The following is a 102,608-nucleotide window of genomic DNA, read 5'->3' as shown; positions in this document are numbered from 1 at the left end:
GTTTGAAACTTTTTTCGATTAAATGCCTAGATTCTAAGATACGGCCGTTTTTTACCCTTTTTTACCCTTTTTCTCAAAGATCTCCTGGCCCAATTGCAAAAAAATTWGCACCATTCGATTCAGCGTCGTCGAATTACCATTATATCAAGTTTCTGGCAAAGTGGTCAAAAATTTGGCACTTCGCCCTTTCATTGCCTGGACTACTAGGAAGATATCGAATTCTGGGTTATGGCGGCCTTTTTTTTTTTTTCTTATACCATTCCAATTTATCTTTCGACAAAATTCATTGGAAGTTTAGTAAGACCAATGGCGCCTTATGATGCGGGCCACTCGAGGTTATATGTATTCCCCTTGCCTGATGTCACGAGCTTTGTTTAGACACGACCTTGACTGTTCCTTTCTCTTCCTCCTTTTTCTTTTTTTCTTTTTTTTCTTTTATATTACCAAATCTGACAGTATAACATCCTTGAAAAGTGATATGATGATGATGATGATTAATATTGTCAGTCATATCATGATGATTACTCATAATTAACAATTTAATAATAGTACTTAAATATCAGTTATGTAAGTATATATGTATATATAGTGAATGTTCCTTAAAATCGTACATCGTTACGCTAAATTATTTCTTGAAAATTATTGATATTGTGTGTTTATGATGAAGACAATTTAGAAATACATTAATATACCTTTATTACATATTTTATGAATTTTAACTTGAGAAAGTATTATTTGTAACAAGTGAACTAAACATATACGAAAATATTGTATCTAGTTGTTTTATATCTAACAATTGGTCTTACTTTGTCCGAACATTACATATCTATTAATTTAATTAATTAATATTAAACAATTTTTCTATTTGATATTTTATTAAATAAAAATTTGCAATTCAAAGTCCATCATTGGTCAAGAATGTAAAAAACAAATGTATTTTAGTTAAAACAATCGAAAATATTAATAGAGTACATAAGAGTGTCTCGGCCTACCTTGAATAATTGTTAATTAATCGAAAGAAATGTATATTTTAGTCTAAAAACACGGAGTATAAGTTCGGAGTACCTTCCTCGTCAAAATTCACTGTTAGATTGGCTCATTGTCCTCTGTGAAATTCGCTTTTGTTAATTGTTGTTTATATGACTTTTCGAAGGCTACGTATGCATAACAAAAATAATACTCGCAATAAATAAAATTTCCTTTTACGGAAAGTCATATAAAGAACATAAAAATGAAAAAACATTTATAGAGAACAATGAACCAGTCTAACGGTGAATTTTGAAGAGGACGATACGTTAAACTTATACTTCGTACGTCTAGACTAAAATATACATTTCCTTCGACTAATTAACAATCATATAAGTTATATCTAATATTATATCGTACTCTATTAATACTTTCAATTATTTAAACTAAAATACATTTGTTTTAGCTATTATATACATTTGTTTCATCTAATAAAATATCAAATAAAAATTGTTAAATATTCTAAGTACAATAGATATGTAATATTCAAACAAACGTAATTTGTATTATTCTTACTTAATAAATATTCAATTAATGAACTTATACTAACAATAAGAAATATATTTGAATAACAGGAACAAAATAAAAGATGAATAATTATTAAACGCGAAAAAGAAATATTATAATAATTTATCATTGTGTCAAATGTGTGGGTTTAAACAATTTCTAACGACCTCTAACTATGATTCATATTACGGTATTTCCATTAACTAAATCGTAGCAAAAGGAAGTAAATGAAATAATGATAGTGATAATAACGATATCGAGTTGGAATTTATCTGACTGAACAATTCTATGATACACGTCAACAGACATTGACGCAAACGGGAAGATAGGAAGTATATGGGAGGAGACTGTGGTGAGATGACTGCTTGGATGATTTTAAAACCGCAAACTTGTAGTCGAAGTTGTGGTCAAAGTATCATTCGAGGTTGTGCACGTGCATAGGTATCACGAAAGAAATATTTTTCTTTCTTCGATGGATTGAAAAATTCATTAACACAAAAGCATTATTCTCGCAATTTCTTTTTACTTTTTGTTTCTTGTTTTTTTCACAATCGAGGGAAAAAAAATATCAATAAAATGGCGTCGAATATTTTTCATAAAAGTACAAACAAAAATATTTCAAATTCCTAATGAAAAGAGAATATTGCTGGCAATCGAAACGAGAGAAATATTTTTTTCTCTCCATTTTTTTTCCTTTTTGTATCTTCGTGAAAGTATTAAAGAGAACAAAATAAAAGAAGAGAAAAAGGTTTAGCAAATATATGCGTAATATACATACATAATTACGAGCTATATTAAGTACTAGTAAATAAAAAAAAATGAATGTATATACGTAAGATACAGAAGCAAATACAGGTCGTGTGAAAGTATTTTTCTATTCCACGCACTCGATACATTCGAATTGGCAGCAATATCCTTGCTACCGAAACTGACCGACGGTATTCGTTGTACTCGCAATAACGTACGAGAAATTACGTCACAACACGCTGATTCCTTTCACTCCTTTTACATTAGACACCAAGTGAAACGGCTATTCGAACCTGTCGATCTATCCTATTACATATATCTATATAATCGTTAGGTAGATAATATTAAGGAGCCACCAAAGTATTACGACACCAACCCAAACACGAGTGAATGCATATCCTCTCTCTCTCTATTGAAACATTCATATATTTGCATGATCAAAAATAAACGAATCATCATTTGTAATCCGAACATTTGTCGAACTTATTTTAATCGATTCTTAACCAGGATGTTCCGTTTAGAAATCTTTATTTCATAAAGAATTAAATGAAAGTCAAAATTATTTAGAAATATTAGGATTATGTCAGAGTTCTAAAACTCTGAATAAAATGATTTATACTCCTTTAATAATTTTATTACTGATGATTTTAAGGAAAGACTCTTATATATTCTATCATTTAAATTGTATTAATTTAAATAATTATGTAAGAAAATATAGAAAATATTACTCTTTACCCCGCGCGCGTATCCATTAATATTCATTTATTATTTTAATAATTCTACAGAAGAGAAAAAAACAATTTATTTGCAAATGTTAATGGAAACAAAAATTGATGAGTGGTTATTAGAAAGTTGAAGATTGAAAAAAATGAAAAGTAAAACTATGTTATCGTTTGCAAGTATTGGAGATTTATTTTTATGACAACGTCGAATGTAAAAAAAAAATTTTTTTAAATTGTTCTGTCAATGTTTACAAAGGTTTAATAAAAATTTTAAAAACATTTGCACGAACAATTTTTGATCTCGTTTAATGCGCTAAATAGTTGTAATAAATACGAAGTAAATGGTGAGAAGGAGAAAAAGAGAAAAAGAGAAAGAAAGAGAGAGAGAAAGAGCTTTCGCTTAAATCGAAGAAACTTTCTACGAAAGTCAGAAGAATCGTCTGAATCCTTCGTACCGCAACGTAGCCAGTTAATTACTGCGTACCACGGATCGATACGTCCCTGGAAGCAAGTCATCGCGAGTATAACGCTTTTCTTTTTCACTAGGTTATTTGTCCTTGAACCTAATTGTAAAAGCAAATCTAACAACCACAAATGATCGAGGTCAAAAAGCTCTTATACTACTAAATTAATAAAAAGAAATATATATATATATGATTCAAAAACGTGTCGTTTAAATCATACAAATAAAATCTGATTTAATTTAAAATTTAATCTGATCTAAATCATTGATTTTTATTATTTCACATAATTTGTTATTATTCTTTAATAATATTCAAGAATTTTTCAAATTAAGGAATGCAATTAAAAAATGCATCAATTATCCTATCCTTTGTGTCGTAACGTTACGTCAATTTCAAAGAATTTATTGAAATTTTATGAACAATCTATCATTCAGGGTATATTGAATAAACATAAAAAGGGTCAAGAGCACGCAATGAAGCGTTCTTTGACGGAAATAGATGACGTTTACCTGTTATAAGATGCCAAAGAAGATTGGACTCCGTAAAGTAAGATAGATGATAAAGTGTACATAGATTTATAATATATGCACGTGAAAATATATGAGAAACGAAATTCCTCAAAGTGTATATATATGTACTAGTAACCTATGCTGTGATTATTGCTAAATATTATATAAATATTATAAAAACCAAAAAAGAAAACCAAAAATCCATATTAAATTCGAACACTTGCACGTAGAAAATGCATTCGATTAATTCCGAATTTAAATTGTTAGCAAAGCGTAAAAACGTTTTCTCCCAATAGAGAGTTCATTCGCCTCAACTTTACCTCTTCATTCAAATAATTTTCATATCGAATAAATTTCACGTGGAAAATTTTACCATACCGTGCTGTATTAATTATTTAAAAAAAAAAAACAACTAAAAAGAAAAAAAGAGGAAACAAAAACGAATAAAGAAACGCGCACGATATCCTAAAGAATATTAGCGAAACGAAACGAAACGAAACGATAATAATTTCTATAATGGTGAATAGTTTCATTCGAGTACGAGATATCGATTACTATAATTCATTATGAGACTTCTATGAAAACGTTGTGTTACAGAAATGTGTCAGACTATGTAATCAAAGAATCAGTTGATTACGTGAATTTCAATTCATACAAAGTTAACTAACAATAAGTATTATAATTTATCGAATCGATTGATAAATCTTTCATGAGTCTCGTTGATTGTTTTATAAAAGAAAAAAAACAAAGGAAATAATATTTTCAAATCAATTATTTAAATTAAAAGAAATATGGTACGAAATACGTTAGATTTTTTATATTCTGACGTTTTTTACGAGCTACTTATCCGCTATTTTTTCTATTTCTCTCTCTCTCTCTCCAATATTCCTATACAAATCCTCTATCGTAAAACGTAATCGACAGGCATATGGCGGCATAACGATATTGGAAAACTGTCAATTCGTTGTAATATTTTCCGCCACATCGTACGTTGATCCCTTGCACATTTTCACGAATACATGCATATTTATATATGTGCGTACACATATATGATAATGCGTGCCTGTACGAAGGATGAAATGACACTATATTTCATGTGTACACACCTATTCGTGCTTTATCTAAACGTTCAACAAAATTTAAAAACATAAGTTACTATTTTTTCCTACATTAACTTTTTACGAAGTTAATTCTGTAAATAATTATCATTTCTTATTTTTTAATTAATGTATTATATATCCCTTTAATACGATTCAAGTTTTTAATTTATAAAAATTATAATTAATAAAAAAAAAAAATCATAAAATAATATATGAATTAACGATGCATACATCAAAGTTAATTAATGGAATGAGATCACAAAATTCGATAATACTTCGAAGCATCGATTTGTTAGAAAAGTTTTTAAGGTTTCCTTGTTGTTTGTGTTCCGACTTTTAGCGACGAGTGAACATTCCCTGGCAGTTTCTAACATCGCAAATTGTATAACGGTATTATCTACGATACAAAAAGGAATCCTCTTAAATTTTATAAAGCTTAATTATCCTTTCCTACTATGAATCCGCACGCGAAAACAAATGTGCCAGTTATTCATGTTGAAACGTAGTTTAAAAGTATTCCTATGTTCGTGTTTGATAAACTTTTATGAATTCCTTATTAAAGAAACGTGTTATTTGTCTGTTAACTTCTCAAGGAAATGAGAATACGTAAATAATTATTTGTTAAAAAAGAAAAGAAAGAAAAAAAAAATATATTCAAGATTTATCGAAAGGAACGCGACAAGATCGAGAAGATCGATTAATCGTAAATACGACATATCTTCGATAATAGATTAGTCAAGTTGTGTTACGACATTTAAACATGTCCCAGAGATCTCGTGCGCGAACATAATTAGCTGATTATTTTAAACGCTTTATGAAATTATCATGCAATTGCGCAGTAATATAATGACAAACTGCGAGAAGACGTCTACGAAATTCATACCTTTGGCAATGAATTAAAAATTCTTTTTCTTTTTTTGGAAGACGTGGATTTAATATGGCCAGTGGAGAAATGACTAAAGTAATTTTTTTTTTTTTCTAAAGAAATATGTCGAAATATATATGCATATATATAACGATACGTTCACTTTTTCAAATTTCGCGCCACGAAAAAAAGCGGACAATTTAAACGACGAATATTCTTGTTTTTTTTTTACACGTGAATATTCTTCTTGACAGAGAAGCTGTCTTATGCAATTTCGCGCGTATTATCACGATCAAGGAATTACCATCTTAAGGTACTTACGTAATAAAATGCTATGAATTAAATTCTCGAACTCTATATCGGCATTATTGCACGCCAACGAAGTGGCACGCGCGTCGACTCCGATAGAAAAATAAATACCATGCTTTTATTATATTTTTACGAGCGTTTTTAAATCAGTTGCAATTTTGTCATAGTTCAATTACGTTCGAAATTGATAAGATATGAGAAAAATGCTAATAAAAATATTAAATAATTTTGAATAACTTTATACGAAATCTATGAAAAGTAATCGAAAATTTTATCTTGAAAATAACTTTATTTATTTCGTTTTTCTTTTTCTTCTTCTTACTTTATCATCGTAAGAAAAATGTATATTTTAAGACGAAGATGTTTAAAAACATATGTATATATATATACACCTATGTATATACAGTTGGATACCTTTTAACGAGACTTTCCTCCTTTTTTCTGACCTTTTCGGCCCTTTCTACCGTTTCGTCGTTTCTTCCTCTCCAACAATTTGCGAGCCTTTAAAATTTGTTCCGGTCTCTTCAGCTCAGACTTTCCTTTCACCTTCTCCTTGATCTTTTGATTATGACGCGCCCAATGTGTATTAGCATCTGTTTGCACTGTAACCAAACGTTTTTCTTTTTTTATATCAAAACAAGCATCTACGCACACGTGCAAATACAATTTTAGAATTGAAAATCGTTAAAGACGATTTTCTACGCGTAAGCACAAAAACAATTTTAGTTTATTCGGAATAATATACACAGTGTGTATATATTTAAAAAAATAAGTAAAGAAAGAAAGTATGAATTTATTTATACCCGTTAACAAATATCGCTCTCAAGACATTACGTTGCATTATTCCTGAAAACTTTATCATTCTGCACACTTTGAAAATCATCAACAAGAACATGAAAGAAGTCATATACTCGCTTGAATACGTGTCTACTTGTTGAACGTAAGTTCAAACGTACCTTTATCTTATTATTGTCATAACAAGGCCATGATTTTGAGATAACGAAATTTTATAACAGTATTCGAAAAGAAAATTTACAACGCAAAAGAACGCGAAGTCAGATAAAAATGAAGTTCCAACGTAAAATTGAAATCAAAAGAATGTGCGATTCAATTTTAGATTATTTTTTCTTTGATAAATTCCACGAATATTTTTTATCTTGATCGTATTTTCTACTCTGCATAATTATGGTACAAGTACTAATTATGGAATTAGATGCGCCTAATTAAAGTTTCTTACCGTGCTCGCATATAATTAACTATTACAGCAAATCTTATTATTTATACGAAATGTAAGATGCAAGAGTCATTAGGAGAAACGCGAATAATTGAAATAATTATGACCTAGTTTATGCTCATGCTGCAATCTCATTGAAAACAACTACATAAACTTAGAGTACATTAAATCTTCAAATACGTTTGCATGTTAAGTGTCGTCTCTATTATTGATAAACAATATTCTTTATTTTGTTATATTGATGAGTGTGCAATGAGCTCGTTAAAAATATTTAAATAAATATAGCATGCACAATTTCGTTACATGATTACAAAATATTTTAAATAAGATAATTATTGACAAAAATAACAAAAAAAATTAACGAGTCAACAAATGTTTTAGAGCGATTGTAGTTATCTCTCTTTCTCTATCTTGTTTTAATTAATTTCAAATTAAAATGTCTTTTTTGAAATAGAATGTTTTAGGTATTGCAATGATATTCAGCGTATTTTGATTATGTAATGATTACTCGTAAGTTGAAACTAAATAAATCAGTACCGAGCGTAGATAGATCAATGACCTTCTTCCTGCATTTAACCGTGCTTGAGATTGACTTGTCAACTTGTCTCGATTTATACTAGAAGTATGTACTATGGAAACGTACATGTAGATCATGCTGTGCCTTTATATAGATCAAAGGATTAATGACACTGTCTGGCAAAGTAATCTATTTACATTGTACACGTATTTATCATTTATGCAATAATGAATCGCGCAATGATTATCTTATATCTTATATCTTTTTTAGATTGTTGTATAATATCTTAACTTACATTTTTGCAATTTTGGTGATTCTTCTTCGCTATCTTCATCATCCACAGCATCGATTTTACTTTTTTCTTTCCATTGCGTGTAACGGTTTGTTTTATACGTAGCAGGAATCCAAGCTCCAGATTCCGTACGAATTTTACCAGCTTTTGGATCCTACAATAAAAAGGAAAATAAAATAATCGAAATTAAACATTATATGTTTATAAGTACAAAATAATGATTCGTACATTATTAATAGTTATCATTTTTTTCTTTTTACGATCCCATTTCTTAAGGTGTGTTTGTAACCGTAAAGATTCTTCATTGTCTGCCATTAAATCCAATTGTACTTTCTCTGCTTCAGTCGTGAAATTGTTTACCGCCAATCTATAACACAATTTAAAAATTATAATTAATATATTTAGGTATGTATGTGAAATAAAAAAATATATATGTACTTTTAGAAACATACCCATTTTCTGTATGTTTATCTGAAGCAGAATACGGAATATAAAACTCTTCATCTTTTTTAGCTAAACGTTTTTTTTTCTTAGTATTTTTATACAAATCCTCTATATTTCGTTTCTTTGGCACTACCACTTTATTAAATGCTTCATTGATTTCATTTTCACTACTTTTAGGTAATATAGTTTTCTGAGACAGATCTGCAAATGATGTATAAAATAGGAATATAACGAAGTACAAGATTTTATTTTAAAAAAATATGTTTATATAAAATATAATTTACCTTTTGCTGCTTCTTTCTTTTTTGCTTCTAGCGTTTCCATTTTTTTATGAAAGTTTAAAATATTTTCTTTGTGAAATGCTCGTTTTTCTTTCATTATTTTATAATCCAACGAACATGTTTTTTTATCTATTTCAAATATTGTCTGTTGCAAAAAAATATTTTTAAAATGAGAAATACATTTATAATAAAAAAGATGCATAATAGACATATATTTATCATAACATACATACTCCTTGTGGTCTGTATTGTTTCATTTTCGTTAATATATCTATCGTGGCAGGATTAATATTAGAATATTCAGGTATTATACCTGCTGAATTAATATTCAATTCTTTCACCCGCTTAACACTTTCCGATGATGCTGCTGGCCGAGATTTAATATAACGTTCATAAGCATTGTTGCAAACTTTTTCCATATTTTTCTGTACATAAAAAGGCAATTAATTCACATTACTTCTATTTATTTTTAAATAAATTGTAGTATTAGATTTACCAGATCAGTGGATGAATTATGCCAATTTATCAATTCTGCAAGTTCTTCTTCTATCATGGCTTGAGGCATTTTTCCTATTATATATTCTTTGTCATTGCTTGTACCGGATGAAGAAACTATATTTAATGAACGACCAAGAAATAGGTGCAAATCTAAAAGATATGGATACTCGTCAGGAGTAATAATATTATAAGCAATTCCAGTGCGACCAGCACGTGCACAACGACCTGTGTAGTAAAATCCATAATTGTGAATAAACAATAATTATGTAATCAATTAATCATACGATCTATTTAATATTATACATACCTACTCTATGGACGAACAATTTACATTTAGCTGGAAAATTGAAGTTAATAACATTATCCAAATGAGGTATGTCAATACCACGAGCAGCAACATCAGTAACAATTAAAGTTTTAACTTTATTCATTTGAAATTTAGCAGCATTTATTTTACGTGCAGAAGGATCCAAGTTTGAATAAATAAATGTATTTGAAATTCCTGCTTTGTCTAATATCTGATGAAGGTATTCTACGTGGTGCATAGTGGCAGCAAATATTACAGTTTGTGAATCATTCGCAATGATATTCTTTAACAGAGCTAAAAGTACAGCCAATTTCTCTTCAGGACGACAAATAATAAATGATAAACTTAATTCTTCTGGTAATTTGCTCTCGACATCTAATCGTATCAAGACAGGATCACTCAAACCTGCTTTAGTAAACTCTACTAAAACCTTAGGTAATGTGGCAGAAAATAGTAAGGTATTTCGTGTCTCTGGTAATCTATTAGCTATTTCATGAATTTGTTCACCAAAACCCATTTCAAATAATCTGTAATTTTATATTGTTCTTTATATTGTCTATTTTATAAAATTATTATTAATACATTAAACATTAAAGCTATCTTAGGGAAAATCTTCCTACAAAATCTCACCTGTCGGCTTCATCAAACACAACGTACTCTATAGTATTTAAACGTAAGTCCATTTCAACGCATATATGAAGAAATCTGCCCGGCGTGGCAACAATAATATCAGGATTTTCATGAATAATACTAAATTGATTATCCATACTATCTCCACCCAATATCACTACAGCTTTTAATCCTGTAAATTTTCCTAACTCTTTAATAAATTTTAACGTTTGCATTGCTAGTTCACGTGTTGGTGATAGAATTAAAGCGCGTGCTCCGGTTTTGGCTTGTCTAGTTTTTAGTTTTTCAAACAATGGAATTAAAAAACAAGCTGTTTTTCCACTACCAGTCCGAGCCATTGCTACAATATCTCTTCCTTCAAGAGCTAAAGGAATTGTCTATCAAAGAAATATTCATAAGTATTATTATTATTTCTTTTTAGAACTTCATATAAAGTAATATATAGATCATGCTTACTTTTCTCTGTATAGGTGTTGGAACTTTATAACCACGTTTTAATATACCCTTAAGAACAGGGTAGCTAAGGGCCATGGATTGAAATCCACCTGACTTCTTAGAAGCTTTTTTCTTGATGTCCATAATTTCTTCATCTTCGTCATTTTCATTAAGTTCCTCTGTCTCTCCAAAACCAATAATTTCCATATCTTTCATTTGAAATGCTTACTTAAGAAATACTTCAATCAATAAATTAATTAATAATAGTAATTTTTAGATGTTTTATCAATCGTTATTGTCAATCTACACACTGTATAACATAACCTAATACAATAACCTAACGCATATTGTCCACATGCGTAATAATTTTAATGCACGTGTATGATTTTTAAGAAGTTTGAAGTTGTATATCAAAGAGACAACTTTGTAAAAATTTATCATATACAATTAATATCAATAATTTAGATTAAATATTCATAGGCACTATTTCTTATATATAATAACTGAACAAATATAAATTTATAAACTTTAGTAAGCAATATTAGTATAAACAAACTTTTCAAAATTATGTTTCAGATTATTAAATATTTATTCTGTTGGCTGCCCTGAAATCTCGTATGAAGTAGCTGCCATTTATTGGGTTGTCGTCCATTTTTGTTCGATCTTTCGTATCGTGTATAATCAAAATGAAGTAAGTTAAGTTTATGTGGAAAAGTATCTATTTTACTTAATGCAATCCTATTCAATTTATTTAGAATATATAATTAGTGTTAATAAAAACAATATTTTTATTAATATGTGGTCAATCTTTTTAGGATCGGTCTTTGTGCTTATAGTGGATATAAAATATATCCTGGCCATGGTAAAACCATGGTCAAAGTTGATGGAAAGGTATATTTGAATCTATTTGAATTATTATAAGTATTAAAATATTAATTTTTATGTACTTCGGTATGCATTTTTCTTTTATAATAATACAACAGTTATATTTCTATACAAAATTAAGTTATTATCCTCAAGCATAACCTCACTTTTTTGTAGACATTCACTTTCCTTAACTCAAAATGTGAATCTGCTCACTTGATGAGACGTAACCCTAGAAAAGTTACATGGACTGTTTTATATAGGTATGTTCACTTAATCTTTTTCATTTAAATGTTTATATAATATATTTGTCTTATGAATATGAGTTACTCAGACGAAAGCACAAGAAAGGTCAAGAAGAAGAACAAGCCAAGAAAAGAACAAGGCGCACTCAAAAATTCCAACGTGCTATTGTGGGTGCTTCTCTTACAGATATCTTGGCTAAACGTAATATGAAACCAGAAATTCGTAAAGCACAGAGGGAACAAGCTATCAAGTATGTATTACTCGATTTTCTAAAAAGATAAAATATAAAATTTACTATATAGTTTTCTTTATAGACAACTGTTCCTCTGACAAGATCTTTATATCGTGTTAGATTTCAGAATGTCTTAGAATAAATGTGGATTGCTTCACCCAGAATTGTGCATTATTATAACACTGTCTGGCTTTTGCGGATTCATACAAAATTATTAATTATTTAACTTATATTTAAACAAGATATTAATGCATAAATTGATGGTTGTTTATGCTTGCAGGGCTGCAAAAGAACAGAAGAAAGCAGCAAAAGCAACAAAGAAGGCTGTTGCACCTCCTAAAACGAAGGCTTTACCTAAACAGAAGGCTGCAAAGGTGACGCAAAAATCTGCGCCTCGTGTTGGTGGAAAACGTTAATTATTCTGTAACTTACGAATAAAATAATCGTTTTAATTAAAATTTTTAATTCTATTTTTTAACAAATTCTAAATTCTATTATAAATATTAAAAAGTTCGTGCATTTTAATTTATAATTATTTATATGAAAGAGGATGGTTCTATGTTGAAGTCATATCTGAAGAAGATACACATAGTATGATACAAATTATTTTATTTTATTTCGATCAAAATATTTTATATTTTCAACATAGTGGAATATCTGAAGTGTTACACTATCTGTAACTTTACTTTTCTTGGTTTAACTCTTTTTTTAAGTTTGCCAACTTTGTTAACGCCTTATCTCTCCATGCTCGTCGTTGTTGTAATTTATCGAGTGGACACATTTCGTTTAACTCGTTACTAATTTTCTCTGCCGTTTCACCAACAAATTTTGGTACTGGTCCGAAGGTCATACTTACGTCATAAATGCTTTTATTATATGTCTCACAATACTTTTTCATACCTATAAGAGAAGATTACATCTTAGTTTTATATATTTGTTTATTAATGCTCCTATATGTACCTTCTGCATTAAGATGTGCAGCTTCAAAAGCACCTAAAAATGCGTATCTCATTCCAAGACCTTCGCTCATTACAGCATCCATATCTTTTGAACTAAGTACACCATCAGCTACTAATCTCCACGCTTCGTTTAAGATTGCATACCTAAAAAATAGCGATTTGTTAAATTATATTTCTAAATAATAAGTTTATTTGAAAATTAATGATATAATAAAGTATATCATAAAAGAATGTCAAAATTTTGAGGGCATCATACTGTATTCTATTTAATGCAAATCCAGGAATTTCTCTGCTAAGGACAACAGGTGCTTGACCAATTTCAATCATAATATTTTTTATTTGATTTGGTATTTCGGGACGAGTCCATGGTGCTGGGACTATTTCAACCAAAGGCACGTAGTACGGTGGATTTACCTAAATTTATTAAATATTTCCATTAAATATATCACAATTTAAAAGTCAAAATTCATAATTTATATTAAATAAGAAATCTTACAGGATGAGCCACAATTACTTGATCTCGATGTTTCAATTTTTCGCTAAATTGCGAAGGACAGAATGTCGAAGTTGAGGATGATAAAATAACTTTATCATCGACAACTTTATCGAGTTGGTTGTAAACTTTTTGTTTCAATAATAAATTCTCCGGAACGCATTCCTGAACGAGCGTAGTATCTTTCACTGTTTCGATTAAATCTAATGATCCTGAAAATCATTAAGTAGATTCATTATTACTTTTATATTAATTTATAGCATCAAATATATATATAATAGGATTGTATTGAAATCAATTGGATGAAAAAGTAAGTAATGTTATTGTGTATTATTTTTGCAATGAACCAAATCAATAAACTTTCCATATGTTTCTTAAGAAATAAAATCTCTGGAATATTACCGATTTTACTTGTCATAATTATCTTCTATTTACTGTAGATTTTTGTTTGTATTTATATATGTCTATCTTAATCTTAACTCGTTTTATAGATGTGTTATGATCATGTATGCTTTTTACCAGCTGTATACTTAACAACATGATTTTTAACTAGTTTAAGTAGATAAATTGATACGATGAAGTATCGATTTTATTTTCCCACTGAAGATAATATAACTTAATGATAACACGTATCATACGGTATTTATGTTCAAAAAATAAAAATGAAAATTGAACAAGTTTTTTTATATACTACGTCAATGGGATAATTTTTCTTTTTTCCATTACATCACCTTATACCTTTAATAAGTTGAAATTGCTGAGCGGCAGATAGATTACCACGAAGGAGACCGTCAGTTTCAAGGCTCTGTAATTGATTTTTAATGTCTTCAAGAGCTTTTGTAATTTGATCATCAACAATATCATAAATCGTCACTTGGTATCCTACGCTAGCAAACAGCATTGCCCAACTGCGGCCAATTAAACCACTGAAAATTTCATTTTTGCATTTACATTTTAATGTATATGTAAAAAAAATAATATTATTATATAATATAAATGTAAATCGTTAATTCAAAACTTTACAATATCGTAAATAATACGATGTGATAATGATTGTAAGTTATATGTATGTATTAAGTCTCGCATACATACAAATATTATATATTTATGTATGTTAACATACACGTTGTACAGTATATAAAATATATGAAATGGAGAATCACTCTCATAAATGTTTACTATTCTATTTCATTATCTTATCTCCGAAAAAATACAGCGTAACGCATTTGTATTATTTTATTTGATAAAAGTAGCGAGTTATTTTTAAAATAATTTTGTTAATTTTATGATTTTTGTCTTTTTTTTTAATTGTGACTGAATTACATAAATATCCTAGATACAGGAAAGTTAAAGGAATGCGAATGACGAATTTAAATAGAGTCATTACATGCGGTTAATAAGAAATAAGAAAAAAGATAATCAAGGTAACGTAATTGTCTTTCTTAGAAGTCGATAAAAAAATCGTAAAAATTTTTTTCTATTTATTTTACTTTAAAACATTAAAATTATTACATAAAGTATAATACCGATCGTGTATTGAGAATTAATTAAAAAATTTTCATTTTTATTATCAAAACCATTCTCTGCGTGGAAAAATTAAAAAAAAAAAAAACAAAGAATTGTTTTTTATATAATACTATGTCGCATTTAAATATTATATTAATTTATACTATATATATAATCTACTTATATATAAATTAAAATAAAGTTAATTTCTTAAATTTACATATTAATTAAATTAATCAATTTAAATTTGAAAATTTATTTACCTGCCAACGATACCGATCTTCTTATTTTTATTAGACATATTAGTGATTTATGTCTGTTAAACAGAACTGTGAAAGTGTTGTTGATGTCGTAATGAATTAAAACTACACACTGTTTGATACTGCGCCTTTTCCTTATTAAGTGATAGACATTACGATATTAATCCCCACTACGTCCACATTAATTTATCTATGTTCTACTTGAAATCTTAACAGTGAGCGGTACTACACGGAACTATATAGGCTCCATGGGTACTACATCGACAACGTTTGGTATATTTCCTTTATGTCTGTTTATTAAACTCTGTCGGTAATATATCGACATGACTATAATAAATTATTAACAAATATAGAAGTACTTCTGTATTCTTTGGGATTATCAATGTTATAAAAATCTTGGTAAAAATTCTAGGTAAAAAATAAGGATAAAAGAAACTATGAATACTAAATCGATCATTTTAAAAAATTTTCTTAAAAACCAATGTATACTTTACTGAATCTGACTATTATTTCAATATATGATAATACACACGAAGCATTGTAGATAAAAGAGAAACATCAAATTAATTTTCAGTATAACTTCAGATTCATGTGTGTAGTAAATGCTTTAAATGTATTATATATTTAAATATATTACTTACTTTCTATACTTACAATATCTTAATTATTTTTTTACATATTATTTAAATATTATAAATGTGAATCATAATTAAGAGTATTTTATTTACTTTTGTATAACAAAATTAAGTTTATTTTGTTAGCTTATAATCGAAAAAATAAAGAAACATGAACTATATAAAAATATTCAATATAACTTCAATGTTAGAAAGTGCAATTTGTTTGGAAAACTTTTAAAAGATCGAGACACTGAACATTAAGTATACAGTCATGCGCGTGAAAACCCATATTTAACACGAGATTGATTCTTTGTATTAGTAACTGACGGGGAAAAACCTCACGATAATTTATCAAGGTTGTTTTGTTGACGCAGTAAAGAATTGAGTCAGTGTGATAATGCGTTTGGTGAGTAAATCATGTGCGGTTTGACGAATATCTTTGAAAGATTGCAATCGTTTGTTTCTGCACGCTGCCTGTTCATTTGAATATAGGAATAATATATAGAATTAGGGTTAAAAAGGTGGTGGTTTTTGTGGAACAAATTGCATATTTCAGGATTTATTTGTTTCTTCAATTATTGCATTTAAAAATGCCGGAAATATATGAAAACTACATGATGAAAGAAGCATTTGGTGGTCACCACGAGTATGGCAATTATGGAAATGGTAATTGGATAATCTTTTTAAGGCTTATATTTGCATTTGATCAGAATCTTAAGAAGAAAGGCTTTAATGTAAGAACATTACATTTATGCCATAGAAAATGCAAGTGGAGAGGCCCTATTAGAAAAATATATAAAGAATTTAGTTATTAATTTAACTTTGTTTATCATTACTATAATATTTATGTAAACAAACCAGTTTTATAATTATTATTTTTGTTTTCATTCTTATTAAAGTTTTATAAAAATTTAGCAATTACCCTGTCTTCTTAGAGGCGAACATTTAAAGAATATTGTTGATCGTTAAGGATTAATTCATGTGCCATAGTTTATTTTTAAATGATCTTTATGATTGCAATCTGCATTTAAATATATAATGAAAGAAACTTTTTTTTGTAGACTAATAAAGTATATATTTCTTTTTTATTTAGATCCAATGTTAATTAGCAGTACTAATGCAATGAGTCTTTACAACAATTCTATAGATTTTCAATGCAATTTTAATTCTGGTTCACCTATGTCTACTACTTCATCACCATCACATATACCTACATATATGTCGTTAGATAATTACACTGGTATATATATATTTTTTTTTATTCTGAAGTAACTTAATTACAATATATAAAATTAGGGATGTTCTAAGCAATAATGAATAAAATTTTCTTTTTTTGGAATTAGTTGTAGGTGAACCACATATTGTCATAATAGATCAACCGGTAGAAAAATTTAGGTTTCGCTATAAATCTGAAATGATCGGTACACATGGAACTTTAAGTGCAAATAATATAATGGCCAATAAAAAGGGTGCTCCTACCGTTGAAGTAAGTATAATTAATTTTGTAGTAAAATATTAGAAACAATTTAACTCTTTCACTGCGAACAGTGCTGTTAAGTGCTCAGCTATCTCCTACAGTCACACTAGCTGCTCAGAGAGCAATTTGTTTTTGAGAATTCTGCAGCGAAAGGATTAAATTTGTAGCATTTTATATAAATAAGATCTAATAAGATTATAAAATTTATTTTAGTTAAAAAATTATCGTGAAAAAGCAATAATACGCTGTACAGTAGTTACATCAGACGATAAAAGACCAAGAATTCCACATGCTCATCATTTGATCAGAAGGAATGGACATAAGGATTGTGATGATCCCCATGAGATAGAAGTTTCTCAAGAAAATGGATATACTGCTGTGTATGTTGATAAAAAATATTTCTTATTTTATAAAGAATTATTTATATAAGACAATAACTTCATATTACATAGGTCCATATGTTTGTCATCAAATTTTATTATATATTTTTTGTATTCAATATTTTGTAGATTTTATGGAATGGGTATAATACATACAGCAAAAAGGAATGTTAAAGATGAGCTTGTACGAAAAATTAAAATGGAGATACTAGAAAATCGTAGAAGGAAAAATATTAATGCAACTATTTCAACACGTGATGAATTACAGGTATAAATAATTTCATAGGAATATAATTATTTAATTTATATTATACAGAATATGATTTTTATAAATGTATATCAATACTTCAGAAGATAAATCTGAAATGAAAAACTTTATTTGAAAAAATTGTTCTGCGTACATTCAATGTTTTTTTTTTTTTTTTTTTTTTTATTAACTCCATACATCTTTACAATTTGTCCGTAGACATTTGGTAAATTGTTATATAAGTGAAAGAAGATAGCACGTGGACCGTTTCTCCAATGAGATAGCGTCGTTATTGTCATTTATTTCATTTAAATTTAATTTTTTACTAGGTCTCCTGGGTGGATTCTTTTGAACCTTTCAGGGATGTATTGGTTGTAGTTATCGTTGGCTAGCGGGTTTATGTACGTATCAATTCTTCTTTGGTATCTGCAGGTTTTCTTGGTTATTTCTTCTTCTATCGTGGGAATATTTAAGTCCTTCCTTATTTCTTCGTTACGAACGTATGGAGCATTCACGATTGTACGTAGGATTATGGATTGTTGAGCCTCAAGCTTGGCAATGTAACTTTTTACTGCTATATCCCATAGCGGTAATCCATAGGTCCATTATTATTGTTTTGTAGATTATTAGTTTGTTCTCTATGCTAAGTTTAGATTTTTTACCAGTTAGCCAAGCCATTTGTCTCCTTTTTAAACGAATTTGTTCAATTTTGGCATTTATATGCTTTTTTCATGTTAGTTTGGAATCTAGATGTAGTCCTAAATACTTGACCGTCGTTACTTGCGGAATTTCTGTATTATATAGTTGTAGTTTCGATATTTGGTTTTTCCTTAGTGTAAACGTGGTTTCTTTACACTTGGTAGAGTTTACCTTGATCTTCCTATTACGTAACCATTCTTCGAGAGAGTTGATTTGGTTTTGTAACGATTAAATTGTTTGTTGCGGGTCTTTGTTTATGGCAAGTATTGCTGTGTCGTCTGCAAATGTACAGTTTGCGTTTATTGGTATGTCTGCCATATAAAGGGCGTAGAGAATTGGTCCGAGGATACTTCTAGCTTTAGCTTGCCTTTTTAATTTTATTTTATACAAAATAATGCTAGGATATGACGGGATTTTTCTGGGTAAAACATTTTGAGATGTAGACGTCCATGCTGCTTCTTGTATAGCATCTGTTAAATTATTAACTGCTTTTTCTATTTGAAAAGAGGTTTTGAGCGGAATATTACAGTTCAATTTGGATTCTAAAGTTTCTTTAAAGATCATCCAATTTGTACTTCCATCGCACAGAGTTGGTGATTTTTTATATAGGATAGGTTTGTTCTGGTATGTGATTATTATGGGTGAATGGTCAGAGTTGAGTTCAAGAGATGATTCAATTTTAAAGTGAATAAGGTTTAAGCCTTTTAGGACGCCAAAGTCTAGTAAGTTAGGAGTTTTGTTAAAAGCTGAGGGCCACTTATTATTGCTTTTAGTAAACACGTCTTATTGCTCCGAGTGCTAAATTGCTAATGAATGAAATTTTTGAATATGTTGTTAAAAGTTTTACGACATCAAATATCGCATCCATTTTTTAGAACATTGTAGATTTATCTTCTGAAATATTGACATGAATTTATAAAACATTCTTTATAATATAAAATAAAATTGAAAAAATAAATATTATTTATAAATAATATTTATTTTTGCAGATTAAAGCTGATGCAGAAATTTATCAAAAATCGATAAATCTTAATAGCGTAGCTCTATGCTTTCAAGCTTTTATTTTAGATGGAAATAATGTTATGGTGCCAATTACAGAGCCTGTTTACTCTAATCCAATTAATAATCTTAGTAAGTATTATAATAAAAAATAATGTAATTTATCTTTCATATCTGTATAATATAGTAAGTCTATTTGCATAATTTTTATTCTTTTAGAAAGTGCTCTTACTGGGGAGCTGAAAATCTGTAGAATTGATAAATTTACAAGTTCTTGCGAAGGCGGAGAAGAAGTATTTATGCTTGTAGAAAAAGTTGGAAAAAGTAAACAAACATTTTCGTTTCCATCATTAAAAAACGATAACACATAATGAAAAATACATTAAATTAATTTAATTTTTTATTTCAGAAAATATCAAAGTAAAATTTTTTGAATTGAATGAAGATGATCATGAAATCTGGTACGATTATGGTCTCTTTACTGAATTAGATGTACATCATCAATATGCTATTGTATTTCGGTATGTAAGAGTTCGCTTATACAGAATTAGTAATGGTAATGTTTACCTCTAAAATATCTGATTTTATATTTTAGCACTCCGCCATATAAAGATTTAAATATTACTGCTTCAAAAGAAGTTTTTATAAAGTTAGAACGACCAAGTGACCATGATTATTCAGAAGCTGTTAAATTTATATATAAGCCAAGTGACAAATGTCTAGGTAGGTATTTACTTTTATTATTAGAAATATTTTTCGAATGTATATTTGTAAAAAGTGTTGTTTATTAAACAAAAAACAACAAGCCAAGTAAGTGCAGTTTGAGCCATGCACAGTATGGATCCAGTGACATACCCGTATTTTGTTTTCTGAAGAATTTCCTCTTAAAAAAAAAAAGAAAAGCTTTCTTTCTATAATGTCGTTAACACTTGTCTCGATGGCGATGATTGAATATATAATTCTAATTTATTTTTTTTTTATTTTCTACAGGAAGGAAAAGGCCACGTGTGTCTTATTCAAATAGTATGGAATTGACGCAATGTTTACCTCCTGTGGAAAGAAATGATTCTTTTTTAAAATTGAACGATAGTCGAGAAATCTCTAACGAATTTAAAAAACTCATTTCAGAAGGTTGTTCATCTGCAGAATTACGTCAGTTCATTACCAATATAGACCTGGATAGTAAGCTACTAATAAATATGTGCCTATTTAATGTTTTATGATTTATTTATAAGTAAAAAATTCTTTAATACGATTTAATTGTAGTGTATACGCATCTAGTAGCTAATAGTGAAGAAGGAGTGCTCACATCTGATGGTGCATCTACAAAAAAAGTAAGTCATTTACCAATTTATTTTCCTCATATTTATTATTATGATAAAAACACAAATTTTATGTGTAAAGGTAGATCAAACTGATCAATATCTCACTTTTGATATTTATAAGAAAAGAATTTCTAGATATATAATATATCATATATATAACACAACGTATATAACATAGCATAACAACATAATTAAACTAACTAAAAAATATGATCTTAAATTAATTCAAGCACTTATGTCTTTATACATTATACTATTTACATTAATATATATTTGTATTATTTTTAACAGCCGGATGACGATGCCATGTTTGCTAAGGATATTTTTATGGAAGCCATTAATATTGTTAATTCAGGAATGAATGAAGCAAGTGGAGAAATTAATCCTAGTAAAAAAAAACAATTAAAAAATTTATTTATGCATCGTTCTACCTTTGGTGACTCACCATTACATGTAGCTCTACGTTATGGTCAATTTGACATTTTCAAATATATTTTGATACTTACGGGGATTGATTCAGAATATCAAACAGTTGTAAATATTCAAAACAGTACAGGCAATGTATGTTTTTATTTCATACTAAATTAAAATTTATTTAATAATCTAATATTTAATTATTTATACTGATTACTTACATTACATGAATTTTGTTGTCATGTCACAAATTAGACACCATTACATTATGCAGTATTACAAAATCAACCAGTTATCATAAAATCATTATTAGAACTTGGAGCAGATCCAAATACATGTGATGACCGAGGTTTATCTCCATTACATGTTGCTGTAAAAAGTAAGTACTATATATATATAATATAATCTACTCACAATATATGATCATATTTACTTCAAATACATTTCTTATATATCCTATGTATTTTTTCACATTTATTACAGTACCTAATGGCGTGGAATGTGTTAATATCTTATTATCTAGTAAATTAACTAATATGGAAAGTTATACAGATCTTGGATGGACACCCTTACTACTTGCTGCTGAAGCAGGTTCATATGATGCTGTATCTTCTCTCATTCGAGCTGGTGCTAATGTAAATAATACGGATAAATCATATGGCCGTAGTGTATTACATATAGCAGTTGAAGGAGGTCATAAGGAAATCGTTGAATTTTTATTGAAAAACGTAAGATTACTGTATACACAAATTAACGTAAAAAATATATTTTTGATATATCTATCTAATAAAATAATATAGTAGATACATATAATATTTAATCTTATAATTTTTACAGACTAGCATTAATGTAAACAAGACTAACTTTACTGGAAATACAGCATTACATATTGCAGTAGCATATGCTGGAACAAGAGCAAAAGAATTATGTAAATTATTAATAGAATATGGAGCAGATCCAAATATTCAGAATAATAATACGAACTCAGATAATGTATGTAAATACATAACATATATATATATATATATATATATAATAATTTTTTGTAAGAATATTTTATTTCAAAAATTTAAGACGTAAGATCTATTGTTAAAGTAATAATCCACATATTTGTAGATTGAACAGACTGACCAGTCTGAAGAACAAAAGGAAAATGAAGCTGTTAACATAAAGCTTGAAGTAGATTCTGAAGAAGAAAATGAAGAAACACGTGGACAGACATCCTTTGATTTAGCCACCAATAAGCCAGAAGTAAATTTTTTAATAAAAATATTTCCATATAATCATTTATAATATAGTTGGAACATTGGAAATACTGTACATTTATGTACAATATCTGTACATTTTTTTACAGATTTTACAAGTTCTTAAGACTCATGATAAAAATACAGAAAATGATTATGATTTAGCTTTTACTACAAAAGAAGAAATATTGGATGAGAGTATAAAAGAAAACTGGTTGACTAACGAGAATAAAAAAAACTTAGCCATAATTTTAGAAAAAACATCAGCGTGGAAAAAATTAGCTAGACATCTAGATATTGAATTTCTTATAAATACAGCGCGCCAAAACTTGTTAAGTCCAACTTTGTTAATTTTAAATTATATAGATGTAAGTTGTCCTATCATTATTATTATTTTTTTTTTAGAACTAATTTATTTATAATTTTTTGAAAATTGTTTTCCTTTTTTCTTTTAGATACAAGGTGACATTTCACTTACGCAATTACATGATATATTAATTGAAATCAAAGAACCAAATGGGGCACAATTTATTGCTGAAATTATAAGGCAACAGTAAAGAGCATAAGAAATTTTAATATTTACTAATATTATTTGTATAATTAAATTGTAGAATATAATGATGCTATAATTATTAATTTCTTTACTACATAGATATATTTTAATGCATAATTCAGAATAACGATTTATTATACATTTTAAATTATACAATTATTAATCATTTTAATTGTCAATGGCCTTACTACATTGGATTACTTGTTTTCGAGTGATTACTAAAGTCGTCAAGCAATGTGAGCACACTTAATAACACGGATGATGGTGAAAACCCAAAGAAACAAAAACCGTGTACTGTTGATTGCGAGAACGCGTATGTAGTGAAGTCATTTGATCCGTAAAAGAAAGAATACGTATTAATCATTGTATTTGTAAAATTATTTATAATTATATTGTCTTGTTTAAGTAAATAATCTGTCTATTTGTTTGCATTTGTTACAAACATTCAATTTTTTTATTACCAATTAAGTTAAGATATTAAATAATAAAATAATAACCCAATTATATTAATAAGTACGAATGATAATGATACTAACGTCATCAGTATAAAGAGAAATTATTACTAAACACATACATATGTACATAAATATAGATATTTATGTTGCTATAAAAAAGAAGTACAGAAATAAATCTTATTTTGTGTACAAGAAACGTATTTTAAATAATTCCACTCTAGTATCGATTATCCATTGAAATTGAATTTATCTACGTTGTTTTTCCCCGATCATGCTGGTTAATCTTGTTGTATATATACATATATACAGATCTCTATCATTAATTGAAACGTAAATCGGTCAATCTTCGATAAAACACTAGATAACAAATTCTATAAATAGTTTCTCATGAGTAAATTAGTAAATTGCATTCTATAAATAAAATTCAAGATGGAAGGTGCATTAAGATCATACTTCACAGAATCATTTCTGTAGTATATCTTGAAAATTGCTTAACATAAATTCTGAGCTGATGCATCCACCATGAGAAGTTGTCTCCCTTTTCCATGGCCTTGAGAACAACTCATTGTCAGTCTTATCGATAATTTTTTACTTCCTTTACTAGATAAAAGAAACAATAAGAAACGGGGATTTTTGACTGATAAATTAATTAAAGCATTGGTTACTCTGGTTGTATTGTTTGCTTCTTATCAGATGCGGCCGATTACTCGATTGCTTAATACAGTTTTACAATGAATTCCCACTGCGGATTATTATTCCATGTTTTATATAAACTCATTTCATTATTATAACCACGTGTTTTCTTAAATTCTTCGTGTATACAGATACATATTAGACACTATACGTGTTAGCGATTAACAGGAGCAATAGATTATCTGTATAGTAAATTAAAAATCTTATCACTTGAGTGATAAGATCTTGACAGTCGTGTGCTTGAATTTGCGTAAAATATATGCATCTTATGACATGTGTTCGAGGAACAGTTGAACAATGAGTTTGGCTCGTTTTGTTTACGTTTGATCTGAACGAAATACTACGAGTTAGGCTCGTGCTTATATTGTTTATAGCTCAAATTCTTTATCATGAGTCTCACTCGTGATTTTAGGCCAAAGGGTTAAGGTATAATATTTAATAGAAAATATATATTCATACTTATTTTTGTGGGATGAGTATAATCTACGTTATGATTACGTATATTGATCGATAATCTATGACATAGGAATGCGATTTAATAAAATACGATATATTCGCAATAAATAATGAAATGGCTATGATTATCATTTGTGGAAATAAAAAAAAGAACATAAAAAACACTAACAAATATTAAGACCTCCCGCATTGAAAGTTATGCAATAACGAGTATCATATGGAAACTAGTATCTTGACGTAAGTCGAAGAAAATGTTGCTGGTATTGCGAAAAAGAATATTCTTTAAAACAGAACCGACCAAACTAGAAAATCAAAAAAGGAAATTATAATAATCAGTGATCTTACATGTGCATTTAGAATGTACTACTTTCAAATTGACTTTCGCGTTCGAGGAATACATGCGAAAACAGTCGATCTTGCACGATCGAACAATATTTACATATTAATAGATCGTATGTTTGACAAATTTTATTGATCATATTTTTTATATCAACTTGGTAATATGTTTATGATAAAAATTAATTGGAATTTTGCAGATATTTTTGTATTCGTTTAAATCGATGACGTTTACGAACAACATGGATAAGTCGATACTTTAGTATAACACATCTATAAGCATGTTATACGTTTATGTACATTATCAAATCAAATTCGAGTAGATTATTATCTGAAAAAAAATAAAATGGAATGAATGGATTTAGGATTAAAACAGGAAACATGTTCTTCCCATTTATGTTATATATATATATATATATATACTTTACGTCGTTGGTAATTTAAACGATTGGTTGTGCTTGACGTTGGATGGAGTAAATATTAAGTAATAAAGAAAGTAGATAGAAAGGTTTATTAGAGTTAGAGTTAGAAGTTAGATGGAAAAGCTTTATATGGAACAAGAAAGATTTTAACAAGCATAGGGATCACATACGCATACTCACGAATAAGACGTAATATTTGAAATTTATTTTTCTTCTCTTCACATGTGATCAACGAAATCTAGTGTAGGTTATCTCATAGGCTATCTAATTTAGATTAAAGAAGTTACATTTTTATTAGAAGTGGATCACCTTTGGATAAAGCATATGTACTATAAAAATTGATTTATTTTTACATTTCTACTCTGTTGACCGAAGAAACACTTATGTATTAATTATTTTATTGATCGATATTAATTAATTAATTGAATTAAAGTAAATATATTTTCGTGAGAAGAAAATGCTTCGCACATGGTTTTATTTAAGTCACCAAGGTCTCAAATTAACCAGTAAGAAACTATCTATTAAATACGGCATAAAGAATGACGTTGAGTGTATTCAAAAACACTTCTCTGGCATCTATGGCAGTTTCCATAGGAGTTTTCATGTCACCACTTGTACGACCACCTGTGGAATTCCTAATCAACAAGTAAGAAATCAACGTTTTTCTTATTCTTCAATTTTGTAGTTTTTGTTGTAAATTTTATGTCAGAATGAATAATTTAATAAGAATAGAAAAAGAAAAATTTATCGAAAAAAATTCGCGCCTTCCTGTTTGAGTTCTTTTCTTTCAAACGATCTATGTGTGTTAGATCCATCAGAAATGACGAATAGCAAATGTAGAAAAAAAATAATTTCTTCATTTGCATATTCTCATACTTAGGAGATATTAATAAATGAGGAGGCATTTTGAAAATACATTTTGTAACTAATGGCTGATGATTGAGTTATTAAACTGTGCCAAAGGTTATCGTTCCTTTAACTTTTTGAACTTTTTAAATACATATAAGAAGAATAATAAATTAGATTGGCATTCGACGTTAAGCTTTCAAATTATTAATATCTATTAGAATTTGTTATTTATATTTTTCTTCCATTTATTTTCGTCTTCTGCACACGTGTGCGAATTATTGAAGAATTTTTCGACTATTTTGCGAAAATTGTTTAATTACTTATTTTATTTCTGTTTATACGTGCGTTCGTGTAATTATAGACAATGCCTGATATTTTGTATGGTAATCTCTGGGATCTCGACCCAGAATTATTTAAATTAATGGAAAAAGAGAAGAGACGTCAGGAATCTGGTCTTGAAATGATTGCCAGTGAAAATTTCACATCTCTCAGTGTACTGCAATGTTTAAGTTCTTGTCTTCATAATAAATACAGCGAAGGTCTTCCTGGACAAAGGTATCTTATTATTTTTCATATCCATCGTCTTCCTTATCTTAAGATTTTATTCTGTCATATCGATAATATCTTTATCGGATTTGGTGGTATTTATATATTAGATACTACGGTGGAAATGAATACATTGATGAAATAGAAATATTAGCACAGAAAAGATCTTTAGAGGCATTTAATTTAAATCCCGAGGAATGGGGATGCAACGTACAACCTTATTCTGGAAGTCCTGCTAACTTTGCAGTCTACACAGGATTGTTAGAACCTCATGGTCGTATCATGGGTTTAGATCTTCCAGATGGAGGACATCTTACACATGGTTGGAATTATATTTTTTAGTTTATATTAATTGTATGTCATAATTCTATTAATTGTCATATTTTTATTATTAATTTTTAGGATTTTTTACTGCAACCAAGAAGATCTCTGCAACATCCATTTTCTTTGAATCTATGCCTTATAAAGTTAATCCTGAAACAGGTTTTATTGATTATGACAAATTAGCAGAGCAAGCGCAATTGTTTAAACCAAAAGTTATTATAGCAGGAGTATCTTGTTACAGCAGATGTTTAGATTATAAAAGGTTTAGAGAAATAGCAGATGAAAACAATGCTTATTTGTTTAGCGATATGGCTCATATCTCTGGTTTAGTCGCAGCAGGTTTAATTCCTAGTCCGTTCGAATATAGCGACATTGTCTCTACTACAACTCATAAAACCTTAAGGTTATTTAATAAAACATTTAACAAAGTAATTCAACTTGTGACTTATAATTTATGTGTGTGTGTTGTGTACTTATGTTTATTTATTTTTTTTTTAAACAGAGGTCCTCGTGCTGGTGTCATTTTTTATAGAAAAGGTGTTAAAAGCGTAAAAAAGGATGGAACAAAAATAATGTATGATTTAGAAAATAGGATTAATCAATCAGTATTCCCAGGACTTCAAGGTGGACCTCATAATCATGCGATTGCTGGCATCGCTACAACAATGAAACAAGCAAAAACACCTGAATTTCTTGCTTATCAAAAACAAATTATTGCCAATGCAAAGAGATTGTGCAAATGTTTAGAAGATTTTGGTTACAAGATTAGCACCGGAGGAACTGACGTTCACATGTTATTAGTAGATTTGAGACCCTTCGGAATTACGGGTTCTAAGGCAGAAAAAATTTTAGAAGAAATTTCTATAGCGTGTAATAAGAATACCGTTCCTGGTGATAAAAGCGCGCTTAATCCTGGTGGCATTAGATTAGGAACGCCAGCATTGACTACGCGTGGCCTCAAAGAAAAAGATATTGATAAAGTCGCAGACTTCATACATAAAGGTGAAATAATTTTTTATTTTATTTATATAAATGAGAAAGTAATTTTATCTAATCGTATAATAATTTGTTTAATGATATATATTATACTATACTTTTTCTTTTTTCTAGGATTACTATTATCTAAAGAAATAACCAAAATATCTGGTCCCAAACTTGTTGACTTTAAGAAAGTATTGAATACTGACCCTGATATTAAAGCTAAAGTTGCTGCATTAAAAAGCGAAATTGAAACTTTTTCTTACCAATTTCCAATTCCAGGAATTGAACGATATTAGCAATATGTTCACTTAATTAACCCTTTATTGGACGTTAACGCATCTATTTTTCTGATAAAACTAACCTTGTCATGCGAAAGATGATAAGTGTTTGATAAGGTTAAATCTTAGATATTACGTGGGAGGTGACATACGTCCATCAAGGGTTAAAAAATTATTTTCTTTTAAATTTGATTTTTATGTTCTGTAATAAAAATAATGTTTTTTTTAAATATATATAAAAATTATGTTATAACTATATATATATTACATATATAGTGTTTAAGTAGGATATAATAAATACTTTATATAAAATCTATGTTATATTTAAACGTATCTTTTAGAAACAAATTATTGACCTTTCAAGAAAAAATTATATTATTCTTTTCAGATATATTCATATTATTATAAATATGTTTAGTATTATAAACAAGTTACAAATATTTACACATAAATAGGTAAGAAACATAGCCGAACGCGCATGCGAAACAGCTACCAATGCTAAAGTTTAGCACCGTTGCGGGTTCAAGTTTTCATCCCTCCTTCTATACACATACACATTTACGATTCTACACGATTTTTTAAAAAGGTATTTAAATAAGAAAGTAATAATTAAAAGTTAGTATTTATTTCTAATGTTTTGGATTATATAGATTGCATTACATATTGCAGTCTAGTATATTTTACTGATTTACTATGTAACACGTATGTGATCATTTATGTTATTATTTTTTGCACACAATAATATCTGAGAATTTTACACTCAAGATTATACTGTTTTTATTGTTACATGAATTAATAAGGAAAACAAAAAATAAATAATAATAATAAAGTTTTCTTTCGAGATATTCATTTGCAAGGTTTCTTTTTCTTTTTTTTTATCTATAGTTCTCTGACAATTCCTACTATAAATTGTACATATCAATAATTATTTAATTTTTATTTTCATATATAGATAAATAGTATATATAATAAGTAGATATTATATTTTTAATAGATAAAATATTTATACGTATATATAAATTTTCGTTACCATGCTAAAATGATTTTATTTGTTATTAATCAATTATTTATTTGTTTATTTATTTATGGTATGAAGCCTATAACCGATACATTCATAATAAAGCTCACACTCAATTTATACACCTAACATTTGAAGAGTTGAATTTTTGTTCTTTTTCAGAGCATGATATGAATGACTTCTTTGCGGATATTATTCTATAACAATCAATCAATTGTATTTGATCAAATTACAATAGTAGTTCGAAAATAAAGTAGGAATATACAGGAACTATATATATATAGTTCATATGTATATATATATATAGAACTATATATATATAGTCAAAGTCATTTTTATGCCCAGTGTTTCTTTACTTTTTTTATGTCTTTACTTTATAAAACTTTGCCGTTATTATTATTACTATTATTACTATTATTACTATTATTATTATTATTATTATTACCATCCAATGAACCAATCGAATTAACGTGAAAACTATACTTTCTTAGAATAATAATTAAAAATGATTTTGAGTTAATTTTTAGCGAATCTTAAACATAATTGTATATATTTGTACATTATTTTTTTCTGCCAGTTATGTGATCATTATGTAGAGAGAGAGAGAGAGTATTCTAATATTAAACACATGAATTTATTTGATATTTCTGGATGTAATATTTACTATTGTTTAAATGAAATAAGAAATAGTGACAAATGTTTATAATTTAAACATAAATGTTTTATGCTTTATGATGTTGCTTTCTTTTTAATTATTATATCATATCCGTCAATATTCTAAATATTGCAAAAATATTTCCTATATAAAGATTTTCTATATACCTACAATTATATTAACAAATTTGTCTTGTTTTTTCTATTTCTTATTAAAGAAAAAGGAAAAATGAAAAAAAACCCCTAATAATATATTCACTCAGGAAATAAAATAATCAAATGTGTGTTAATTTGATTTCAATAATTACACCCACAAATTCACGAGAAATAAATTCATTGATTTTGTGATAACAGAATATTTCATATATATATATACACATATTTATAGAATATAACATATACGAATGTGTTTTTATTACAAATCTAAGATTTTTAATTAAGCATTGTTTGTTTTTTTTTATATTATTTTTTTGCCCGTTCTTTTTCAATTCACATGCCAATGTTATAATTATTTTTAGTATTATCATTTCATTGTTCACGATCAACTTCATTTATTTATTCCTTTTTTTATCTTCATTATCTTCTTTTTCTTCTTATATTCTTTAAACTTACGATGCAATATATTATATAAGATTGCTTATAATAGCAAAAGTTCCATTTGTGTTGTATTGTGATATATAATGGCAGATTAAAATAGATAAGTATATTGCTTGCTACTACAAATTACAATTTACACTCAATATTTATAATACCAGCGAATGCGTTAAGAACCCTTATGTCGGAAGTTACAATGTTAAGATTACGTCAGGTTTTTATTTGTCTTGCGATTGTAGCTTATATAAAATAAATCTTTGATCTAACAATTACGCGCAAATACATGACTTTATAATGATTATATTATGTATGATAAATAGGACATTTTATTGTTAATGACATATTCATACGACCAAACTTTTAAGTTGGTTATTATTTTATAGCCTGTATTTGCTGAATTCATTACAGCGAGTGCAAAATGATTTCCTTCTTTTTATTTATTTTTTAACTAGGGATATGAATAATTTCATAGTTCACATATATTTATTTAGTGTTCATATTCTTTTCTCAAAAACTCCTTAAAAACTGGAATATTAGTAAATAAAACAAATTATATTTGTTGTCGTTGCTATTCTGAATTCAGTATATACATGCAGCAATATTGTTAAAATCCTTTTCGATAATCTTCCCCCACATACTTTCATACCTAAGGCTTCTGCATCTATGTTTCCTGAAACCTATACTGCATCACTTCTTTTAAAGTTTTACGATTGCAGGTATACGATGGAGAGATACAGGAGCTGAAAATATCTGGGACGAAGGCATAAAAAAGATTCAGTATTTACTACTTTGATCACACTGCACAGTGTTGTCTAACCTTTAATCAGTCAAGTTCTTGTGTCGCATGCGACGTCGATGCTATATTTCGCTGTTCGTCATCAGAATCTTCTTCTAAACCATTAAAAAATGATTGCAGAAGCGATCCAAATAATCCAGTATTACGAGGACGTGGTGGTGGTACATTGAAGAACAATTGGCCTATTTTATCTAAATATTGTCGATAACAAGGATCTCTATTCAAAGATATTTGATATTGATCGCAAAGAACTGTAAAGACTCCTAGTTTACCACTGAAAAATTAATTTTAATAATTAAAATGTAATAGCTGAGATTTCAAAATTATTATTTTAATTTCTTTATATGCTTTTAATGTATATGTGGATACTAACCTATCGATTGTTTTTAATAAAAAGAATAGAAAGTTCAATAAAGGAAGAAGATATGGTGGACCACTATTTATTTTTGGGTGTCGAGAAGTATATGAATTGAATACTTCCTGCGCAGTTTTTTTATTTTGTAAGCAAAGATATCTGTAAGATGCAAAATCAATTAAATTAATACCATATAATAATATTAAAAAACAAAAAGAAGAACAATGTTGGAATACGTACTGCAAAACTGCTTGGGCTATAAAAAGGTCTATCTCATTTGAATATCCACGTTGTTCATGTAATTCTACTAACATTGCAGCGCATCCAGAACCATCTTTACTATGTATGAAATGTTGCCTAGCCATTATATAATTTTTTTCTAAACAACAAGGAAAATGTATTCAATATGTTGATTAAGACAACAACTTTATAATTCATTTTCTTTTGTTTCGTCTATTACCTTTCCAAAATACTTGTGCTATTCTTTGATGTAATTCAGGATCTCCGGTTTTATAATCTGTTCCTTTAATACTCCATCGAAGAGCCGACTGTACAAATGTTTCTCTTTCAGGAGAAAACGGGTTCATTAAACTAAACAAATGCGTTATCTTTTCAAAATATTCTGACGATGGTTCAGACTCTGATTGTATTAAAACGTTAACAAGTAAGATTCCTAAGTCGGCTCCGCTAGCATGCTGTAAAAATATAGTTTTAATGTACGACATCCTTCAAAAAGCAATTATTCTAATCATTTTCTGATACGAGTAATGTCGACAAAAAGTTGGAACGTTTCCTCATTGTGAAATGTTCTAGAATTGATATTTTTTCATAGATATTGAATAAACAAGAATTTTATGGCAATGTATAAATAGATGACAAATAACTTTGAAATATCACTTAGAATTTTCATGATGTTTATGTCAAAGCAGTTAAAATAGATGCTATTATTAGAAATGTCGACTTCTTCCGACTGGTACGAGTCTAATATGTTGATTTTATTGAAAAAACATTTGAAATATTTTTGTTTATTGTGATAACAATACTTCTCATCATTAACGTACCTGTTCGTGCTGTAATAAAAGCAAAGATCCATTGTACAATAATTCCAATAATTCCGCATATTTTTTCTGTCCGAGATATCTAGACAAAAAGGTTAGGTGATCATGGTGATTGTACAAAAATTGATGTTTTTAACACTACACTTTAATGATCCTAACCAACTCACCTGAAATATAAAGTTCTGTACATTTGATGAGCTTCATAATAATTTTCTGAGTTAATAGACGCTTCTAATTTAGCTAAAACTCGCTGAACACCGTGATTATACCGCGAGGCCATGTTTATGCTTGATAGGGACGTTTTTATTTATCAATTGGTACCGACGAGATTATTTTACAATTGGTACCATTGCTTTTCGATTAATAAATGCGGTCAACGAATTACAATGTACATCAAAATTCAAATCTCACGAGGAAATATTTCTATTATTATCTATTAAATTATTCAACATTTTTATTTTTCATAGATCGCGTTTGACACGCGAAGCAACTAAAAAAATACGCATCTAATATATTCTTGGTTTAATTATAATTAATAAAAAAATAATAAATAAAATGAAAATGTTGAAACATATACTCGTATGATTCGCATATTTTTTAATGGTAATTTTCCTATTTAAAATAAACGATAAGAGTCATAATGATTGTTAATAACATGAAATAATATATATATATATATATATATATATAATTCATTGATAAATATTAATTTATGATAAGGATGGTAACGCAAAGTAACGTATATTTTAATATTAAGCGGCTGGGAAAATAAAAAGAAAAAAGTAGTAATGGCTGTTACGGGGAAGAAGGAAAGGGGTTAGACGTTGCGCACTGTTTCCAAAAGCCGTCATAGGTAGCGCATATAACTGTCATATATAGTATCGGTTACAAAAGATAAAGTAATATTGATAAATGCGCAAAGCGTTGTCGCGTCACCTGTCTCGAGGAACGATTCGCGCTGGTCGGCGCGCAACAATGAGTCCGTTTTTAGAGCTGGGCCGCAAGTGGGTAAGAGTGAGTGAGAGGGAAGGAGAGAGGGAGTGGGGATAGGAAAGGATGGTAGTGGCAGGAAAGTGGGGGTAAGTTGTGTGAAGGAGCGATGCGTCGGGAGCGCACTCTCGCGGCAAACCGGCGAAACTATACTCGCGGAAATAATTATCGCGATTTATGTTATTTGCAAATACGAACGGGAATTAATTAATTGCGTTAACATGTCGAGTAGAAAGGATTAGGAGGCGAACGGGCGTCGTAGCCGTTGCCAGCTTCCCGTCTACGGTGAAAGGAGTTCCCTGGCTGCCCAGTGCGGGGTGAGTTTTGAGAAAACTTTCGTTCCCCTCCCGCTACTTTCCAAAGGGGGGCGGTGGCTCGTAGAAATGTTTTTTTATCGTTTCGTTGCCTTCACACCCTGGCCACGCTCGCTCTAGCGATAACAATGGCCGAATATGTAAGACTAGCCAAGGTTTACGTTACCATCGACTAGTTTTTTTGTCGATATGGATGACTGAAACATATAGTACCTTGTTAACGCGACACTATAGCCTGATATTGTTGCATGAATCTTCAACTCTGATGCGCCCTGTTGCACGTGCGGCTTACTTTGAAGAATGCACGATGATCTCTCTTCACTATGAGCCACCTACTTTCTTTTTCATTTTATTTTCTTTATTAGCAATATTCAATTCTTTTCCTCTAATTTTAATGCAGTTATATAATTTTTATGTGATATTTATGTTCAGAGAAATATATTCAGTTTGATTACTTTAAACACTTCATAATTTTCTTTTTTTATTTGTCTGTATGTATGTGTGTGTGCATTTTCTTTTTATTATTTTATTTTACTTTTATTTATATGAATATGTATGCATACCAGAAAATTAAAGAGTGGAATGAAACCACGCTTTACTTTTATGGTTTATTTTAATGCAAAGATAATATTCAATGATTATATGATGACTTATGTATATCGACTTTATCTTACATATAGAATGGACTTGGCAGAAACTATGAAAAATATTGTTGCCAAAGGTATGCAAACAGAGATGGGTCCACCGGGTGGAGGTTCAGGATACCCTGGTAACCCAAGTAGCGCAGGATATGTAACGGAGAAAACATATATGTTAATTCAAGCATATTTGCAAAATAAAAGTTGGAATCCTAGCATTGAATTGTTACAATGCTTTGCTGAATTTAAGGATGGATCTATAATACCAAGTGCTGCGTATTTACAGTAAGAATAAAAATATATATTCTTTTGTTAGATATTTTAATATATTTTCTAACACAATTTTTATGTTTTGTCGACCAAGCTGTTCTTTAATATTATTTTTAATGTTTATACAGAATGATGGCATCCAGAATAGCAGTTGATTCACAAGGAAGATTGGTATTGAGAGAAAATGGGAAAATAATACTACCTTATGAACATTTTGCCAACGCGGTGATGATGAAGCACATGACTGGGCCACAGGGTATACATTTGGGACTGGAGGGAACAGTTAGGGCTGTTATGGAATCTTATACGATTGGACGAGAATATTTTGGAATGGAGAAGGAATTTATCATCGAGATTGTACAAAATTGTCCAAATCCAGCTTGCAGATACAAGAATCAGTTTGAGATGCAGAAGATGGGTCATATGGCACCCACATATATTCAAGAAAATGAAGCTACAACGTCCCTTTTACGTTCTGGCTTTCCACATAATACAGATTTTCAACCAGTAAGTACAAAATCATGATCATCAATTTATATACATGTGTGTGTAGGATATGTATTTTATTATTGTATTATAGGCTTTAAGTGGTGGTAATCCAAACACACACTTACCGATGGGAACTGGAGCGGACATGTCGGAAATGAGAGGTGGTGGTAATCAAATGAATATACAACGTCCACCTAGCCGTCCATCTTTAAATATTCCACATCGGCCTGTGTCTCAAGAAAAAAAAGTACCAACCAATAAACAGCATTACGAATCGCTAATACCTAATATTCCTATATCGGATCACAAATTGACAGAGTTCTTACGAACAAATTTGGATAATTTGGACAATCTTAGTGGATTTGGGTTAGGTAATCTTCAAAGTTTAAGCAATGCAAATAAAGATCTATTAGCTTTACACAATGGTGCTTGGCCGTTAGAAAATGAAAAGGGTTCACGTTCAAGTTCTTCTAACTTGGAAGGTAAATTGCAAATAATTACGAAATATTTTTGTATATATTAAAGTAGATTGTTTTTGTTTACTTACTAACTGTTACGAATTTTCATTTAGTTGGACAAGAAAAGATTATTAGAGCTTACGCAGAAGTTATAAAAAACACGGCCAGGATGAAAACTTGCATACGTCCTGCTATGTGCAAGCCATATGGGAAACAATCTGAAGCATTACAAAAAAGTAATAATTTCACACTAAAAAGATTTTTTAATTTCATACATGTATATATATATTATTTATTATTTATTTCATATTTTATATTTCTTAACACAAATAATTTTGCATCATAGTAGATTTGTAGACATAGATTAATTTTTTTTCTGATTTTTGCTTACATATATTTTTTCTGCCTTTTTTTTTTCTTTTATTCATTGTGATGTTTATCGTTGCATTGATTAATTGATATTATTAATCTGCACAGCTTTGATCGATACGATACAGCTTGTACAATCTCTGAGGAGTATTATACCACCACCTATTATACCAATCGTGAGCTGGAAAAATGAAGATAAACATCGGTTAGATCATACCAGTACTCCTTATCTTCCCGCATTGTAAGTATATAATATAATTTTAATATACAGGTTGTTCTGATCATTTGTATCACCAGTTATGGAATATCCGGTATACAATTTCAATATAAAAAATATTAAATAAAAATATTACAAAAAAAAGATTATAATTAATATTTATTTTATTATAGAAAAGCTGGCGGATTAGAAGAATTATGCGAACAGCGCAAGTTAGACTAGATGATCTAGTTTCTAGCTTAATATAGTATAAGACCAATGTTTCGTCTTTGCGCTCTATGGTGTTCTAGTCAGAAAGTGTATATGAGAGGGTTGTTTAGTTTATTCTAAACAAAAACCCAAGTGGGATTGCTGAAAAAAGTTGTTGGCATTTAGGACTTCAAATACTAAGAGACAAAACGAGTCATGCGTGGACTGTGATAAACGTGGGTAGCAAAGAAAATTTATATGTAGTAAAACTGATAAAAACCACTCACGGCGTTAAATTAGAAATTCAGGCTAGCCATTATCTTGTTATTATTATAATTATTATAATTATTATTATTACTATTATTATAATTATTATTATCATTTGATTGATTTTTCGTCGACGAAAGAAATTTACCTATGGAGCTTATATTTAAATATATAATATATTATTTATGTAAATTGAATCACAGTTATGTTCTATTGTCTATTTATAGTTGATGATATTGTAGATTATTTTAATAACTCGCCAATTGTGTTCCAATGATTACCTGATTAAAGGTATATATTACGATTTTTCTAAAAGGAAGAAAAGAAAAAAAGAAAAAATTATTTAAGCATATTAGATGTACGTACGGATTTATAATTAATCATCGGTGCAATGAGAATAGGCATTGAAGGATGATAAATGCAAGATTTTCGAATTTGTATGATTCGACAAGGATTATTATTAAACGAAAGCATTGGAAGCTTTAAAAAAAGCACAAAGAAGGAATTGTGATTTCATAAATACTCACATTGTATTATTTTAGATTTTGTACGTTTGTTATGAACTTAGTAAATGAAAGAATTTATTATTTATGTTATATAAAAAAAATAATAAGAGATAGATAGAGAAAGAAAGAGAGAGAGAGAAAGAGAGAGTGTATGCGTGAGAGAGAGAGAGAGAGAGAGAGAGAGAGAGAGAGAGAGAGAGAGAGAGAGAAAGATCTGGTCGACAGTTAAACGTTCATGAATTATTACTAACAATAACAAATAACGCACTTTTGTATTCTCGATAATAAGGTGCATTTGTTTTAATATTTATTTGTAAAGTTAAAAAACGAAGAACATATATTGTTGTTATTTCTAGTTTTATTAATTATAAATGTATTTATGCAAATACATATGTAAAGGAAAGTTAGGTAATAACGCAATATTTTAAGCTCCATAGGTAAAAATGTGGCACGCGAATTGCACATTTTGACTCGATTAAAAAAAGAAAAAAAAAAAGTAAACTAATTAAATATATAACTTTCGATAGATATTTGTTGAACGATAAATAATTTCGTTATATTATTGCGATCACATCGAAAAAAAAAAGAATTAATAAATTGTAGCTGTCTTTAAAAATTGTGGTTGGCATCGACGTTAAATCATTTTCTTAAAAATTGTATATTGAATATTGATTAGGAACTTTTTTACCTTAGTCGATTGATACCACAATGTAATTTATACAGAAGGAAAAGAAAAGAATTAGCTCCTTCTAATGAATATTTTTCATTAAATTCCGTTACTGATGAAAACAGAAAGAGGAGGGGGGAGAGAAAAAGAGAGAAAAAGAGAGAAAAAGAGAGAAAAAGAGAGAAAGAGAAAGAAAAAGAGAAAAGAGGAAGAGAAAGTAAAATAGTTTAAAATTTTATCCTTTTAAGCAACAATAACACATTTCTACGAATGGTGAAATGTTTCCTTCTTTCTTATTAATATTAAATATAAATGTGTAATAAGTCACACAGATATACGCGTATGCACGATTACGAATGTGAAAAGTGTAAATGAGATTTTCGCGTGTGTAAAAGTCTTCTTTGTTTTAAGTGTGACTGTGGCTATATGAACGCGTTAAATCTTTGGCTATAAAATAGCAAAATTTTATATGGATACAAGTATCTAATTACCTAACAAACTCTCTCTATCGAAATACTAACGTTTTTTCTAATTACACTAATTTCATACAAATGTGTCTTCTGCAAGTAGCAGCTAGCGAATAATACAGATGTGCTGATGATAATGATGATGATGATGATGATGATGATGATGATAATGACGATGACGATTAAACGTTTTTACGTTTATTATGAATACTTTCGATATGTCAAGCTGCTAGATTTACGAATACTAAACGTTGATATACATACACACACATATACATACAACGACGGTTGCATCCGTCTATGTATTTAGGCTAGTTTTATACGAGGATACGTGTATGATGGTTACTGAATTTATTAGTAAAATCAATTTAATCATTCACACGACGATTTTTGCGATATAACTCGTTTAATGTATTTCATACTTTTATTCGAAGAAGAAGAAGAAGAAGATAGAAGAACATAAATGGGACATTATATTTCATTTAATGATATGATTTAATCATTGGTGTATCCTCGCGTGAAACCGGCCTATTTAAATACACGTATCCTCATACGTGTATTATCTCATGCGCGTATTCTCGTTTGAAACCGGCCTTACACCAACCATGTATTTCCGATTAAATAGATGGACTCATTTCTTTCTCGTAGTAGTTATTACGAAAGAAGAAGAAGAAGAAGAAAAAAAAGAAGGAAAAAACGAAAAAAAAAAAAAAAAAATATAAAAAAGGAAAATCCAACAAAAGGAAAAGAAAAGAAAAGGAAAAAAAAAATATAATAAGCCCGCAAACGTTGGCCGTTTGTCTTGCTGTCGAAGTAAATCGACGTTAATTAAGCATATCCATGACTAACAAATAAGTCTTTGCAACTATAATATACCAAATTGAGAGGTGGAGAAAGAAAAGAAGGGGGAGAGGAAGGGAGCAATATCCGTAAGAGAAGGTATATCTGAGAACTCGTGAATATTGAGAATTTTTGAAAGGATCTTGTAAATCAATGTGGTTCGATGAAAACAGATTCCTCAGAGATACCTCTCTTTGAAAGAAAAATAATAAATAAAAAAAAATAAGACAAAATAATAAAAAGAAAAAAAGAAAACGCGCGTTATTGTTCTCTCACGCGTGTGGTTTTATCGATACCGTAATAATTCGCATACACGTTACCGCAGCATATTCTCTAACTTTGACAGTAAGAAAATGATTGTAAAATCGCGCACCGTTATTGTTGTTCTATCAAATTCCGGTTTAATTCGAATCCGGATTAATAACACGATCAACGATATCGTGCACCGAAACGCTATTTGCCTGTGTCTGCACACTAAGCTCTCTCGTTGTCGCTTATCAGTATTTGCTCCTCTGTACTCTCGCATTATTCTATTCCATGACTGCGATTATTAAAGTTTTTACAAGTGTGTACTTGCCTTTTTAAAACGTTGTCCTACGTAATCCATAGAATATTGAATTTCCTTGTATTATTCAATTGGTTTGGTTTGATCATATAGTTAGGCCAATTCTGGTTCCATTTTGAGTATCATTAACGTTATCTTCGTATTCGTTGTAAACATTGTCCTAAAAGTTCTTCTTCGATCAGTGTTGTAACCGAGATGACGATATTGTACTATCAGAAGAACTAGTCGCAGGATTTAGTTTACTAACTGGTACTACTTCCAGAACGAAGAGGACGTCGTCGAGGAAGTAATAAGCCTGGCCCAGGTCGCCTTCGCAGAGATAAGGTAGTTTACTCCACGCCAAACATCTTAGGCCCAGTGGTGCAAAGACTCGGTCGACTAAACCAGCTATTTGACCTTCCAAACCAATTCCCTTAACTGGCAGATACTCCGATGGTTTATGATCACCTCTATCACCTACCTCGACGTATGGACTAAATGGTAAAACCAATGCCACCACTAGTCGACCTCCTGCTCTCAATGATTTTCGAAATTGTCTTAACAAACTGTTAGGACGATCGCAACGATCGAGCAAATTCAAACAAAGTATTACGTCGAATTGACCAGCTTCCTCGTACCATTTGTCGACGTCCAATACTCTGCGTGGAAAAGATTTTTCTTTTATCCTTCTAATCTTTGATCGTGAAACACAAGAAGACAATTTTCAAGTATTAAGCGGAAAAAAAGGCAAAATAGGAAAAATAACTATTTCGTCGCGACTCGCAAATCGCTTTTGGTAAGGGCCGAACGAATGTCTATAAAATGTTATACGAGTCTATCGCACCCACCCTCTTCGTTTTGACTCGCTCACTTTAAATTCGAGTAACCACCGAGGAACGTAAGGACGCGCGTACGAAAGAAGAGACGCGCGAGGGATATAAAACCACCGTAAACTTCTACTTCAATCAATTCGATGTAATAAACTCGCTTTTCTATACTGTCGAGAGCTATCTTATTCTCTATCTGCACATCTAACTTGAAATGAACATTCCAATAGAATTATCATACAAGATAATTAATTCTTTTATCATTTAAAGTAATCCTCTGAGAAAGAGAAAAGAAAAAGATAATCAACACTTTTAATATTTAAAATAAATTAACAATATTTTTGGTTAACAATAAGACCACGTAAATTAGGAATACTCAAATTGTAATAAAATTGACACGAATGTGTTACAAATTAACAAATTCCAGAGAACGAAGTTACACGATTTATTATAATCAAATGGAACGCGCCGCTATCATTAAATTTGCTAATTAATTTAACGAAACCGGTTATAAATGTAATAGAAAAAAAGAAAAGAAATTGTTAACATTTCTACGTACATAAATTTTCGTTTGGCTAATGCCCATCTCATAGGCGGTGAAATATCAGTAGCGTAAACTCTTTCAAATAGATGAGCCACGTGAGCAGTGGTAGCACCATCGCCAGCACCCAAATCAACGAGGGATTCCCAAGGACCTTTGTAACCGCTAGCTTCCATCAACTTTTCAAATTGCTCGCTGGAGAATACGTGCATGGAACCTCGTCCTAATAATCTGTAAACATTAACTCAAATTAAAACCACAACATTTCTTTAATATCAAAATGTATAGAAAAGAAAAACGTCTGGAACATATTTTACTTCGAATAACTTGTGAATTCGTTTTTGTCAACACGTCTACGGTTCTCTCTCTTTTTTTTTCTTTAGTTTTCTTTTTTGTTTTCAATAATCCATTTTAAAATTTACGTTCATCACACGAGAAATCGATCAATGTGTCCGTTCAACGAGGAATGCGGAATTTTGATGGTGCCTTTGGTTATTCTCGTCGTTATAAATAAGGCCTATGGTGGTCCCAGAACTCTCTTCCACCGATCTTTCTTTTCGATTTGTTTCTCTTTCAGACCATCCGCTTGCTTCACCCTCTATCCCTCACCCTCCTCTCCTCTCCTCTTCTTCTTCTTCTTCTTTCCTGCACTCGACTGGGCCAGTGGCATCGATTAACGAGCACCTCCTGGTCCCCATTGAATAATAAATAAAAATAAGAAAAAGAAAAGGACAACGAAGCACAGAAAGAGAGAGAAAGAGAGAGAGAGAGAAAAAAGAAAAAGTGTTTCTGGCCAAGGAAAGCACTCGGGGACCCTACTTGCCGCATTGTTCGTAGCATCCACCACGAAGCTCTTCTATCTTTCTCCTTCCTTCCTTCTTTCTGTCCCTTTACCATCGTCCTTTTGCTCGTAACGTCGAGCCAGTATAACGCCTTGTAACCACCACCGCGACAACGCCATAGAGATGGAAAGAGAAAGAGACGGACCGAAAGAAACAGATGCGAGAATTCTTACACGTAAATCGTGATTCCTTGTTATAAATGTGTATGTCTCTGATCATTTATTAGTTTAGTATTTATATTATAGTCAACTATTAAGAGTAGAACATATATTTAATATACATGGATCAAAGAGAGTATTACGTTGATTCAAATATTCTAATTATTATATAAATCTTATTTATGATAAAATATCACTAAATGGATCTAGTATCAATCATATGGAATTCTAATCTACAACCGTGTATTGAAATATTTACCGAAACTTTATTTTAATAATAATTGCATAAAATATGCAATTGTAAATCAAATCGTGTTTGAGATTTTTTAACGTTATTTTAAATAATTGAAAAATATTTGTATAATCATCGACGCGAGAATTATATATATTATTCCAAATTTATTCAATTTAATTAAATTAACATTCTTATTTTTTCATTTTAAATATAATCGACACAAAAAATATTTTTAATTATTAATAAAATATTTTGTCGTTGATTTTCCTTTTGGAATTCGTTTAACGATTAAACGAATATTTACTTACATTTTATATGTTTAGCTTTTCAATATTATATTTTTTCCTTTTTTAGTCAACATCAGATAATTCGAGGAAGCATACGAAAAGAGAGAGAGAGAGAAAGAGAGAAGTTTCTTTTATTTACGCTGAGGAACGTGTTCTCGTCGGACCACTTTAGTCTACCTTGCTCGTTCTCTTTGCCCTGTCCGAGAAAAGACGAAGAAGAAAGTAACGGGCGGCCGACCAAAGAAGCGCCCTTAATTTCGGTCCTGGCGTCGAGCGGTCTAGAGAGAACTAAACCCCCTTTTCCACCTCCCCCACCCCGGCCCTTACCTCCTCCGTCTTCTCTTCCTCCTCCCCCTCCTCCTCCCCTGAACTGAACTGAACGCATCCTTGAATTTATAGCCGACCGTTCAGATCTTTTTCGACTCAAAGAGAATTTGATTAACGCTATGTAAAAAAAAAGGAGACGCCTATTTATAATATACATAAATATTGTTGGTATTTTAAATTAGACGCGAATTCGAATGAAAATTAATTTCATTATTTTCTTTATTACTTTTATTTCATTTTTTTATCTTTTGTTTTTGTTTCTCTTTAAACAAAAATAAATACACGATTTCTCATTACTAATATCCGAAAACATTTCTGTAAAATATTTCAAACGTAGTCTAGCGACATGATATAGTATTTGTATGAAATTAAATTAAAAAATTGTATCAATGTTTAAAGAATGTATCATCATGTTATTGAAAAACTTCACGAACATTCAACGTCATCGTAATTCTAATCGATTGTAAAAAAAAAACGTTAATAATAACCCATAAGGATCTCAAAACTCGATGAAATTCATTCTAAATTCTATCTAAAGTGTATTCTATATGTTTATCATCGTAATCCATATCATCTCTAAAGTTCATAAAAATCATTTTGTTAGATAGGATCAATAGATCGATCGATTGATAGAGAATAGATCATTGAAGATATGTTTCGATAAGAATGAATGTTATAGTCCTTAGTTGAATTATTTACATCAGAGAGTCCACCTACTATCGTTTCAAAGAGAAAGAAAGAGAGGAAGAGGGAAAAACAGAGAGAGATGAGAGAGCAGAGAGAGAGTGAGAGAGAGGAAAAGAAAGTTTCGGTTTCACAGTGTGTCTTCTTGGCTTTTATCGGCCGGGGGGTCTAAGCTGGTCGCTCGTAAAATACCCTCGAGGGGGTAAGCGAGCGAACGCGTAGTGTTAAAGAGGCGCTCGGAGGATCGTTTACCTAATAATAGCAATAATATGTAAATGCGATGCGTATCGAAACCGCCATCTAAAGAATCCACTCTGCTCCAGGTCTATTGTTTGCAAATCCTTCGTTCGTTCGTTCGTTCGTTTGGCTTCGAACCGTGTTGGTTGTTGTTTTCTATATATCTCTCTCTTTTCTTTCGCATTTCTCCCTTTATTCTCTTCTTACTTTGGTCCAGCAGTCCTCCTCCTCCTCCTCCTCTTCCTTTTTCTCCTCTTTCTCTCCTTCCTCTTCGAATCTAAACGTATTCGTCGAACGACGCGCGGAAACGTAGTTACATACATGCGAGCTACACGTGCGACGATAACTTATTGTGATACAGAACAAAAATTTAAGGATGGATGTTAGAAGAAGAGAGAGAAAGAGAGACAGAGAGAGAGAAGGAAAGGGGAACAACTATCTCGTTTCTGATTCAAAATTAATGGACACTTTGATATTTTTCCTTTATCAAACTTAATAGTATATAATATTACAAATAAATAAAATATTCAAAAATATAATACAAGCTCCGTTTCAAATTAATTTTCATGTTTTATTGTGTAAATGTTTATACGAATGTATAGTAACGAATATTTATATCCAATTAGTTGGTTATATTTGCATAAACGTTTATATGCTAAACGTAACAATTAATTTGTGACAGAGAAGAAATATATATAATAAATAACATATAATATCTTTTTATTATATTTAATTTCTAATTGTGTTAGACAATTATATGAATCTTTTGATTATCGTTTGACGAGGAAGATAATTCGAAGATAATTTTTTTATACAGATACAATAAATATGAATTTATTTGTATTCACTGCGAATTCTCACGTTGAAAAATAAAGGAAAGTTTCTTCGATTTTTTGGTAAATAAGAGACGGCGTGTCGTGCGTTCGAGTCAAAGGTCAAGGTGGTGAACGATAAAGCAAGTCGGGACGATTCTACGATAGAAGCCATGGAACTGGTAAACGGAATTCTTCAATGGAAGTAACTAAGGAAGGTAGAAAGAAAGGAAGGAAGGAAGGAAGGAAGGAAGGAAGGAAGGAAGGAAGGAAGGAAAATTCTTAAAAAGAAGAGGTACTATATATTATACTACTATACTATTATGTTCTACTTCACATACCTAACCCTTTTCCTTCTACTACCACCCATTACTGATTGCAAAACTATTATAATATTTATTACTATTATTTTTACATTATCCAAGGGGTTTTCTCTTTTAGTCGTCTTTTACGACAAGCAAGAATTACTGTTACCATACACAGGATTTATTATTATCACTATTATCATTATTTATAATTAATAATATGTTATACATATTTTTTGAAAAAAGATCGTTAAACTTAAATACATCCTCTTTCATAGTTTTCTATGTTTCCTTATTTCCTCACTAACTTCCTAAACTTTACTCATACTAAATCTTCCCCTTAGTTTAGTATATCTACTGTATCACCCTACAAACATTTATATAACTACGTTAAACCCAAACAACAAAATCAAAAGTCCATTAAAACTTAATAAACAAATAGACAAAATATAAAATTTCAGTCTTCGACAAAGTCATATTGCGTTTTAAATACAGGTATTCCTGAATCTGTCTGATAAAAACTACCCTTCTTACAATTAAGAGTATCGGTAAAGAGTCAACGGCTGATACTATTCTTTGAAGTTTATTCTCCCATCCTCTTCTTGCTATTACATGATCGATATTGCTCTCTCGTTTTTTATGCCCAGCAAAATGAGAGAGAAAAATATGCTTATTATTAGAACGAATAGAAGGAAGGAAGGAAGGAAGAAAGGAAGGAAAGAAAGTAGAAAGAAGTAAGTAAGGAAGTAAAGAGGGGAAATAGAAAGAGGTAAGAAAGGAATAGTAGCAATGTGTAGTAGTAATAGTAATAGATACTAGTAGTAATAGTAGTAGTAGTAGTAGTAGTAGTAATAGTAAGAAGGAAGCATGAGAGTAAGAGTGAGAGTGAGTGAGATGGAAAGGGAGAAATCGTTCCTCTTCGGTCGTCCTCGATCGTTTTCGCGAAAGTTCGCGAGTCCCCTGTAGAAGTAAGAAAGGGGAGGGAGAGAAAAACGAGGGAGAGGAGGAGTAAGAGAAGAAGAAGAAGGAGGAGGAGGAGGACGGTGTCTCGTTAGTCCTCTCTTCGATCTCTCTCTCTCTCTCTCTCTCTCTCTCTCTCTCTCTTCCTCTTTCTATCTCAACGTAGTTATAACCTCCTCCCTTCCCCCAACCTCTTGTCAGAGGGGGTGTGAGAAGGAGGGGGGAGAAGGAGGCAAAAGAGGAGAGGAAAGGAAAGGAGTGGAGAGGAGAAGAGAGGGGAATAAGAGGAAAGGCACGTCACCCTGTGCTAGGGATGCTGCGCTGGTAGGCGTGGACCATGGACCACCCCGGTACGCGAGATTTGGAGGGGAGGCCACGCCATCGAGAGAGATCGGAGTAGGAGGATGACCCTCCGAGTCGAGCTGGACGTAGGAAAGAAAGAGAGAGAAGATGAGAGAAAGGGAGACGAGTTAAAGACGAAAGAGTGGGGGAAGCCTGGACTCGCTCACGGACAATAATTATTATTATACCCGGCAGAGTTTTGCAAATGCTCTTCTTCGACGCTCGGTGGAGGAGGGAGGGAGGTAGGGAGGAAGGAAGGAAGAAAAGGAGTGGGCTTAAGGGAGAAAGAAGGAGGAGGAATGGTCGTAGGGTGGTGGTGGTGGTGGTGGGTGGGTGGGTGTGCTCGCCCGTTATTTCGCTCGGCTTTGCGAGAATAGCCGACACGAATGAGCATTGTGTGTGTGTGTGTGTGTGTGTGTGTGTGTGTGCTGCAAGAAAGAGCTAGGAGATAGATAGAGATAGATAGATAGATAGATAGAGAGAATGAAAGAGGGGGAGGATTCTTAAACGGGATCGTTATGCGAGTCTTTCGGGAACACACGCATACATGCATAACCCCTCCACCCCCCTTTTTTTTCTTTCCTTTTTTCTCTCTCTCTCTCTTTCTCTCTACTTTTCTGCTTCTTCTTATTCTTCTTTGTTTTCATTTCTATCTTCTTTCCACTCTTATAGTTTCCATCCCCCATAGTTTCCAACCCTCTCACAGTCCTACTGGCCACGCTTACGCTCACATATCGCTTTCGTATCGTCCCCGAACAACCTCTCTCTTCTATTCGATTCTTTCCTTTTTTCTTCCTCAAAGTTCCCTCTCCTCCTCACCACCATCACCACCACCACCACCACCATGAGGACGACGACGACGACGACCTGCTCATTTCTTTTCTTCTCTATGTCTTTTAATTTTTCGGCTTGGCTCGCGAGAAACTACTAGTATCTATTTATTTCTATTTCTTTTACTTCTTCTACTAACTATTATTATTACTACTACTACTACTATTACTACTGCGTTTCTTTTTTCCTCCCCCGCTTCTATCTCAGTTGTTCCTTCGAAATCCTCCGCAGTATTCCAACAACGATCCCAACAGCGACGACGTTGCATCGGATTTTACGATCGTCGATCGATCGATAAAAGAGCGCGAGGTAAATGGAATTAAGTAGGATCGTAAAATCCTTCGTCGTGTCAAGCTAGCTAGCTTATTCGTGCGGGGATTCGAACACTGTATTCTAATCTTTCCAGCAGCTCTCCTTTTTTTTTTTTTTAAATTGTTTTTCTTTTTCTTTTTTTTTAGGACAGAGAAAGAGTACCATTTTTTTGTTTTTGTTTTTTAGCAACAACACTTCGGTATTATCGATCTTTCGTTCGTATAATTTTTTGTTTGTTTGCTAATTATTTATAAATAAAATTCCGTTCGTTGTTTCGTGTTTGTTTTTATGATTCTTCTTTTTCTTTTTTTTTTTTTTTTTTTAAATCAGGATAGAAACGTAGATTTTTTGTTTGTTTTATATTTGATAGGAATCATAAAAAATATATATGCATAGGAGTATTCTCACACATAGTGCAAATCCCGTATGGTACATTTTTGAATTTTAGACCAGTTTAAACATCGTGATTCGAGCACGACGTTCGAGAAAACCACCGCAGAGAGTCGTAAAAGGACATAAAGAGTGAAACTATGGGCGTCATACTAGTACAGTGGTGGGTCCTCTCATTGTTTGACAAAATCCAACCATCTTGGAATAAAATGTGGCCTTTTTTCCTTTTTAAAAGAAACACTTTTAAGATGGTGCTACGACTTTTGCGAATCTTTATTAAGTGACACCAAACTTCTAGTTCACTTTTTCTTCAATTTTTCTCCTTCTCTCTCTCTATCACCAATTCGCAAAATTGTATTTTCACCGAACAAAAATAATTTCAAGAATTATCAAAATTCTCGTATCATACTCACTGAAATACTTTTATTCTTTATTAATAACACTACGTAAACATTTCTCTAACGAACAAATCTTATTAATCATTTTTATTCGAAATTGTAATATCGTCGAATTATTTTATCACTGGAACACTTAATATTAAAAAAAACAAAAAAATATTATTGTTATTCCCCTATCACAAGAAAATTTAATTAATAATCTTTCATTTATGAAAACACCTTTAAAAAATTATTATAGGCATACATTTATTTTTATTCTATTAGAAAAAAAAAATTTAATTAAAAATAGGATGATATCAATGAAAGCAAGAAAGAAAGAAAGAAAGTAAAAAAGAAATGAAGAAAGAAAGAAAGAAAGAAAGATGGTAGTCGATACGAGCAACCATGGAATCGATGGAGTCAAGAGGGTATTTGTTAAAGTGGACGCGTCTATAGACGAGCGGGGAAGAGGGTAGAAGATAGGAGCGTGTCCAGTTTTTATGTGAACGCTAAAGGACTCTCTTCGATCGTGTTTGCGAGGATCACGTCGATGTGTTTCTACCTTCGATACGTTCAGGGTTGTACTTGGATGATCGATCTCTAACGTAAAGATATCAATTTAGTAAAAATGAAAATACTATATACGATTCTTAATCCAACCCTTTTTAACAACTTAAAGAAGAGACCTTTCTAAACGGATGTGTAAGTAACGAACACGAAACGGGGGTGGCTTTGACATATGCTGACATTTCACTTTGTTGAGGTAAAAGGGATGGATCTCTTGAATGAAAAATGTAATTTACACTTTGCGTGTTAGCTCAAAAAATAAGGGGTGACAACGACAAATACTATAACCCCTTCATAATAATTATAATACTTCGTATTATTTAAAAAAAAGTTTTATAACGTAATTGTTAGATTTTATTTTATTTGACAAGAATAACAAGAACAGTATTAGTTAGATACGTTATGCAAAAATTTACTAATTTTTCAAATTAGAAAACATTGATTAAATATTGTAAAAAATTATCAATCCACGCATACACACTTTTCAAAACTATCAGGCAACAATTCAATTTAGGCTTATATAATTAAAGAAAATTTGAAAATACGTCATTGGGTTTGCAAGTTTTGAGCTTAACGCAAAAACAATGATTTTTTTCGGTCAAATGAACTTTTATTTACAAAAGAAAAAAGAAAATAGTTTTTGTTTGTTAATATTCAAAACATTTCAATTTACACACTTATGTAAATTAACTATATTATTTTTATATTTTTTCAAATTAAAATAATTTAATATCCAATGATTGAGTAGTAGCAAGTTTTAGCCTAACTCAGCCCAATTATCTCTAACGATATTTTTCCATTAGTACAATTAGTTCACTTAATTATATCTAATAGGAAGAACTTTGAGTAAATAGAAATAATTCAATGAGATAGTAAACGCCCCCTTTTTCCCTTAGAATTAGAAAATACAATTGAGATGGAAGTTGGCCACTCCCAGGGCGGTGGGCGATTACTAAAAGGGTTAATGAGCAATTAGCAGAGCGCAAACTCCTCTATCTTTATCCCTGTCCTTCTCTTTCTTCTGGAAGGAGACGCCACCCACTCGACTTGTAATTAACGATGGGGTGGGGGGTGGGGATTGGGATAGGAGTGGGGAGCGTAGATGCTCCAACCACGAGAGAAGAAAGTTCTTTAAAGGAAGATAGAGAAAGGGAAGAAGAATTTTCTTTCTCTTTCTTTTGTCTGAGAGGGTTAGGTTAGAATTGGTACGAGAAAGAAAGAAAGAAATAAAGAAATAAAGAAAGAAATAAAAGGAGGAGTGAGAGAGAGAGACTTTAGGGGTGAGGCGGTGCCGATACGTTTTCCTTCGAGGGGGTGCGAGAATCCGCGCCTGCGCTTTTCGATTAATTACGGAGAGGGTTGCCAATCGGAAGAAAACACCACCAAAGTCCGACCCTCGGCGCGCAAACGCGCTAATGATAATTACTGACCAACGAACTAACGGCTCTCTCTCTTGGCGGACCAATCGGAGGATGCTGCGGGATAGCAAAAGAAATAGAAAGAAGAATAAGATGTCGAAGGGTCGTCGTACCGAGTTACGAGAACGATTATACTTTTTTTTCCTATTTTCTTTCGGGATATTTCTCAGGTTCCTATATTAATTAGTAATTTCTTTTTTTTTCTTTTAAATGTCTATTATATAAATGAATTATTCACAAGGCAAATTTCGGTTTTAGAATGTTTTTCTTTTGTTTGCGTAAATTACGATGCGAAATTATTTGAGAGATTGATGTTTATATTTTTATAATTTAAAATAAATGTCGTATAATATAAATTTGTTTCGAGTTTACGTTTTAAGGTGGGGAAGGTGGGATTTATAATCGATTTGGCAAATGAATAAATCAAATATTCACGATTGAGAAGTAAAAATTGTACGAGAGAAAATGATAAAAGACGGTGTTTCATCAATTATATTATTATATTGAATGATTATAATTGAATTTTCTCTCTTCCGTCTTATATTGATTTTTTCTTTTTTCCATCTCACGTTCCCATATTTTGTCACCGAGGAGACACACAGATGTTGATTGTGTACCGTCATAGAGTCTAAATCATCGACTTATTCGACTATAAGTTGGTAACAGGACGGCTTTTACCCTCCGTCAAGCTCGTCAGAGATAATCGGCGTAATTTTTCCCCGACAACATTTATTCCTGACGACGAGGACGTTGCTTCCGGAAAATGAGCGATTCGTGTAAAAGAAAAAAAAAAAAGAAAAAGAAAGAAACAGTCGAGGCCCGATTCCCACGCGATACGGAATTACACACGTGGCTTCTGTTCGCTCATTAAAATCATATTTACCTCTTTCCTTATACCTTGAGACACACAACGACAAAGAGACAGCGACAACATGATGTCCATATCCGGATTGTCACGACGATGAGATAAAAGCATTCAATGAAACTGCACCTCTTCTACCGCGTCCTAAACGAAAGAAACTTTTCTTTCAGACGTGGTTTTACACCATCAGGTAGGTAGGAGGTTCGGCAACGATTCGTCATAATCATGAGAAAATCGAAGATAGAAATGATGATCTATCTAACGTTTTGCGATCATTGATTTTGTGCAAGAAAGAGAGGCCATTTATCAACTTGAAAAAGATAAAATAATTCTTTGGTCCATGAGGTTAAAAGAGAAAGAAGACGAAGACGAAGAAGAGGAAGAAGAAGAAGCAAAAGATGAAGGGAAAAGAATAGAAAGATGAGAAAGAGGAGAAGGAGGAGGAGGAGGAGGAGGAAGAAGAGGATGAGAAAAGCGAAAGAGAAGGTAGAAGAGAAAAAGCATAAAGCTGGATTCCACAGGAATAGGGCAAATAAGGGGCTCGAATCAAGGCCCTCGAATCAAGGATGGGGGATCGCATTCGTATGCAGTATGCATTCGGCGGAGATATTAAGGACAAAGCTAAGATTCCTGTCACCCTTCGCTCGCTTTCTTCGGACTTTAAAAAGGGAGCTTCAGCGGTGAAGAGACAGGGAGGTAACAGGTGGCGTGCGGGACTAAACGGACTCCTCTCTTCATCCCGAGTGCCTTCAAGCCACTTCGGCATCCTCCAACCCTCCCCTCCCTCCCCTTCCCTCCTCACCCCCTTCCTCATCCTCCCTGCAACGCCGGAGATCAAGACAAAAACTGGCTATCGAGCCATCCCGTCTGCTCTCGCAAACCTTTGCAGAATTTCTCTCTCTCTCTTTCTCTCTCTCCCTCTCTCTCTTTCTTTGTATCTTTCATTTTCTTTTCGTTGATTTGACTTAGACGATTACGTGTCACTTTTACGTCTCTTTTCTAAATTCTCGAATGTTGAATGAATATTTGGTATTTTATCTTCAATATATCATTTATTCGGTTTAATATATTTGATATTGTAATATGGGTAGGGTTGCATATTTATTATGATCGAAAATGTATAAAAATATTGATCCAATAAACAGGAAATCTTTTTTTTCTAACTTTTATTGAACATATGAAAAAGAGAAAAATATGTAAAGAACAAGACAAAGTATGATAGAAGAAAAAAGGTAAGAAGGAAGGAAGGAAGGAAGGAAGATTTGGTAGAATCGATTCTTTACGAAAGAGAGTGGATAAATTACAAAAGCAAAGGACGACTCGAGACGATTATTGCAGTAGTAGTATAGTAGACAGACAGACTAGTAATTACCGAGGTTTCTCTGAAAGCAAACGATACCTTTAACAACCGAATTTGCATCGAGATACCGATCAGACGGAGAGTGTAAAATAAGGATTCCTCGAAGTAAGAGAGACTACCCAACCCAACGGGAGGAGGAGATTTTAGATTTCCGTTGGGCAATTAGCGGTAATAACGACGTTGGTCTACGGTTTTCGAGTGGGATTGTATGTATTTCTCTTTCGATCGATGTTAATTGACATTGGTAGAGTCGAGTATAAATGCAGAAATCACTGAATTCAACCAAGGAAACATCAAGAAAGCAGAAAGAAAAAGAGAGAGAGAGAGAGAGAGAGAGAGAGAGAAAGAAAAAGGAGCAATCACCTGCCTTTTCTTTTTTCCTAACCGTCTAAAATTACCAAGCAAATTTTGTTTTCAAGGTTCGACATGGATTTGTAAACGGAATGGTTGCATACGGGGTGTTGTATTTTAATAGAAATTTTTGACGAAAATATTACGAAACATGTATAAACGTTGTTGTTAGAAATATCCGAGAATAAAACGGTGAAATCAATCGAGATTTTTAAACTTAATTAAATCCACGTGTGTATTTTGTAACATAAATTTCAAACATATTTTTCTTCAAAATAAAGACAATTTATTCGTAAAAATTCGTATGAACAAATTGTATTCTAGATGTTTTTATTTTACATACAATTAATTTTTCGTTCTTTGCTTGCTTGCACCACCAATTGCAGGACACCCAGTACATTTGATCGATCGATCTTCTCTTTCTCTTTTCATCCTTAACGTTAATTCGTCCTTCTCGTTCCACTTTGATATATATATATATATATCTATCTTTTTCTAAAGAGAGAAAGAAGCAGCACTTTGATGGAGGACATCTCGCCGCTAATTATGATTAATTTGCGAGAGCCCGCGGTCTTCGAAGCCAGCAAGCTAACCAACCAACCAACCAACCAACCAACCAGCCAGCCAGGAGTCACGTGAGAAAGAAAGAAAATGAAGGCGAAGAAGAGAAGCTGGAGAGGATCAACCACGAGAGAACGTAATTAATACTCTCAGCAGGAGCGCGTTGTAACGTCATGCGTACGTCATCCAGGTGACTCTTCTGTCGTTGTTCGTTTTCACCGTGAATTACCCTTTCTTATTTCTGACTGTTACTTTTGACTTTTGCCTATCGAGAACTATCCTCTCTTTCTCTCTCTCCTTCTCTTTCTTTCTTTTTCGATCTAACTCATTTTTTGTTTAAATACAAGTAACAAGTAAACGCATACATTTTACTCGAATAAGGATTCGGTAAAAGGATTTAAAAAGAATTGAAATAAATTTGATAGCTTTTCAATCCGTACAATTGACGAATGAAATATTTTCTCGATCGTACTAATTTAATTTATTTATATCTGTTTTTTTCTTTATTTCCTTTAGATACCAGTAGACGAACTTAGATAAAAGATAAATACGATTGACTCGAATAAAGAAGATGCAGATTTAATAGCTTCAAACCGAACCGAATTAACGAATCAAATGATCTCTCTCTCTTTCTCTCTAATTAATTTAACAAATTTTTTTTTATATACGAGAACAAAAATAGACAGAAAAAAATTGAAAGTAAATCTGTAAGAAGCATTTAACACTTTAGTAAGTAAGATAAAGAATTTGTAAAAGGATTTAGACGTAGAACTTCGATCCGAACGATTAACGAAAGAACGAACGATCCCGTACCCGCCTAGTAGCCAGAACCACCATAGCCACGGTGGATTTTAATAAACGGACGAGGCTGCTGGTGCTGCTGCGGAGGTGTTTCGCATGGTAGCTGGCAGGACGACGCGCCTCGAGAAGAGGTTAATCACCCGCGTTGGATTTTAATAAACGGTTCGAGGGCAAACAAAGCTGGCCATCAATAACCGTGGCTCTTTCTTTCTTTCTTTCTTTCTCTTCCCCTCCCACCCTCTCTTCCTTCCCCATTTGTTTTCCATCTCTCTCTTTCTCTTTCTTTCTTACTCTTTACCTTCTCACTGCGGACCACCTCGCCAGGTGAGATGGAAAGAGAGAAGAGGAATGAGAAAGAAAATAAAAGAGAAAGAGAGAGAAGGTACCACTCTACGGACGGTGAAGTGAACGGGGAAGAGGAAGGGCAGGGAAGGGCAGGGAAGGGGGAAAGGGAAAGGAAACGGGCATGGCAGGGCCTTTGCCACCAGCTTGTCGAGACTATACGGACAGTGAGATAGGCGGAGATCGTATCTCCGTGGTTATTAATTAACTGGCGAGAAGGGAAGGCCCCCTTTCATCACCTCGCAAACGATCCTACCTTTGGTAGGTCTTGCTCTTGCTCTAGCCTTAGGATATACCGAAACTACTTCAACCAATATCTTCTCTACAAACGTAGTTTTTATTATCAAACTTTCGTCATCATATAGGTTATAGAATTTTGTTAGAAAATACGTTACTTGATTCTTAACAAAATATTATTATTTCATTTTAAAATTGTATTCGTGTTGTTTTTATCGATAATGATCACGCGAAGGAATTACGTTTTTTTCTTCTTCTTCTTCTTTTTGTTATACTTTGGGTACAAATATAATTTTGTTCATCGACGAAAGAAGAAGAAGAAGAAGAAGAAGAATTAGTAGTGGGAAGAGTTAATTTAGAGATTGTTCAATCATTTTGTTATTCTTTTTTCCTGTGTTGTTTTCTTGTTTGAAGGGTTAATAATTATACTTTTTAGGTTCAAAGGACTTACCCATTGATGGAGGTGCGACTGATGAACCAAGAGAGGGCCGATCTCGCCAACGAATGCCAAGCTTGCAGTGGTAAAGATTCAGACCTCTCGGTGGATCTCATCAAGAAAATCTCGGTGGCTTCATCCGGCTGGTCCCGGCAGGGACCCGCACCCAATGGAACCCATAGCTTTAGCAAATCGTCTCGGATCTTGCTGCTGTCTACCTTGTACCACTGCGAAGAAACATCAACGTCATTCGATTCTCGTTCCCTTTCACTTCGTTCTTCTCTTTATGTTTATTTAAATTTCTTTTTTTTTTAGCAAGGATTATTCAAAAAAAATAAAATATATTTTTATTATACAATTATTTTAATTTCTATTTTTTTATTTGTAAATGAATTAAATGTTCGAAGAGATTCGTATAATAATTATTCTTGGAGGTAGACAAGTCCAATATGTTTGATTATGGCCATCAGGGGATACACGCAAAAAAAAAAAAGACAAAAGAATAAATAAACCAAAAATCATGAAATAAATGTGAAAGCAAATTTTTCGTATCGCAATTGAACATGACAAAAAGTGACAACACAAAATGAACATAAAATAATATCTGATAATCATTTTAGTCTTACGAACGTGTCAGACCTGTCTGCTTTCTAGAGTTTCAGGAATAATAATATCTCATCGTTATATCGACTTTGATAACGTCGATATTTTCTTAGACGAGACACCTTTTCGTAGTGAGAGACGTCGCGAAGGCAATTACGTGTATCTTTCTCTCTCAAGCATCAGCACAAGCACAAGCAGCAGTACCAGCAGCAACAGCAACAGCAGTCTACTCGAAAGGAGCATCAAGCTGTTCAAGAAAGAGAGAGACAGATATCCGATTTCACCGTCAGCTTCCGAGAATGAGAACCAATTACTTGGCCGGAGGCATTAAGGAATCGATCTAATTTGCGCGGGGTAAGCTTCTCTTCTCTCTTAATGGCGCGAGCCGCACGATGAAATTATACGAAAATGTAATCAAGGGGCTTTTTGTCTCGTTTCGCTTCGAGGGCAGGGGCGTAATTAGGAATGCTTTTGCGCCTCGCGACGGGGGACACTTGTTGCTCTTTCTCTTTTTCTTTTACCTCTTCTTCTTCTTCTTCTTTTTTTATTTTTGTTTCGTTTCTTTTTTTTCTTTTTATATCTTCTTTCATGTCTTTCGTCTTGCCGCGCGTGTCCTTCTTCGTGGCCATTCACAGACAGGGAACGTCTGAAGGTGGAAGGTAAAAGGATGAATGAAAAAAAATTAGAAGAAGAAGAAGGGAAAGAGGAGGAGGAGGAAGAGGAGGAGGAAGAAGAAGGAGCAGGCCACAGAAGGAGAGTAATTAACACCATGGCCGGCCAGGTGCACCGGTCTAAGAAGTCGTTTATGGGTCGCTCGGCAGCGCTAAGCCCGCCACGCCAAGCCACCGACCATCAATTAGATTCTCTAATTAAAACAGTCCGCCTCTGCAGACCACGGAGAATTAACTGTGACGAATGCGATACTCCGATTGGTCGACAATCCACTACGAGAAACGTCCTGTCGATTGCTTTCTCTTATTCTCTCTCTCTCGTTTCTTTTTTATTTTATGTGTTTTTTGTTTTAATTTAATTATAAGATCAAATCGATAGATAATAGGTAATCGTAATGCTTTTCCTTCCTAGTACGGTTAAAAAAGAAAAAAAAAAAAGAAATTGATTAAAACATTTCCGCGTGATTATTATTCGTCTAATTAATGTTATATTGATCGTTCGTATTCTTTATTATTCTATTATTATTTTTGTTGTTGTACTTAATTAATCGTCTACGTGGGAGGAAAGGAAGCAATAAAAGAAAAGAAATTGATTAAAAAAAAATTTCCAATCGGATTCGTCTCTGATTGAAATTGACAATGAAAAATACTCTCTTGTTAGATGATAGGAGAGAGAAGACTCAGGAATCTTGATTTTTTCGTCGATCCGATCGATGGTAGTAATAGTTTGAAGATAAAAAGATCTCCCAACGGGGAAGCAAAAGGATTTTAATTACGAACGGCAGCGTGTCGCTAATTCCAGCCTGTCTTCCAGGTCTTCTCTCCTCTATCGTTCGTCGCACCTTGATTCGATGTTTTCGCCATTTTTTGTTTGTTTTGTTTATTCTCTCTCTCTTTCTCTTTCTCTCTTTCTTTCTCTCATGGAGAATTACAAATGGCTACCGACGTGGTCGCGCGCTGCCGGACAGCATTCCTCTTTCTGTCATTAGTGGCAACTTTCCGTGGCGCTGAGTAACGAAAGAAAGAAAGAAAGAAAGAAAGAGAGAGAGAGAAAGAGAGAGGGTGAGAAGGGAAGAAATCGTTTTGTAAGAAGAGAAAACGAGAGAGACAATCTCAACGTCTTTACGCACCTTCCTTCTTATAGTGTTCATATAGAAACGTATGTGTATGTGTGTATGTGTGTATAGTCTTCTCTCGTCCGATCCTCTCGCACTCTCGTAGAACGAGTAGCCAACTCGGAAATCACAGCCATCTAAATCAACGTCTCTCACCGGACTCCGACGACTTCGCTTCAAATGACTACCGATCTTTGCGTAGCTTCTCACTTTACTCTTCTGTCCCTCACGATGCGACAAGTTTAACTTCGCACCGATGCGATCAATTTCTTCTCATTTCTGTTAGAGCAATCTCAATGAAAGAATTTTTATTTATTAGACTTTATTGGAAAAAAGAAAAAAAAACAGCAATACGATCAATTTAAAACTTTACAAATTTTATCATCGTAATTTGCTTAACGCGTTTTTACCGTGGTTTTCATTCTTTTTAATTCACATACATTTAATTAAATAATATTTTTAGATCGATAGACAAATCGAGAATATAAAACACGTGTACAATTATTATAATTATATTTTGCATTCGTTTTACTTTTTTATATATATAAGATAACGGGTCGTGCGCGTATTACCTTACACAGTTGTCGTACTTGAAATTATTTTCAAAAAATTTGTATCGAAACACTTTGATACTCTACAGGTTACGATATATAAGTTACCGAATTCTTTTATTTTTGTTTTTTTCCATATAAAACATATATTTATCGTATAAGAAAGATCTCGAGAGAATGTATAACCGCGTTGGATACATAAAATAATTATTCTACCATAGTATTTTTTTTTTTAAAAAAAGTCAACAGATAGAGAGAATCATCGAGCCATCTAAGGAGCGCGAAGAAACCAGTCGTAAGGAACGAAAGAGGAGAATTGTGGATAAAAGGGGGAGGATAAAGATGAGGAAGAGCATGAACAGTAAAAGAAGGTGGAAGAAGAGGAGAAAGAGGAGAAGACGGTGTGGGGGGAGGGGGGATGGTGGTGGTGGAAGACGACGAGGACGAACGATCGACTTTTATCCCGAGATCGGACGAGTTCTTGCCGTGTTGCAAATAGTTACGTTTCGGTGGATCAAGAGCACGTTTCATGAATAACGAGTTCGTTAGGATTTCTAACATTTCAAACGCATCTTATCTTGGATGCGAACGAAAGAAACGAGGGTTCCGGTCCCTCTATGTCGTTCGTGTGGAGAACGCGAAGAGAACTCGCTCGAATATTAAATCATCCTATAAAGAGAAAGAGAGAGAGAGAGAGAGAACTATAGTTATATATATCCGAAGCTTTGTTCCTTCTTTTTAATATATATGTATATATGTATGCATGTACATACATACATAATCGATCGTAGAGTATACATATGTTCGATGTCTTCCATACGACACGAAATAAATCATGATTTTTTTTTCTTCTTCTTCTTCTTCTTCTTCTTCTTCTCCGTATATTTGTGTGTGTACGTAATTTTTGTATTTATCTAATTTTTTATTTTAATTATTGGTAGCTTAATTTTTACTCTTACAATTTATACTCTTTCTTTTTTTTATATAAATATACTTAATATATTATATCATATTAATATATATATATATATATATATATTAGGGATTTATTATGAAATATACGCGAATGGAATGGTAAATTTTAAACCTAAAGAAATAATTAAATTAAAAAAAAAGTAAAATAAACGTCCTTTTGTTGTTGTTATTAAAACTCATAAACTTGCATATATTTTTTATTATCGAGATAGTTCAATTTTGTGTCGAGTATTAAATTCTATATTGAAAATTTACTTTGAAATCTATTCACTCTCCGTACTTCGAAAGTAAAAATTGTTACTTACGTGTCGTTTGGGGATTTTCTTTTCTCTCGAAAGATATTACGATTAATTATTAACGAAACAAAGTTTTGGTTAACATAAATGGGAAGGAAAAAAAACAAAATATTATTACTAACCTACAATTTTTCGTTGTTTTATTTTGGGGACGTTTCGAGGAATAGGCACGTGTAAACTGAGAGCATAAAATGGCTAAGTCGTTTTTTTTTTTTTTTTTTTTTAAAAAAGAACGACGTCTTTGGAGTTTATGCTTTCCGCGAGGAATACTGGGGATGTTTGGTCGGTCGTACGTCGAGCTCTTTGGATTCCAAAGCCGTGTAGGATCGCGAGTCAAACGCATTCTCTTCTTCCTTAGGCCATTATGCTATTGCTGCGGGTGGTGCCGAGTGTGAAACGACGATAGTCTTGTTAGGGGGTTGGAAAATGAGATTCGACGTTCTCGTATAAAAAAAGGCTTCATCGAATACGATTCAAATATGATTTTCAATTCGTTTTGATCATCACCATCATCATCATTGATAATATCATTTCTACTAAAAATTTACTTCTAGGTTATATTCGAAATTTTCTATCTAATTTAATTAATGTTCTTTTTCCCTTTTTTTGTTTTTTTTTTGTTGATCACATACACGTAAGCGAGTTATTCATAATTTTACTCTAAACAACAATATGAAATCATACGCTCATTTGTGTTACATAAATTGGAGATTTAATAAAATATTTACTATTTCGAATTGAATTATTTAAATTAAAAGAAAAGAAAATGATAAAGAAGTGCATGGCACGTGAAATAATTTAAAAAAAAATTAAATACAAAAGCAAATTACTTCTCAAACATCCCCTAGAGTTTCACAATACTAAAACTCAAACAAAGTTAAGATCCTACAAAAGATTTGGATTATCCAGCATTAACGTTGTAATAAGAAAGAAAGAAAAGTAAGAAGAAAAAAAAAGAAAAGAATATAATTCAAAGAGAAAATAAAGGAAGAAAAGAGAGAGAGAATAAAAAAAAATAAAAAGATAAACATTCAGGTTGGAGGTCGAGTTCCCTTTTAAAAAATCAATCCCACCATAGACGCGGGGAAGAAGAAAGATAGTGGTGGGGGAACTGGGATTGGGTATAGGGGTGGGTGGTTGGTTGGTTGGTTGGTCGCACCCTCGTCGAAGCGTTTTCCCCTTTGTCTCGAAATCTCGTATAAAACGTCGTTCTGCTTATCTCGAGGGGCTTTTTCTCGCGTCAAACCAACGTTGAATGCATTCTTTCTATCGCGAGAGAAACAAAACTCGGCGGACGAGAAGAAAGAAGAAGAAATAGAAATAGAACAAGATTCGTAAGGTGGTGGAAGAAGTTGAAGGAAAGTAAAGGAGGATGAGGAAGAGATGAAAAATAAAAAGAGTGATTCCCTTTTTAGAGAGGAGGGATCATGCGAACGGAACGAAGAAGAAGAAGACGAAGAAGAAGAAGAAGAAAAAGAAGAAGAAAGTCTTGGGGCGGTAAAATGGGCTGATTGGAAAAAGCGTTGAGGGTGTAACTAACCGTGAGAGGAGAGAGAGAGAGAGAGAGAGAGAGAGAGAGAGAGAGAGAGAGAGTGAGCGAAGTTTAGAGATCTGCGATAGATCTACGAGATCTACGAGATCGACGATATCCAACTAACGAGCTACCTTGCGCCTAGAATATCACTTCGTTTGTGCCAAAAGAAAAATGAAAGAAAGAAAGAAAGGAAGCAAGAAAGAAAGTAAGAAAGAAGAGGACAACGAGAGAAGTAAAGAAAGAAAGAGAGTATGGGTGGGGAGGGGATGGAAGGGTTAACCGAAAGAGAAAGATGGATAGATTGATAGAGAAAAATAGATGGAAAGAGAGAGGTAAGGTGGGAGGGGGTTTTGATGGAGAGACAGAAATAAGGAAAGAAAGATTTAATTTTTTTTTCCTCGTTCATTGGTCGCGGTTGTTCATTATCGAGAAATTCTTATAGGTTTCATTCACCATCGTCTTTCTCTATCTTTTTACACGACTTCTTCTTCTTCTTCTTCTACTTCTTCTTTTTCTTCTTCTTAGAGCGAGCCGCAAGACCGATCGTGCGTGAAAACACGTGCGAGAAACGCTTCTTTTTTTTCCTTTTTCTACTCTTTCTTTATCTTTATTGTAGATACTTATCAATTATGTATTTTGATATACAGGTACTTAGTTAAATATTGAAACTATCAGATTAGATAAAAAACAAAAGATATATCTTAGATACCTTTATTTCTTTCATTAATAAATTGAATGATTAAATTAATGTAATATATATATATATATTTTTTTTTTTGGAGTATATTTCAAATTGACAGAAGTGGTTAAGAGAGACGATTCGATTTAAATAAAATTAATTATAATTATAAAAATATATAATGAAAACAAGGAAATATAAAAAAGATATCGTTGGAATTAAGAAGATTCACGTTTTCAGTGTAAATTTTTGTGTGTTATTTGAAATAAATTTAATTCTCCGAGCAAGACACGGGTCAAAGGTTTCGAGACTCGAGATAAAACGAGATTAGCGTATCTACCAGCTATCTATCCGTCCGTTCATATCTACATGTATCTTCTTATCTACCTGTCTCTAAACTCCTCTCTTCTTCTCTGTCTTTCAAACACTAGACTTACGCCATACCCTTGAGGAATATTTTGCAAGAAAAAGAAAGAAAGAGAGAGAGAGAGAGAGAGAGAGAGAGAGAGAAAGAGAGTCGATAACGATCCTCGTTCAACCTCGGGGCTATGTTATCCGATATGTATAGAACCGTGCGAAATAACTTGCAAATTACAAAGCTTGTGTCAGAAGAGGCACAGCACGTTTTCAATTTTTATTTTTCTATCATACTTTTGTGCTCTCTTGACTAGAGACCCTTCTCCTTCCTCTTATTCTTCTTCTTTTTCTTATTTTTACAATATTCCTTGAAACAAGCTCGTCTATTCTAATCATCCGATCGCATATTGTCATAAGTTTAATATCAAAATCATATTACCTTATAAATATTTTAACATTTCATCAATAAATCCCGTGTTAACTGAACAAAATTATCCTACATATTGTATTTAAGATTTTGTTGTTATTTACATTAAAATAATACGTTTGAAATATTGTATAAAAATAATCGAATTTTTATTAGAAACAAATTAGAGTTGTTTTAAAAATATGAAGAAAAATATTTCGATTTTTCTTCTATCTTTCTCTGTCTCTCGTTGTCTTTAAAAAATAAAAATCATTAATAAAATTATTTTAATTTTCAATGAAAAAAAAATACATAAAACACATCAAACCAAATAATAAAAAGAGAAAAAAAAGAAATCACATAAAAGATATACACTTAATTCTCTTTTTTAAACAACCGGTATCATTCTGTAAGAATAAAGACATAAATACGAAACGTACGCCAGTTCGTGTCTACCACGTTGTGGAAGAATCAGTTTTTCGATTAGTCGTAACCGGTCTTCTGGATGGGTATCTACTAAGTATTTAAGTATATAAATACATTATATACATACATATGTAAACATACGAATATAAACGCCAGAAGGATTCAATCAAATCGTATCGGTAGATTAAAAAAAAGATCCCTTTTGGATATACACACTACTGGCCAAAAAGTTTACAGTCAATTGCTAATTTTTCTAAAAATCGAACACACTGACATATTTACAAACGATATATCATTATTATTTCAAATATTACCAAGTACATAATGTGTTTCAAGAATTTTCAGTATTTTTTTTATGTCCATAATACTCTTATACACTTTTTACAACACTTCAAATGAACTATCCTATCGGAGACACCTTTGCATAAAATCAATCTATAAAAAGAATAATACAAAATGAGAAACATATTATTCGTAAGTTTTAAATGAATAAATTTACCTTGGCTGCTTTAAAAGAATTCATTTTTTTTCCTTATAAAAAATTAAGTTTCATTGAATTGACGCAATAATTTCTAACTTTTTGTGGTATATCGTTGAAATATCAAAATTGACGAGATTCTATCTTCGTGATATTCTCTGGTTGTGAGGAAGAGGAAGCGTGAAGAATAAAAGGCTTAGACTTGCGTTAAATTTTGTTGTAACTCACTTGAAGGCGTATCGATAGACTCTTTTTTCATCGTCATCTTCCTTCAATCTTTATATTATCTTTTTCTGCAGGTCACGATAACGGTTATTTTAACCATGAACGTTCGTTCCTCTCAAAAGGCAAAGTAGTTAATGAATATCGTTCAACGACATTATTTACATTGTCATTTAGCGGCTGCCATGCGTGTCGACTGTGATTACGGGAACGTGTTTATCGTATAAACGCGATCTATCTCTTCGACCGGTTATCATACATCGATCAAACAAGGATGCTGCGAGATCGACCGATTTTACTCTGACGTTAGTATATTATTCATCTTTTTTGCACATTTATTTATAGTTTTATTTTTTTTTATCGACAACACTTGGTAGATAAGCAAGTATTACTTACAAGATGAACGAATACTGTGAAATATATTTTTCTTTTATTTTCTTTTTTTATCCTTCTGTCAATCAAATATCGATCTTTTAATAATCATCACATTTTTTGTGTACTAACAAAAAGTATTATTTCTATTTATAAGAGAGTACAAAATATATCAAAAGAAATGAATGAATTAATAAATAAATAAAGTGTGTTGATATAGGCATAGCTAGAAAAAGTTAAGAGAAGAAATATTTGAAAATATGATTAGTTTGAATTACTAATAAGAAAAAAAAGTGTTAAATATCACGATATCGTAATTATTATCAAATTTCTTACTTTCAACGCTAACGATAAGTATCATTTTTTTAATTGTAAGAGTACAAAATATATATTGGCAGATAATCTAATTGATTAATTAATACATTAACTTGTGTGGTATACAAGTAACTGGAAAAAGTTAAGAGAGAGAAAATATTTATAGAGTTTGTAAGTGAGCCTGAGAAGTGAGAAAGAGAGAAAGAGAGAGAGAGTGAGAGTAAAAGAAGGGAATGAGAAGAGTAGAAACCGAAAAAGCATAGGCGAGTAAAAATAAGAGTAAGATGCTTTCCCCTCAGGAGTCTCATCCATCAGTCACTTAATATTTCAAAGCAGCGCCCTGTGCCGCATCCGAAGCATCTCTCTCTCTCTCTCTCTCTCATATACAAAGATAGGACGCAGTAGGAAGCAGCTGACGTGGGTCCTCCTTTCCTCTTGACGCCATTTTTAAAAGCTTAAAACATACGCGCTTTTTGGACCTTTTCGTTTTTTTTTCCTTCTCGCGCGAGTTACTTGCTTAGGGATATTAGACGAAGGATTCGGAAGGGTCTCGGCAGTCTCTTTTCCGAAAAAGGGGGAGAAAAGAAACGACGACTACTCGTCGAAGAAGATTTTTAGGCATGAGAAAAGAAGAAGAAGAAGAGGAGAAGGGGGAGAAGGGGGAAGAGAACGACAAAGAAGAGCGTCGATTTCAACGTGGAAACCCTCCAAGCTCTAACCTTCGCACGAATTTCAAATTTCTTCTTCTTCTTCTTCCTTTACCTTTTTCTTTTTCAATCCTTAGACACCTCCCCGACGACGAAATGCGTCTTCTCATATCCGCGAGAATCCGCTCAGTGACGCCCACGCGACGCGGTCGACCTTTCGAATCGATTTACGCGCACCGTCGAAGAAAGTGCCTTCGTAACGTTCCAGATAAAGAGGGTTATTGTTTTTCTATGCTCGACTTGGAAGAAGGGAAGAAGAAGAAGAAAGAAGAGGTAGAAGTTTTACGAAAGTATCTTGATCTATCTATCTATCGATCGATTGATCGATAGATCGATCCTCGGATCTATAAAATCCATACGGTCCACTGCTGTTTCCTTTTATATTCGTACGATGCCAAACACTTCAACTAAGTTTCACTCTAGTCCTTTTTTTTCTTTATTCGAGATAAAGTTTTTAATAAGTTTCCATCTCTTCGTTCAACGTTCCTATCGCACCTAACAACACACACATACACACGTAAGGGTATATAAATGCATTCATATACGCGTAGATGAATTTATACACGTGTATATACAGTGAGTGTTAGTAGTATTCGTATATGGCAATCAATTTATACAAAAATTTTGTAGAATTTTGTTCATTATAGAAACAATCTTAATAATGTATTATATATATGTGCATATTTTTAGAAATCTTTATATAAAACTAATATTATTTAAAAATAATTATTTTAAGATAAATTAGCAGAAAATTGATCGAAGATAATTAGAAAGAGTTTGATTTTAAGTTCTGTTGTATATTTGCGTGTGTTTTTAATTATTATTAATTCTTTTCTTTTTTTTTTAAGTTTAATTTGTGTCTTATTCTTTTCCGATAAATTTGTTAAAATAATTTTTAATAATTAACTCTAACACGTAAATACATTACGAATCGATAAGTAAACTATTCGGATATAATAATTTCGGTAATGTAATATTATATAAGTGAAATATTATTATTAATCTTACTTTTGTTAGAAAAACTGTCGACGAATGTCTGCACGTCTATCCTTGACTGTTGCTGATTTGTAAATGTGACCGTTGTGTTTTGATTTCATCGGTTATACTCTCTCTTCGTTGTATATCACTTTCAGTCATTCGGCGGTCGTCGGAACGAGAACATTGTCAACAAGTATGTACATTTAATATTAATTATTTAATTATTTAATATTTTTTACCTATTTAGACCTATCGTACCATATATAGTACTGTTAATTAAATAAAATTAAATGACGTAATCAATCAACTTTTTAATAGGCACGTGCCAATTTTACCAAATAAGGGACGAATAATTTCCAAGGATTTTTTTTCTGTGTTATTTTTCTAATGATTTTTAATTATCCATTTATAACGAATATTTTTTATTTGTAATTCTAATTTAATTTGTTTTTAAGGTCTAACATAAATGGGTAAAATTACATTTCAATTTACGGGAACAATTTTATTTCGAATTTTAATTTTATTAGAAAAGATCTAAACGAACGTTTATACTTGGTTGTTGTTGTCTTCTAAATGCGACCGTTGTGTTTTGATTGCGTTTACATTATACTTCCTTCCATTTGTTTATCATTTCACTCGTTTTTAGGTCGTCGCAGAGATAACAGTTCGCGTAAAAATATCCTACCAAGTATATATATAAAAATTTTGTTATTTTAGTTGTTCACACTTAAATATTTCTAATAAGATCGTTTCTATAAAATACAAATGTTTCTATCGTATAATCTTGTTTCATTAAAACATAATTTTGATATTTATCGTATTATAAAATGAGATAGAGTATATTATGCAAATTCTAAACTAACCTATTTCATTTTACAAAAAATTTCCTCATATGACACATACGAATAATTAAATGTTATCAACATTGAAAACAATTTTGAAAATCATGTGTTTTTTTTTAATAACATCGATAACGACTTTACTGTTTCACCCTGTTACATTTAGATATATAATTAATTAATAATAATCCAAATATTTTCGAGATAACAACAAAATTATGTATGAGAAAATTACTGATGATAGATAGAAAGTATAAAAAAGATACTACAATTCTAAATATATATGTTGAACCCGTGTTTGGTTCACGCGGGACCAGACTCCGACAAGATGCTGGAGGCTCTTTCGAAGATGTTTCAGAAATATTCTCGAATTAATATAATCAAGATTTGTACGATAGAGTGGGATGAAAAAATTCAAGCCTATTCTTTACTAAAACTATATTAAAACCATATCGAAAAATAAGCATACATTTGAGCGAACAAAATTGTTTCTATGGAAGATTAAAAATTTGTTAATCAACCCACGTATAAGAAAGTCAATTAAGATTACCGTTAATGGGATAGTATAGAATTAATTTTTTAGTTAATATGATTTTTGTTGTTAGAAAATATTCATCGAATGATAGATTCGAAAAATAGAAAGCGTAGAAAAGACGTTACAATTGTAAATAGGGTGGGGTGAATTGATGTTTGGTTCACGCGGAACCAGACTTCGACAAGATGCTGGAGGCGCTTTCGGAGATGTTTCAGGAATATCGAGGACGTAATTATCCCATAATTACCGAGCACGGTCTTGACTCTCGAGCAGGATCGTCTGAGAAAAGCGAGGATAGACTCGGTGGTCGGCCTTGTGCGGTAATTGTACTAATTATTACTATCTCCTCTTTCCTCTTTCCTCTACCTCGACACGGATCTCGCATTTCCCTCCTCCTCCTCCCCCTTCTTATATTCCTCTCCTCTCGACCCACCCTCTTCGACAACAATTATCTACTGTTTGGTTAAAATTGTGTGTGTGTGTGTGTGTGTGTATGTTTATGCGTTCGTTGTGTGTCAGATTTCAAAGAGAGCTCGTTTCTTTGTAAAAAGAAAAAAAAAAAAAGGATAAAATTAAGGGATCGACCTTCGTTAAAATTCTCAAGAAAAAAAGAAGAAAAGAAAAATGTACGAGACTAAGAATTCATACAGAAATTTTATCGTCATACATAATTTTTACTTTTGGAGTAAAAAATTTCGTTCCTTTTTTTTAATTTTTTTTTTTTTTATTTGCTTAGCAGGCTATAAAATATTTTCGTCGAGAAGGATAAATATAATTTATCTTTATGGATGATTCACACGAGTACTTAAATATAAGCGATAGCGTGCGTAATACGCGACTCGTATTTTAATAAACATCGTGTGTGTGTGTGTGTGTGAAATACAAGCAAATAAATTTTATAAGCTTGTTGCGTTGGACGATTAAATCTAATTGTAAGAGATTTTGTTGGGTTGATAAGTTCGATATGCGTGTCCGATGTAATCAAAGATTCGATTGTTCGATACCATAGTGTTTTTCATGATTTTCCATACGATTATTTTGTTACAGATATTATTTTATAATTTATAATTGGAGCTTTTAAGATTAAACGTATCACAGATAATTACTATAATTAATTACTAACACATTTTTAAACAATAAAGTAAAACAATATTCGTAAAATTAAATGGATCACGACTTGTCCCTTTTTGAATTGAAAATTAAAAATTTATTAACTCGACCGATTGTGTATGTGTGCGGTACGTTTATTGTTAAAATAATGTTCTATTATCATAGATACAAATTATTTTATATATATATTTTTGTTTTCAAAATAACATTTAAAAAGAAAATATTTTTGAAATGGGGGAAAAAAAAATAAGAAAGGGTACTGAAATTTGTCGAGTACGTTCCTGGAAGGACAGACGTGACCTCAGGCGGCGGGAATCATAAAACGCAGGCGCAATCGCATCAGAGGAGTTTCACATTGAACGTCTCTGATAAAGGACGAAAAGCAGATGACTCTGTCTTACATTAGCTAGTTTCACGGTATAACCTACATTTCTCGTTTCTAGTTGAAATCAAAATTAATATCATTATTATCTAATAATCAAAACTAACCTGTCTTTTATCATAGGCATCTAATCTCTCGTCGGCTCTTTGTTTATCGTAAAGAATTCTTGCCAAGCTTCCACGTGGACGATAATTCCTTGAAATCGTTGTTGTTGTTGTCATCGTCGTCGTAATCATCGTAGTTGTAGTAGTTGTACTTGTGGTAGTTGCAATCGATGATGAACTCGTGCAAGAATTAACGAAACGCGTTGTTGATTGATCATCTTCAAATTCATTTTCCTTAGTTTTATCCTTGCAGGTAGAACTGAATTGTTGTAGGCGATTAGGTACGTCGGTGTTCTTCGCCATATTCAACATCAACACGAACACAACGACGAGAAACTGCAACGACAACAACACGACGACGACGACGACGACCTCGGCGACAACGACGAGGACGTATTTTTTTTAAAGACACGATTAAGAATGATACAAGAACATCTTTTTATCTTTCTTTATTTCTTTCTTTGTCGTCGTCACGATTAGGAACACGAACCAATCACCATAGACGATTTATACGATGTGCCGTTTAAAATCTATGTACAACGGTGACGCCTATATGCTTCCCTCTTTTTCTCTATATATCTTTCTCACTCACCCTCATTCGATCTCTTTCTCTTTCTCTCTTTTACACTAGCTCGCGTAAACACGTCCCTCGTTAGCACGTGGCCATGTTGGCGGACGCATTCGACGCACCCTGTCGAGACTTCTAACAAATTCTTGTATTTTTCTTTATCAAGGATTTCAACGCTGTCGGTAGGGTAGGAATCTACAATTCGACAATCGAAATTTTTCGGAGGCGCGAATTTTTGAAGAAGCTCCAATTATTATTAATTCCTTTTTTTTTTCTTTTTTTTTTTTTCACAGAATAATAATTATTTATTTAACAATGATATATAATATATAAATTATTATATTAGGTTAATCTCAGAGAGATTTTTTTTAATTTGAATACGCTTCGATCGTTGAGCAGAAAGAAAGAGATATTAAAAGGGGGGGAAATATGAAAATACGATGGATCTAAATATAACAGAGAAAGAGTACTTTTTTATGAATGCGCGCAAGTATGAAAGAGAATAAGTGATAGAGAGAGAGAGAGAGAGAGAGAGAAAGAGAGAGAGAGAGAGAGATGACGCGATCAGAGTTAAAAAGAAAGAGGGAGAGAGAGGTTAAAGAACGCGTCGAGGTGAATCGCGGATTATCACGGCGTAGTTTGCATTGTTGGAATGCGCGATAGCGATTACAGGATGGCAGAAGCCGAGTTGACTTTATAATTTCCTACGAGACAAGAATCGTTCTTTAAATCTTATTCGCGAGCGTAAGCGAAGGTGATTGAACTTGTCCGTTATAGTAGAATTATACTTCTCGTTTCTTTTACCGGTATCTCGACCTGTGATCCTGTCTTTCATGCGGTTAAGCGTACCAACTCGATCGTTTCACTTTATCTGCTTCTTTTCTTTCTTTTCTTTTTTTTTTCTTTTTATTATTCTCTTTATCATCTCAAAATCTCATTGTCAATTTAACACGTTTAATACTTTAATCACAATTGTTTATGATCAGCTAAGAGACAGAGAGAGAGAGAGAGAGAGAGAGAGAGAGAGAGAGAGAGAGAGAGAGAGAGAGAGAGGAACTAACAAATTTTTATAATTAATTGAGTCATTCATACGCCAAATTAATTAACTTTCAGCAAAATAAAAAGTGAATGAAAAAATTGATAAAGTAATTTAACATTGACGTATTATTTAAAATTGAACGACTATAAAAATATCTTCTCATTTTAATAGCCTTTTAAGTTTAATCATTAAAAAAATGTATTTATAAAAGCTAGATACTGATCGAGTGCTTTGATAATAATAACATTTTCAAAGTAAAGTTAATTTAGTTTACGAGTAGTTCAATGATTATTAATCAGATTGATAGATAAAAAAGAAAAAGAAAAAGAACGGAAAAATAATAAAAATTGTAAAGATTAATTTTCCAAATCCATATCTATATCTTAGTTTCGTGCTTCGAGTGTTAATAGTAAAAACGAAGACGATTACGCATTACCATCTGCTACCTGGGCTACGATGAAGCTCGCGCGTGTCTCGTACGAAATAGCAGCATAAAACTTTTAGGAGGAATAAATATAGCGAGATGGAGAGAGAGAGAGAAAGGGAGAAGGGGAAGAGTGGGTGGTTGAGGGTGGTTGTTGGTTGCTTCGGAGTTTCCTTCTCTATCTTTTTACGCGTATATATATATACATATGTACACTTACTAACGTACGCGTGTGTTATACGTACGCACACATATTTATATCTTACTTATAGCATATACATATATATATATATATATGTAATGGTAGAGGTCTATGAATATTTGAAATAGCATATTGGCGCACCGCGCACGATTTGCCTCCCTTCACGACGACTCGCCATACCGGCCTCTGATAATTCATTAATTTATGATAAGCTTGCCTCATACTGGCAAGGTCTCTTCGTTCTGGTATACACTTTCTACCGATCACCCTCCTCTTTTCCTTCAACCTCCGCCCCCCACACCACCACTACCACCCTTCACCTCATCCCACCTCTCACTCCCACAATCACCATCACAACCACCACTACTACCCTTCTTCTTCTTCATTCCTCGCTTCCCTGAACGTCACATAAATCATTTTCGCTTCGGACGTTAATTGCGAGCCACCCCTCGTTAACGGGAGAAATGAGATTTTTTTAATTGGAGAATTTTTCACCGCCCTCGATCGCAAGCCACGACATCTTTTACCTCCCTTCCCATCCCCACACCCCTTGCCCCTTCCCTTCCCTTCTTCTTCCAACACCTCATCTCACTTCACCTTCTTCTATTATTCTTTTTCTTTTTTTTTTCTCGCTTTCTTTCTTTTGCGTTGTTCTCCCTCTTACTCTAATCTTTTACACTTCTCTCGTTCCTGTACCATTTGGAAGTTGAAGCTCCTAACGCGTCGTTTCGGTTTAAAGAAGGAAGGTCCTCTTCTTCTTTTCCTTTTTCCTTTTTTCTCTCTTTCCATGGGTTGGTTCATCGTTTTCGCTCGAGAAAGCACAGATTAAATTCTTGAGATTGAATGTTAACCGTGGTGGCTACAGGGAGAAGCATTTTCACGGCTATCATTAAAAATTAATCGTCCGTGTCACGGGTGTCTTTCTTACTATTTTTTATCCAAGATCTAGAATGAAATAAGCACTGACAGATTAAAACTTTATCGATTGTCTATAATGTAATACTATATGACGAAAATCAAATATTACAAATACGAAATAATAATATAATAATTATTTGGTGTTCCTATTTGTACACTTATACCTATTGGGGTAAATTCAGAGATGTTTTGATATTTTAGGTTGAATTTTTTATTAAATAAAATATATATTCTTAAAAATATTTCAGTATTTTGTAAATATAACAATAGTGTACATGATGCGTGTGTATAAAATATTTTTATGACTCTTAAAAATTATTTCTTTGTACACAAAATGTTCAACACTCTCGTTCATTTATTTAAGTACACAGTGTTCAAATAATTTTACACTATCAACTTGTTTCGTATGACACCAAAAAATAATCTATAGATTATAATATATTTTTTTTCTCTTTCTCTCTCTCTCTCTCTCTCTCTCTCTCTATCTTTCTTTCTTTGTTTTTCTTCTTTAGGTGTAAAAATTAGTTGATCGTAAAGAAAGGCGTGAAATAATTCGATGGATGGAGTAAGAACGATCTCTCCCTTGTTTCTCGCGATCGATGAATTTGAGTTGTTGCCGAAACCCAGTGTTTAAGATAATGAGGTCGTCTTTTTATCGAAAGGATGGTAATTAATGGTACGCGCGTGGGAAACGTTAATTAGTACCGGGTAAAGGTGCAAACTGTTATTAGCTATATATATACCCAGCGTGCGCGCGGATACGTGCACACGCCGATGAGTTATCGTGTCTGTAATTACGTCGTTGAAAGAGAGAGAAAGAGACGAAAAAGAAATAAAGAGAGAGAAAGAGAGAGAGAGAGAGAGAGACCAATAATTTTTATGATGCGAGCATAAGCTAGCCACCTAGCTCGTCCAATATCGAAGGAGATACGATTAAAGCAAGTTGAATTTTTCGCAGTTCTCTTTGAGAGAAGTAATTTAATTACATGGCTCGTAACCAAGCAGATAGATAAGCATCACGACGATCATTCTTTTCTAATCTCGATGAAAACGTCGTCGAGTTGGAAATGAAACTTGATTTTCTATTTATGTTCCCAACTCTTACCCTTTTAATATATAATTATCAATTTTATACAAATTTTTCTTATATAAAAATTGTAACCTTTTTTTTTTATTAAACCTTACTAGTATAATATTTTTTCGAGATAACAAGAGATAATATATATATATATATATTTTCATTTTATTTGTAATTTATTTTAGAGAAAAGTTTTTTTTTAATGTATGAGCGATTGGAAATAGTGAATTAATAAGATCGCTTAAAATATTATTATTAAGTAATCGTAAGTTAAGTTATAGTCATTGCTGTTCAGCAAAATAAAGACATTATTATAATTATTATTATTATCATATTTTATATTTAACAAAAATATTTCAAAAAAAAAGAATCACAACTGCTTCGAAGAGTTGGTTGAAAAGTTTCGAGTCCCTCCCCCCCTTAAAAGCACCCTAACTTCGTTTAAAATAAAATAGAGTAGTCTGCACGTAGAAACAACAATTCTTTCTATCCTATGGTGTCAAATGTTGTTCAACCTGTTAAAATTTAATTCTCAATTAAAAGTAAACACATGTCACTATAATATTCGATGGTATCGAGTGATATAGAAAATGGCTGTAGGCGTTGAAACTACCACGTCGATTGATGAGATGAGAAAGAGAGAGAGAAAAAGAGAGAGAGAGAGAAAGAGAGAGAACAGATTCCATAGGAAGAATAAGAGAATAACAAGAAGTATAAGATAATAAGAAGAAGAAGAAGCGTGCTGACGATCATCAGCACACGAATGCGTTTGGTCTAGACACGCAGGTTTGCGCGCGGGTGCGCTTTACACGCATTCAGGTACGCACGCACGCACGCACGCACGCACGAACGAACACACGTACGAGAGGAGCAACGAAGGCTCGACTTTGGAAGCCTCAGGGCATGTAAGACGTATAGGCTTCCAGTCTTACGCATCCAGCAACCGTACACGAGGCCATACGTTCTACCACGCGCTAAACCACCATCTCTACAACTACTACTACTACTATTACTACTACTATTAAACTATTTCTATATATCTGCGACTAACACAACCACCAACACCATCATCGTAACACGCTGCGAGCCATCGGCGCCTTTTAGGAGCCATGAACGAGTAGTCCCTCTATCTCTCTCTCTCTCTCTCTCTCTTCTTATATTTCATATACATCGTCATAGTTCGTGGAGCATTCGTGTCTATCATAATTTTTTCTTTTTATTTTGTTATGATTATTTTGAATGATATTATATATAGGTAGCCAAGAGAAATTTCTTGACGAGTTTATCTTTCATCTAAAATAGCACAAACTTCCTTCGGCTACCTGATATTTTAAATATGCAAAATATTGTAACCCAAAAGAAAAAAAAAAAAAAAGAAAAAAAAAAGAAGAAGAAAAAACAAAGTTCGTGCAGTTTAATTAAAATAGAAATGAATGATACGCAAGTTTCTTCTTGGTATTATCTAAAATAAAAGATAATTAATTTATCGTATGTTTCACGTCAAAATCGTGTCGTCAATTACGATATAATTAAATTGGTACTATACAAGATTGAGAAATATGATTTTTTGGGTTGAAATAATATGATAAACAAGTATAAAACAATTTGGTAAATGTCCGGAGTCGTGTTTACGAGGAATAGGTGAAGAGAATGAGGGTTGAAAATGTCCAAGTCATCGTCTTAGCGTTAAACCGATGCCACTGAAAGATGGAGGTGAGGCCGAGACGACGCGATGTCGGATGAGGAGGAGGAGAATGAGGAGGAGTAAAAGAAATAAGAAGAAGAATAAGGTGGCGCGAAAGAAGGAAGAAGAAATCAGGGTCGTTAACACTGGATCTCGCGGAGGCCTGTGGAAATACGTATGTACCTTCTTCTTACGTACGAACTTGAACAGACTTACTAACAGAACAGAGACCAGGGTTGCTGAGGGCAGAGAGAACTCGTGGAAGAGGAGCCGACCAAGCGAAGGAAGAAGCATCTCTTCCTTTTCCTTCCTTGCAATCCTTTTTCGTCCCCCCACTCCACATTAGCCAACCAGCCAGCCAGCCAGCCAGCCAGTCAGCCAGCAGCCCTTCAGTCATCCTGAACCTCTTTCCTTCTCCTCCTCTCCGAGAAGAGGAGGATATACATTGATTGCATTTTTGCGTTCGCGTCGGGTAATAATGCTAATTTGGTAAGTAGAAATGGACATCAGCGGGCGGTCGGCTTCTCTTTCTCCTCTCTTGTTTTCGCTTACGAAAGAAAGAAAGAAAGAAAAGACAAAAGTAAGATAGACAGAGAGAGAAAGAGAGAGAAGTAAAAAAATAAATAAAGAAGAAGAAAAGAGAAAGAGACTGCAACACACGGTAGCACGGGTAACGCTAATGCCTCGTTTTTGTCCACCTTCCCTTCTTCCCTCTTCGTCCGGGCAAACCACGTTCTTCGTTCTCCACCTTCTTCTTCTTCTTCTTCTACTGTATATCCGTCTCTGTCTTTCTTTTTATCTTTTAACGTCCATTGCGTCCATCTCTCTCGCTTTGGCTACGGGCGGCAGGCGACATAATGACGGCCAGACCTCAAACCTCAAACTCCTAACTGAATCATGAGTCCTCCCGTCGTCCGCACCCGAACGACTAACTTCTACAGACGCGGCTTCTCGATTTACTTCAGACCCGAACACCCTACCTAAACCCCCTTCACAACCACCACCCCTCAAACCACCTTCCCTCAATCCCCCCTTCCTTTATTTCTTTCTTTCTTTTTTTCTTTTTTTTTTTTTTTTTACTACGATCATCACAGGGATCCCTGCTTCGTTGCCCTTTTCTTCTTCTTCTTCTTCTTCTTCTTTTGCTTTGCTTTGCTTTTTTCATTTTGCTTTCTTTTTTTTTATTCGTGTCCTTTCTTTTCCGATTTACAGGAGCGACTTTTGCGTTGTATCGAATCACAATCGGTTTGACGAGGGGACTTCGAGACACGACACGACGCGACGTTTGTCTCTTCTTCGTTTCGTTTCGTTTCGTTTCGTTTAGTTGTTCGTTCTTAACAAGAAGAAGAAGAAGAAGAAGAAGTAGGGAGTTACGAAATGGCGCGAGAGATAGTTTTCTGTAACATTTTGTTGCTTTTAAATGTCTTACACGAGAGAATCCATGTAGTAAGAAACTTTATCCATCTTTTGATATTTTCTAAGTTCACTTAAAAAGATATATAAACTTCTTGTATATATATATTTGTTTTTTATTTTATGATATATGTATTATGTAGCAATATACATCGATACATTTATAGATTTTATTTAAATATATCGGACTATACGGGAAATTCATGCCAATTTTTAAATATAAATATATTTGATATAATATATTGCCTTTTGTGTGTGTATATGTGTGAAATTTTCTTTGCAAAATTGTTACGAACTTTTTCCGAACGACTCAATACTTAACATATATTTTATATTCTATATCATGTACTATAAATTTGATTCATTTTTCGACTTACAATCAGTCTAACGTCATAATTATTGTCACACTTATATATATATATGATAAAAAACAAAACATATATTTCAACATTATAGTAATTAATGTAATACTTTCCTCTACTGTTATAATTATTGTCACATGCGTGTTTAATCAAAAAAGAAAAAAGACTATACGACGAGTATTCGGTGTAATGTATCGTATGAAAGAGGAACAAAAAAAAAAAAATGGGAGAAAATGGAAAAATAAACGAGGACGCGAAAAAGACTTGGCCGGGGCGGGAGGGGGTGGTTGGGGGATCGATGGTAGCTCGATATAAATGGCGTTAGACACGTCGACGTCGGTCATTATGTTCGGGCAAATCGTCGATTCGCTCGCTTCCTACGAAACAACCCCAGCCTCGAGGCGTGCTTTATGGATCGCGAACGTTACTGGGGCGGACTTCTGAAAACTTTTGGGAAACCTTTATAATGGCCTCGATAAAAAGCACACCCCTGGGACGCGTATGCTACAGTGGTTTTTCTTTCAAACCACAGCCTCGTTCTAGCCTCTCTAACCACCCTCACCCAACCCCTGTTCCCATCTCCCATACTCTCTTCCTCTACACACACATATATATATATATATATATATATATATATATATATGTATGTATACTACCACCCCCTTCATCTTCCTCTTTTCTCTCCTCCCACCTCCTTCCTTCTTCCTCCCTCTTTCATTCTCGCGACAGGTAATCGATAATCGTGCGATTGGCGTATGTCGTATTTTTCTCACACTCTTAAAGTTAATTCGCTTGCATTAAGTTTTCAAAGGACATCTCGACCGATTAGCTAAACGAATTTCTTTTCTTTTCTTTTTCGTCGCAAATCGCAAATTGCATCTTGCGTGTCACTCGGATTGCTACTTTTTTTTTTAACCCTTTGAGTGTTGAATACAATTTTAACTGAAGTGTTTTCTACGAATGAAATAATTTATTATTAATGTGACACCAAATGTGGTAATATTAATAAATTATATTTAATAATTACAATTTTTGTTTCTCATATTATTATTTTAATCTGACAAGATACAATAAGAATATTACATTATTTTACATTCGCATTGATAAACACACGCGTATCAATTTTTATCAAACGCATATATGCGTCCATAGCACTCAAGGGATTAAAACTATTTCACATGGGGAGATTATTTTTATTATTTTCTGTTCTCCTCAAATCTAATAATAATATTATTTTTTTTTTAGAGAAAGGGGAGGAGGAAGAAATCAATTTTATCGGACGTTTGTGATAAAAAGGAAATCTTTTTCTTTTGCCAGGGTGAGGTGGGAAAAATGGGACGAATCAAGGAAATAGTTTAAGTTTAAAGATTTATCTATTACGTTTAAACGGTAAAAATTTGGTGTGTGTGTGTGTGTGTGTGTCAAACGAACGGAAAAAAATTCATCGGACGTAAGAAATGTTGTTGGTTGTATCTTTCTCGAGTAGAGATTCTGTCGTCAGTTGGTCGACACTTTGCGGTCCCTGTGCAATGTCGAATAAGAAACGAAAGAAGAAGCCGAGGAAGAAGGCGAGGAAGACTTCTTGCTGGACGATGACGAAGCGCATACCTTCCTGGATATGGTACATGCGAGAAAAGGGGGTTGACTGTCCTGGGAATTCTCGCGGTAGTAAGAGTATCGCGGGAATAACGATGACCGATTCTGGATTGGAAGAATTATCCACTACGCTTTCGTTATTTTTTTTCTTTGCCGAAGAAATAATTGAAAGAAAAACAAAAAAATCTAGCGTAGATTCTATCGATAAATTTTCCATTACTCTTCTTGGCGCCCCCTGCGATTTTAATTAATACGTTCATGATTCTGATTATTTTTTTATTAACTCTCGAAGTGATTTAAAATAAACTTATTTACAGATTCTACTATAGACGACTTATTTATATTTAATATATTTGTATTTGATTATTTGGGTTCTTACAAATGAATTTTTGAAATCATTATTTTCATCATATTGATTATTAAAATATTTTTATATATTTTTTTTAAAATGATTTGACGTAAAGTGAAATAATTGTTTTTTTTTTCAGGTTCTACTCTTTTGCTCACATTAATTGTAATTTAAAATATGATAATTTGAATTCTAAGATAATATCATTGTGTTAGAAATGAAAATCAATAATATATAATCTTAACGTTAGGATCATAAAAGAAATAAAATTATTAGAAATGTATAAAATCTGAAAATTATCCAATTGGTTATATATCAACACGTATTCGAAACGAATAAAACCACTAGCGCGAATCAAAAAAAAGTTATGCGATGCCGAAGTTCCATCGTATCCAAGCCCTTCTCAGTCCTTCGAAGTTCGATTAGGCCAAGAATTCGTACCGACTCACGAATCGTATCGACGTAGGAAGATCGATTTTAACTCACAGGAGAGTAAATTGAGCCTGAGAGATCGACATATCTCGAGGTTGTTGAAACCGGTAGATAGGTAGGTAGGTAGATAGGTAGGGTTGGTAGAAAAACGTTTTAAAGATGAATAAATCTTTATATTTATAATACAACTAAACACCACCACACATACATATAAACTTTGGATAATAATATTCCGTCTCCCGTACCTAATCGAAGAATTATGAAGCTTGATTTCGCTATAAGATGGATAACAGTTAAGTGTAAAAACAAAAAAAACAAAAAAACAAAAACATCAAAAAAGGTTAGGGACAAAGGGGAAATAAATCAGTGGCGCGAGAGTTTCTCGTTGCCAAGAATCGGCGCGAACTTGGTCGGCTGGCTTTCTGTGCCTAGCTAGCTAGCTAGCTGCTATAGAAAAGAGAAAATAGTGAAACCGATTCTCTTCTCGGTGCAAACCGAAAGAAGTAAAGAAATCAAGAGAGAGTAGGAGGGAGATAGAAAATCTAGAAAGATAGAAAGAGAGAAAGGTAAAAATATAATGGTGCACGAAGTAGCGGCAGAAGAAGAGAAGAGAAGAGAAGAGAAGAGAGCAGGAGGGGGAGAGAAGAGGAGGGTAAGAGAAGAGGTGAAGGGATACAGCTTCGATGGATATCGAGTAGGCGAGTTGGTACGTGAGATAATAAGGCGTGCTCGGGCATGCCGATGGAAACCGCACGCGGCATTATTCAAATTGAATCCGGTAAGAATTATTATTGGCGGGCAACTCCGGACCGAGGCAGCTCATTCCGTGAGCGCATTTGCGAATACGAGGAGGAAGGAGGAAAGAAGGGATTCGACTGTAGGGCTGGGAAGGTGAGGTGGTGGAGGTGGTAAGGAGGAAAGAGAAGAAGAAATGGGAGAGAAGAGATAGAGAGGTGGCAATGGAGGAGTACCAGAAGGAAAAAGAGAAGGAGGGAGGTACGGGGTGGAGGAGGGGAAGGAGAAGGAGGTGGTGATGCTTGCTCGAGGTGGAGGGAACGACCTCAGCACCGCGACCTCGCCGTATGATCCGTTGCGGTATCGCCCGATGACCCTCCTGTCATTACGTTGCGCTCTGGACGTCATTACGCTAATGTCCATCTCCTTTTCCTCCTTTTCTTTCCTTTATAAATCTTTCTTTACGTAGACCTTTACCTTCCTTCCTTATCCTTCCTTCCTTCCTTCCTTTCTTCCACTTAAACGTAAATGTCCTCGAACGCTTAACGCGACTCTTGTCAATCTTCTTCTCTATGTCCTATGTGACTTTGCATCTTTCTTTTTCTTTTTCTTTTTTTTTTACAGAATTTTTCAACAATTTCTTTTGTTAAATAACACATTTATTTCGTTTCTCTATTACTGTAAATGTTACTTCCTAATAATTTTATTTCATGGCTGGATAATAGTATATTTTTTTTTTAGTATTAATGGGAATGTAGAATTTTGTTTGTAACGGTTAGAAATATTATGTAGGAAATTGTTATATATTAGAATTTGTTGTGTATTATTAACAAAATTATTCTATTATACTACAAACAATTGTGAATACGTATATTCGAGTTAATAATTATAATTAAAATCCGTGTGGTATATAGAAATTTTGTTGTAAATTAAACTACCGAACTCTTATTAATATTACACATATTTGTGTATAATATTTATATATAATTAATATAACATACACATATACATACATGATTAATCAAATAAATGTTCCAAAATTAAGTGAAATAATTTGAAAAAAGGTTAAGAAAAAAGAAACAAAGAAATGAGAAAAAAAAAATTCGAAAATAGTTGATCGAAAGTTTGTAGCGAGTTAGAGTTAGTGAGTTCGGTAGCTCTATGTTAACTGGGAGGAAGCATTATAAATTCCGTCTTAACACGGTTGTAAAGTGGCGTGCGCGATTTATACGGTATTTACATGCGCGCACGCGAGATATATCGGAATCGATCGGCGAATCCAAGAAAAGCAAGCTGGAGCGAGTCAAAGAGGATAGAAAAAGATAGAAAGAGAAATAGAGAGAGGGAGAAAGAGAGTAAGAGAAAGAAAGAGAAGAACAACCGGACGTTTTTCGAACTCTCGCGTATACTTCGCGATATTCCGCGTACGTCGATTACGTAGGAGCGGCACGTACGGTGACACGGCATTATCCGTCCGCGAGCTTTAACGTCATACAACCGTACATTTGTGTAAATGTGCATCTTAATTCCGATGGCACGACAACCGTTACGGTAGCCCGTGAGCGGTGTATTAATCGAGGGCACGGACATCGCACGGTCCGTTTCTTCTTCTTCTTCCCCCTCTTCTTCTTATTCTTCTTCTTTTATTTCTGCTTATATTTCTTTCCTTTTTCTTCTTATTATTCGTCTTTTTATTTTTATTCCTACCTCTCTCTCTCTTTCCCTTTTTCTTCCTTTTTTCATAGCGTTTCTCCCGCGTTGTCATACACGACATAACAACACGATGAATTCTTTAGAGTCGTGCGAATCGTGTGCACGATGACGGGACGTCATTTTGCTCAAAGTCCCACGTCCATCGACTAATGATTCGTAAATCACCAACACAGAGAAGGAAGTTCTTCTCTCTCTCTCTCTTTCTTTCTTGCTAAGGTCATTCATTCCTTCGGGTATCTTTAAGCTTTCTCAAGATATCGTCTCGAAGATATAATTACTTACTTACTTACTTACTTACTTACTTGCTTACTTACATTACTCGTTTCTCACGACTGAAAAACATATTTTCCTCCTCTCTCTCTCTCTATTTCTCTTTCTCTCTTTCTGTCTTTCGATGACGTTTATAAGTTGAAATAAAAGAAAAGTCGATCACGTTGGCACGTTAATCGTTAATCCTTTTTACACTTTAATTGCGAGATCTCGAACAAACTTACGACTTATTCTCATCGATGGATCGCGTATTTTTATTGTACACACGTGCATTCTCATACGTACGTATAAAAGTCGTCTTATTAAAACTTAGAATTGGTCGGCTTTCTCTTTCTGCATGGTTCTTCGGTGACAGGAAAAAGGGTAGGAAGGGGCCAAGGGTAACGAGGTGATTATATTTTTATAAATGTCCTATCGGAGTTTATAGAATATTACACGTTTTTATGTATTTACTTATGTATCTTCAAGGATCGTTGACGTATGTATTCGTGTACGTATATACACGTACACTATCTCTATTAATGTTTATTCCAAAAAAGGATTGATTAATCTGCGTTTCTTGAAGAATTAGAAATACACACATGAGAAATTACATGTGTTTCTTTCATTATTACACATGTACAATTCGAAAATCATATATAATTTCAAATCATTCGCAAATATCTCGACAATATTTCTAGTACGTATTATAATTCATTTGTAACATGGAATAGGGAAGGTAAAGGGCGCAAGGTAAAGGGTAATGATTACTTGTTAACGTTCGCGACGAGTTTTCTCTAGTTAATTAATTTCTTTCGTGAATCTTAAATAAGAAGAAACTAGTGACGCGTGGAAGGGTGGGGGGGGGGGAAAGGGTAAATCGGAAGGGATGAATTTATTTTTCAATATTCTTTACGAATCGACCCAACGAATTTCGATTGATATTTCTCATTCTCTTTTCTCCGAATTTTTTGTTCGTGAAATTTAAATGAGGTAAAGAAGGGTGCGAGAAAGGTGGAAGGAAGGGATAAGTTTTTTTTTTTTTTTTTTTAATATAACGTTCGGCGACGAGACGACGCAACGTTTTGGTTTTAGTTCGGAAGGTTCGCCTTTCTCTCTCTCTTTCTCCGACTAATTTTTTTTTTCATACGCGTTCTTTTTTTTTTGGCGAAGTTTACCACGGAGGCATTCGAAGTTCCGGCGAGGTGTTCGGACCGCAGACCACACCGAATCACGTACGGTAATAATCCTCCGCACGAGGGTGAATACGGTTACCTACGCTCGGGTAAAAGGCCTCTGTGAGTTTCGAGGGCCTCCTCCCGTTCTCCTATCTGCTTCAGCGTGTTTTTACGGTTCATAATTCAGTCGAGTGTATTTCAAACGCCTGCCAATGCCAGAACGTAACGTCCTGCAACGCCCAGTAACATCCTCCTCCTCCTCCTCCTCCTCTTCTTCTTCTTCTTTTTATTCTTCTTCTTCTTTTACTCTTGGACACAGTGAGAATATCCTCTGTGAAAAAGAGAGACGGATGACGTGGTCGGCCTCGTTTTCAAGCAACCCTGCATTACGACGTGCGTCGTTCTTCAAAGTTTGAAAGAAGATTTAAAGTTCGTCTCGCGCCACGCGAAAACTCGTCACCCACGATCGTCCGGTTATTTATGCACTTATTCTTCCTTCCTTCCTTCCTCCCCTTCTTCCCACTCTCCTTTCCTCTTTCCTCCTTCAACGTTCATCTTTCGTCCTTTACGTACGTCAGAATTAGTCGTCTCTTCGAAACTCACCCTCTCTCTTTCTCTCTTACTCGTTCTTTATTTCTTTCTTTCTTTCTTTATTTCTTTCTTTCTTTCTTGGTAGAGAAGAACCCATAGCCAAGAAACGTCTAAGGTAGTTTTAAGACTTCGGATGCGAGTCGTACGCCGAACGAAATGTGCGGTCGAAGTAAGTACGGCTATGCTTTATGCTCCTCGAAGGATATACTATCTTGAGGAGGGAAGTCCTCGGTTCTTCTTTCTGAGCTATGATGACTCGTCTCTCTCTCTCTCTTTCCTTTTCTTTTTTCCTTTCTCACTTAGTCTCTCTTGTTTTTATTTGTTAATTTTTACATTTAGTCGAATTTTTTATTTATTTTCTTTTTTACACCTTAATTTCTCGTTTCGTTTTATTAAATCTTTTATATACCCCCTTTAAATCGCTTGAAATGAAATCAATTAATATCAGAGAGATGAATTCAATCAACGTTATTTATGAAACTTCGATTACAAATCGTATAATCGGATGTTCGAAAAACAAAAACTGAAAAATATAGAACAAATTAATTACCTTAAGGGGTTTGATAGGTTACCATCTATTTCAATTATGGTACGATAGTTTTATACATATTTCTAAATATGTTATGGAATTTATTTTTGTCGTTTATTTTATTCCTAATTCGTTGTATACAAATTTTGAATGTTACAGAAGTAAAGTGTACGTGTAAAATAAACAAAATCGAGTAACAGGAAGTGGACAACTGTGAGGAATCAACACGTGCGATAAAAAATGAACGATAAAGGGGAAAATAAGAAGAAGAAGAAGAAGAAGAAGAAGAAGACAAAGTATTACGTTGGAGATGTTGGCAACGTTGCTGTGTTCTTGAGACCAAGGTGTCGGAGGTAGACATTCCTCTGTACCACGACCTTCTGTCTCTCCCTCCTTTCTTTCTTCCACCTCCTCCTCCTCCTCCACCTCCTTCTTATTTCAAGAGTTGGCCGCGATTCTCTCTCCCTCTCTCTCTCTCTCTCTCTTTCTCTCTCTGTCTGCCGTAGAGCACCACTTAATTGGCGATAAAGCCCCGCGGCCTCGTAAAAAAATCTCGCCTACCCCCACATTGTATTAATTAGAGCCCTTATAATGCTTTAAATAAGGCGCACCTTAGTTATGGGTTGGTCGAGCAGAGTTGCGCTGTGTTATCTTGCTTGCTTGATTCTCTCTCTCTCTCTCTCTCATTCTCTCTCATTCTCTTTCACGTCCCTATTCTACCGCCTTCCTCTTAACCACGTATTTCTTTCTCTCTCTCTCTCTCACTCTCACTCTCTCTTTCTTTCTCTTGTCTTCCTCGTACGGACTCGAGTTGCCCGAACGACCAATTATCAGCCATAATATCATCGAGCTCGACCCGCTGGCGAGCGGATTAATCGTATCCTGTTTTCTACCTCGCGGAAAAAACATTGTTTCTGAATTTTTCTACCCGCAAAGGGGATCACCTTACGGCGTTCTCGCCCTCTTTCTTTCTTTCTTTCTTTCTTTCTTTCTATCTATCTATCTATCTTCTTCTTATTCTCCTTTGAGCAATCCTCCCACCACCCTCTCCACCCTCCCGGAAGAATAATAATTATAGAACGCGATCTCCCGATGATTTTTGTATCCGATCGTCCGAAAGCGAGATTATAGGAAACGTGAAATGGTCGAGCATAATTTCGAACGGCATATCAAAAAGTACGAGGAAACAAAAGAAAAAATTGACAAAAACAAGACAAAGAAAAAGAAAAACAAAAAAGGAATAATGTTAAGAAACATCTCGCACGTTAAATATCTATAATTTAAATATTCCTGAAATTCGCGATTTTTTTTTTAGTGGGATCGGGTCCTACTCTGCCTTGGGCTAAAATATGAGTTACTCGTCGTCCTTCTTTCCTTCCTTCCTTCTTTCTTCTTCTTCTTTCGATTTCCTTCTCTTCTACCATCGAATTTTGTTCTTTTCGATCGATTTCTACGAAGATAATATCTTCAAGTATTTGAAGTGAAGAAGAAATTTTCTTGTATGTAACTAAATACATATGCATACATACATACATATATATATATATATAAATTTATAATATATATATATATATACAGAGATACGAGCGCATATACATACATATATATATATATATATATGTACATACACATACATTGTTGAAATAAGTTGGAGAAGGTAGCAGCCGTAGGATGAACGTTGGAGGTCGCGCACGATAAGGTAAGAGGAACGTTAATGGCCCGGGTCAGGTCTGGCCTCTCGCTTTCTGGGCGTCAACGGCACGCGCTTGGGTGGAACGCAAGCGCGATTCGGGATTCTCGCGCACGTAGAAAGAGAAAACGAGAAGATAGAGGGAGAGAAAGAAGGATAGACAGACAGAGAGACAGACAGACAGACATACAGACTGAGAGAGAAAGAGAGAGGTATAGAACATTTTCAGTCTTGATTCTTATCGGAGAAAGCATAGGATTACAATTAAAAGAGATCGTTCCCGATAACGGTCACCTCCCTCAAATCTCTACCCCTTTCTTTTCTTTCTCATTCGAAAATATTCTCTTCTCCCCCCTCCCCCACCCTCTCTCTCTCTCATTCTCTCTTCTTTTCTTCATGGAGAACAAGTCGATTCTGAATCTAACCTGTATGGTTAAGGAGGGCGGATTATGATGAGCCCTTGGATGAACACAGAGGGGCAGATGAGAAGAAGAGAAGAGAAGGTCGAAGAAGAAGAGGAGGTGGTGCAGGAGGAGGAGGACGAGGAGGAGGGAGGAAAGAATGGTGGCATAATATCCGCTTGAACTTAAGTTATATTCTCTTCTTCGGCGAGATATCGGTGCGGAGGTGGAGTTCGGTTCGAGGGTATGCTAATTCCGGCCTCGGGCCACCACGCAGCCCTTAATAGCCAGCTGAGCGGTTCTCTTATGCCCCGGCAACTAGCGTTCGGTTGTTATACGTGTATATGTGTGTGTGTGTGTGTATTGTGGATGGATACTACGATGGTATAGATGAGAAGAAGAAGAAGAAGAAGAAGAAGCCTCCTGTAGCCTTAGCGTAGTTATACCAGGGCTCAAGTTCTTCTTTCTTCAAAGAACTTATACCCACGGCGAGAATCACCGGTTTTTCGGAATGTTAATACCTCCTCCTCCTCCTCCTCTTCCTTTTGAAAGAAAGTTGTGGTAGAGTCTCCTTCTTGTCCCTCTACTAGTATCTTATCTTTTAATTTTATTTCTGTCTACGACTCATTTGATACGACGATTAACGCTTTTACATATAATTGAAATAATCGTTGGTTTATATACTACATATATATACGTATATGATCGTTCAACAATTTGCATTTGATATTTTACCTTGTTGCAGACAGGGTTATGTTATGGATTATTGCTAGGTTATTTAGATTGTTGCTTATCACGTGGAAAAAAGGGACAGAGGAGAGTATTTCCGTTAGATCGGATGGAAACTGTTATCGCCTAGGGCTGACGACGAGATCTCACGTTTCCTTGCGAGATGCGTGCTGGATGCTGCGAGATGGATCTCCAAAGGGGTGGACCGAAAGCTCCAGGCACGTTTATATCCATATACGATATATATATATATTTGTATATATGTATGTATATATGTGTATGGCGTCACGCGTACGATCGATTGTTATTTATCGACTAATTCGTCTCCATTTAGAAAAAACATCTGCCGGTCTCACTAAGAAGATAAAAAGATAGAAAGAGAGAGAAAAAGAGATGTGATGGAAATTGTGAGTCCAACAGAGAGAAAAAGATAGATAGATAGAGAGAGAGAAAGAGAGAGGACTGTCTTTTTTATTCTTTCTCTCTCTCTCTCTATCTATCTTTCGTGTTGACCGGTATCGAACGGGCCCACGGCGAACGATTCTTAGAGCGAGCCGACCGATGCCAGCCGACAATTCCTACCTTATAGGCAGATAATCGCCTTTGATTTCTCTCTTCGATTCTTCCCCTTCCCCCTCGTCTTCCTTCTCTCTTTCTCTCTCTCTTTCCTCTCTAGCATCTTCCTTCCTTCCTTTCCGCTGGGTCCCTTCGTCTTCCACTCTTCTCCGCGCGATCGGAGATCACTCCCTTCTTATATAATTACCTTATTTCCGAATAATTGGCCAATTTATACTCGAGTCCCAGCTGAAAACAATCTGCCTCTCTCTCTCTCTCTCTCTTTTTCTCTTGCTCTTTCTCTCTCTTCCACCACCCCTTCCACCTCTTTTGATCTTTCTTCTTCCTTTCTTTCTTTCTTTCTCTGTACTCGTGTACGGTGTGCGTTGTGCCCCATAGGGCCCACGTAGAGTAGTTATTTTATGTATATGGGAGTGTGATTAGATCAGAGCTCGTGTAACTGTGTGGGTATGATAATTCTGCCCGTAGGGCTTCGTGGGCCAGTCTCCACCCACGCCACGCACACACCGCGTACTTCGTGCTACGTTCCTTCTCTCTCTCTCTCTCTCTCTCTTTATTTTCTTCCTTTTTCTTTCTTGCATTGCCGCTGTGTTTCACTCTATCTTTCACTCTTCTCTTCGTTCTTATTTTTTATCTTCCTTTTTTTTTTCTTTATTCCTTGTTCTTCTTGCTTCTGCGATTCCCTTGCTAAACAACATTGTAATCCTTCTTTGTATTCCCAGTTTATTACCAAGAACTGTTTCGATTCCACTTGGTTTCGATTTATTCTTTGCATTTATCCACAGCGAAAGGCTATACAGGGATCTCCTCTCGCTGAGAAGAGAAGAGGAGAGAAGAAGGTGTTCGATCACAATGGATACTTTCTGAGATAAGATTTAACGAATTTATCTCGGAGGGATACTGCGTGATACATTTGTATGGAATAAGGGTTGTATGGAGTCAATAAGAGTAATAACGAAATTTTTTATTAGCTTGGATTTTTATAAATAATTCTCTAGTATTTTTTAATATATAATGTAACATATATATATATATATATATGTGTATAGTATTTTATATCTGAATTAATACCACTAGTATTTTTTATATTAAAAATTCTGGCATTACGTAATGCTCAAATGCCAATAAAAGTAAAAGCTTACATTTTGATTTACTGGTATAATAATGAATAACAATGTAGTTTTGTTTATTATATATTTTCAGCACTTTATATTAAACTAAAATATTTTAATATTTTGTAATATCGAAAAGGGGTAGGAGTAAAAATTGGTCGATTTGACATGAAATGCCTCGTATATATGAATTATGTATATTACTTATTACACGTTCATATAACAATTGTTAAAAAGAAGAAAATTTGAAACTGACATTCGAAGTTATAGGAGAAATAGTTTTTGAACCTTTACAGGAGGATTATTTATCAAAGAAAACGAGGATAATTTTATAAAATACAAAAGATAAGAGACAGAATGATCGTACTCTTACACAGTAGATTCTTCTTTTTCAAGGATATCCTTTTTTTTTTTTTACATGTTCGATCGTCAAAAAGAACCGAATGATTTTCGAAATATATATATATATATAAGACCGATCGGAATTGGATTTAAAGTGGAAGCTCGTACATAGGTATACTTTGCTTTCCTTTTTTTTTTTGTTCTTTCTTACTTACATTACCTTTATCCGTTTCTTTTATCTATATATTATCTTCTTTTGAAGAAGTTGCAATAGTTCAGACAGTGGATCTTACCGACATTGTAATCTTCCTTATATCGTATGGCAGAAACGTATCCACGTTACAATCACGTATTCCTTCGTTTGGATTGGTAGACTCGCGACAGCTCGAATTTCATTTGATGATCGCTATGTTCAGCTTCTTTCATATGCTTTCTCGATCTTATTTGTTACAAGACTACTACTACTACTACTACTACTATTAATACTATCCTATAAAAAGCTTGTCCTCCTTTTTATCATCGATCTTATACCGATAGACAATCTATCTATCTACTCGCAATTGCTTTATTTCGTTTGATTCTAACGTAAGACCATTTTTCGAACTTTCGTAGAATTGGATTTCGACAATGATCAACAATATAGAAACTTTTATCCTACCAACTTTTACAGTTCATGGAAAATGATACTCAATGTTTTATCCTTATTGATAGCTATTTTTCTTTTATTTCCAATGGTAATATTACACAAGAGTGTTAATCATTGTATGATTTCTTTTTAAGTGCAAACTATGAAACTCTGTAGGTACGTTTACTTCAAGTTCGATTTGATAATTTCAGAAATAAACCAAAAAAAGAAATACGGATCAAGGGATAACGAAATTTAGATGTGTAGTTTTTTTGAATATTACAAGAATGTATGTCTGCTTAAATAAAAAAGACGCTGAACTTTATAGATTAAGTTGCTGAATAAGTCCCAATAAAGGGACGAAACGTCCAATTAATCAAAACGAAGTTCTAGTTATTTTGAATGTCCAAATTCCCTACGATACTTATATTTATTAAAAGAAATAATGTTTATTAATTTTATTTTTCTATAGATTATTTAAACTAAACCTTATGTATGTTAATTTTATTATTTTATCATTTCTGGGATAGCATTGTTTTGATTATTACATTTTTATTTTAAATATATTTAACATCATTCGATTGTACTTTACTTTCAATTACAAATTACAAATAAACAAGTGCATAAACAAGTGCATTTTATACGAACATTTGTCTTTTCTAATATAAATTTAAACAAGAATCTCGAAGATTTTAATTATATTCCCACCATATATAGAAAAGATCCAAGATATTCAACGTAACACAGTACCCCATTCTCGAAAAAAATCATTATTACAAGTCGATAATTATTATATCGGTACAGCCTAAATCGGTTTCAACTAAACTCTCTCGTTGAAATTCTAAACTGGTTGTATATTACCGGGGCTGACGTTCTCAATCAATTTTTCAAAGAGAAAAAAAAGTAAAAAAAAAAAAAGAAACGTCGGTCTCTCGCACGCGAGAATGTTCTTCGAGAGTTGTTTCAAGTCGAGGTCCCACGTTACACTTAACAGGTATCTGCATGACGAGAGGTCGGCGGTGAACCAACAAACGAGTGAGTGAGTGAGTGAATAACTAAGTGTGTGTGGATGTGTGTATGTATATGTAAGAGAGAAAGAGAGAGAGAAAGATAGTTTAAGAAAAAGATAAAGATAATGAAAGAGAGAGAAAGAAGCAAGGACAAGAAAAAGAAGACGAGGAGAGGATCGAAGGACGCGGTGAGGTAAAGAGGGATGAAAAAGCGGACCGATCGAGAGTAAGAGAGTGTAGCAATTAACTCGATGCTTACGACGATAATTAGCGATGGATCGAATAAGGCAGCTGGCTGGCGAAGGAATCGCTGCCATCTTTCTATCTCTCTCTCTCTCTCTCTCACTCTCTTTATTTTTCTTTCTTTCTTTCTTTCTTTCTGTCTCCTTTCTTTCTTTCTTTCTTTCTTTTTCTTATATTCTTCATTTTCTATCTCGTTCTCTCTCTTACCCGCATTTACCTACATAATTATCGTTGCGATGATTATGAGTGTGCCTCGGCATGGCACGGCCGATGGAATTCTCGGCCTCGTATATAGTAACATGCCTTCCTTGGTATTCCTTCTTTATCCCCTCACGCCCCCTCCTCCTCCCCCTCTCTCACTCCGTCTCTCTTTCTCTCTCTTGCTTTATTTATTTCATTATTTTTTTTTTCTTTCTCTTTTTCTCACAACGACAACGACAACGACGCGAGAACGAAAATTTATTATCCACCTTGACTAAGAGTGGCGACAGTTTCGCACTCACTCACTCACTCACTCACTAACTCACTAACTCATTCACTCACTCTTTCTTTCTTTAGATATCTTTCTCTCTCTCTTTAAGGATGTATCCCGCATAAGTATGATAGCAATGGTACTTGGTCAGCACGATACCCAAGTTATACTAACGAACCTTAAGATCAAAAGTATAGATGATGATCCTATGTTTGACTAAACATTTATCTATGGGGTAAATTGAATCTATAATAATTTTATTTTTGGGAACCATATTAATATATTAATTTTTCTTTTCTTCTAATATATATATTATTTTTTTGATTACAAATGTCGAATTCCTATGAACATTCTGAGATACAAGTTATTTATAAGAAAACACGAATGTTTTTAGAAAAATCGAAGTAGATTAATTCGTCTGTGGTATATTTTTCTTCAAATTGTCATTTCATTAAGAAAAATCGTTTTTATTTTGAATACTAGCCTATCATATTCCGATCATTCTCTCTATTAGTTTTACGAAGCTTTCTAATTGAATATTTTTCTATACTTATTGTAGAAAATATCTAAAGATGTCCCAAGTAGCAAAGTATATTCCAAGGGCGTAGGAACTGAACAAAAGAGTATTATGGATGTAAGAAAAAGTTGAAATTATTTAAAACATAATTAGTATTTGATGTAACAATGATTAAATCGTTTCAGAATTTTGATGAATATCGGTAAACGATTTCAAACGTTTGGTTGATAATAATGCAAATATTTTTATAAGGAAGATATATATTTAGTTATTGATATGCGACGAGAAAAAAGAATGATAGCTCACGTTCGAAGTTTCAAGAGAAATCCAGAGAAACGTAAAAGGACTATACTCGGTAGGTAATTGCCGGTGGCCGTGCGACCACGAACCCAGGTGAAAGTTCAGTTAATTCGATTAAAATCGCCCTCGTGTATATATATCTGCAACGTGCTGCACCAACCTCTTAGGATTATTCGCCTTTAGCGGTTCTCTCTGTACTCTTCTTCGTGGTTTAGCGCGTGGACCACCACGAGTTATCTCATTATGATGTACCTACTCGAATCGATCGGACTCCCACGATGAATTTTATCTACTTGTCATCACTTTTTCCGGGTACCTTCTTCTTAATGAATACATTAGATTTCATTACATTTCATTTCATTTCATTAATGAATTACTTCCTCATTTTTTTCTCTGAATTTAATTTCATTTAAAACATTGCAGCATGCACCATTAACTATAATACGATTAGAATATTTAATAAATTGCTCGAAGAATTTTCCGAAAGTAATATCTTGTTGAAATATTTTTGATAAATTATTGCATTTTTCATGTATCGATTAACGAATCCATTTAATTTTATCAATTACCATTTTTATTTAAAATATTTAGGAATTGTTATAAATAAGTTTGTTACAATTAGAAGATTTAATAAATCAGTCTCACAGTATTTTAAATATAATGTATTATTCGTTTAAATATTCATTGCATTTTCCAGGTACCGAATAATGAATCCATTAAATTTAACTAATTAATAAAATTTGTAACATTATAAAACACATAACATGAAACATGTAACATTATTACATAATTACAGCATTGAACAAAACCCTGAGAATATTTCAAAATGCATTATCGAGATTTATATTGCAAAAATTCAAGAAAAAATTAAAATAAACATATAATATAATATATAAAATAAAAAACACACACACACACACACACATACACACATAAAAATAAAGATCTAGTAAGTAAAATAAGAAGGTACGAAAGGAAGAGTGCCTCGTGACGGGCGTAGGTACGTCTAGAAGGGCGTTCGTTTCGTAGCGAAAAGGGGGTGGTAGTGATGTTGGTGATGGTGATGGTGCTGGTGATGGTGGTGGCGGCGGCAGCAGCGGTATAGAGAGAGAAAGAGAGAGAACGTAAAGAGGGTGTGGGTCGCGCGATGGTAGTTCTGAGAGATGACGAAGGAGCCCTGGGCGCGGGGTGGCACCTTGGATCGATGTGTGTACCCCCGCCTTCCGAGGACCAGCGAGTACGAGTACGAGAGAAAGATAGAAATAGAGGGTGGGTTGGTAAGAAAGAGAGAAAGAGAGAAAGAGAGAGAGAGAGAGAGAGACAGAGAGATCGGTCCTCGGCCCGTACGTACCCAGGGGTAGTTATACAAATTTCCAAGAGTGTCTGCTGGCTCCCACCTCCCCCACCACCACTACCACCACTACCACCACCTCTACCCTTAGCTCGTAGAAGCTCTTCTTCCTGGGCCAGCACGGTTATTCGTTCTCCCTTCATCGGGCAACATCTCTCTTTTCCTCTTTCTCATTCTAGTGGGAGCTCTCGGTTTCCATGGCGACCCGGGGGCGGGTCTTTGCATATTACGCTCTGTGCGCGATAAGCCGACTCGTTACGTATGTTCGTGTTGGTGAGGGCCACCCTGGGCCTGCACATCGCTTCTACTTCTACTTCTACCTTCATCTTCTTCTTCTTCTTCTTCTTCTTTTTCTTATTCTTTTTCTTTATCCTTCTTTCGTGGCTTTGCCAGGAAGAAAGTAGTAGAAGGTAGTAGAGGGTGAGGGGGATGTCGAGATGCAAAGGAATCGGGAGAGAGAGTACGGGCAGATGAGAAATTGTCMCCTCGCCTGCCTGCCTGCCTGCCTGCCTTGGAGATCGGAGCTCGCTTGGCGTAGGAACGAAAGGAGGGTGGGGAAGGGTGAACTAGGGAGAAGACGGGGTCGATGGTTAGGTGGTAGGGTGCCGACGTCGTTGCCGTTGTCGTTTCTACTCCTGCTCTTGCTCCTGTTCCTGCTTCTGCTCCTGTTCCTGTTCCTGTTCCTCCTGCTGCTAGTGCTGCTGCTTTGCCTACGCACCTATGCTGCTGCTGCTACTTCTTTGTAGTTTGCAGCCTTACTGCTGCAATCTCCCACACCACTATTTCTATCTTTATCTTTTTCTCCTTCTTTCTTACACGTTACTACTCTCTTTCCTAGACCCCTCTCCCTTCCCCACCCCTACCCTTCTTTCCCATCGTACTAACAGCATCTTCTTGCGGCTCCTTCCTAGGAAATTCTACGAATCCTGGAATCTCGTATGAAAAAACGAGAGACAGGAAACGGGGTGGCTGGAGGAGTCGTGATTTTTGCACGGGGTTGCTTGCTTGCTTGCTCTCATCCTTCCTTCCTTCCTTCCTTCCTTCCTTTCTTCTTTCATTATTTTCTTTCTTCATTTTGTACTTGCTTCCTTCCTTCCTTCCTTACTTACTTACTTACTTTCTTCCTATCGAGAAGAAATGAGACTCGCGAGACGCGACGATTTTGATTTTTACTCTGAAGAGAATTTTTCTACGAGGAGAGCAGCCAAATTATTTCACGCTTCGCTTATTATACGAAACGTGATATAACTTAACGATAAGAATTTTTTTTACGAGAGTCAATCAAAATTCTGAATATTAATCACAATCTATTATTGGTGAACTTGTCTGATTTACGTCTGAACGTAAAATTGTCGAAGAAGAAAATATGAATTTTTAAAATCAATCGAACACGATTTCAATTTTTGATATAAAAAAAGAAAAAGAAAACGATCGAACTTCTGTATAAAAATAATAAATATTATATATATATATCGTAACATAAAAGAACCATATAAGGGTGTCGCAAATGCAAAAGAAAAAGCGAGAGAAATATCCTTTTGAGGGGTTCGGTCGAGAAAATACGAAGTGCGTGCGACTGTGGAACGCGTTTTTTTGTCAGGCAAGCAGGCAGGAAGGCAAAGAGGCAGAAGAGAGGAAGACGAAAAAGAAGGGATGCCAGCCCCTAATTATAAAATAAAAAAAAAATCAATATCTCTCTCTCCCAGTGTTGAGCGCGACCGTACAAGTCGTATCTCCCGGTGCTTCTGCTGCTGCTGCTGCTGGATACGGCCAGAAAAAATAGGGTGACCCACTCGTTTCCTCGTCATTTCCACACACCTACCCTTCCTTAGTTTCTTACAACTTTACCCCCCCCCCCTTCTTCCTCCCTCCATCTATCCATCCTTCAAGCAATCTCTATACGATTGCGTTTGCTATCGACTCACGATAATCTTTTTTGTCTTGTTTTCTTTCTTTTTCTTTTTATTCTCGCTTTTCATACACTTTTATTTCTTTATATTTACATTAACTTTATTGAAATTTATNATTTTATTCGAATAATTATTTCAAACGGATTATGAATTCTTAATAAAGCTTTCGTTTTTTATTACAAATATATATATATATATATATATATATATTTGTAATAAAAAACGAAAGCTTTATTAAGAATTCATAATCCGTTTGAAATAATTATTCGAATAAAATATGCCTACTTCATCACCTTTTTTTCGTATGGGTGCATGCGTGTGTGTGTGTGTACAATAATTTATATTATTTTACCGAATATTATACGATCCGCGTTCTACGAAATCAAGAGAAACAATAATGTAAAGAAAATTATGTTAAAAAAAGAAGAAGATAAATCAAAGATTCGAGAATCGCTACGATTTATTTGAAACGAAATATCTAGTAGCGTTAAATGTGGAAATGTAAAACAGAAGTAATATATATATATAAAAAAAAAACTATTCACTACCGATTATTCTAATTCCAAAAGAGACAATCGCGCAATATTACCATTGCTTTTTCTCTCGCATTACTATAGGGGATACGTTAAAGTTTCCAAGATATTCCATAAGATGACACACAAAGGGAAGGCAAGCAAGTATTCTTCTTCACAGGAAGGTGGCAAGGAGGAGGGAGTCCCAGTCTTTGGTGAAGGCGAGGAGGACTGTGCTCCTTCGGCACATCGATTTCAGAGATTCACCGTCGGTTTTTGTCTCGCGCGCGACGACACATTCAAATAAGTAAGAGTCCCCCCTTCCTCCTCCTCCACCTCCACCTCCTGCTCCTGCCTCTCTCCTTTTTCTCCACCTTCTCCTGTTCTCACTTTGCCATCTCGAGGAAAACTCTAGCACCAAGCTCACCCTGGCTCCTTCTTTTTTCTCTTCTTTGGTCCTTCTTTCTCTTTCGTCTGAGAAGGAGAAGGTGGCGGTGAAGATGGAAGAGGAGGAAGAGTATGAGAAGGTTGGGAGGGGGAGGGGGAGGAGGAGGAGGATGGAACGACGAGATTAAAAGAAGAATCAATAGCGCCTCTTGCTCCTCTTGCTTGCCCCACGGGGAACTCTTTCTTTCTATCTTTTTTTCTTTCCTTCTTTCTTTCATTCTCTTTCTTTCTCACTTACGTAGCCCTACCCAATACCTTACCCCGCAATCTCAAAGGTTCTGGCTATATATTGAAATGCTCTCTAAGAGAGAATCTCGCGCCCCTATATCTATCCTTCTCTCTCTTTCTTTCTTAGACTCACTCAGAGCCCCTCTTCTTTCCCGTGACAGCCGGCAACCACCTACGTGAGCACTCGTCAGGAGGGGGTGACCGTAACCCCTCTCCACTCCCATCCCCACCCCCCACCTCCCCATCTCTCCTCCTTTAACCATCCCACCCATCTCGTACTTTTTCCTGCACACGCTCCTTCTTGGACAAACATCGTGCGGTAGCTTTTCCTTTTCTCTTTCTTCTTATTCTTATTCTTTTTCTTCTTTCTCGTCTATTTCTTATTCTTATTCTTATTCTTTGCCTAGAAGAAGAAGAAGAAGAAGAAGATTTACTTTGTGCTATCTCTCTCTCTCTCTCTCTCTTTCTTTCTCTCTCTCTTTATATCTTTTTCTATCTTTCTCTATCTCACATTTCGTCTGTATTTCTTCTATCTTCATCCTGTTTTACCTATTGAACATGGATGTGTGTTAAAGATGGGAAGTATAGTAGGAGTAGAAGGGAAGGGGAAAGGGAGTTAAAAAGGAGATAGATAGAACCTGAAACGAGAGGAATTGTCAATTTCTACCTTTCCTTTATTCGTCGAACTGCAAGATAAGGAGAGAGAGAGACCTTCGCGAATGATTTCAACGTGTCGTTTCTCTTTGAATCGAAGAACTCTTTTGGATCTTCCAACGATGACGTTACGAAGGAATAGCAAGAGGTAAAGGGAGAGAATGAGAAAGAAAAAGATGGAAGTTAACGCGACGTGAAATCGTCCTTGAGATAGACCGACCATTGTGGAAAAGACGATAGTAGTAGTAGTAGTAGTAGTAGTAGAAGAAGAAGAAGAAGAAGCTATTTTGAAAATTGCACTTCCATCGAATTCTCACGATCGACGTGTTATTTTAATCTTACCTAAAGTTACTTTTATACTTTGGAGGATGTCTAAAGGATAAGGACAAACTCTTTTCCTTTCCCTATCCCTTTTCCTTTCTCCCCGACCTCTTCTCTTTTTTCTTTCTTTCCTACCAGGAAGACTATATAACTTATATACCAACATACATACGTTTATCTTTTGATTTCCAAAGGTTTATCAAACTCGAATAGGAGCAACCGTGCTAGGCTAGGTGCGATAAATTTAGTCTGTACAGGAGGACAAAGCGAAAGATATCCCAAAGGATTCTCCATCTCTTTCCATCTATTCCCAGTTTTGCTCGTTCTCTTCTATTCTATTCTATTCTCTTCTCTTCTCTTCTCTTCTGTTCTGTTCTGTTCTGTTTTGTGTTGTGCTTGTTCTGTCTCACTCGCTTTACCGGCTGCTTTGAGTTTGGCACGGCGGAAATTGCCGGCAACATTTTGCGGGCAGCTTCTGACAAGGTGAATATTTTAGCAACACCCTATACCCACCCACCCCTTCTCTCTCTCTCTCTCTCTCTCTCTCTCTCTCTGGTTGCCTCTGAAATGCGCGCTTCGAAAATCCGCCTGGGTCAACATAGTCGAAAAATATATTAAAGGCAAACACATGCATCTTAACAAGAACGAAGCGAAAAGGGTGCCTGCACTCGCCTCCATCCTTTTTCAATTCCCCACCCAACCCCCCTTCTTCTCTCTGCTTTCCCACCATATCTACTCTTCTTCTTCTTCTTCTTCTTCTTCTTCTTTTCCTTCCTTGCTTCGCATCCTATCCAGCCGATCTTCCACTTCCGTGCTATACGTCTACGTATTCATACATGCCAGAAGATACCTCTGCCAACCCTTATTCACCTACGTTTTATTCTCCTTCGTATGCATACTTGGTATTATCTAGTAGGTCTCACGCGCAATATGCTTTTCACTATTATATAATCTATCTTTCTTTATCTCTATTTCTTTTCTTTTTATTTTTTTTCTTTGAAGGGTGGGGGGGGGGAGAGGAAATTCTGATATTATCTTCGAGTTAAATTTTGTATACACATTTTTTTTCTAGATTATTAGAGAATATAATTTTCTATATATATATTATATGTGTTGCTATATGAAAAAGAATATAATACTGCGCGTTATTGAGAAAAATTTCTTCTACCGATTTATAAAAATATAAAATAATTTAATTTTGAATATTTTTTAACAATTTATCTCGCGATTCAAGATAAAAGTGAACATACACTTATACAAATATATATAAAATGAACGAACAGGGCTCGAACATGGCTATGCTATTTCATTAAAGGGAATAAAAAAAAACGAAAATAAAGAAAAAGGGACTAAAAGGAAGGACGATTGAAAGATAATAGAATTGAAAGAATAGAAATAAAACGGGGTGGACAGATAAAGCACTTTATTAGAAGCTGACTCTCTTGTACAATAGAATGTTCGAAAAAAGTGTTAAGGAGAAAACGGTTTTAAAAATAGAAAATGTTCGAAAAAAACTAGTGGAAAAGAAAAGAAGGATGAGGAGGGGGGGGCGGGGGGTGGTCGATGGTTTGTTCTTCGGCATCGAAGTGGTTACTCTCGGAGCCAGAAATATAAACCATGGTAGATGAATGCACCATCTCTTTTTCGTTTTAAACTTAAAGAGCCTTGTCAAAAAGCAGCGTTGAGAATTCGATACCGAAAAGAATCTTCCAACAGATTCTTCTTCCTTCTTCTCATCCTCATCCTCATCTTCTTCTTCTTCATCTTCTTCTTCTTCTTCATCTTCTTCTTCTTCTTCACAAGTCGGAGAACTTTACGCCTCTTTACGAGATCATTCTTCACGGTAAACGATCCAGTGATGCGCACGATACACCATCACCATCACCATCACCATCACCACCATCATTCCTGTCCAAGGGAATTCATATTAATTACGGCGACGAGCGCGGAGGAGGATCTCCCTCCGATGATTCTCGAGTAGCAGGAGTTATGTGGCGGAACGAGTTATTATTTACTTATTAGACACACATACACACACATATATACACGCACACGCGCGTACGTTCGTGAGCGTACTTACTAACGTAATACACAAGTATTGTATATGAACCGAAGAGAAGAGACCGGTATCGCGACGTTCTGCCATCCTTACGTACGAGTCTTTGGCAAGGAAGATAAAGGGGGTGGAGGAGAAGAGGGTGGGGGAGAGGAAGGGTGTGAAAATGAAGTAAAGCCAAGCCGGCAGAAATTAAAAACGTGACTCTACCGAGTTGGGTAGCTTCGTCGCGCGGCTAACGAGAAGATACGACCTCCTGGTAACTACGGATATAGTATATGTACATATATATATATATATATATATTCTATAAATGTGTATACACACTCATATATATATGTATATGTATCTGTATTATATTATATCTGTATATAAATCTATAGATGTAACAGTCTTATGTGCAGTATCGCTTGGAAGATATAGGAAGGTAGGTAATATAGTAAAGCTTTCCTATATCGGGTGTCTCGCGTTGTTTAAAAACGATTTCATTTAGTTTATACTTCGTGATTTTTTGTTGTTATAGTCCGGTGTTATTTCTTCGTAGATCATTCATCGAGGACGATGAGAAATAACGTGATTAGAATATACGATATCGTTGTACGTATCGTCGCGTCTCGTTAAATCTAAACTCGATTAGGCGAACGTTAGAACGTCTCAACATTTGATTTTTAACGTATTTATATCAACCATAATTCGTGTATATTCGATGATAACGATATAACAAATTAATAATGACGATAGTGAAAATTGATTGCTTTGGTTTTTTTGAATAAAACAAAATTAGATTTTGCTTTTCTAATTTATTTTGTATTTGTTTGTTATAGGTATACGTATAAAACGACACGGTAGATTTCCATATATCGAGTCTTCTCGCAATTTCGTGGTAGACTAGACGAAGATAGGAGTTAGCATAAGAAGACGACGTGTCTCGTTTCCTTGGCGAAAAGAAGGCCTTAAAGTTGAGAGGGGCTGTCTTCTCCTACCACCATCACATACACCCACCCACCCAGCCAGCCAGCCAGCCAGCCAGCCGATCCCGGCTATCACCCAAACCACCCCCGAAAGGTTACGGCTGCCGTATATTTTACGTACCGCCTTTATTTCGATACGAGCTGAGTTCGATCCCCGTCCAAACCTAATTTGCGTTCCATCTCGCGAGCAAACACTCTTCGAGGGTGACTGTGGGTGACTGAGTTTCCCATCCTCCTACTTTTCCTCCTCTTCCTCATCCCCGTTCCCTCTCTCTCCCTCTTTCTTATACATACACATACACGTAAAGCAACCATACATATCACTATTTCGTGCTTTCCTTTTCTCGACATTTACAAACACCCTTCTAGACACGCACACACGCATACTAAAATTCCACCTTCGTGAAGATCCATCGAGGGTAGTAGTCTCAGCCTCCTCCTTCTAAACCCCATCAAACCCTGACTTCTTCTTCTTATTTTTCTTTTTTTTTCTTCTTTTTGACGATACCTTCTATCTTCTCTTTTCGAATTTTATCGTTTTTTATTATTACTCTATCTCTATTCCTCTCTATTCTCCACGTCGAGGAAGAATTTTCGGATTACCGGATCGAACAATTTTTTTCGTGGACACGATAACAACGAAATTTGTTCATACCTTGCCTAGGAAAACGAGATTGAAATAATCTTTTGTATTTTACTTTTCTCGTCGAACGATTATTTTCTATTTTTACTTTTGTTAGATTATTTTTGTTATGCATAATTCGTGTATGCTCTTTGTAAAATTATGATTTTAATTTAAACGAATTTTTCGTTAAATTTTACACTGCGAAACGAAAGTTTTAGTTGGTCGCATTATGTGAGAATTTTCTTTCGGAATACGTGATATTACTTTCACCGTGACATTATTGTTTTCATTCCATATTTCTCTCTCTCTCTCTCTCTCTCTTTCTCTCTTATTCGTTTCTTATATTATTTCTTCTCTAACGCATGACAGATAAAGAAAGAGATAGAGAGATAGAAGAAGAAGAAGAATAAAAAAGGTGAAAGAGAGAGAAGTAGTTCATATTTTTCTTTCAAGAATATACGGCGTCGTTAAATTGTCCAATAAAATTTCTTGATAAATTTTATACCTACCTGCCTTATAAGATGATTCTCTCTTACTCTTTCTATATGTTTCTTTCTTCCTTTTGATCATAATTACAAAAATAAGAATAAAAAATAAGAAAAATATAGGACGTAGGTAGTAGATACGTTTATTTGTAAATGAAGAACGGATAAATAAATATATCAGGCAAATATACGATTGTCAATTATTGTCGCATAGAATAAGCTAGGCTAAGCGTCTTCTTTATTCCTATCGAGAATAATCGTACTATTATTTGCTTGGTCGCATTAAATAGATCGCGAATAACATCGTTATGACGTTATTATGTCGCAAGTCTATCGGCTTCGCAAGGACACGCCATTGTCCCCTATTAGGAATTTGCCCTTTGGCTATTATATTCTCTTTCACCATAATTCGCCAGATCGAAAAATTTCCTATTATTCAAACTAACTACTTATATATATATATATATATATA

General features: G+C 33.4%; 8 protein-coding genes and 2 long non-coding RNA genes across 15 annotated transcripts; 5 read left to right on the top strand and 5 right to left on the bottom strand.

Annotated features, from left to right (window-relative positions):
* Positions 1-5,658: 5,658 nt before the first annotated feature.
* LOC106785653 (ATP-dependent RNA helicase DDX54) lies at positions 5,659-11,364 on the bottom strand. Its single transcript, XM_014746291.1, has 10 exons — positions 10,909-11,364; positions 10,453-10,829; positions 9,823-10,349; positions 9,514-9,740; positions 9,251-9,442; positions 9,021-9,162; positions 8,745-8,937; positions 8,521-8,659; positions 8,296-8,446; positions 5,659-6,851 (listed from the first exon to the last, which is right to left on the bottom strand). Exons 1-10 carry the CDS (start codon positions 11,101-11,103, stop codon positions 6,667-6,669), a joined length of 2,328 nt encoding a protein of 775 aa, XP_014601777.1. The 5' UTR covers positions 11,104-11,364; the 3' UTR covers positions 5,659-6,666.
* A 109-nt stretch (positions 11,365-11,473) lies between these two features.
* On the top strand, positions 11,474-12,687 carry LOC106785655 (60S ribosomal protein L24). Its single transcript, XM_014746293.1, has 5 exons — positions 11,474-11,578; positions 11,703-11,778; positions 11,929-12,014; positions 12,086-12,247; positions 12,510-12,687. Exons 1-5 carry the CDS (start codon positions 11,574-11,576, stop codon positions 12,643-12,645), a joined length of 465 nt encoding a protein of 154 aa, XP_014601779.1. The 5' UTR covers positions 11,474-11,573; the 3' UTR covers positions 12,646-12,687.
* Positions 12,688-12,821: 134 nt separating this feature from the next.
* On the bottom strand, positions 12,822-15,646 carry LOC106785654 (lambda-crystallin homolog). The gene is made up of 6 exons (XM_014746292.1): positions 15,451-15,646; positions 14,420-14,607; positions 13,685-13,893; positions 13,445-13,602; positions 13,190-13,332; positions 12,822-13,129 (listed from the first exon to the last, which is right to left on the bottom strand). The coding sequence occupies exons 1-6, from the start codon at positions 15,486-15,488 to the stop codon at positions 12,912-12,914; spliced, it is 954 nt and encodes a 317-aa protein (XP_014601778.1). The 5' UTR covers positions 15,489-15,646; the 3' UTR covers positions 12,822-12,911.
* A 669-nt stretch (positions 15,647-16,315) lies between these two features.
* On the top strand, positions 16,316-23,826 carry LOC106785644 (nuclear factor NF-kappa-B p100 subunit). 4 transcript variants are annotated; one of them, XM_014746277.1, is made up of 19 exons: positions 16,316-16,470; positions 16,621-16,730; positions 17,158-17,304; positions 17,408-17,550; positions 17,755-17,921; positions 18,051-18,189; positions 19,857-19,998; positions 20,086-20,190; positions 20,276-20,387; positions 20,462-20,589; positions 20,857-21,048; positions 21,133-21,200; positions 21,483-21,752; positions 21,861-21,984; positions 22,089-22,333; positions 22,443-22,598; positions 22,722-22,856; positions 22,960-23,217; positions 23,305-23,826. In XM_014746277.1, the coding sequence occupies exons 2-19, from the start codon at positions 16,655-16,657 to the stop codon at positions 23,404-23,406; spliced, it is 2,709 nt and encodes a 902-aa protein (XP_014601763.1). In that variant the 5' UTR covers positions 16,316-16,470; positions 16,621-16,654; the 3' UTR covers positions 23,407-23,826. The 4 variants fall into 4 exon arrangements, with proteins under 4 accessions (XP_014601763.1, XP_014601766.1, XP_014601764.1 ...); XM_014746280.1 differs by lacking the exon at positions 17,158-17,304; XM_014746278.1 differs by having other exon boundaries at positions 16,316-16,730.
* A 1,955-nt stretch (positions 23,827-25,781) lies between these two features.
* On the top strand, positions 25,782-28,783 carry LOC106785645 (serine hydroxymethyltransferase, cytosolic). The gene is made up of 6 exons (XM_014746282.1): positions 25,782-26,410; positions 26,975-27,168; positions 27,270-27,481; positions 27,562-27,886; positions 27,986-28,485; positions 28,594-28,783. The coding sequence occupies exons 1-6, from the start codon at positions 26,222-26,224 to the stop codon at positions 28,758-28,760; spliced, it is 1,587 nt and encodes a 528-aa protein (XP_014601768.1). The 5' UTR covers positions 25,782-26,221; the 3' UTR covers positions 28,761-28,783.
* Positions 27,323-28,896, bottom strand: LOC106785649. The gene is made up of 2 exons (XR_001381553.1): positions 28,728-28,896; positions 27,323-27,633 (listed from the first exon to the last, which is right to left on the bottom strand). It is a non-coding gene; the product is annotated as an uncharacterized LOC106785649 (long non-coding RNA).
* A 1,991-nt stretch (positions 28,897-30,887) lies between these two features.
* LOC106785648 (Golgi to ER traffic protein 4 homolog) lies at positions 30,888-33,549 on the bottom strand. 2 transcript variants are annotated; one of them, XM_014746286.1, is made up of 7 exons: positions 33,385-33,549; positions 33,221-33,299; positions 32,620-32,854; positions 32,400-32,538; positions 32,178-32,318; positions 31,826-32,078; positions 30,888-31,758 (listed from the first exon to the last, which is right to left on the bottom strand). In XM_014746286.1, the coding sequence occupies exons 1-6, from the start codon at positions 33,495-33,497 to the stop codon at positions 31,832-31,834; spliced, it is 954 nt and encodes a 317-aa protein (XP_014601772.1). In that variant the 5' UTR covers positions 33,498-33,549; the 3' UTR covers positions 30,888-31,758; positions 31,826-31,831. The 2 variants fall into 2 exon arrangements, with proteins under 2 accessions (XP_014601772.1, XP_014601771.1); XM_014746285.1 differs by having other exon boundaries at positions 30,888-32,078.
* A 756-nt stretch (positions 33,550-34,305) lies between these two features.
* On the top strand, positions 34,306-38,063 carry LOC106785646. The gene is made up of 7 exons (XM_014746283.1): positions 34,306-34,524; positions 35,202-35,444; positions 35,558-35,936; positions 36,010-36,400; positions 36,490-36,612; positions 36,854-36,986; positions 37,136-38,063. The coding sequence occupies exons 2-7, from the start codon at positions 35,203-35,205 to the stop codon at positions 37,182-37,184; spliced, it is 1,317 nt and encodes a 438-aa protein (XP_014601769.1). The 5' UTR covers positions 34,306-34,524; position 35,202; the 3' UTR covers positions 37,185-38,063.
* LOC106785647 (methyltransferase-like protein 9) lies at positions 36,848-70,170 on the bottom strand. Of its 2 annotated transcripts, none has more exons than XR_001381552.1 (5): positions 69,503-70,170; positions 55,860-56,071; positions 41,829-42,041; positions 40,476-41,101; positions 36,848-36,926 (listed from the first exon to the last, which is right to left on the bottom strand). XR_001381552.1 is itself a non-coding variant. In XM_014746284.1 (5 exons), the coding sequence occupies exons 1-5, from the start codon at positions 69,809-69,811 to the stop codon at positions 40,549-40,551; spliced, it is 1,200 nt and encodes a 399-aa protein (XP_014601770.1). In that variant the 5' UTR covers positions 69,812-70,170; the 3' UTR covers positions 40,478-40,548. The 2 variants fall into 2 exon arrangements, 1 of the variants encoding a protein (XP_014601770.1); XM_014746284.1 differs by lacking the exon at positions 36,848-36,926 and having other exon boundaries at positions 40,478-40,623; positions 40,711-41,101.
* On the top strand, positions 66,690-88,792 carry LOC106785650. The gene is made up of 3 exons (XR_001381554.1): positions 66,690-66,722; positions 84,719-84,912; positions 88,741-88,792. It is a non-coding gene; the product is annotated as an uncharacterized LOC106785650 (long non-coding RNA).
* Positions 88,793-102,608: the final 13,816 nt, after the last annotated feature.

Source organism: Polistes canadensis, unplaced genomic scaffold, assembly GCF_001313835.1.
Source record: "Polistes canadensis isolate GaletaPanama2010 unplaced genomic scaffold, ASM131383v1 scaffold_54, whole genome shotgun sequence".
Lineage (NCBI taxonomy): Eukaryota > Metazoa > Arthropoda > Insecta > Hymenoptera > Vespidae > Polistes > Polistes canadensis.
Note: the sequence above shows the minus strand (reverse complement) of the source record. Positions and strands in the feature narration are given on the sequence as shown.

Coding starts and splice junctions, on each gene's coding strand:
- LOC106785653 (XM_014746291.1), bottom strand. CDS start 11,103: ATGAAAGATATGGAAATTATTGGTTTTGGAGAGACAGAGGAACTTAAT. Junction 9,443..9,513: donor ATAATTCATCCACTGATCTG/GTAAATCTAATA, acceptor TTTTATGTACAG/AAAAATATGGAAAAAGTTTG. Junction 9,163..9,250: donor AACAATACAGACCACAAGGA/GTATGTATGTTA, acceptor TTTTTGCAACAG/ACAATATTTGAAATAGATAA.
- LOC106785655 (XM_014746293.1), top strand. Junction 12,015..12,085: donor ACATGGACTGTTTTATATAG/GTATGTTCACTT, acceptor TGAGTTACTCAG/ACGAAAGCACAAGAAAGGTC. Junction 12,248..12,509: donor CAGAGGGAACAAGCTATCAA/GTATGTATTACT, acceptor TTATGCTTGCAG/GGCTGCAAAAGAACAGAAGA.
- LOC106785654 (XM_014746292.1), bottom strand. CDS start 15,488: ATGTCTAATAAAAATAAGAAGATCGGTATCGTTGGCAG. Junction 14,608..15,450: donor AAGATCGGTATCGTTGGCAG/GTAAATAAATTT, acceptor TGAAATTTTCAG/TGGTTTAATTGGCCGCAGTT. Junction 13,130..13,189: donor TGCACATCTTAATGCAGAAG/GTACATATAGGA, acceptor CTTCTCTTATAG/GTATGAAAAAGTATTGTGAG.
- LOC106785644 (XM_014746277.1), top strand. CDS start 16,655: ATGCCGGAAATATATGAAAACTACATGATGAAAGAAGCATTTGGTGGT. Junction 21,049..21,132: donor TACCAATATAGACCTGGATA/GTAAGCTACTAA, acceptor ATTTAATTGTAG/TGTATACGCATCTAGTAGCT. Junction 21,753..21,860: donor TTCAAAACAGTACAGGCAAT/GTATGTTTTTAT, acceptor GTCACAAATTAG/ACACCATTACATTATGCAGT.
- LOC106785645 (XM_014746282.1), top strand. CDS start 26,222: ATGCTTCGCACATGGTTTTATTTAAGTCACCAAGGTCTCAAATTAACC. Junction 26,411..26,974: donor GTGGAATTCCTAATCAACAA/GTAAGAAATCAA, acceptor GTGTAATTATAG/ACAATGCCTGATATTTTGTA. Junction 27,169..27,269: donor GAAGGTCTTCCTGGACAAAG/GTATCTTATTAT, acceptor TTTATATATTAG/ATACTACGGTGGAAATGAAT.
- LOC106785648 (XM_014746285.1), bottom strand. CDS start 33,497: ATGGCCTCGCGGTATAATCACGGTGTTCAGCGAGTTTTAGCTAAATTA. Junction 33,300..33,384: donor TACAGAACTTTATATTTCAG/GTGAGTTGGTTA, acceptor CTTTTTGTCTAG/ATATCTCGGACAGAAAAAAT. Junction 32,539..32,619: donor AGCACAAGTATTTTGGAAAG/GTAATAGACGAA, acceptor CTTGTTGTTTAG/AAAAAAATTATATAATGGCT.
- LOC106785646 (XM_014746283.1), top strand. CDS start 35,203: ATGGACTTGGCAGAAACTATGAAAAATATTGTTGCCAAAGGTATGCAA. Junction 35,445..35,557: donor CCAAGTGCTGCGTATTTACA/GTAAGAATAAAA, acceptor ATGTTTATACAG/AATGATGGCATCCAGAATAG. Junction 36,987..37,135: donor ACTCCTTATCTTCCCGCATT/GTAAGTATATAA, acceptor ATTTTATTATAG/AAAAGCTGGCGGATTAGAAG.
- LOC106785647 (XM_014746284.1), bottom strand. CDS start 69,811: ATGTTGAATATGGCGAAGAACACCGACGTACCTAATCGCCTACAACAA. Junction 56,072..69,502: donor ATGCCTATGATAAAAGACAG/GTTAGTTTTGAT, acceptor GTTTCTTCGCAG/TGGTACAAGGTAGACAGCAG. Junction 41,102..41,828: donor TTAGCCAAACGAAAATTTAT/GTACGTAGAAAT, acceptor TTTTCCACGCAG/AGTATTGGACGTCGACAAAT.